A 144179-nucleotide genomic window follows, 5' to 3' on the forward strand; every position below is an offset into this window, starting at 1 on the left:
CCACGTTGTACTAAGTGAACTTAGGCAAGTCTCAACCTCTCACGACCTTCTGAGAAATTTAACCCCTGAATGTTTGGGTAAATATTTTGACAAGTAGATGATAACCAATAAAACTAGCGATCCTAGCACATACAGGTATTTTTGCTAATCGATTTTAAGACAGGAGAAGGTGGGTGTGGGGAGCAGATGTAAGAACCAAAATAATTACAGCATAAAGCAGAATAGATTTTAAAAAAAAATTTTTTTAACGTTTTATTTATTTTTGAGACAGAGAGAGACAGAGCATGAACGGGGGAGGGGCAGAGAGAGAGGGAGACACAGAATCCGAAGCAGGCTCCAGGCTCTGAGCCGTCAGCCCAGAGCCCGACGCGGGGCTCGAACTCACGGACCGCGAGATCGTGACCTGAGCTGAAGTCGGACGCTCAACCGACTGAGCCACCCAGGCGCCCCAAAGCAGAATAGATTTTAAGAGCAGTAAGAAGTACAGGTACAGAATGCCATGGGAATTGAGAGGCAACTTCCAATTGAGATCGTTTCCTTGGTCTTGAAAGGTGGGAGCTGATTGGAAGGGAAGAGACCATATGAAGTCTGAATGGGTGAAGGCAGAAAGAATGCAGTGTGTTCATGGGTCTATGGTAATATGAGAGAAGCTGGAAAGGAAGGCTTGATCAGGGAACCTGAATTCCTGGCAAAAATCTACATGGGACACCAACTGGGTTATGCTGGTACAGGAGCATCTTCTTCGTTCCTAGTGAGCCAAATTATCCATGACAAACGTTACCATTTGTGAGGACCATTTATGTATTAGGCACATGAATGCAGTCTTGATAGCTTCATATTAGTATATTGAGACAGATCCCACTATTATGGAACCAGATTTCCAGAGCCAATCTGCCCGATATCACACATCAGTAAGTAGTCGAGACAAGGCTGGAACTCGGATTTGAACCTAGTTTGAGCCAGGACAAACACCTGATACTTACTTTGTGACTAAAAGCTGGGCCAGTGAGGGGATAACTAGAGGCTAGTAATACAGGAGCCTTTGACAGCTTTTTTTTTTCTTTTTTTAAAAGTTTACTTATTTACTTTGAGAGACAGAGACAGCGTGAGCCGGGGAGGGGCAGAGAGAAAGAGAGAGAGAGAGAGAGAGAGAGAGAGAGAGAGAGAGAGAGAATCCCAAGCAGGCTCCATGCTGTCAACGCAGAGCATGTTGTGGGGCTCGAACTCATGAAACTGTGAGGTCATGACCTGAGCCAAAACCAAGTCAGATGCTTAACCGACTGAGCCATCTAGGTTCCCTTGCCATTGACTGCTTTTAACTCAAGATTTCACACACATGAAAAAGTCTAAGTGACACTGAAAACATTCAGAAAGAAAGGACTCCTTTGTTCTGTGGTCAAACAGCTTTCATTCCTGTAATAGTGGAAAATGCCGGACAGAAATGTGGGTCTGTATTTCAGACTATTGACGTGTCCTAGCCACACAATTCCCCCCTGATTTTAAGAGGATTCCTCTTCTTTACAGTCACCTTTCAGCCCTCTCCCCTTTCCTTTCTGGAGGTTCTACTATAGGTATAGATGCCGTGTCAATAAAGAAAATCAAAACTGATGATCTTTTATGTGCCTAACCCATTTTTAGTAAGATCGCGTGGTTAGTGGTTGTTCTTTGTTTCAGGCTGGGAGGACTCTCGGGCCCTGTGGAGGTTCTGGATGGAACTTCCTGATCACAAAGGATGTTCTGGCCACAAGACAGTACCCAACCACCTGGCACAAATCAGCTTCCTCCAAGCAAGTGACAGAACTTAATGTTCCAGAAGCAAGTGAGAATAAGGTCGAAGGGTGGAGCATGAACATCTCACAACGGAATAACCTCTCTTCAAAATCCAAGCCAACAAGAACACAAACTACTTTCTTGGGATGCCTCATGTCAACCCTGTGAATTACTTTACAGTTCACGTTAATTTTTCGACAATCTCTTTTAGGAGGAAACAGGCCAGTTATATTAGACTGGACCACACAACGCTGTCGCTGTTTCGCCATCGTTTTGCCTACAAAATTGGTCATTTCACACAAGTCGACCTAATAATAATTGTAGCAATGTGTAGTATTCTCAAAATGTTTCATATACGTATTTTTCAATTTAAATGGAGACCGTGGGGTGTATGTGCCCCTTTGAAACAGCACACCTGTATCCCTTGGATATATACCTAGTAGTGCAAATGTAGGTAGCAGTGCTGACAACAACCAAAACATGGAAAGAGCCCAAATGTCCATTGGCAGATGAATGAATAAAGAAGATGTGGTATATATAGACAATGGAGTACTACTCAGCAATCAAAAAGAAGGAAATCTTGCCATTTGCAACTACGTGGATGGAACTGGAGGGCATAATGCTAAGCAGAATTAGTCAGAAAAAGACAAATATCATAGGACTTCACTTAAGATACAAAACAGATGAACATAAGGGAAGGGAGGCAAAAATAATATAAAAACAAGTAGGGGGACAAAACATAAGAGACTCTTAAATACAGAGAACACACTGAGGGTTGCTGGAGGGGTTACGGGTAGGGGGAATGGGCTAAATGGGTAAGGGGCATTAAGGGAGACACTTGTCGAGAGGAGCACTGGGTGTTATACATAGGGGATGAATCACTGGAATCTACTCCTGAAATCATGATTGCACTATATGCTAACTTGGATGTAAATTAAAATATAAATAAAATAAAATAAAATAAAATAAAATAAAATAAAATAAAATAAAATAAAATAAAATGGAGACCTTGGGTTGTAAAAACAAAATGAGAATATATAGCACATACTAAATTCTTAATAAGTGTTTGCTGAATCTTCAAGTATATAAACCCCAGTGATCTGATGGCCTTGGTTGTATCTTACGCACACCAGGTATAAACTTTTTTTTAATGTTTATTTTGAGAGAGAGAGATCAAGCATGAGAGAGGGGCAGAGAGAGAGAGGGAGAGAGAGAGAATCACAGAACCCAACACAGAGCTTGATCCCATGAACCGTGAGATTGTGACCTGAACCGAAATCAAAAGTCAGATGCTTAACTGACCGGGCCACCCAGGCACCCCTAGGTACAAATTTTCTAACGTCAGGCTGAATGCCCTTTAACACTTTGAAGCTGAGTTTCACTAAGCTTGAAAAAATAATAAAAAAAGTTCCACTTGATTTATATATGTACATTTTTATTAGAATTCTTCAGAACTGTCAATAGTTGGACAATACACCAGGAAAAAAACACATGGAACATCAACATCCTTTAAACTTGCACCGCGCACATATTTACACATAAAGTTACTGTATATATAAAAAATATTTTCAAGGACTCATGGGCGGGGGAATTATTCAAAAGACATTATTGCTACATTTCAATATTTACAAAAAAAAAGCCATAAAATAATTTCAAACATTAAGCCACTGCAAAGAAACATCCAATGTGGAAAAAAAAAAACAAAAAACAACACAACTATAAAAATATAAACTTTCAAGAATATCCAAGACAAAACTCTCAGTGAAGTGCCCCTGAAGTACCTAGACACCCACAATCAACAGCCACTTATCTTACTATGATCAAAGTCAATAGAAACACAAAGGAAATTCTCTGACAAAGTATGGCAAATAGCGACAATCTCTTACGTGATAACAAAACCCCAAAACCTGTTACCTTTGGAAAGGTGCGAGAGTATAGAACTCCAGTGCAAATGGTTACTTCCAGCTAAACGACCACAGTTCTCTAAATGTAGTCTAAGGGACCCAGGAGGGGGAACCGTGAAGGCGGCATACCTGAATCTCGCGAGACAACAAACATGGCCGCATACACAGGGACCTCTGACGGTTGGGCAGGGAGTTATTAAAAAAAAAAAAAAAAAAAAAGTCAACTCTAAGAATAATATCCAGGCTACAGCCCAAAGGGTACAATTTAAATATGTTTCAGCGGGAGAGTAGCCTTACGTCTAAGGAACGGATACAGTATGTTGAGTATATAAACATCAGAGTGCTTTAAGTGTTGGTGGATTGCAAATAAATAAGTACTCAAGCACTCTGCTTCCTACATGGCTGCTATGTAAGCTTTCGGGAAGCTCCTCTGGACAGCTGGGTGAAGAGAAGCAAGAGCAGTACTGATGATGAAGGCCAAGCTGCTTCTTGAGTGTTGAAGGACCCTCTTGGGCTCAAGGCAAGAATACCCCCCAAAATATTTGTCTACAAGCATACACACACGCACACACATACACACTTATATAGGTACTGGCCCGGCGTCCAGGATATGCCTGCAGAGGAGGCTGAATCTAAACTTAATGTCTGGCTACAGAAGGATCCAAACTAAAACAGCACTGTTTTGTCACTCCCGAGGGAGTCATGCAGTCAGTCACTTTCTCAAATGGCATCCAATCCATTGAGCACAATGCCATTCTGAAGCTGGTAGGCTTGTTCTGGAGCATCTGCAGAGCAAGTTCATAGGCTACAAAAGGAGATCTTTGTTAAGATTGTGCTTGGCAATTATGGTTTTTTTTTTCTTAAAAAAAAAAAAAAAGCACTGTTTCCTTCAAATTTGTCTGGCCCTTAATCTATTTCTACACACAGCAGACTTGAGCCAGGGTCATATCCAGAAACTACATCTTGTGGGTTTTCTCTCCTCAATATATGAACATGTACAATTTATAGATGAGTATATACAAATGCTGGCTGGGGAGGCCTTCTCTCTGATTCAGCGCCCTAATAGCGAACTCTATTTACAGACCAGGTCAGTAGTAAAAAGGCTCATGCCCAGCAGCGAGTCTTATACTCCTGCTCAGGGAGCATTTTTCCATGGCCTAGGTCTCATTCCTCAGCACAGAAATCCTAGATTTCTTAAGCCCAGATAGTCATAGACTTCTGCCCTTTGTTCTAATAACATTCCATTTTCCACATCAAGAGATCAGGTTTCAGCTTCTAATCTTGCTGCGTCATCGTATCATTATGGATGGTTATGAGGCCCAAAGGCGACTACTGCCATTTATTCAAATAAACTATCAACTCTGCTCTTCAAACAGAAAGTGGAGAAGCCTTGGAAAGGCCCCAGGGTGTGTGGCCCATCCCACCCTCCCTTGCTCCAAGTCTGCATTTTGTTTTTGTTTTGTTTTGTTTTCGTTAATGGGGGCTGCCTCGTTATCGGGGATATGTGCAGTTCGAACCCTTACAATAGCGTGGTGGCTGATGACAAAAATCATTGGCCACTGAAGTGTGCTTGTAAAGACGGGATTACAGCGGGGTGTCCTCTACCCTGGAACAGGATGCGAGTTGAAGGGGGAATGAAATAACCAGGATAGGAACCAAAAGAAGAGGGATCGTTCTCGCTGGGGAGACCCCGGCGCTCCTCCTGCTTCAGGCATCCTCGTGGACCAGCAGAGGCTGGGTAGAAGATGTGCTGCTGCCCACAGAATTGATCCGCACACAATGGTCCACCGCTGTGGGGCGCTCCCGGTTCGGGCTGCAGTTTGCTAAGTTGGAATAAATCTGAGGAAAACAAGCCCACAGTTAACATGCCAGTCCCTACACCACGAACACAACGACAAAGGGGCCCATTTGGGCTTCGGGATCGCAAATAACTTACAAGGCCTTTTAAAGGGAGGAGATTTACAAGACTTTCACAGCCAAAACCCCAATCCTATTGACAAAAGGAAACACAAGCTTTGTTTTAGCCCTCATTTCCCCCCAGGTCTGATACATAAAAAGTGATGGCAAAAAAAAATGTGCTGGGATGCATCTGGAAGCAAGTATTATCTAACCTATTAAAAAGCTTTATAAACCTCTGAGGCCAATGATGAACCCAATGGCTGATGTCATTTGCTGGGAAATCGGTGGCCCTTCCAGGGGTGGGAAATGCTGTTGTATTTGAAATCTGCTCGGACACCCGGAAAAGCAAGCTTTAACCCAAAAATATCAGTGGTGTGCTCATAGAAAAGGTAGCTCCGAGCCACGATCCATTAAAAAAAAGCAGCTTAAATAAATCCAAGTTATAGTAAGGATCACGAATTCTTCCTTAAGAGCAGGAGAAGAAATAATGGATTTGAGTTTTGAACGCCCCCCCCCCTCCCCAAATCACTGGGAGGGATCTCCCAACTTCAAACAGCTCTTCATTCTATATGGCTTGTGGGCATGACAGCTAGCTACCATTTTCTGGCTATGCTTGTTTGAGCAGAAGGTCTATTTCACTGCAGTAACAAGCTGTCTTTTCTATGCCTTCATTCTAGTTCACATTACCCCACTGTCCAAAGGCTGAAGGGCCATGACACGTGACACAGAGAACACGCCGACCCCATGACCGGCACTTGGGGTGGGGGAGGAAACACGGTGCATCCTTATGAAACATTCCGCTTCCACATTTCTGCATGCAAAGCCCTCCACTCTTTTTCCTTCTCATCTCATGTGTTTAGGCTCAGAAAGGGGAGCCAGGCAGAAAGAACTGTTTCCACTGCTTTACGTGGCTGCCCAAAGCCCAGTTTGCCACCTAAGCCAAGGAGAGAAGGGATGAGTAAAGGTCTTCACCCCCAGAGCCTCAGAAGGGTGCATCTGGAACCAAGAGAAAGGAAGGAGGTTCTACGCCTGGCCAGAGGGAACTCACATGATTGGTGCTATCTGAAATCTGCTTCTCGATTAGCTGCACGATCTGCTTGAATGTTGGCCTTTTCAGGGGATCAGCATCCCAGCAAGTCTTCATTATGTCATACCTGCAAAGCAGAAAGCCATTTCCTATCACCCCCCAATGCCGTTAACCTGGCTTCTCACGGCGTATGCCATGTGACAATCTCAAATTCCAGGGCCGTGCAAACGGACATACTGAATGGCACGTGCATGATGAAATAAAACACTGTATATGTGAAAGGTGGCTGAAACTTTCCACATATTTGGTGACAAGAGATTATGAAAATAAGCTACAAAAATGACATTTGATCAAGATGTCATAAAAAGGAACCAGGTGACATTGACATTTCAAACCGTACCAGTGAAAACCCTTAACATCTGGGTTTCTATCTTCGTAAAGGAAAATAAAAGGGGAAGCACTATCTGAAGGAAAACGTGTCGGCCCTTACATTTCAGCAGGTGCGTGCTCAGGGCTGAGCATTCGGAACCCTTCCTTGATCATCTTGTAGAACTTAGAGTCGACTGGCATTCCAGGGTAGGGGCTGCTTCCTGAGGCACAAACGGTTTGCAAATCAGTGTTACTAATACGCAAGCAAGACACTGACGAACCTTAAAGAAGATGCTGAGTCTAACCAAGGTGCCTTTGGCAAGGCATTTTACCTAAAGAGAACAGCTCCCACAGAAAAATCCCATAGGACCAGACATCACTTTCAAATGTGTACACACAGTTGAAAATGCTTTCAGGTGCCATCCACTTCACAGGTAGCCGAGCCTGTAATGGAAGCACAACAGATTCGGCCAGGTTAATTATTAAGAAGCTAAAAAAAAAAAAAAAAAAAATCCTGTAGACATTGCTCCTGCTGAGGGGGTGAGGGTGAGAAGTTGACTGCCCGCCATCTCACAAAAGCCTTTTCCCCTAGGACCTCAGATGACTCCTACTACCTCTGAAACTGGGGGCTCACACGATCCTATCCCCATTTTCAAAAGCGGGACATTGAGTCAATACAGCATGGCGGTTAAGAGCACAGCCGTCAGAGGCAGACACATGGGTTCAAATCCTGGCTCCGTCACTGGCCTTGAGTAACAGAGGTTTGTGAGTTACCACTGAATGTGTTTTCCCTTTTCCTTGATAGAAACATGGCCTCCCACAATAAAAACTACATTTCCCAGCTCCTTTGCAGCTTGGTGTAGCCATGCGACTCAAGTCTGGACACCAGGTTGTAGGTATGATACAGCAACTATAGGAAGACCTTCTTAAAAGATGGCTGGCATGTGCCCTTTTGCTCCTTCCCTTCTCATCCCTCCTCCACCCTGCCTTCCGACTGTGGTGGCTGGCTATCCAGTGGCCACCTTGGGCCAAGAACAGGAGGGCTACACCAGAGATATAAGAAAATGGAAGGGTAAAAGGATTTGGTCCTGAGTGCTTCACAGAACCTCTACACCAGCCGTGGCCTGCGGCTACTACACTTCTTTTACTTTTCTTTTGGGTTTTCTGTCCTATGAAACCCAAACCATCCTTCATGAGTACACTGGGAAGGTCACAAGTATCTGTAATTAAAAGACAATCTCGGGGCGCCTGGGTGGCTCAGTCAGTTAGGCGTCCGACTTCGGCTCAGGTCATGATCTCACGGTCCGTGAGTTCGAGCCCCGCGTCGGGCTCTGTGCTGACAGCTCAGAGCCTGGAGCCCATTTCAGATTCTGTGTCTCCCTCTCTCTCTGCCCCTCCCCTGTTCATGCTCTGTCTCTCTCTATCTCAAAAATAAATAAACGTTAAAAAAAAAATTTAAAAAGACAATCTCAATATAGGCTGCTAGAAAGCAAAAATAATACTTCATATTTCATGAGTTGTTTGGTGGGTTAAATGAGATCACGTAGGTAAAAGTGCTTACCACAGTACTGCCGACAGACCAATCTCTAAACGATTGCCTTGCACAAGCGAGCACACAATAAATAGGGGCGGCTCATGGTGCCTAGGACTATTCCAAGGTGGCAAGTGGCAGACTGGTCTTTACATTCAACAGCTGAACTTCACATCCTGAAGTCTCTCTGCTAAAATCGAGTCAGACTTGCTGGGACTATTGCTCTTACAGACATTCTGGATGCCTGGATCTTAATCTACCACAAAAAGCTAACTCAGTCCTTCTCTTAATCCATTCAGGATTGAAACTGGGAAGACAATTTTGTTTTTCTAGTGTTAAAGTTATTTTAGCCAGCAGGGATGAGAAAAGAAAAGAAAAGAAAAGAAAAGAAAAGAAAAGAAAAGAAAAGAAAAGAAAAGAAAAGAAAAGAAAAGAAAAGAAAAGAAAAGAAAAGAAAAAAAAGAAAAGAAAGGAAGGGAAGGGAAGGGAAGGGAAGGGAAGGGAAGGGAAGGAAGAGAAGAGAAGAAAAAAGAAAAGAAAGAAAGAAAGAAAGAAAGAAAGAAAGAAAGAAAGAAAGAAAGAAAGAAAAAGAAATTAAGGAAGAAGAAAAGAAAAGAAGGAAAAGAAAGGAAAGGAAAGGAAAGGAAAGGAAAGGAGAAGAGAAGAGAAGAGAAGAGAAGAGAAGAGAAGAGAAGAGAAGAGAAGAAAGAAGGAAGGAAGAAAGAAAGAGAAAGAAAAGAAAGAAAAAGGAAGGGAAGGAAGAAGAAGAGGAAGAAAGGAAGAGAGAAAAAGAGAGACAAAGAGAAAAAAGAGACAGAGAAAAAGAAAGAAAGGGAAGGAAGGATGGAAGGGAGGAAGGAAGGACACATTCCAGTATCCCCTCCCAGATTTTATACCTAAGTTCCTACAGGGAGCTTTAACCTGAGATTGAAGGTGTCCCGAACTCAGGGGCCTGTGGACTTGGAAGGGGAAAAAAAATGCCACACATTCTTATTTTCACTAACTTCTAAATGAAGTTTAGCATTTCCTTAAGTTCTGGATGAAAGCAATAAAGCCCAGTAATGTCAGCAGGTCCTGTGATTCCATCACCAACAGTCACTGCAGACACCTCCATCATGATTAGTGTTTACGTTCATCACCACTTTGAAATCAGTTTTTAGACCCACGGCTAGAACAGGTTATTCCGTGTAACAAAGAAACACGCGTACTGATGTCAAAAAATATCCTTTTTTAATATTTTGATAACTATATTCCAATTTAACTGCTTTTCTTGGTAATCCTATAGATTTTATTTTATGCATTTAAGACAATGTTCTGACAAGGTATCCGCTGGCTTCACCCGCAGAAATATGACGAAGAACCTACGAGGAATGGAAGAACTTTCTGAGAAGCTGACACAGGGAGATGTCACATGACTATGATGTAGCAAATCTGAGGCAGTAACATGTTGTGGGAGTTTCCCTGCTTTTAACTTGTCCCATAAATCCTCCTTGCCCAGGAGCCTGGTGAAGAGAGATCTGTAATTGGTTCGTGCAACAGACTTGAGCTGGAGCCCACAATCTAGAAGCCTGGTGGGACCTAACCCATCCTTGTTCATTACAGGTCGCGAACCAATCACAAGCTATTAAGAAGCTGCAGCATAACCACTGTCATGATTATTTATATCCCACATAAGACATCTATAAAGAACAGTCAGAAGAACGACCGCCACGTGCATATTGGCTGCAACGCACCTGAACTCTGTAAAGTTCTAAGCACTTCACCTAGATTCACTCATTTAACCCTCCTAACAACTTGATGAGTCAGGTGACAGTATCATTTCCCAAGAAGAGAAAAAGAAGCAAGGTTGAGAGGCCCCGGGTAATTCTTGCCAAACATCACAGAGCCATTAAATGATGGAACCAGATCCGAGCTCGGCAACGGCAGTCCAGAAACTGCCGTCTTCCTCCTCTTGCCCTTCTGTCACTATTCCAAGGCCTGGATCGGGGACTACCTCTCATTCTTTCTTCCAGTAGTGCATGCACCGGGATGGAGAGAACTTGGTTTCATTAACCCTCGTAATAATGAAGTGCAGCGTCAGAAGAGATTTATTAGAAATACATGCCTTGATCAGGAAGGAAAGCCACAAACACTTCTGTAAAACCAAGCCAAGTACAGCCTACCCATAGAGATGGCCACAGTGACGCAGGACAAAATATTACATTATCCTAAGGCACACACACAGCTACCATCAGGAATAAATCTGGACTGGGGAAACAGGCCTAGGAAAGAGATGCAGAAAAATATATACATGGGACTATATGGCTTCCCACACTAACGGGATGCTGCTTGTAGATCATGGGCTCTGGATTCAGCCTTTAACCGACCTGTGTCATCTCAGAATCAGTGATGTTTATTACTAAAACATAGAAAACATACTGAGCTTTAGTTTCTCCAACTCTGAAAGAGTGAAGACATTGCATTCTAACACCCAGGGGTTGTTCTCAGGATACAATGAAAACTGGCAACGAAATAAAGCACTCTGAACTAAAATCACTATGTTCTATAAGCCCATGATTACTTACGAAACTATTTAATATGCTCTCTATTGGTTATAAGATCCGACATTCTACATACCTAATTCTGAACATAACCTTAGATTTTAATCTTTTTCACATAGCATGTCAATCTCCAGATAAAATTCCCCCGCTGTGACCTTCAGGCCCACATTTGTTTCACTTGAACAAAACAGAGTTCATTGCTATTCTCAGGCTATAATGAAAATTAAGGCTATTTCTGTTTCCTTCACATGCCCCATAATTACACAATTAGAATTAGGAATTCTATTATCGGAATGTTAGTTGTAGTAATGTTCAGCATACCATGCAAATTTTGCTGAAGGACACTTAATTTGACTGCTAAAATGCATGCTATCTCAAAGGTAGGATTTGCATTACGAAACTCATAAAAAGCAATTCTTAGAAAAACTTGAAACTAACATCCTTCATTGGACTGTCAAGCAGAGAGCGGGTACTTACGTTTCCTTTGACCACATAATTAGAATCATTCTTGATGTCTCTGGCTAGACCAAAATCACAAATCTTTGTGATTCGACCATGAGTAAGGAGGATATTTCTAGCAGCCAAGTCTCTGTGAATACACTATTAGGAGAGTGGGAGAGAAAAGAAAACCATTTACATTTATTTTAAACTCCTCAAGAATGAAAACTACGTGCAATGTTAGGATGCTGCTTCTGTCACACAGGTCCAGTAACTTGGCTTCGCACTGAAGCTATTCGGTGCACCAAAAATAAACATCTAAATTACGCTCTGAATGATGTGTGTTTCGCATCGTTAGGACCTTAATTACTACAATCGCTTTCAAAACCAACTCGAATACATTTTCTTCCTCTTAGGACTGCTTTCATTCACAGGAAAATACATTATAAATAGTCACATCATACTTTTTAAACTGAAAACTCATTTTGCATGCTTCTTTTTGAATGTCCTTTTATAGAGTTTCTGAAATGTGTTTGCAACTTCAATTTGATGTCTCCCAAGGACACAGGGAAGAGGCTCTTTATTTCAGCCATTCTACATCCTCTTTTAGTTTGGTAATTGTTTGGAAATGTCACCAGTGACACTTACGGGGAGGATCTGTTACCTCCTCCTAGTCTGCCAGTCCCATTTGCTAGGGCACCCCTCTCACCCTTCCAGAGACTCTGTTCCTTGTTTTGATTCTATCATTCTCTTCCCATCCCCATCTTTTCCCCAAATGCTTATCATTCTGACTCCTTTATTCCCCCACACTTCATAAACCATACAATATTTGAGGTCCAACTTCAATAAAGCCCAAGTATGTGCTTCACCAAGCATTGCAACTGCATGAGGTACCCCTTCCTTTTGCTGATGAAATCATTCTCTCTATTTTCTAAGAGCAGCTCCCGTATCCTAAAAGCCAAAGTTTTTAAATGAATTCAATGCATAAAAAAAAAATATTCATAGAAAGCTCATTTAGACAGGCTTGCACTTTAAAGCTTATAAATGAGAACAGGAATTCCAAAAAGACAGCAGTTGGAATATGAAGAAACTAAATCTCCTCTGTTTTTGGTTACTGCACTTCAAAATGACACTGTGCATTCGAACTATGGCTCCAAAGTGCTCGGTGGGGTTGGGGCTGGGGGGGTTGGTGTGGGAGTGCTTTCCCGGGAACCACGCCCACTCACATTCTTCGAGGCGAGGAATGCCATGCCCTTGGCCACCTGGTACGAGAAGCTCAGCAAGTCCTCCAGGTCTAGAGCCAACTCATCGTCCTCCATGATGGCGGGAGTCACATCTCTTTCTATGTATGAGCCTGTTAGGAGGAGGAGGACTTTGTTAGCAATTAAACCTCAAAGCAAGGAAAACAGAAGATGGTGACAACAGGGATACCAAAGGGCTGGTAACGAAGGGACTGATGTGAACGTGCAGGCAGGTCATCTCCCCGGTGCTGAGGAAACGGAAGTGCTCAAGCACAAAGTTAATATTCATCACCTGGGGCCTCAGGGGAGCAGGATCGGGAATTAATACAAAAACCTCATGTTTTTGATATGTAAAACATGCATCTGATACATTGTGATCTGCAAAATACATATTTGATACACATATATTTTCATACATGCAGTAAGATGCGCATACACAGTTACAAACGCTCTGACCCCAATGCCCACTTGGAACCCTTAACTGCCATTCAACATTGGCACTGTTATTGGGGGCTACTGTAACGGGGAACCAGTCGCCATGGGGCACGGTATGATATTTCAGAGCAGTATGAGAAATCCTCTCGAAATGAAAAAGGTACCCACCTATTCTGGCGGATCTCCTTTTGTCTGCCTTGGTTGGCACAACATAAGAGACGCCGGGTTTCATGTCCATGTACTCATTAGTACTATCGTTGCTGGGAGAGAGGAAATATCCATCCATCAAATCATGACTGAACAAAATGGGAAAAAGGGGAGTACCCACGGGGCAGGCTCTATACCCTCATTCCCTTCTTTACAGAACAGGCTGATTTTGTTCAAAGAGTACTGCCAGGTCTGAGTGAAGAAAATCTTGTTCATAAGATAGGGGATTTTAATATTCAACATTAGGGTCCAATCCCCAGGAATGAGACGGCATGTTTTGTGTTCAATCGTAGATGGGGGATTAGAAATTCCCCATCTCTTGACACCAGGGATTTAATGGGGAAACAGAGAGTAAAAAAAATTAACCCCCATCCCCTTAAACTCTCTAAATTAGCCCCAAGAGACAAGATGAAAGAGACAAGACACAAAGGGCAAGAACTTCTGAGATGTGTTATGGGGGGAAGGCAGGGATCGTTAACATATAGCGACTGATGGAAGAAGGTTTTAAAAAAACCAAGTTTAGTTCAGATAAACACCAATAATTTGGATGATTTTCTGAACCATCTGGACCTCTTGAATCTGCAACATTTGGCTGGAAAGTCTTCAAGATTTCTAGTACTTCCTGCTTCTGATTAGCATAGAAACACTGTGACAACAATCTCCTTCAGATTATGCTGGTGGTTCCAGTCCCATATGGGATCCCAGTGCACAAAGAACACCACGTCGGATTGAACAATTTAGGCCATTATTTCAGAAAGTTGAAAAATATCTATGGGGCCAAGGTTTTTAGAAATAAGGCAAAGTGGCTCATTTATTTATACAAAGAGCATATGTTCTGGAGAAACTAACCAAAGGTGGTTTGTACTGTATTTTACTACCACCTGACACTACCCAAATTTACTGGGCTAAAAAAAAAAATAAAACAAAAAGCCTTCGCCTGGGGTTTAAAACTTTAGCCAGGGCAGGTACAGAAAAGGGCTTTAAGAGGTAACCGTCCACCAATAATATTTGCTCTTCTTGAGGGCCTGGAGTCAAGTTCGAAAGACAACGTCTTGCCATCTCAAAATGCAGGGGGACAGAGTGAATAAAAGGCAGAGGAGAAATCCAATACACAATTTCAGAAATATAAAGCATAAGGGAGGAGTATGATTTCTGCTGGCCTCTGGGTGAATCTAGGAAACCTTCATAAATGGTGGATCTCAACCTTTGGAAAGAACGGGCAAGGTATGGCAGAGAAGAATCCTATTCTGGTTGGTAAGCCACATTCATCCTCCTTAAAGGAATTTGAAGCTCCTTACACATCATTCAAATTCAGAACTATATTAAGTATAAAACAGATGAAAATAAGGTATAGAACTTTTAAAAATGTGCTAGTCTTTGTGCCTTTTTATAGCATGATGAGTTTTTTAAAAAAGGGCAAGGTATACAGAAATAATTCACAGGTAGACGGTGAGAAACCTACATGCAGAGATACGTTCAGAGCTCTCTGCCACTCTGTTAAAGGTTTTCAAGAAGTTTACTGAGGCAACTCAACAATACAGTAGCAAGCCCGACAGGGTGAATGAAATGACACACAAGAACAGAGTCATAAGAGAAACAGGTACAGAATTCATTCGACTGAACAGAACTAATGCCTTGAAACAAACGAAAGATGCATTTAAAAAAATCAACGGAAATCTAAGTTTAACACTATTCAAATCTTTACAAACACTATTCGAACTTTCTAAATTGTTGGTGACATCTAAATGATTTAATAATTCTGATTTTGTGCCTCGAAGTATCTCTGTTCACGTTTTTTTTTTTTTTAACAATCGGCCTTGATTGCAAACCCTTATGACCCCTCGAACTGCCTGTCAACAGCTATTTATGTAAATCAGCCTTACCAGGAAGACTCCTTTGACTGCAGAAGGTTCTTATAAAGTGCCACTTCTGCATGATCTTCCTGCTTTGAGCAAATAAATGAATCACGTTTTCTTCTCAAAAAATTCAAAAGATCACCATAGCAACAATACTCAGTAATGACCAGGGTGGGCCCTACAAGCATATAAGAGAAGGTTAAATAAAGAGAGATGAGATATATAGACAATGCTGTGCCCCCCCCCCCCATAATTACACTCAGGAGTGATCATAACCATTAACATTCAGGTTCGTTTGACAAGCCCACTTAGTACCAATACAATCCTACCTATTGACACCGCTGGCAAAAAATAGCATTCTGTGGGGTCAAACTGAACAAGCAAGCCCCCTTTACCTGCCTTTCTAAGTGATGTCAGTGCTTGGAGCCAGGCATGACTGCTGGCTTTACAAAGAGTTACCGCTTTCAATGTTGTACGACTATCAAATTTCCTCCATGAATCCTTTGATTCACTTCTGTTTGCAGGGGCTCCACACCCTCTCCCACCGTTATTGTGGAAATGATGCAGAGAACAAACTGCATAATAAGAAAAAGCAACCACACGGAACAGCCGGCTGATATGTGACCGTGCCTACAACTGCAGCCCTGAAGTTAACAGGCAACTATTTCACTTGGGCAGACATGTTGGTGAACCATGCATGATGTGGATGCCACCTTCACGGGGGCTGTTTTAAGAAATTATGGAGGCCGTCAACTTGACCGCGAATCTCTGTACATCTTGAGGAAGATGGCTCATCTGGTCCTTTGGACCAACATGTTTTCTGGAAACATCACAGAAATCCTTGATGGAAGGCTCTACCTCAGAACGGCTTCAGACCGGAAATTTATTTTCTTGCAGAAGTGAAGTGTCTGCCTCATTTGGTGCATTATTTGAGAACTGGCAGGCTTCGAAGTCTATCTTTAATTATGACATGCAAATGAATGTTAACCCTTTAGTGACTACAAATGATCCAGCAAAGTATAAAGCCTGCAAGATCGGGAGACGTGCTGGATGAGAGGAGACATTCTCAAGATCCTCAGGAGGTCAATGTCGAGGCAACACATGTGACAGTAACTAGGGTATGTCCTGGGCTGTCCCACCCATGACGATAAAACTCAAATACACACTCTGAAGAACAACACTTTTGGGAGCAGAGGTGTGAAATCAAGCAAGAGGTAACAACCTGGGCAAAAATCTTGCAAGAAGCTTGTAATCGAGCATTGTCGAAATCGTATGAAAATTTCCCCTTTTTTGATCATTTGAAAGATAATAAAAGGTAATTTGGTCATGGCTTTACCTCCAACGGTGCATGCTCCGAGAAGATTCACAATATTCATGTGATTGCCGAGGTAACTCAAGACTTTGAGCTCGGACATGAGGGCTTCTCGTTCGGTTAAATGGGCACTTGCTAAAATTAGAGAGATCTCATTTTAGCAAAAAGTACATCTGGCAAGCCAATGTTGAGGGCATGCAGCAGCCTACAGGAGAAAAGCTTACGTTTGAGCATCTTAACAGCAACGGTCATGGCCGCATCCGACTTAATCAGGCCATATGCAGTGGCCTCAACCACCTTCCCGAAGGCACCGGCACCCAAGGTTTTCCCTGCAGAAAGGAAGGGAAGAGAGCACGTGGTGGTGTTGGGACCAACGGACCACCTGCGTAATCTCAAACTCAACAATCAAGGAACTGTTACAGAATTAAGGACAAATCTGTCCATGACATCTCCCTATAATGTGCAGTAGGCCAACTCTATCAAAGGTGGTGACATTTCACAGAAAACCCGGTTTCAGGTGCAACAGAACAAAGGAAGTTATTGGGGTTCCCTAAAGTCTTTGTTATGCGCACCCAGAGAGGTTACACGGAAAGCCCCGGCTTCATACTGACCAAAACTCAGCCTGTTTCTGGGAAACTCCCATTTGTGATCGTAAGGAAGCTGTGTTGGGTCTATGTAAACATAATTGTTTCCATTTATCTCCTCGACAACCTTCCACTGCACTTCATACATGGGTTTCTGGTCGGGGGAGAAAGGGAAAGGTATATCGTTTTTTAATGATGAACATCTCAATCATTACAGCGCTTATTAGGGGAGAGAGCAAAGAAAGGATTACCTGTAAATATTTGTAGGTAAGTATCATCACGATAATACACATCATACCAGCTGCGATCACAAAACCAATCAGCAAAGGTGTGAACAGGGTGTGAGGATGCATTTGTTCTAAAATGAAAGGGGAATGTGGAATCACAATCTATTAGCAGGGACGGATCTTTATCCACCTGACCCCAAACTCGCCCATCTCCCATTTTACAGCCCATGGCAGGGTTCAAAGCCATGGGCATTCTCCCTCCTTGCCTCATTTATTATCTTACTCTTGTTATTCAAAGGAATCTTTTCAAATAACAACTTAAACCAGGCTCCTGTGGAGGTTGAGATTTCTGTAGCATAAGAATAATTTTATGCCGCTTGTCAACAAAAAACAACATACGAGTGAGTTTTGTACTTCAACCAAATTCCTGCTTTGGACAGCTTTAAGAAGTTTCCTTTCTGGAGGGTCTAAACTTTCTTCTTTATGCTTCCCTGCATTTTCCAAATTTTCTACATTGAGCAAGAATTTCTTTTACAACCAAGAAAACATTGTAAGAAAACATTTTTAAAATGTTCTTTCATTGCCTGAGTAAAAAAAAAAAGAAAAAATCTATGATGAAGAACAATGGAAGATTCTTCCCTCATTACTCAAAACTGAAAACACACAACTTTTTGGCACACATCTTTGCCAACTCAAGAAAACAAAAACTAAGCCCTAAGAATGTAGGCGCCCGGTTTCTTTGTCTTCTAACTTCATACCAATTCATCAATTTGTCCACAAGGATCATTTAACTTATGTTAGCAGAGGTAGTCAGTCACTCATGATTCAAATTTTGCAGACATTAAAGAAATAGTTCATGGGGCGCCTGGGTGGCTCAGTTGGTTGAGCGTCCGACTTCGGCTCAGGTCATGATCTCACAGTCCGTGGGTTCGAGCCTCGCGTCGGGCTCTGTGCTGACCGCTCAGAGCCTGGAGCCTGTTTCAGATTCTGTGTCTCCCTCTCTCTCTGCCCCTCCCCCACTTGCACTCTGTCTCTGTCTCAAAAATAAATAAACATTAAAAAAAAAAAAAAGAAATAGTTTACTGACGTGACTTCATAAAAGGCAGTGTTAGCTTTCTGATATAGTGCCTGGCGATGTATTAAAATGTGATTTTAAATAACTAAAATTTTAAATTAAATTTAAATTTCTAAATTGCCCTAATTCTGGTTATGTTTGGCTATACGGTAAATACACTCCCCTATTTTTTTCTCTACCCCCTTTAAATGGAAATGATTGGAAATATGCGATTCATTTTATACACACACGCACACACACACACACACACATGCATGCATGCATACATATGTGCACAGACACATGTAAATATAAAGTGTGCAGTTAAAATCACTACATACGTGTTATTAACAAACAGTGCAGAATGAAACTTAGTGAGTTTGATGACGGCATGGTACAATGTAGAAATTACCAGAAATGACATGGCCATTGGTGGAATGGACTGAAAATCATGATTGATATGGCAGGCAGAGCCTAAACATCCCCTTAAATTGGATTAAAAAGAAATATACCTTTGCTGTTACCTTTAAATGCAAAGTTAAAAAAGGCAGAAGTCTTGCCCACATTGTTGGAAGCCCTACACTCGACTGTGCCATTGTGTTTGAAAGCACTGTAATCGATGGAACTTTGAACCACTAGTTTTCCAGACGGCGATACAGATGAGTTTTGCATCTGCACATCCAGTGGCCCAACAGGAACAGGACATCTAGAGGAAAGAAAAATAACAACCCGATTTACTCCAGAAAGATCAACCATCATGAAATACAATGGGTTTGGCATACTTTTCAAACTAAGTTAGCAGGTCATAATCAGGAATTTCCTTTTACAACCAACAGCGGAAGGACAGATGGGCACTAGGTTCCCTGGCACAGTGAGAAAGAACAGCATGGTGGACAAGAAGATCCAGGGAGTGAGACAGGAGTTCGAATCCCGATTCAAACACCTATTCCGTTGAGCGGTTTCATGACCGGTTTCAACGGTACATGAGCGTTGAGAAAGAAGAGCCTAGAGGAGGAAAGAGTTAACGTCTACAAGGATGAAGACAGGGCGGCCCCCAAATCCCCAGCGGCTGAGACCCTGAAGCTCCAGGTTTCATGTAGGGAGACAGAAGCTGTACCATCGGCTCGTACTCCAGGCAGCAAAGCCCATCAGGGGCTAGACCCAGACGACCCTATTTTAAATTATGTCCTCCATACACCCAATACCTTTCTATTCCCTCACCTCGTTTTATTTCTCCCCTTAGCACTTAACACCCGATCACGGTAGCTGTTCATTTCATCTTTCGCGGACCCCTACCCATTAGACATAAACTCACAAAGCTGGGACTCAGGTGTGTTTTGCTCACCAGACCGGTGTCTAGCATACAGCTGCCCTCCAGAAACATTTGCCGCACATATAACAGTAACTGCTGGGGTTACTGCCACTGCCGGGGCATTTCCAGGGGTCTCGAGCCCTCCTTATTGTTCCCCAAAGAAAACATTCCGCTAAAACTCCGCTGAAAACAACAATCCTACGTAACCTCTTCCAACTCGTTGTGATAAAGAGGTCTATTCTGTGAAAAATAAAATTCCTATTATTATCCTGACTATTCAATGGTGATGTTACACTGGGCTTTTAAAGCCTGAGCACAAAACAGCGTCTGATGGATAAAAACAGCAATGTTGACCCCATTTTCATCTTCAGGTAATGTGAAAGGACAATTTAAGGCTTAAGTGCAGATTGCGAGGGAGAGGAAAACACAATGCCAGATGTGCTCTGCTCAGGGGCTGGGCACCTAATCAAGGAGAAAACCTTTTAAAAACACGCAGCTTACAAATGCCATATGTATGTTGTAACTGCACGATCATTACTTTTTGGTAACTTGGCAATTAACTTCTGAGGTAATTTTTTTCATGGTAACTGCAGCCACGTTTCCCACACACATTACCTCCTGTGTAGAGAATGGAAATCTAATTACTCTGTCCTGGAAAATTGCTTTATCTACCTGCAGGCTAGAAACTGCGTGATAAATCCAAAAGATAACCACCAAAATAGAGAAGTCGCTCAGTAATCATTTTTCAGCAAACAAAATTAATGTCTCCCACGAAAAATATAGCGATTGTGCCCCCTACAAAGCCACGTGGAGAGAAGAACAAAATAAACAAAGCTTCCAAAAAAAAAAAAAATCTGAAAACATATCTGAAATTCAACTAAATTACAGTCCTTCCCTTACGCATGTCAAGTGGTACCCAAAATCATCACCTCACCTCTGCTCAGTTCCTGGACAAAAATACCAATCTACTGTGGGCTCCGGGAATCCAGCTACCAAACACTGTAGTATGCCACTCACGAGACTTTCATGAGTCAGGATTTCTGGTTTTGCTGCAGGAAAAGAGAGACGGTCATACGTCAGACTGCTGGAAAACCTCACCAAGACTTCCTCCCTCCCTTGCTTTCAAGTCCTTAGAACTTTCTTGAGGTTTGAAGAGGACCCGGAGGGAACACATTCAAAGGGGAGAATCTGAAGCAGGGAGGGAGGCAGAAGTGAGGATCAGACCAGGAGGGGCTTACAAAGAGCTGCCCAACCCCAGCGTGGACTGTCCACACTGCAGACGTGAGGGTGCCCGAGAGCTCCCCGTTCGGGGATGACTGAAGTGGGGTTTGCAGGACCACCTGGCAGGGTTTCTGTTTCCTGTGAGGGGCAATCGGAAAGACGGCTTCTAATCCGAACTTTAGGATGCCAGACTGTTGGGAAGGTGGAAATCGCGTTTAAGATTCCTGCCACCAGAATTTCACATCACTGAACCTGCCATAGGAATTTCCAGTTATGGCACGGACTGGAATGGATGAAATTAAGAGGAGTTCCAGGAAAAGAAGAAGTCCCCTCTGCCCATCTCAGGAAGGTCCTCTTTTGGGGGTGAGGGTGGGGGCGGGGGTTGGGACAGAAGGGAATGGGTGCGAATGAAAGAACAGAATCATACTATTTATGGAGAAACCCAAACAGAAGAGTAGAATACAATATGGGCTTTGAACTCTGAAGTTTTATTTCAAATGCAAAATATGGACAGAAAATTGTAACAGGAAGCCAGCCCGAGAGTTTTATTCATACATACACCTAAGCCTGTGTACAATCACTGAAAAAGTAAATTGTATCAGCAGGCATGCTCTAATTTGACATTTCTGGGTAACTACAATAATCAACAGGTATTCAATCAAGAGTGCCCTAAAGCACTGCAAATTCTTGAGATTATTTCTAAAGTGAAAGGAAAATGAACTTATTACGTTCAGTTGTTCTCCTGGAGATACATTGGAAGACTGCTAACCCTTTGAGAACGAGTAGGCCAGACTGTGAGCATCCGACAGCAGGGACGAGGGGATGCTCACCCTGAATCCTTAGCACAGCATCAGGCACAGAACTATGGGAGGCCGCACACGTGGTGGCCGGGCCTGCAGAAGGGCGCCCACACTTACCAGGAACCCGCCCTCCATCAGGCCTCCTGGTGCGTAACGTGGGAATAATGACAGTACCCATTTCACAGCGATGCTATGACAATTAAATGAGATAGAGCACACCAAGAAGGAAGAATGATATGCACAAAAATGAAATAGATTTATTTGTTATTAGTTTGTTAATGATTCAGTTATCGTTTTCGATTCAGAGTACCAACCCTCCTTGGTGAATCAAGTTTGCCACCGCCTAATTTAACTGTATTTGCCACTCTAAATACTCTCTCCAGTGACGTACAAATTGCTTGAGATAACGTGATAACGTGTACGTGTTGTAACTCAATGCACTGGGAATCTGACATCGAGTATGTTGCAACTGACTGGGAAAATACACGTGGTGAGAAGGTTAAGACGGACAGATCGGAAGCTTAGGAGCTAACTCCCTCAAAGGAAGGGAATGTTATAGAACCACCTCTCGGCACCTCACCTCCTTGCAGGCAAAACAGCTTGGCAGGGATCAGAGCGTCTGCATGCATGGCACACCCACCTGCCACTCAGCCTGGCCCCGCGGATGGGCAGGCCATTTGGCTAATATGCACGAAAGAGCGGCACTCCAAAGCGATCTCAAGGTAGGGGCCTCCTTGAGAGTTTGGATCCAATGCCAGCTTTCACAAATAGAGCAAGAAGACGAGCCATCGTCTTGCAAAAGCATCCATCTGGCAAGTCTCATTTAATTATCATGGGCAACTGTGTGATTGGGCTGAAAAGTAGGACAGAACACAAAAAAACAGTGGAACTTTAGGAGAATGCTATTTGCTAGAGACGGGAGGCGCCATACGGCAGGTCTCTCTGGACTCCATTCAAGTGTCATCTCCTTTTTCAAGCCATGCTCAACTCTCCAAAGCCAAGTTGGTTGGTCTCTCCTCCCTGTTCCTGCAGCATGTTAGGGTACCTGACCCTCTTATATGACATCCTGGTCTGCCTCTTCCATCAGACTCTACGTACTCAAGGGCAGAACCACGTCTTACTGACTGTACCTCGGATGTGGAGCAGGGGCAGAGCTGCGTGGACAATTAATTCCCCTCCAAAAGAACAAGGTCCCCAGAGTCAAAGGAATTCGATTAGAATCACAAGAAGGGACCTAGAAGAAGAGACTAATGGTGACTTCCCTGTGTGGGGGGCACCATTTCCACTATTTTGCAATAGCGGGCCGTAAGATAGCCACACATCTACCTGTTCATGTGAATTTTTGTTTAGCGCAGAGATTCAAGGTGAGGGGGGAGGGTCTACACAGAGATGGGAAAGATAACTGGATAGGACTTAGACGGGAATCGAGATTCTAAGACAGATGCCCTTATACCAACATTCTTTTTGTCACCCATCCTTCCGAATGCCACACGATAGATTCTTTCAGTAGAATTAAATATAAATCCAGTAGGGGTGGGGGGAAAACCCTGAAAGGATACTTCAGATGTTAACAATGGTTATCCCTGGGTTATGGAGAGTGTCAATTTCATTCTTTTGACTTACCTTCTCATTTTTTTTTTTTTTACAATGAACACGGAGCTAATAATGAACCAATAAACCATTTTTTAATTAAAAAAATTGGAACAGCTCAAAATTACATAATCAGTTACATTTAGCTCTGGCTACAATCAAGATCCAAGCCTTCCAGCGTGACACCTGGTAGCAGTTACACAACGGCCAGGCCTGGCAAGTGGCACGGTCCGGCTGGCCTACTTGTTCTTGTGTGCTGGTTAATTGGGCAGATTTCTAAGTTACTGTCTCCGGCCAGTTGTAACCTAAGGCTAACAGGGAGCTTTCATCCAGCTGGTCCTTAGCCTGGCCAACCAAGCTCAGAAGGCCTCCAAACTTCAATGTGCATTTGAAGCACTAAGAAGTTAAATGTAGATTCCTGCCCCCCACCCCCACCCCCCAACCCAATCCCAGAGATTCAGTAAGTTGAGGATCTGACCCAGCAATGTGCCTTCTTAAAGTACCTACGAAAGACCCTGATCAGGGCCGGGACTAGGGTGAGGCCAGAAAAACACACAGGGTGTGGATTTTAAGAAGGCACTCACCCTCCTCAAGGTTTGTAAATATAGGGCTGGCACAGTCAGCGAGCACCTCCTTAAATTTTGCACCCAAGGCACCTCACCCTAATCCCAGCCCTGTCCTAACATTGGTGATGACAGACCTCATTTTGAAAAGGCTAAATTACATGAGTACAGTTTCAGCTCTACATGGCAAGTTGCACTATGAAAATGTTTAATGCATAAAGAATGAGCTAGGTATAAATCTGATTCCTAAAAATGAAAATCTGGGCTCATCTGCATTTTGTAAGTGCCTCGATGCACTGTGTAAGGCATTAAATATGCATTTTGCTTTTAAAGATACATAACTCTGCAATTCTCCAGGTTAAATCTGAGCTGTGGTTTCTGAGATATTCGGCAATCAGCAGTATACCAAATGACACATTCCCTAATTCCTCCCAAGTTGGAGGTTTAGATAAGCCTAAGAGGTGTATGAGTTATGTATTTCCTGCAGAGATTAAGAAAATAGCCTTTTCTCCTTTCAAAGCTTCATGGACCTGAGTCATTCCAGTGTCTCCAACAACACTGATCAGCTTGTAGGCTGATTTCAGAGTGCTTAATGACTCTACTGAGAATTTATGGCTCATGCAATTAAAAATCCTAACCATTTGCTGATTTACCCCAGAAATATGTGATCTTGAAAAATATTCCTTGTTACCACCATCAGGCCCATACGGAAAGCAAGAACAAAACAAATTTTTAAGAACACAGCACAGATAATAGGAGCTGGGGTGGGGGTGAGACTCACAAGTAACCGGTGCAGAAGCATTTTGGAGTTGAACTCCTCTCGCCCCCGACCACCTCGACCGGCTCCTGCTATGCATGCACATTTACCCACGCTCTATAATCAGCAAAGAACACGAACTTAGGTCCCCAAACAATAAAGAAACTAAATGAAGAGGGCTCATAAGGATGCATTTTGTTTTTATGACTGTAGGTCTGCTGGTATTTAATGGCAACACAGCAATGCTTTGTAGCAATCTGTCACTATTTGTGCCTGGGTCAAATCTATATTCCTGCCGTCACACTGTTACGATAAAGGAACTTAAGTCAGCTAAAATAGGAGTAGAAAACAATTCAGGTTAACTTTTACTTCTGCTTAAAAATATCCCCAGAATAGATATATTGAAAATATATTTTGTTTTACACATTCTTAAAGATCGCTGGAAACTGGCAGATGGGCACTTTGATAGAAGTTTGTTTAACAAATGAAATAAAACTTCAATTATAGGTGCCTGTATCCAGGTATCTTTAACAGAGTATCTACCATTAACACACACACACACACACACACACACACACACACACACACACACACACAGTGGCACCTGGGTGGCTCAGTCGGTTAAGCTTCCAGCTCTTGGTTTTGGCTCAGGTCACGCTCTCACAGTTCATGAATTCAAGCCCCGTGTCGGACTCTGCACTGACAATGAAGAGACTGCTTGGGATTCTCTCTCCCTCTCTCTCTCTCTCTGCCCCTCCTTAACACTCTCTCTCTCTTTCTCTCAAAATAAATAAAATTAAAAACAGAAATCAAAACAAACAAGCAAAAACACTCTCCTAACAAAGTGATGTTCTAAACTAGGGGTAAGCTAACTTTCAATGAAAGGGTGAGGCAATAAATATTTTAGGCTCTGATTTTTTTTCTACCATTCAAAAAAAAAAAAAAAAAAGTCTTAGTGTATGGGCCCTTCAAAAAATAGGCTGCAGACTGAATCTGGCCCCAGGTCTTATAGTCTGCCAATCTGTGTTCTAAACAGCCATTAAAGATCTCCCAATCTTGAGATTGGGATTAACAAAGATTAAGTTAAAATAATTAAAAAGTAATAAAACTGCCTGCAGAAAGCCTTCCTCAACCAGAACCCCCAGGCTCAATTTACAGGGGTACCACTGCCATGTGACCCAGACATGGGGCAGGCGGATGTGGACACACGCGTGGAGTGCAGGCATGTGATAAAATTGTTAGTACAAGCACTGAATTCATTTTGCCACATAATTCAGAAGTGGAGGAGAACGGTTACTGACATCTAACTCATGGGAAAAATATGCACCTCTTCGTGGGTTTGCTTAAATTTACACTAAGCTATAGGTGAACCTGTAAATACATGTATAACTGAAGGTGGCTAATTTGATGTAAAAACATCCCTGGCTCAACTGGAAAGGAAGTCTCCATAGAAGAGAAGTTCCACTAATATCAAGAGGAATTCATGCTGTTTTTAGAAGAGTGTGCCCCCAGTTCAGGGTCAATTCTGGCAGTTTACATGGTTACATAACTTAAACCTGTTTCTCCTGCTTTTCTACCATAAACATGAAAGAATGGCCAGATCATATGAACAAAGGGCCTTAACAGTCTAGAAGGTTGCCTGTTCTTTTTTTTTTTTTTTTTAACATTTATTTATTTTTCAGACAGAGAGAGACAGAGCATGAACGGGGGAGGGGCAGAGAGAGAGGGAGACACAGAATCGGAAGCAGGCTCCAGGCTCTGAGCCATCAGCCCAGAGCCCGACGCGGGGCTTGAACTCACAGACCGTGAGATCATAACCTGAGCTGAAGTCGGACGCTTAACTGACTGAGCCACCCAGGCGCCCCGAAGGTTGCCTGCTCTCAAGCAGGCTGTGTTTAACTAGATCCCCCAAATTAGCAACACACCCCACCAGACCAACTTTCCTATACGACATGAAGGAAAAATGATACCAACGCATATCCTAAATTTTTTTAGAATATAAGAGAATCCAATTCTACTTTAAAAGGAAGTTGCCATGATATTCCTTTTTTCTTTCCACTTAAGTGTCTCCAGCAATTCTTGCGGCCACAGAGACCCTCTTAATTAGGAAAAGGAGATATTAAAGTGTCACATCAAAAACAACACTCGTAACTCCCAAGCGATTTAACAACAAAAACTCATTTCAAATTCGGGAAGAGAAAATAAAAACAGGGCTCAGACACCGTCAGATATTGCAAATGAATACACACTACCTATAAAAAGATTAATGTAAAAAGACAAGCGACTGTTTTTACACGGATTAGCAACCACGCTAAGAAGATCTGAAAATTATTCCTTAATTTAGAACTGTCCCAAAAGCCAGCACAGTGCATCTTCTGTGACATATGTTTAAGACATGGGAGCATGAAAGATAATGACAGATGATAACCTTATTTACTCCCAGGCACTTAGGCAAGGTCGCTCATTTGAGATTAAACAAGATAATTATAAACCTTAAATAAGCATTTGATGGGTTTCTTTAAAACCCCAGTCACATCATCCATGTCCCATCCCCCATTCTACACAAAGTCTCAAAATCGCACCAGACATAGACATGAGTTAAAAAAAAATTACGCACTATCCATGCAATGAGATACCAAAATAAGGTTGCGGAAGAGTATTTCATGACGTGGAAAGATGTGTACAATGCATTCACTATTCAGCACCAAAACACAAGCTTACGAAGCAGTAGGACCTCAGTTTTATTTAAAAAAAAAAAAAGTCTAAAAAAATGGTCACGAAGAACATATACACAGTAAGGGATATATTAGCAATGGTAAGTAAATGAACTTTAAAAGGTATAATTAAAACGTGCTTATTTTTGCTTATTCACATTTTCTAGTTTTTCTAGAACTATGCTTCACACAATATTTTATAATTAAAAAAATTGTTTTAATTTCAAAACACACGTACACAAATGTCTGCACGAGCCATGCTACATTTCTGGTTACTGGGATAGCCTTATAGCAAATCCTCAAAAGCAAATAAATAAATCAAGAAAGACTTCTATTCAGCACTGGCTTTATTTAATGTTTAAGAATTCTAATAATTTAGGGGCGCCTGGGTGGCTCAGTCAGTTAAGCGTCCGACTTCGGCTCAGGTCACGATCTCTCAGTCCGTGAGTTCAAGCCCCATGTCGGGCTCTGTGCTGACTGCTCAGAGCCTGGAGCCTGTTTCAGATTCTATGTCTCCCTCTCTCTCTGACCCTCCCCCGTTCATGCTCTGTCTCTCTCTGTCTCAAAAATAAATAAATGTTAAAAAAAAAAATTTAAAAGAAGAATTCTAATAATTTAATCTAGAAGACCTAATAGAATCTATCTAATAGGAAAAACAAAACAAAACACTAAAGACCAAAGCCGCTCAAGGCTTTGCCTTAAAATGGTTAGCCTCTAACATAAGTATGGCCTGGACACCCAAATGTTTGGAAGGTCATCTCAATCCTTAAAAAATGGCTGACAGTTTAGAAGGCAGAAAAACATTTCCACCTTCCAAAGAGGCAAAGTTCTAGTAACTGCTCTGGTCTCCTGGGGATCTTGAAAGGCACAGACCCAAAGTCCCCCAAATGAGCAATCCTTGAAGGCCACCCCATATTACCATTTTATCCTGGGGGAAGGTTCTTGAGACCTCCCACTGGGTGGGTGACCCAGAGGTCTTGCTGGCAGGCAGTCTAAGCCTTCTATCTACATGGCCAAGTTGACAGGTCTGCCCTCGCCTTTGGCGAACGTGCTGGCATGTACCTTGTTTGCAGGGAGTTACCCTTAGAGTGGCTTCCCCTAGAAGAAGGATAGTTTAGCCATTCAAAAGTAGACTTAACCATAACCAGGGGTGCCTGGGTGGTTCAGTTGGTTGAGCGTCCAACTTAGGCTCCAGTCACGATCTCGCGGTTCAGGAGTTCGAGCCCCGCATCGGGCTGTGTGCTGACAGCTCAGAGCCTGGAGCCTGCTTCGGATTCTGTGTCTCCCTCTCTCTCTGCCCCTCCCTCACTCACACTCTACGACTCAAAAATAAATAAACATTAAAAAAAATTTTAAAAACTATAACCAAAAACACATAAAAGGCAGCCCAGATTTTACAAATGTGGTCAAAGAGAAACTTTCTCTTCAAGAGGCCTTATTCCAGATGATTTACTACTTTGACTGATACAAGTACACTGTATGATCTATAAATAATTGCTCATGCCAGACAGGATGTTAATTACATGATACGGTGATGTGAAAATAATGCATTATTTAGCATTTCCTTAAATTGTTTCAAGCCCCTGTTAACACTCTGCTGTAAATAATGTAGAGTTGGAAACTTTGAGAGCTAACTTGGTACAGTTTGAAGGTCATTTGGATAGCCAATCTAGCTTAACTTTCCATGTGTTCCACGTATGAAGGGCACTGGTGGAGGGCACTGGTGAAGGGCAAGCCCCAGAGTTCTCCATATCTCACTTGTCCTGTCTGCCTTACTTTACCTCCACCTGAGTACCACAGTACTCTGACTCCACTGGCTAGGTTTGTCCTGAAAGGGGAGACCTTTAAGACTGGAGAGAGATCTATTTATGGCCCCTAGATATCATTTTAGAATCATATTTTAGAATATGATTTTAGAATCATAATGCTGGTCTGGAAATGTTATCAGATAATGTGTTAAAGAGGCATTTGAAGGTTACTGGCATATCAAAACCAAAATGAAAGTCTCACTCAAACGGTTAGCACATCTATTGTCAAAAAGAGAAGAGATAACAAATGTTGACAAGGGCATGGAGACAAGGGAAGCCTCACACACTGTTGGTGGGAATGCAAACTGGTGCAGCCACTCTGGAAAACAGCATGGAGGTTCCCTAAGACATTAAAAATACAACTACCAGGGGTGCCTGGGTGGCGCAGTCGCTTGGGTGTCCGACTTCGGCTGAGGTCATGATCTCACTGTTCGTGGGTTGGAGCCCCGTATCAGGCTCTGTGCCGATGGCTCAGAGCCTGGAGCCTGCTTCCGATTCTGTGTCTCCCTCTCTCTCTGCCCCTCCCCCACTTGAGCTCTGTCTCTGTCTCTCAAAAATAAATACATATAAAAACAAAATAAAAAAAAAATAGATAAGATCCAGCAATCCCACTTCTTGGTATATATCCCAAAGAAACAAAACCATTACCTTCAAGAGGCACTCCAGTGCTCAGTGGATCCACACCAGTGGATACATGGATAAATAAAATGTGTACCCCACACACAGGAATATTACTCAGCCTTAAAAAAGAAGGAAATCCTGCCATCGGTGACAACATGGATAAACCCAGAGGGCATTGTATTATACGAAATAAGTCAGACATGGAAAGACAAATATTGCACGGGATCACTTAAATGGAGTCTTTAAAAAAAAAAGAAGTTCGGGGCACCTGGGTGGCTCAGTCGGTTAAGCGTCCGACTTCAGGTCATGATCTCACGCTCTGTGAGTTCGAGCCCCGCGTCGGGCTCTGTGCTGACCACTCAGAGCATGGAGTCTGCTTCAGATTCTCTGTCTCCCCCTCTCTCTGCCCCTCCCCTGCTCATGCTCTGTCTCTCTCTGTCTCTCTCTGTCTCAAAAATAAATAAAAACATTTAAAAAAAAAATGAAGTTCATCAAAAAAGAGTAGCAAAAGGGTTGTCAGGGCCTAAGGGATGAAGGAATTAGGAAGAAGTATTAAAGGAGTACAAAGGGGCAGGTATAAGATGAATACGGTCTGAGAATCTAATGAGTTATATGGTGATCATAGTTGACAACACCGTGTTATATAATCAAAATTTGTCAAGAAAGTAGAACTTCAATGTTCTCACCAAAAAACAAAACAAATTACCCTCCCCCCACCCCCAAAGTCCAGAAAACCGAAAATAAAAAGGGTAAATATATAAGGGGATGAATATGTTAATTAAGTGGATAGGGGAATCTTCTCAAAATGTTTACATTCATCAAAATCATCATATATACACTTTGAATATCTTACAATTTTGTCAATGATGCCTCAATAAAGCTGGAAAAAAAGTTACTGGACCTTCTTAAAATCATTCCAGAGGTTTGAAAACCAACTGCTGATCATATGATCATATCATAACTGATATGATCATAACTGATACATATCATAACTGATGATCATATCAATCATACTTTCTTTCCACAGTTGTGTAGGTTACTTCAGGACTCACCTGGGATATTTGAAAGTGTATGCCAAAATAAACATAAAAAATATGTACATTACTGATTAACACTTAAGTCTGCTATAAGGTTCGAAATATTCAAGAATATTGGGTGGTGACGGAAAAGAGAAGTGGATAATTTAGAGTTAAATGTACATTTGGCCTTTTATTTGTGCTGGATCTGGTAAAAACCTTACCGTGTGACATTTATTGTAGGCAAGGAGACCAGAAGTTTCCAATGGAGTATCACAGGCCATGTATAGAATCTCAGTGGTGTCATCTTTCTTATACCTCCAGGAATTTTGGAAAGAGTAGTACCTATTAAAAAAGCACTTTTGGGGGGCACCTGGGTGGCTCAGTTGGTTAAGCATCCGACCTCGGCTCAGTCCGTGAGTTCGAGCCCCACGTCCGGCTCTGTGCTGACAGCGCAGAGCCTGGAGACTGCTTCAGATTCTGTGTCTTCCTCTCTCTCTACCCCTCCCTGCTCACACACACACTCTCTCTCTCTCAAAAATAAATAAATGTTGAAAAAATTTAAAAAAAATAATAAATCACTTTTGGGGCACCTGGGTGGCTCAGTCAGTTAAGCATCCAACTCTTGGTTTTGGCTCAGGTTATGATCTCGTGGTTCGTGAGATCAAGTCCCATGTTGGGCTCTGCACTGACAGCACGGAGCCTGCTTGGGATTCTTTCTCTCTCTCTCTCTCTCTCTCTCTCTCTCTCTCTCTCTCTCTCCCTCTCTCTCTCTCCCCCCCCCCCCGACCCCGCTCTCTCCTCTCTCTCTCAAAATAAATAAACTTAAAAAAAAGAGAAAGCACTTTATTATGTCATTGTATCTAAATACAATGACATAATAAAGTGCTTTCTCTTTTTTATATGTATATATATATATGTGCTTTCTCTTCATATATATATATATATATATATATATATACACACATACATACATACACGTATATATACATACATATACGTACACGTATATGTATGTATATATACGTATATATATAAGAAAACACGTTTGGATAGTTCTGTACATTTTAGAATGCTACTTTCCTCCCAATTTTAATTGACAAAGAAAACAAACAGACATTTAACTCACCCAAGATATCAAACTTCTTTAGAGAACTAAGAATCTGATTTCTGTATGCATCTTCAATAAGCAGTTAAAGGGTGATTATAGTAATGCAAATTCAATGCAAAGAGTCACTGGCTTTTCGTGTGTGTGTGTGTGTGTGTGTGTGTGTGTGTGTGTGTGTGTGTTTTAAGTTTATTTATTTATTTTGAGAGACAGAGAGAGAGCGCACAAGTGGGGAAGGGGCAGAGAGAGGGAAAGACAGAATCCCAAGCAGACCCTGTACTGCAGAGCCTGATGTGGGGCCTGAGCTCACAAAAGGCGAGATCATGACCTGAACCAAAGTCAGACACTTAACCGACTGAGCCACCCAGGCGCCCCTCTTCTGTTGTGTTCTTAGCGAAAACTCCCATCAGTTTCCACTGGAAGTTCTGCTCAAAAATGGCAAACATGTTATAGCTCTTGCCTGCCTTTATAAATCACTTTTAATACCACAGAGCCAACAGTCAACAGAACAGACCCATGTAAATCATGGCTTGGTTAGAGAAGTTAAAAACAGACTTAAAACATTTTCAAATTTAATATGCTACATATTTTTCTCTAACACAAACTGACAGAACATGGTATTTTTTAAAGCCTCCCACATAAGCAATTAAAACATACACACATGCACACACTCAGGGTACTCAAATCTACATGTGGAGTTTTTAAAACAAGTGAATTTTTCAACCATCAAACATTGAACCATTCAAAATCATGGATTTTCATAAGCATTTCAGCTGAATCTATTACGCAATTATGCATTAATGCCACTGAGTAAAAGTCACTGAATTTCTGCACTAATATCATGCATTTATTATCCTGATTTCTATCAATTCTAATTTTTGCAGAGCACAATTCCTTTCATCCTTGGGGCTAAGCTTATTTACAGAATAAATCACACAGTAGATCTTCATATGGATTTGGCTCAGCTAAAGTGTTATGTCAAAATGGACACAACTCTCCAATTTAAACTTTCAAAACTATTTTTAGCGTTTGCCTTTAAAATTTCACATTAAAAAATCTTTTTCAAAGAAGAAAAAAATCAACAAAGAAATTAGCTAACTTGATCTGTGAACAGCAACCGAACATACTTCACAAGAGGCCTGATGTTTTTGAGTTTCACACAAAAATACTACCTCTGTCAGGGGCAGCTGAGTGGCTCGGTTGGTTGAGCGCCCGACTCTTGATTTTGGCTCAGGTCATAATCTGGTAGTTTGTGGGATCGAGCCCTGCTGACAGTGTGGGACTTGCTTGGGATTCTCTCTCTCTCCCTCTCTCTTGGCCCCTCTCCTGCTCACACACACACTCTCTCTCAAAATAAATAAACTTAAAAACAAATACTACCTCTGTCAAAGCATTGGGAGATAAGGAAATCCAATGTGGAAGGTCAGTGAAAAGAAATGGCTACTGTTAGTTAAGTGTTTGTAATGAACTGACATCAATGAAAGATTTCTTGAAGAACCTTAACCCACGGGGTCAGACAACACTCTTGTCTGTGTGCCCAGTGTCATGAAGCAGAAGCTCAGGAAATGTTAGGTGCATGTCTGTGACCCAGGCCCCAGCAGAAACAAAAGGCCTTCTGCACCAACGGGGAATCCGAGAAAAAATTCATTTGCGAAGCTTAATGCCGTTTCTTATCCAGTTTCAAAACAAGCATGAGTTCACCAGCAGAGGTGACTAACACTGATCCTGCTGGATGGCAAATTAGCCTGCTAAGTAAAATGGCAGCAATTTTGTCACCAGAGAAAAGTAAGGGTGACTTCAGAGACAACTTTCTAAGGTCAATGACTCACGGCTAACTGGCAGACCAGACTAGCAAATGGAAGCATGAAAAAGGGGAAAGAGACAGATCTCAATGTCTCCTTGACCTTGAAGCCTGGGAAAGAAGAGACGCAAAACGCACTTCACTTTATAAAATTCCCAACTACTGAGCTTCTCAAAGTGAGGTCTGTGGGGCAGGCCATGGCCATGATCCACTGTTCCTGGTCAACGAGAGTTAAGTACACAACCTGATAATAAGCTTTTACAAGGAGCAATCTGACAGTCATTTTTCTATCTATTGAATCTCACAATTTAAAAAAATCAAACGTGGGTTTTGCATATGTCTGTTCTTTTTCATTTCACTTTCCTAGTGACTGGCTCTTACCATATTTTTTTCAAGTTTCTTTTTTTTGAGAGAGAGAGAGAGAGAGAGAGAGAGAACGAACCAGCAGGGGAGGAGCAGAGAGAGAGAGAGAGAGAGAGGAGGAACAGAGGATCCGAAATGGGCTCTGCACTGGCAGCAGAGAGCCCTACACGGGGCTCAAATCCATGAACCATGAGATCATGACCTGAGCCGAAGTCGGATGCTGAACCAACTGAGCCACCCAGGCATCCTGGCTCTTACTGTATTTTATAGAAAGTACTGATCCGGAATAAACTGGAAAAAAAAAAGGAAAGGTTTACCACAGATATTTGGGAAACACTGCACCAGAACACCGAAAAATTGAGTTTTGTGTGGACAATGTGCATATTAGCCTGTAAGGATATTGATTTACCTGCAACCGTCTCTTAAATTACTCGAATATTGAGATTTTGCAGAAGCAGATCATTTTGCCCATGTGTAATATGCTAAACTCCTCTGATTAACACCTGAATTAATCTGGAGATGCCTGGAATGCAGGCCAATGAGATACCATATAATCAAAGCTGTTCAGAGGAACTGCGATGTTAACACGATTTCCTCCAAAAAAGAGGCAAGTTCTGTGGTCAACCAAGCTTGGGCTGCACACAGCATCTACCCGCCCTCCTGGGGAGGCATAACACACACCAACACAGTAAGGATCCTGAGAAGGCCTGTAGTTCAGAAACTTGTTTAGCTCCACAGACGTGACGCTCTTGATGTAAACACGTTAAGAACATCTTGTGCTTGGAAATGAAGGTCTAGTTAAAAGACTCCAGAAGAGCAATCAAAAACCTGCCCTAAATGGCACTTACTAGCTGTTTCCTGTCTACCCTTGAAACGGATCATGCTACCTGCCGCATACCGCGGAGCTTCGGCATCAATGAACTTGTAAACTCACTTCTGAGCAGGCAAGCTCCTTCAGGACAAGAAACCGGCGCCCATTCTTTGTTCTCACCAGCATACAGGAAGTGCCCAGCACAGTGACTAACTTGTCTCCTAGGGAATGTTCCGGGTTGTCTCCTTATCCCCCCTGCACCCCCCACCCCACCAACACGCACCCAGGACGGCTAATTCCGATGGGTCATTTTGTTGGCCACTCCTTGGAATTCTGTGTCTTTGGAGCCCTCCCGTGCCCTGGTGCCCTGGCTGGTGCGGTATGGCAGGCAACTGCTATCCTTCCTTGGAAATGCAGATAGGCCCCCAGAGTAGAGCCAGGGGAAAAGCCCAGCACACAGCAGAAGCCCCAGCTGGTGAGCATGCTCCCTTGGCCTCAACCTCTGGGCAAAGACATTTCTCCAAGATGTTGTGGGGGCCACAGCGGGGCAGGACTCAGGTGTTCCGGTTCCCATGTCCAAAGCCAGCCTCCCATCCTAAACCACCTGCTTCCTCTCCTTAGTACCCATGTGCTACGCAGGAGAGTCCTATGGAGCTGGATCGATATTGCCTCCGCCTTAGTAGGAGAACAATCAAAACACAAATAATCTCACAACCCCGAAAAAGAAAGCACTGTCACAAAAAAATCATGTCAGAGCTTGATAGCATCTCTTACCCAACTAACACCATAATCCAGGTCTCACTCAACCTCTGCCTCCCCATTTCAACAATCAATAATAATACGTTTTCCCTCAAACGACAGTTATTTTTAACTTCTAGGGCTCCTCTGTTTGCCTCAAAGGCAGAACCCAGAATCCGAGCGCCCTCCACAAGGTCGTGCGGTCAGTGAGATGTAGGACAAGGAATTGGCTTTCGTACACATTCTTCCAACCACCAAACCACGGGGTCTTTGTTAAGGTCAAAATTATCATGAAACATTATTTACACAGCACACAATGAGCTCAGTTCTGCAGCTGTTACAAACACGAGCCACAACTTAAAATAATAAAAAATAAAAAGATAAGAACCCATTTGTTTTACTCACTGTTCACGTAAACATTCAATGTCACGGAAGAATTGACATCGGAATTGGACACTTGAAACGTGTAAGTGCCTCCTTCGTTCCCTTTTAATCTGGTTAGGTGAAGTTCACTCACATATCTACACACACACACACACACAGGGAAAAAAAAAAAAAAGGCAATAAATCAATCACTTGTGAAGGGCCTGCCTCAAGTGAGTGTTTTATCCACCATTTCTGTCTGGAAATACACACCTGTTTGAGGAAAAATAAGACTCACTTAACTCAGTATTAACAAGATCCACATTAGCAAATATAAACATATACACCTATATTTACCTTGGGACAAAATGGCTGCCCAGTGAGGGTGCTGAGTGGGGAGAGGCAATGCAGCCTCCTCCCGGTCCCTGGCTGGCCTCTTGTCCGTGGTCCCTCTCTGCCCACGGTCCTTCACTCAGTCTCCTCCCCACCGGTGTCCTGAGCTCACCTGCCCCGCTGTGCTTTCACAACACTCACCTGGAAGGACCCAAGCCTGGCAGGCATCTACACGGAGTTGTCTCCATGCAGAGAGCAAAGTCGACACTGTGGGCCCTCACCTTCCTTCTTGCAACTCCATAATCTCCTGGTTTTCCTCCCATGCCCAGCACCTCTTCCTAGAGTCCTTCGTAGTACCTGACATTGAAGCTTCCCTTTTATGGCAGGGCCGGCAGATATGGCTATGTAGACAGAGTGTGGAGTTCTGCCAGAAGCCCTGGACACAACCGTCTCGACGTGACCCTGAGCAATCTACTCTCGCACCGAACTACTCGCTGTTTGCTCACAACTTTCAAATCTTTACCTCCAGTTCAGACTTCTCAGTCATACGCCTCCTCTACAGAGCTATTTTCAAGCCCCCAACCCCTGCCCTGTGGGTACAGCTAATGATGACTCACACCTGTGACGTCCTCCCAAGTCTTGCCCTTGGGCACTTAGGCCCACTTGAAAGTTGACTGCCATCCAGGTCTACAGCAATGAGTGACTGCCCATGGAGAGGGACAAAAAGCCAGCTCCAGAGGACCCCTGAGATCAGCCTACTGCTCACCCATATCCTTTTTTTCCTCCTTTATCCTCCCCACCCTGCTCTCCTACTCCCTGGAAGGTCTCTCTTCCCCTTAATGAAGCCCTTGACCCAGAATCCCTGTCTCAGGCTCTGCTTCGAGGGAACCTGACCTAGGATACTTCCTACCTGAACATCTCTACTAGAGAGCCCATGGTCAACCTCAATTTCAACAAACACCAAGCCGAACTCACAGTATTTGTCCCTGCCAACCTTTCCTCCTCCTTGAATGGCATCACCCCTCGCCATCCAACGTGGCTGACGGACACAGGATCCGAAGGGACATCTTCAGCAGCTACCTCTCTCTCCCACTCCCTCAACCACTGAGTATTCCTGTGGAGGCGGCCTGGATGCCTCCCAAATCCATTCCCTTCCTTCCCACCCTTCCATCTTGGCCCAGGACAACATCATCTCTCACCCACATTGCTGTAACAGCCCATAGTTTCTGACTGGAAAAAAATACAAAGTCTAAGTGGGCATCTACCTCTGGTAGCCATTTTGATCTTGGTCAAGTTACTTAACTCATTTGTGTCTGTTTCCTCTTCTATAGAAATGATGAAAATAAGAGTGCCTGATCATGGGGCTTGTGGAGGACTAAAATTATTGACTCGCTATACGTCAGGTACTTAGAACAGTGCAGCACAGTCAAAAACACCTGCAGCTTACAAGAAGGAAGCTACTTTGCCTAGTTTACTCTTTTCATTTTTAAAATCATTTTTATTGTATTTATTTTTCTTTACTAGTTTTCTTTTACTTGTTACTATTTTATGATTGCTTCTATTTTCATCATAAATCTGTTGAGGATCAAATGAGAGGGGTGTGTGTTATGACAGAACTTGGGTTCACTGCCTGGCCCAGAGCTACCGAACGAGGCTTTAGTTACCTTACATTTAAAAAAAAAAGGATTCAAGGCACTAACTCTCCTCTTTCTGTGGAAAAAAAAAAAAAAAAAAAGATTTCAATGTGTCTCTAGCACATGCCAGTCACTGCTCGGAACTAGCCTCAGAACTCTGGGAGCAAACGATCTTCCATTTCACAAATGAGAAAACTGAGGCACGGACTTCCGTGCGTGCTCTAATCACAAAGCGAAAGGAAATACTGGTGTAAAGACTCAGGAAGCAGGCCCAAACTTCTTTCCACACCAGGTGTCTTCTCATACATCTATGGGTCACAGACACAGGCCCTGGTAAGCCAAGGAGAGAGGGGGAAAACATCTGATCCCCAGCGTAAGGCTCTTTTCTTACCTGATATTACTTTCGTTGTCAGACTTGGGATAATCTTCCCATTTATCAGTGAGGGTTCTGTTCATATAGACCCACCGTTGGTGCTCAGGCTTGGGATATGCCTCATATTCGACAATCAGATCCACATTCTCTCCGTCATTCACGAATATTGTGGTATTCATCATCGGGAAGATGTGAATGAATCCTTTAGCTGATTATAACAAAATAGAACAGGAAGAAACTATTATTCACAGCCATCCAACGGAAAACCCAACTTCACCTTTGGCTTACAAAAGTAACTGGCTGGTTTCAGAAAGGACGCACTTGAAATGTTTATTCTCCCTTCTCTGTCTCTTAAGGAACTCTCTTCAAGAGCTAGCACCACCCTGTAAGTCTTCTAGAACTACTTCTTAGGTTAGAAAGGGTTGGGACTAAATGGTTAGCCCACACCCAGACCCAGTACAATTGTATATGTGATAAGAAGGTGTCAAAAGTCAAGAGGGGGAAGAGAGCTCAAATTGTCAATAAAGGTGTTGAAAGAACGCCATTTAGTATTTGAAGAAAAATAAACCTGTTACCTCCTCATCATGTAATATATCACAGATGAAATCAAGTACAGCATTTTATTTAAAAAAAAAATTTTTTTTAATGTTTATTTATTTTTGAGACAGAGAGAGACAGAGCATGAATGGGGGAGGGCCAGAGAGAGAGGGAGACACAGAATGTGAAGCAGGCTCCAGGCTCTGAGCTGTCAGCACAGAGCCCAACGCGGGGCTCGAACTCACGGACCGTGAGATCATGACCTGAGCTGAAGTCGGACGCTTAACCGACTGAGCCACCCAGGCGCCCCAAGTACAGCATTTTAATAATCGAACTGTATCTTTGACAACAGAATTAACTCCTATCAAACTTCTACAGAGGGGGCAGTTTTCTAGACGTTTTAGAAACAACAGAAGAGGGGAGCCTGGGTGGCTGAGTTGGTTAAACATCCAACTTCAGCTCAGGTCATGATCTCGTGGTTCCTGAGTTCGAGCTCCATCGGGCTCTGTGCTAACAGCTCAGAGCCTGGAGCCTGCTTTGGATTCTTTGTCTCGCTCTCTCTCTGCCCCTCCCCTGCTCACACTCTGTCTCTCTCCCTCTCAGAAATAACATTAAAAAAAAAAAAGAAAAGAAAAAAAAAAAGAAACAACAGAAGAAACAAAATCAAATCATGAAAGTCCTAAGAATCTGAATACATAGCATTTTTAAATGTCTATACTGTAAAATTAAGGTAATAGGAAAAAGAACATGAAAATCAATAGATGGAAAATATTTAAACTAGTAAATCAGTTTTTTTTTAATTTGAGAAAGAGCCCAATAGGGAGAGAGGGGCAAGGGGGAGAAGGGAAAGGGGGAGGGAGAGGGAGGGAGGGAGGGAAAGAGAGAGAGAGAGAGACAATCCCAAGCAGTCTCTACACTCAGCATGGAGCCCAACATGGGGCTCGATCTCACAACCTGAACCAAAATCAAGAAGAGTTGGACACTCAACCGACTAAGCCACCCAGGCACCCCTAAACTGGTAATTAAAAATAAGGCATCACTTTTCACTTCTTAAAAATAGCAAAACTTCAATAAAGCTGTTAAAAAATAAAGTCTATCCATCCTATGGAAAAATAGCAAAACTAATTTGAAAGAAACTCAATAATTCTGCAAGTGTGGTAAAAGTAGCGTGCTGAATTACACACTGTAAATTGGCACAACTCTTTCAGAAAGCATTTAGCAATATAGATTTTCTATAATTATCTATTCTCTAATTTAACCCTGTAATTTCCGTTGGAGCACTCTTCTTTGTGGGTAGCTACATGCAAAAAGAATGGCTCTCTACTTGGATATAATAATTTTAAAAATCAGGGCACTGGTGAGAAATGGTTCTATGACAATAATATAAGAAAGAGCTTGAAAAACACGTAATAAAATAATTGCCAATATTATTTTTATAGCCACCATTTATGGAATGCTTGCTATGTGCCAAGAACTGCCTTAAGTAGCTTGGCATTACATTTTAATTAACAATTATGACAAATATTTAATTCCATAACAATACTAGGGGAGAAAGCTTATAACTCCTAATGTATAGATGAAAGATATCCAGTCCTGGAAAGCTTAAGAGCTAGCTGCCCAAGGGCAGAGCCCAGATTTGAATACAGGTTTGTGAGATGCCAGGCTTGGCTTTTCTCACTGTAACATATCCCTAGATTCTCCATATAATACTTCCAGTTAGAGAGAGAGAGAATAAGCTTGTAGGCATCACCGAAACCCTGCTGCATACAAAAATACAAGCAATATACCAAATCTTAAAAATGGTTATGTCACATTTAGTGGGATTATGGAAGAGTTTTCATTTTATTCTTTTAATTCTTTTTCCAAATTTAGTAATTATAAACTTTTAAATACACTTTTCATTATTTTTGGCACTATTTGGCTACATATATTAAGGTCTCCCAGGAGTTGTCATTACAGCATTGGCTGCCTCTTGGTTTTCCTATAGATTCAGAAGAAAAAGTGGAGTCCAACTCTCCTTTGCAGTAATGGAAAAGGATCTGTCATAGGTGAGAATAAAAACTCATCCAGGTCAAAGTTGGAGATGGAAACCACCATCTTGTTCTAATACCCAAATCATAAATTAAAACCTCCTGTCATTTTTAAAGCAAATTTAGGTTAATTTTGAGGGAACAAATGTTTCATCTAAATGCTATGTTACAGTTTCCAGTTCTTAAGGTCATCAATTCAAACACACCCAAAGCAAAACACTCAAATATTCCAGACAATAATTGCACTGAAGTGAGTTTTCTCATTATCACCACATATGTATACTACCGAAGTTTTCCTGAGTTTTCTAGAGTTCTTTACAGGCTCAATATAGTTTTATGTCCTATAGTGGAATAGAGCTTCAAATTCATGAAGTATAAGAGTTATTAGAATCAAAGAACTCCATCAGCGTTGTTTTAACAGAAAGTACGATTTTTTTCAGGTACTTCTGCATTAAGAAGTTGGTGACGCGTTAACGTTTCATCAAGTGCAAGCTCTATGCCAGGCACTTCTATAAAATCTATTGCCTTTTCTCCTCTCTGCAGCCTTTGGAGTTGGAGGCTGTGCTTCTCAGAAGAGGAAATGCAGGCAGAGGTAAAGTAGGGTGCATTCAAAAGTCAGGTGGCACAGCTCCAATTCAAAACCAGGTGGGGACTATCCCAAAGCCACTGCACGTCATATGCACACTTGATCTTAGCTGAAAGGCCAAGAAGGGATCCACATCATATTCAAATCCGACCTCCAGCCCCAAAAGAAATGACTTTTCTCTTTGTCTCCCTTTTTCTTGTCCTGTCCCAACCCACCCCGAAACAATACAAAACCAGATTCAGATTTCACAGCCACAAGCCCTTCCAGTTATACAGTTATATTCTTGGAAATTGATGAATGGATTTTAAAAATCTGATTACATACAATAATATGCTCAAAACATCCTTACTAATTGCTTTCTGGAGCTGAAGCTGATATATCAACATGCTCCCTAATCAACTTAGCAAATTAGCACTTATGGAGTTTAATATTTTAAAAGCATAGCTTTCTATTCAAATTAATAAATGGTTCACAATCACGTTTAGGGAAAAAGTAATAATACTCTTTCTGCACACTGACTCTATAATTGCAAGTAAAGGGTCTTTTCCACATTTAGTGTGTAATGCTTTCCATTACAACATGGGCAGAAACACCAAAATTATATGAGATTATTGTAGAATAAATCACAGACCTCTAACATGGCTTCATAAATTATTGAAGAAACATGGGGGAAAGAGGAGAAATGAAAACAAATATCACATCATTTTATTATTGCTCTTGAGGAAGTTTCACCACCATGCAAGTACTTAATCAAAGTCAAGCACTAAGAACATAACTGCACTAAAAAGACAAGAAAATAGATTAAATTCAAACAATACTCAAAAGACCAAAGGAAAAAAAAGTGTAAATAAAGTAATTTAAACATTATTATTATTTCCAGGAAATCAAGAACAGTACTTCACTGCATTCTGTTCTCATTAAGTAGATCTTGGAAAATAAAGATTTGGTGAGATTTCCAGAGGAGGGAAGAAAAGGTTAAACCTTTACATAGTATGTACTAGCTAGATGCGCTTAGGACCATAGGTACCATGATCCAGTTTATGCTAGGTAGAACCAAGGACCTAACTAACCCCAGTGGGGTTCCTTCCTGAAGGTTTATGCTACGGCCTATAAGGCTACAAGACAGGGTGAAGTGAGGGGCATACTAGGAAGAAAAGGCCCAATTCAGCCCTTCCTGCAACAAATAAACCAGACCCCTGGGCGGTAAAAAAGATAAACCAAAGACTGAGGCGCCTCCCTAAAAGACGCAGAGAAATACTGTAGGCTCTCAGCACTTGCTCTCCTCCATAGAGAAAGTCTACACCCACTTCCAAACTCAAGTCATTCAGCAAGGACTAGAAGTTCTGAAAAAGCTCCAGGTCACACTTTGTGTGGTGGGGAGGGGAGGGCGGATGGCAGAAAATGGCCCATTGAAACAGCTTCAGTTACATCTTTCCTCTTCCCCTCTATTAAACTGATAGGATTTGCTCTTGGGCTCTAGCTGGAAAAAGGCTACCGTGATCATTTTCATTCATTCATTCATTCCGTGATCATAAAATTTCTAAGAATCGCTTCAACATTCTATTAACATAAAAAGGAAACTCTCTAGCAATGTCTTCTTTCACTACTGCCAGTAATTTATACGTTCCCATAGAGATATTTACCTACGACTTCCAAGGTTGTTGTGACATTTGCCGATCCAAAAGTATTATTGGCATAACACATGAACACTCCAGAATCGTTAACTCTTGCTGAGCTGATCGTCAACCTTTCCTGACGTACAAAATTGAAGTCACCTTGGTGCCAGCTATTACTCTGTGGCTGTGCGTTAGTTTGCTGGTTACAGAAGGAGAGGAAAAAAAAAAAAATCAAAGATTACCATAAAATTTATATTCAGGATCTTTCCTAGCTAGATAAATTAAAAATAGCAGCAATTAACTTCTCCATATTAACATTCATTATACACTACTTAAGTAAGAATAATAAAGCGTCATGACAAGTCTGTCATTGGAACACTTCATATTCCTGGATTATATTGAAAGATAGTCACTATTAGAAAAAACATGAAAATTCATTTTTTTAATAACCATGGCATACCTGATTCCAAATTCTCTGCAGCACTAAATATTTGTTAACAGTGCCAAATTTTAGAAGTTACTACATAAGAAATACCACATTTTACAATGCTGATATTTTACTGATATTTTACAATGAGTCAGCATAGTTAGATCATATCAGTATTTCCTGTTACATGTATTTTTTTAAATTTTATACCCTAGCGATTGAAAGAAAACACATCTCTAATAATCATGTTCTATTAATATTTATACTATTTTCATGAATAAAAGTAGAATCCCAGTGTCTAAAGCTAGCTTGGAAATTCATCCTACAGTTCTTACCCAGCAGAATTTTGGCAACTATTAAAAAGGGTCCCAAAGTATGTAAAACATTTAAGACCAAACCCAAATTACTTAAGCATGAGCTGAAGAGAAAAAGTTACAAATTTACTCTTGTGATATCACCATTCACACATGGAGAGATTTCTGGTATGGAAAATATCATGGGAATAAAGTAAAATATAAACTATAGCTCCTCTCTGAAAAGATTAAAAGGAGTACCAAAGAGCTTTCTTCATCTTCCAAATTTTCTGTAATATGAACACATTCCAATTGAAAAAATAACAAATGAAAAAAGAAAGTAAAGGAGCTGATATTGACATGGAGCGAGATCAAGGGTTTTTGCTGGCCAGGCCATGGTGAGCCTATTAGCATTAGACCATTCTGATGGCATTGTAAATCAGAACAATCCTTGTGGAAAGCAGCTTGGCAGTATGTTCATATCCCCTGATCAATTTCAGCAAACTTATCTCAAGGAAATAACTCAATTAAAAAAAAAAAAAAGCTCAAAAATATTTACTGCAGTGAAATCTCAGAGATGACCTAAATGTCTACCAAGGATCAAAATCATGAATGTGAAAATAAGAAAAATGTTTATATTACTTAAAACACCTAAATCGAGTGTACCTTAGAACGGCAACCATGTGATAATACATATGCATGGGGGCAGAGAGAAAAGAAATATGAAAAGAAAAAAAAAAAGTGGGCTATATAGTGTTTATAAAGACCAGTCACACAGTCGGTTCAGCATCCAACTTCTGATTTCAACTCAGGTCATGATCCCTGGATCATGGGATTGAGCTCCACGTTGGGCTCCGCAGGGAGTGTAGAGACTGCTTAAGATTCCTCTCTTCCTCCCTCCCTCTCTCCCTCTCTCCCCAACCCCACCCCCTCCACTGCCCACATGCTCTCTCTCAATTAAAATAAATAAATAAAGGGGCGCCTGGGTGGCTCAGTCGGTTATGCGTCCGACTTCGGCTCAGGTCACGATCTCGCGGTCCGTGAGTTTGAGCCCTGCGTCGGGCTCTGGGCTGACGGCTCAGAGCCTGGAGCCTGCTTCCGATTCTACGTCTCCCTCTCTCTCTGCCCCTCCCCCGTTCATGCTCTGTCTCTCCCTGTCTCAAAAATAAATAAAGGTTAAAAAAAATAATAAATAAAAAAATAAAAAATAAATAAAATAAATAAATAAAAATAAATTTCAAACAAAAAAACCAGCCAACATAAACCCTACTGGAGCTCTTGAGATGCTTGAGGTCCAAACTGAGTTGTGTTGTAAATATAAAATATGTCCCCGATTTGGAAGACTTAATATCAAAAAAGTAATGTAAAATAACCCATTGATACTTTTTGTTAATTACACGGTAATATTTCAGCTATACAAGGTTAAATAAAATATATTACAATCAATTTTACTTGTTTTACTCTCTGTCATGTGCCTACTAGACAATTTTAAATTACATAGGAGGTTCACATTATATTTCCACTGCATAGCACTGCTACATGCAGTGGTAGAATTATATCTGTTTCTCTTTTTTTCCTCATGTTATTATATTTTTGGAAAAAAAAAATTTTACATTAAAATGAGCATACATAAGAGCAGACTGCCAAAGCTGAATGTTTTGAAATAAAAAGAAGAGAAACCTGCTTTGTTAACTAACTGTGAGATCTTGAGCAAGTCAAGGATACGAGCAGTCATAGCTTTTGTTTCTTTTTTTTTTTTTTTTTTTTTTTTTTTTAAGACAGAGAGAGACAGAGCATGAACGGGGGAGGGTCAGAGAGGGAGACACAGAATCCGAAGCAGGCTCCAGGCTCCGAGCTGTCAGCACAGAGCCTGACGCGGGGCTCGAACTCACGGCCGTGAGATCATGACCTGAGCAGAAGTGGGACGCTTAACCAACTGAGCCACCCAGGTGCCCCACCCAGCTTTTGTTTCTGAAAGGGAAGGAGAGAAGGTCTTTAAAGAAAGGTCTTGAAACGCCTTTCCAATTTGAAGCACTAGGCAGATTCGAAGATACTCCCTTCCCAGAGATTCTTCTAGTAATTGGCAGGAATCTGCCATTTTGCTGCAGAAGATCAATCAAGAAGATGTAATAGCAAGGTGAGGTGACATTGTTCTGTCCTCTCCCGGTCCATCATGTCATAGACTTCTCTTCAAAGGCAGAGTGACGATGGACAGGTAACATCACACATTCTAGATTTATGGTATCTCTTCCTTCTAGTTCTCCCAAGAGCCCAAAGGTCTTCTAACAGGGAGTTAAACCTGAACAATAAACATGTCAATGCGGGAAGGAAAAGCTTGGACCTCAGTAGTGATGCAGACCCAACACCCAAACCTGAAGACCATTTTTAGGACACTGTCAAATATCCTAATTAAAAGTAAAAAATACAAGGGTTTAAAAGCATTAGAAAAGCTAACAAGATTCACAAGGGTTGAATAAATGCCAAGACTCTCTTACGTTTTAAAACACACAACAGCAAAAACTCTAGGACAGTCATTTTATCCTAGATTTCATTGTGAGTTAGTTATTCCAAAGGGTCAGAGTCAAATACCATGGATTTTTAAAATAATTTGATAGTGCTAAGAGTGCTAAGTATTTCAAATTAAGCCAAAGGATATCAACAAAAGATTCATGGATGAACCTTGGCGGAGAGCCATGAGCCCCATCTGCAAGTCACATATTACATATTGTTTGCATGTGATTTGGTTTTCCTTAACCCTTGAGATACACACTGGGATTTCCCCAAAGAGCTCCCAATACCAAAGGCTTATCTTCCAATGCCGGTGGATTAATTGGGAATGGCATGTAGGACTCCAGGGAAAAACGGTTCAGAACAAAACTGCCTGGGGCAATATAATTCCTCATAGGAAAAAAAAGCTAATTTTCAAGTTATACGGAGGCTCAAATATATACATGGTATAAATTGTTCTCTCATCTGAAATCAAGGATTATAGAAAGCCAATTTATATAGGATTGCGTTCTATAAGGTCAGTCAAAAATCCATACATAAACTATCGTTTTTATTAAATTCTATGATACGGAAACGAAAACTTGTTTCTCTGAGCCATTGGTTTGAAAGAACAAGTCTAGTACAATCCATTCTCCTAGTCAGTGGTGATAGGCTTCACCAGCAAGGGATCATCCATCACAAGTCTATGTGAATACCATCATACTACTTTGCATTAGACTAATCACCATGGTTACTTATCTAGCAAAGCATTCTTTAAACAGGCATGAAATCACCAATGTTGAATACAGAGCAAGGGGAGGGAGGACAGGAAGAGGAGGAGAAGGAAACTATATCATATCTTTCCTCCAATGTCATGCACATATGTATACGAAGAAAAACCACCGTAAAAGCTAGTTAACTAGATGGCCAACATTATGCAAATAAAAATTACTGAAACTTCAGTCGATGGGAATTTGAAAACAAAATATTTGGGAATTTAGACATTTTAAAGACCTTGCTATTAAGGAGTATTTAGAGAGGAAAAAAACAAAAAACAAAAAACTTCCAAAACTGGCTAAAATTTACTTAAGATATGCCTAACACAGTACCTGACATATAGTAGACATTCAATACACATTTGTTAAACGAATGAGAACTTAAACATGTCCAAATGTTTCAGATTAAAGATAACCATTTTATTAATAGTGACTAAAACAAACAGAAAGCCATTAGCAACTTGATCTCAGGTAACCAGCCTCAGAGGGGAGAGTCAGATCAATACAAAAAAGAAACCCAGCTCTCAAATGGATAGGCCACTTTGTGGGAAAGCAAAGAGCTCTCTGGTTAGTATCTGAGGCCATTTACTCTTTTTCAACGTGAAAGGAAAAAAAAACCATTGACAACTTTTCCCAATATTTTAAATAATCTGCCCTGGGTAGCTTTGATAATAGTCTGAAAAAAATCAAGGTGCATACGCAATCATTAGTTTTCTTAAAATTTCCCCAGGAAAGTCAAAGAAACCGGGTACAGTAACAAAAGGAGTCTCGAGTCCTCTCTTTGATTTTCTCAACGTAAATTTACCAAATGACATGCATGTGTCACTAATAATGAAGATACACACCCACATATGGTGTCACGAAAGGGGGAAATCTGCATCTCGACTCACGCCCAGACAGTCCCACCTCAGACAGACATACCAGCTGAGCCTCCCCAGGACAATTAATAGACCCTTTTAAGGAAAAAAAAAAACAAACCCTTAAAATCTCCCACAAAGAGAAAACCATCGATTGGGGGAAAAAAAAAAAAGGGGGAACAAGCCACTTACCGGGCTGTTTTCCTTGATCCACATCGAGTCCACGGAACTAGACACATCTTTTATCAAGCACATCACGGAGAATTCTTCCCCTTCCCTAAGAAGATGGCTTGCTTTGGACACAGACACAACTGGGACAGCTCTGATGGCTAGAATAAAAAGAAACGGGACCCTCAAATAATCTGTTCTATTATATGCCATTTTCACTTGCCACTTTTCCTCAAATGCGCACAACTTACTCGGTGGTCTGTTAAATAAAATATCAGGTATGCTACTGACTGCTCTGTAGTACATGCACATCTGTAGGCATCAGCAATTAAATCTTGTATCCTTCAAGCAAATTCATTAATACCGGGTGAAAAAGATAGGACCGTCTGCTTTGAGATTATAACGCTCCTTGACAATGCTATTTTGAAACGGGCAGGCCTGGCATTAATCTTTACCTCACACAACCTTGATGGTTTCATGAGGATGTGACCCGCACCTAGTTAAATTCTTTTAACCAAACAGGCATCTTTCCCGTAGGCCGTAAAAATAATACGTTGTCCGTCTCTGAAAACCCCCATTTTAAATAACCAAACTTAACGCCAAGGAGCACACTTTTTCAAAAGCCTTAAAAACCCCCCCCCCGGTTGCTGAATGTCAACTGGTGTCGAATTTGATGATCTGAGATACAAAATCTAGACATCTTCCAGCTACCAAAGTAATCTACATAACGCCAGGATAACAACAAAGTCTGTACTCAGTTGGTACTTGCCTCCTCAGATTGTGAAGAGTTTGGGAATGCATGAAAATTAAACAGCCGAGGAGAAAGTCAATCCCTCTGTCAATACTAAATCAAGGAGTGAATAATGTGTATGCTAATCTTTTCAAATAGTGTAACTGAAGCTTCCCAGTGAGTTTCTCTCGGAAGGAACACCTCGTGCGGTTACAAAACTTGGGGTGCCCCGATGTCGGTAGGTTTCACGGCGGTCCCCTCCTCCTACTGACCCCTATACGGTCTAAATGCCAGTCGCTGGTCAACGCGCCCCGCTGGAGGCAGTCGTGGGCGGTTGTGTGGGGTGGGGACTATGCAACAAAGAGTTCACAAGCAGCTGACAGTAGTCTGAAGCCGGGGGAGTGAGGAAGAGCCAGCTGCCTGACAGCCGATTGAAAGATGAACCAGCGAGAAGAGAGAAGTCGTGTACCAATCAACATCAACAGCTGCTCCGCCTCCCAGAAGAAAGCGAGAAGGGCCTCCCCTTACCTGCCCTCACTTTCAGGGTGAATTTCTTCGACAGCACGGACTTGCCCTTCCGGTCCGCAGAGCAATGCAGGCACAGCCGATGGTACTCGCGCTTCACGTTCCTGATTGTGATGCCAGCCTTGGGATCGGTGACGAAAGTCAAGTCCTTGGGAAGAGGCTTCCCCTCGCACCCCCGGAGGGAGTAATTGGTCACCTCTGGGTCTGTCAGAGGACAGCGGACCAGCGTATCATGGTCTTCTTTCCCATACAAGGGAAGGTCAACGAGGAAAAGCTTTGCGGGATCTATAGCGTGTCAAAAATCAGTAGTTTGAATGGTTGAAAACATTTTTGAAAAATCTCAAATGACTCCGACGTTTCTCTTTGCGAGCAAAAGTAGAATTTACCCAAACACTGCTAATTAAGTAACAGTTTACATTTGTCCCTTTCCATGTGTCAGACACCAAGCTTGGACCATTACGCTTTCTCTCATTTAACCCTCAAAACAGCCTCAGTGAAGGGCACTATCTTCATCACCCTTTTATACATGAAGAAACTGAAGTCTCAAAAAAGTGACTCTCCTAGGGGTGCCTGGGAGGCTCAGTCGGTTAGGCGTCTGACTGGCTCAAGTCATGATCTTGTGGTCCGTGGGTGCAAGCCTCACGTCGGGCTCTGTGCTGACAGCTCGGAGCCTAGAGCCTGCTTTAGATTCTGTGTCTCCCTCTCTCTTTACTCCCCCACGCCCCTTGCACTCTGTCTGCCTGTCTGTCTGCCTCTCTCTCAAATAGATAAACATTAAAAAAAAAAATTATTTTTTTTTAAAGGGACTCTCCTAAAGTGACATGGTCCAGAAACAGCTGGGCGGAACTCGAACTGCAGTCCGACTGATACCACAACTTGGGCTCTTAAAAATCTGGGGATATTTTATTACAAAACTTACTCTTTTTCCACAACAGAGGTTACTCTAAGGAGCATGAGCCAAGACTAAGCCGGTCTGATAATACCTATCAGGATCAGAGAGGAGAGGTATTCTTCCTCTTAACTGTTCTGTGGGGACCCCCTTCCAGAGTCCCCAATCTCCAGAATCTTTTGGCTTCTGCATAGAATCTGCAAAAACCATTAGGAGGCCACCCCATACGAATGTCACGTGGGTCCCGCTCTATCCATACTCTCTTCAAAGACACATATTAATACAAACTTGTGGAAATCAACTGAAGCCTTATTCCCAAGGGGAGCTCATGAGTTTCAGGAATGCGGTGGCAAACACTTTATCATCCAAACCAGGACGCTTGTGAGTGAAGGGGAGTGCTATTAACAATTACGCCAGGACACCAGGTGTGGACTGGAAAAGCCTCAGGCAGACTGGGACCTCATATAAGCAAAGACAAACCTCATTCTGTATACACAATATGCTGCCACCTCTCCTGTGTAAAGAGAATACAGATACACGGTTGGGCCAACAGATTATGTTTAAAATGTTTCTTACTTGTCCTTTCTACCTGGAATTCAGGTGTTCCACAAAAATCAACTTGACATCATTGAAATATATACTTACCATTTAATTTTGAAAGGTAATTTTCCAGAACGAATTATGCACCTCCCAGCCTTACTAATTAGTTCTATGAATAAAGTACTTCATGATGGCTGAACTATGGTCTGAGGCCATAGCTGTTTTGTTTGGTTTATTTTTTCTACATCTACTCTTGCTCGGTGGCTTAGTCTAGCTCCTACAACGCCCCAATTTCTTTCATTGCTGTAACATGAATCACTTAAGTATCCAAACATCTTACATCAGTAATAATTCAGCATAGGGCTAAGTTACTAGGGAAGACTTTCCCTTTAAAGAAAACCATGAAGTCTGCCAGACCGACCTGGCGAATTCAGTCGTCCCCATTTATTCAGTGGTTTACCCATTGGGTTAATGCGCAGAATGATACTTCATTAGCACCTGAAAATTAAAGAGTACCTTCCTGAATGTCAAAGAACAGCACACAGGTTAGCTCAACAATTACGGAATCATACCCAGAGGCTAAGCTGCGCCTTATCAGTGTGTATTTTTCAGCTACCCACCTAGGAAAGAATAACAGATAAACTAAGGAGAGGCAGAGTGAATTTCATGGCAACCTTCTCTACAGTGAGCACTAGGTGAGTCAACTGTATTAACCCTTGATAGAGCTAGAATTTGCACAATGCCATCTCCTCAAAGACAATTACATCAGGACAACAGAGCAGGTGATCTTATCTGAAGGTTGCAATGAAAACCTGAAGCTCTTGAGGTTGCCCAGATCTACGATCTAGGACAAATTTACTCATGATTCCTCCACAATAACCACGGGTGAGGCCTCCTACGCAGCCTCTTTCAATGGTAGCCCCAGTCTAGGTACAGACGCAGGACCAGAACTGGGACTCTCTTTGTCCTGCTAGAACCTGGGTATATCTCTTAAGCTTTACGTACTTGTTTTTACATCAACAAGAAGATTCTCCTGCCTACCCCCCTTCAGCAAACCTCCTCTTGAGAAGGAGGTGAAAAGCACAAACACAGATGAATCATGGAGGTTGTCATGGGAAATGAGGTACAGAAATCCAACCATCATATTTTTCTTCTAAGAGGTCACAGTTTGTTTATTTTATCTGTTCTTTGGGTTTTGGGTTTGTTTTTTTTTACATGAATCCACTGACAACTATTAAGAACCTAAGAGGGACAGGGGTTGATTAGCTGACTGGGTGATTTTTCCGGAATTTGCTCCCTAAAAGTGGATCAATTCTTTTGAAGTGTTGGCCTGTTTAGGCCTTTAGAGGCCTTTAGTTCCCTGAAGTGTTTTTACTAAGTGGGAGTATCTAGGATCTCAAGGCATTAAAATGCAGCTTTCCCAAAGGGCCCAATTTATTCTCAGGGTTTACTCAGAGCTTCCAGAACAAATGGGCTCACCATATTGTAACCTCATTAGGAAGAGCATCACAGCCTTGCAGACCTTCAGCTGGAGTCATAACCACAGCCACCATGTGTCAAAAGATGGGGGGGTCGGGGGGGAACTAACTAAGAATAATTTGTTTTAGGTTTTCTAGACCCAGCCAGTAACATTTTATCTATGGCTGGCCATGTATATGCCATCCATAATTAAGAACAAGATCTTAAGTTCTCCAAAGCATTGCATGAAAGAAAGCCACACGTTTACCTCTAACAAACACGTAAATGGAACTGCTTAAGCCGCCTCCGTTGGTGCACGTGTAATTGCCTGTGTTGGTGGCCTCTGCTTTCTCCGTGATCCATTCATTGTGTGTGATCTCACTCGACTGGCCCAGGGTCTCAAAAGTCCATTTGACAAATCCTGGATCGGTGCACAACAGCCTAATCTCGTCGCCAACACTGACTATTAACTCTGATGTTGCTGGATGGATGGATGGTAGAGACCGTTCCCCTGGACTCACAGATGGTTGAGAAGAGCCTGCCAAGAAAAGTCAGAATCGTGTTGAGTATGATCTTTTTCCTTGGCGAAATAAAGCATTTCTTCCAATATTGATTTCCATCTTCTGTGTGCTCTACAATAAAAATAGGACAGAGCTGCCCGGCTATTTATAGTTAGAAAGAGTTCTGTTTAAAGTTTAAGTTCATCTACTGAATTATTTTCTGCAACTCTCAACTAATCCTGAGGGTCGCACTTGGTATGCAACCAACTCACTGGATGCCATGGCCTTCTCTGGGCTAAACACCCCAGCTGGGTCAAGTTTCCACTCTGAATAGGGGCCATCGCCGTGGTACTGACTTACTGACACCCAGCCTAGAAACAACAAAAACAAAACCTCGCACTATAAAAACACACACACAAAAACTCCTGACCTGTTACTCTTGTGGCAAAACGTACATGATCATGACACAGCTTGGCTGTGAACTGTTATTTGTATGCAGTGCTCCTTACATGGTGATGTTCATCAAAAGGAGAACTATTTATGAGTTCCAAGCCATAGGGCAGAAAATGAAAATCCCATTTGAAAGATCAGACCATGAGAGGTTTCACGACATTTGTCGGGTTGCAGCCTAATCAAACTAATGCCTAGACAGGCGTCCTAGTTTAAAGATGCAAACTTTAGACTCTGAATATGAAACTTGAACCTTAGAAAATTCGCAGCAGTCAACTCATTCATCCATCTGTCGCATAAATGCATGAATTACGATCTGCAAAAGCTTTGGGCATAAATGCATTAATTGTGATCTGCAGAAGTCCACATGAAGTGCAACACGTGGTTCTTACACACACTCCAGAGTTTACAGAACACACTGCTTCCATGTCAGAATAAGTGAAACATAGCTCCGAGTTTTAGCTTTAAGCTGAAGAAGTAGGAGGTGGGCTAGGCCAGAAAAGGCCAAAGACGAGACACGTGCCATGGACATATACCACAGAGACCACGTGCAGAGGCACCATACGGTTTTCAGTAGAAAGGTGACATGCATAGTAAGATACTAGAGATCAATTGGAGTCAAGGAAATCAGTGAAAAGCTATGGTTCTCAGGTAGGCAGAAGCGATAAGACTTACAGTAAGGATTTGAGACTAAGGATGCCACGTACCGCCAGAGGAAAAACACATCAATGGTTATAGTGCCATGAAAGCTGCAAAGATGGACTCACCTACAGCCTGGGTGAGGGAGATGGAAGAAAGAGTCTCTGGACGAGGTGGGCTAGAGCATCAAGGGAATAGAACTCCCTGGGGTGCTTTCAATCACTTCTGCAAGGTCATGGGCAAAATGGGATGCCTATCCCACACCAGGAAACTCTCTACACATTTGGCATGATCGGGGGTGGGGAGATGGGGACAGAATCATAAAGGGATGGGGACAGGAGGGGCGAGAGCCCTGCAATAACATGTGGGGTTAAAAGACGGGATCAGACAGTCAAGGGTAAGAGATTGTGGAAAAAAGAGGAACACACAGTACGACTCTTGGAGAGCCCTCCCAGCTAAGACTTAAAACTCAAACAAACAACAAAAACAACAAAAAGGCACAACCAGAAAGGAAGGGGAGTTGCTAAAGAGGGGAGGGAAGGCAACACATCAGACGGTTTCAAAGAAAAGGTGGTGGGTCCTAAGGCAGGTGCTGAGCAAGGTCAAGGGCATGAACAAAAGTCCCTGCATTTGGTGGGAAAGAGATCACAGGAAATCTGAGAGTACAATTTCGGGTGAGTGGGAGTGTCTGTGTGCTCCAAGGTGAAAGTCTAAGTGTAGACCTCTTGCTGAGGAGCTACAGCACGAGAAGGCAGAGAAATAGATCTGTAGTCAAACGAGGCTAAAAGTTACAGAAGGGATCCCTTAACATGTGAGCATAGAAGGAAGAGAGTCTGTGGAGAGGCACGGACCAAAGATGCTCCGAAGAAGCACTCAAACTGTCTGCTGCAGGTGCGCATAGATGACCAGTCTCGATTCCAATTTGTCATCCAGACAAACGATCTCATCCGGGCACATTTCAACCATGGCTTCAATTGCAGCTCCACGGGATCATGCCAAGTACACCCCAGATTAAAGACACTCAGCAACTCGGATTCGCAGACGGTAATAACAAGGTCAATTATAATCATCAAATGTTATTAAGCACCAACAACATAAGAAGTGCTATAGGCCAAGACCACCTATACCTGCTGGGCTCAGCATCTAGATGGAGGAGACGGGATATAAAAACAAAGTGCTTGGGATTATTTTTAAAGTTATACAGCACGCTAAATAATGAAAATGGGCACGACAATAAATGAAGACACTATCACTTCAGTTATTTATCCCCTGGCGAAAAGGGAGTAGTTCCAAGTAAATAGCAGTGACGTGGACAGTAAATTTAATCCAAAAATTCTTAAAGAATTTGTATTGCCCTATATTTCGATCAATTCAGTTTTCTCGGGAGTGGATCTTAAGGGTATATGTAGATATTACAATCCAGTTGAATAAATATTGCTGACTTCCAGAGACCTACCATGCCAATGTATGCTAAGCCTCACTGTGTGACCTAAGGCAGGCCACTCAACTTCTCTGTGCCCAAGTTTCCACATCTGGAAAACGATTAAAAAAAAAAAAAAAATACCCTCATCTCAGAATTCTTTTTTTTTTTTTAATTTTTAACGTTTATTTATTTTTGAGACAGAGAGAGACAAAGCATGAACGGGGGAGGGTCAGAGAGAGAGGGAGACACAGAATCTGAAACAGGCTCCAGGCTCTGAGCAGTCAGCCCAGAGCCCGATGCGGGGCTCAAACTCACAGACGGTGAGATCGTGACCTGAGCCGAAGTCGGACGCTTAACCGACTGAGCCACCCAGGCGCCCCAGAATTCTTATGGGAATCAAATGCGGCAAATACATGTAAGGAGCTTAACACAGGACTGGGCACCTTTAATAAACATTGGCTATTACAGCAAAGCCGTAAAGTATACTTGGTAAGACCTTGGACTGAAAACAGTCTAAATGTCCATCCTGGCTCTGCCATTAGTCAGTGTGTGATCCTTAGGCCGGTTCCTCATCAACTAGGTCTCAGTTTGCTCATTTGCAAAGGAGGGACAGTAACAGAACCTATTTCATAAGGCCGTTATATAAAGCCCTCAGAACCATCTGGGGGCACCTAGACAATACGACTAAATATTGGACACGATTATTCTAAAAACAGAACCTCTTATCACTCCTCCAATCGGTCCTGACTTATTCACTTTCTATGAATGTAAATGGTTCCGTCATTTCCCAAACAGGTTCCTGCCTGACTTCTGCCTCCTTGGCAGCAAATCCTAGCAATCTTTCTGCCGCTCCTCCTTGTCTGTCTTTCCACGCCTGCTGTCCCGCGCCCAGACTGGCCACTTATTATCTCACAGAGAGACGGCCTCCTCTCCTAAAAGATCTCCATGGCTCCGGCCACCCCACTCACAGCTCCTCAAACCTCATAACCCTGAGATCTATCACCCTAAAGCACCACCTCTCAACAACCCCACTCCCAGCCTCAAAAACCCTAACAGAGGCTGCAGCAGCTAACTCTGACATCATGTATGGTTTGCCAAGCACTTTTCATGGGACTAATTTATAGCTGCTTCCTCTGGACCTTTACCTGCCTCTCCAATAAGACAGATCCTTAGGCTGGCTGGCTAAGGAGCCCGTAAACCGCTATATTCCTTGCTCGGCCCATCTTTCCGCCCATGTCCCCAGAACACACCAACTCCACAATTCACCTTCATGACACGTGGAAAGCCCTGTTTTCATGGGTGTTAGTCCCTCACCATGATCACCTGTCCTCACTAAATCCGTCCAACATGTCCAGCCCCATCACCCATTTGGTTTGTACTGATGCTTACACGTGGTCCACGTCTACGTCTTACCTCCTCCTAATCCTAAATTGTGTTTTTCCCCTGGCACAGTCATGAAAACATTCCCTTCGATCCCTGAACATGTGAAAGATCGGAGGAAGGACAGGTTCCTAAACACCCAGCCCCTGTAACAGGTGTCAACAGCCCACCAATCTATCCCCAAAAGAGGACAGATGTCATTTCTGCGGCTCCCCATAAGGGAGTGGCTCCACTCATCCATTAAACTGCTACAGATACCTCCAAGAAAGAAGCCTCCAAATTTGAGATCACGGGTGTAGGCTTTCCTTCTAGAGATTTAAAAAACAAATTTTAAAATAATTGCCACCAGAAGCATTAAGGATTTTATTTTCAAAATACATTATTTGTAAGTTCAACCCTCTAACTCACCCTGTAAAAGGAAAATAGAGCTTATATTACAGTGGGACTCTGTGTATTACTTATTCTCTTTTTTCCAAACTATCTTGAATGTTATTATAATGTTCTCACAATAGAAGAAAACCAGAGATACATGTTAAAGGTATGCAAGGGGCACCTGACAAGTTGGAAGAACATGGGTCTGTTGATCCCAGGGCTATGAGTTCGAGCCCCATGTTGGGTGTAGAGATTACTAAAAAAATAATAAACTTCAAAAAAAAGTGTATACACACACATCTACCTGCCTTTATTATATTTTAAATTCAAGACCAATAAGGTATTCCAACTGAGCTTTGAAATTGTTCTGAAATCACACATTATTGAAAGTGTTTGGCACATAGCAAGTTCTCAACAAATGTTTGTTGAATTGGGTTTTATCTACATCAGGACTCTTTGCATTAGAAAATGTGCTTCCTTAATTGTGTTTGGCTAAGGCTAGTTTATGAGTTGTTTTCTATTCCCTGAACACATATTAATTAATGAGCCAAAAAAAAGAAATGCCAAATCCTACCATTGTGGGGACCAACTACTAGAGGGACTGATGGCTCTGGGCCATCATAGTCAATAATGTTACAAGACTTTAACAATATCAAGATAAATGCCAGAAAAAAAAAAAAAAAAGATAAATGGCAACATACCTTCAATAACCTCTTTCACTAGTGTAAAATTCAACCATACCCAAAAGAATTGAAAGCAGGGATACAAACAGATACTTGCAAACACATGTTCACAGCAGCATTACTTACGACAGCCAAGACATAGAAACAACCCAAGTGTCCATCAACAGATAGACAAAATATAGTATGTGCATACAAGGGACTATTATTCGGCCATGAAAAGGAAATTCTGACACCTGTTACCACATCGATGAACTTCACAAACATCATGCTATGTGAGACAAGCCAGAAACAAAAGGATAAATGTTGTATGATTCCATTACATGACGTACCTACAGTAGGCAAATTCAGAGACAGAAAGGAGAATAGAGACTACCAAGGGCCGGGGGATGGGGAATGGAGCGTTAATGGGTTTAATGGGTACAGAATTTCCATTTGGAATGATAAAAAAAGAAAAAAAAAGTTCTGGAAACGGACAGTGGTGATGGTTGCACAACATCGTGAATGTGAACGGCACTGAATTGGACGCTTAAAAAAAAATGGTACATTTTATATCATGTGTATTTTACCACAATAAGAAAAATGTCTAAAATTAAAAAAAAAAAACAAGAAAACAAAAAAACCAATTCTTTAAAGGCCCTGGCTGGTGAAGCCTCAAACCTTCTCAGCTACCCTGGATCTTTCTTAGCTGACCACTGGTATCAGCCTCTGTGAGCCCCCCGACTTTGTTTTAAATCATATTATTAAAAAAAATAATTAATTGTCGTCATTATTTTTACTTGTTCCACACAGTTGTGCCTGAGGGTCTGAATAGCATCTTGACTACGATCTCTCTACGACCTTACACAAAGCAGGCATTCATAAAAGGTCTTTTAACCTTCTGGGTTGAATGCGGACTCCTGGGGCGCCTGGGTGGTGCAGTCGGTTAAGCATCCGACTCCTGATCTCGGCTCAGGTCATGATCTCATAGCTTGTGAGTTCAAGCCCCGCGTGGGGCTCTGTGCTGACAGCTCAGTCTGGAGCCTGCTTTGGATTCTGTGTCTTCCTCTCTCTGCTCCTCCCCTACTCACACTCTCTTTCTCAAAAATAAACATTAAAAAAAATAAAAAATAAAAAAACCATGTGGACTCCTACCCAGGAGACTCTGAGCACTCAAGACCATTAGGTTCTTTTCTGCACCTCTGCTCTCCTACTCACACTATCAGAGTCACTTGGTCTACTTCTCAAACCTGTTTACGGAAGTTAGACTTGTGGTGTATTATATATATAAATTAAGTGCATGTTATGAAAATTGAAATGTATGTGGAGGCGGGTGCAGGGGGGAAGGGCTGTTGATTCTCTGATAACTAAGAAACACTCTAAAGGCGGCTCAACTAAAGGGAGTGTCAAATTCAATGTGGCTAAAATAGGAGACGATTGGAGGAGGGCCTCCAAGTCACAAACAGGGTTGGTGGGGGGGGGGGGGGGAATCTGCATCCTAACAGTTTCACGAGCATTACATTTAAGGAAACTGAAGTTAGAAACCGCAGACCTTGCTTGCATCTTGGGTGTGGTGTATGCGGAGAACTCCCGCCAGTCATCCCGAACTCAAAGTCAACCAAAACTCAAAGTCAACCAAAACTCAAAGACAAGGTTCTGCTTCTCCACCAAAAAGAATGTGGTCGCCCATCTTTCTTTCTTAAGTGAAAAGAAAATATTCAAGGTATACCTGAATTAAAAGACTCATTGAGGGTGCCTGGGTGGCTCAGGTCATGATCTCACAGTTTGTGAGTTCGAATCCCACATCGGTGAGCTTGAGCCCCGCTTTGGGTACAACACGAGCCCCGCTTTGGGTAAAACATGAGCCCCGGGTGAGCTTCTCTTCTCTTTTCTTCTCTTCTCTCTCTGCCCCCCACTCACTTGCGCCCCCCTCTCTCAAAAAAATAATAATAAACTAAAACAAAATACTAATTGAGAGTCCAGGTTGCACTTCTACTAGAGAAGGTTCTCAATGATCAGTGTAAGTGAGAGCCACTTGCTTGAGCACAAGGTTCTCCCCAGGCCCGCCAGCAGTGGCTGGACCCCTCCCACCATTGCTACAAACCTATTCTCAAAGATCCTCCTGAGGGCTTTGCACCCTTCACAGATGTCTAAGCTGCAAAGCCTGGATTTACAGCTGGGGTTAAAAGTAAGGAAGTCATTTCAAAACCTTTTCTTTGGACACAAATATAAGGAACCAGGTAAAATAACGGCAGGGAGGAAAACCCACGTAGAGAGGCCTATTCTAGTTTTGAGGAAGTAGGGCAGGAGGAGTCGCTACTAAGGCAAAGCTCAAAGCCCCATTGTAGTCTAACTACTCATTAGTTCAAGTACTATTTAACCACAGTTCGTAATAAAAAAAAGGGGGGGGGGGGGCTAATGATTTGTATATCTTACTCTTTCTGACATACTTTTATATCCCCCCAGGAATAAACTGGATGAAAACCAAGTTGGAAGGATCCTAGTAATTGCCCGCAACACCCATGAGGCTTTAAAAACAAGTAGATGATACTGGAAATAGAATAAAGCAGGAGGGAGGGGGAGCATGAGCTCAGTGAAAACCAAACAAACCTTATAAAAATGCTCTGGCCCAGTGGCAGGGAGACTGTAAATCCATCCTGGATCACCCAGAGTGAAGGAAGCCATGCCACGGGGGATCCCAGCATGGCCCCCACTCTACTGTTGGGTTCAAGCTACCATATGTACCCAAGTCTTTTGCTTCAACACTGCATAACTATTACAATGGTAGCGAAGTAGATGCTGATGGAGACCTCAGGGACAAACCCAACACAAATGAAATAAAAATACTGAAAGGTGGTAAACATGTCCCAGGACTCCAAGGGAGCAGCTACTGTTCTCCCCAAAAGCACCATGAAAAAAGTTCCAGAGGAAGGGGCCGTAAGCGCTGAGCCAGTAAGACCTTGTCCATTGGCACGTGTCACTGTTTATATGTGTGTTCAAGGAAAGGCAAGGCAAAGTTCTCAGAGTATGAAGGTGTGTGTGGTAGTCAGGAAAAGCTCATCCTACAAGGACCTCGCCCCTACCTTACTCCCACATAAGCTCTCAGAACCCAAAGCAAAGTCTGTATCTCTCTCTGTGCTCAAAGCCTCACAGAGCACCAGGAATACAGAAGGTGACAAAAAATGCACGGTGAAGGGATCACTACATGTATTAAATGTGGAGGTGCCGGACAGGGAAGGTAATTGGGGACATCATCCTACACAGCAGCATGTCTCTGATCTAGAGTGCTTTTTAACCAGTCTTCCTGCAGGTCAATTTCTTTCAGTGACGGATAATTTTATACATTCTTTTATATGACAGATCATGAAATAGAAAGTAAAATAAATTCACTTTTCAGGTGGAAAATCACGAGCCTTCAAAGAAACCAAACCACCTTACAACGACATACTCCCAAACATACCATCCAAATCCCTACTGCCCCCAACCTTCAACGGCACCTCCATAGACAAGTTGGAGAACGGTCCTAATGGATCACATGATGCCAGATTCACAACTCTGCTATTTCCAAAGCACTTTCTGGGTAAGAGAGAGTTCAGCTGTATCTTTCACCTTGTAATTCCGAGATTAAAGCACTTACCGGGATAGAGCTCATTATTAAAATCTACTCAGGTTAGACACAAGATAAATAACAAGTAATTGACACAATCTCACTGCCTTAGGTCTTCCACGGCGATATTCCTGTGGCCGTGGCCTCAAAACCAATCCCTTGGCACAGTGCACATTTGTACTTAGTTCTTAAAAATGACAGAAATTCTCTATCTGCACGCCCAGCCTTGGTACTACATCAGGCACAGGATTTGCAGTGATTATACAAAATTTGTTTCCGTATTTGAGACAGTTTACGGTTTCCAGCCATAGCAATACACCATTGTAAAACGATCAGCCGTTTGAAAGTCGGTTTAAAATCGTAAAAAGCAGACTTCACTGCGGCATAGTTTTTGAAAACAGCAGCTCCTTAAGTATATTGCAACGTTGGTCTAAAGATTATGAACTAATTGACAGAAGGGAACTAATGGGCAGAAAAACAAAAGCCGGAGCCTTAGTCATCAGTGGCAGCGAGGGACGGGAACAAAGCAGGCACTTCTGAAAGGGTCTTCATTGATGAAATGGTACTAGAGCTCCTACTATTTGTCCTGGGTGGGGCTGGGGCCCAGGAGAATACAGAGCCTTAGAATGAAGCCAGCAGAGCAAGAAGGGAAACGGGGCGGGGCAAGAAGAGGATTCCCAAAGCTCAGAATAAAGAATGTGACCTGGCTAAGCCCCGGGGTAGAGGGGAAAGGTCTATTAGGAGCGGGGAACACAAGAGCAAATACGGCAGACCTAGGAAGGTGTATGCAACATCAGGGTGTGAGGCCATAGGTCCTGGGGGCAGGATCATCACAGGGCCCCCTTTGGGATCATCACAGGCCCCCTTCGTCACAGGAAGGGGGTGAGCCCAGCCTGATGGGGAGCGACTGATGTGTGCTGGTCAGACCTCAGAGGGAGCAGTGAAGGATAGTATTGATGGGTGACTAAAGGTCCTGGGGTGGGCTGCATCTGAGCAGCGAAAAAGCGAGAGGAAGAAGACAGGACACCTGTGTTTGGCCTAGGTGATGGGGAGATGTGGTGCTGACAGCCTGGAGGAGGAAGAAGATTTAGAAGTATTTGGACCAGTGGGTGGCACTGGAATGTCCGGGAACTTTGCCGGGGGGGGGGGGGGGGGGGGGGCTGTGTCAGGGCCACAAACACACTCACCAGCACACAGCAAGTGACTGGGGGAGGGGGGCTAACCAGCCGGGTCCCTAGAATCATCCAGGGAGGAAGAATACAGAGGGGCCAAAAAGGAGATGACACAAGGTGGCTAGAGTAGGGTAGAGACGGCATGGCTAGGTGGGTAAAGGAGAACCAAGAAATTGCAGATAAGGTGGTGCAGAGGACGTTCTAGATGGATGCCAGAATCTCTGAGGGCATGCAGCCGGTGGGACACCAGAAGTGGACAGAGAACGAGCCCCTCAATTATCAGCACACAAGACTGGTCACTAACAGACACATCCTAGCCTATATCACTCATTGCAACGCTGGCCACACGCCAGAATCGCCAACGTCCCAGTCCCACCCTCGGCCAATTTGCACCAGAATCTCCAATGGTCGTGGGTGTGGGAGAAGAGGAACCTTGACTGCACGTGCTGTTGAAAGCCGGCAACCTCAGGGCCACGGGGGGGGGGGGGGGGGGGGGGGGGGGCAGGAGGACTCTTGGAGCTCGACAGCATGGGAGGCAGCGGCTCCTAGAGGGCTGAGTTAGAATGCGGGGAAGGGGAGCCACAGAGGCGGGAGAACAAAGAAGGAAAGAAAAGGAAACAGGGACAGAGAGAGGAGTGATTGGCAGAGAAGGTCAGTACAGACCTGCCGCAGGCTCCTGGGCTGTTGCTGCCTGACCTCAGGGGCTGATGAATGTGGCCATAAGGTGCAGGAGCCCATGTGGGGGTCAATGGCACCAAAGCCAAGGTGAAAACGCTTATTGTCCAGGTCCTTTTCTTTTTTTTTTTTAATGTTTATTGGGGGTGGGGGGTGGAGAGAGCACGAGAGGGGAAGGGGAGAGAGAGAGAGAGAGAGAGAGAGAGAGAGAGAGAGAGAGAGAGAGGGAGAGGGAGAATATGAATCTCAAGCAGGCTCCGTGCTGTCAGCACAGAGCCCCATGCAGGGCTCAATCCCATGAACCATGAGATCATGACCTGAGCCAAAATCAAGAGTCGGACACTTAACTGAGCCACCCAGGCGCCCCTCCAGGTCTTTTTTCTTTGGACCTGCTCTTTCCAGGAAAGGGGTACAAAGGGGCCAGTGGTACCACGTGTGGGTCCTGCCTTGTCATGGACGTCCAGGGAAGAGAGGTTCATCAGGCTCCCCAGTGCTAGAAACGGATGTCCCACCATAAACAGGGGTGCTCATCTCTCGGAAGGCAGGGCCAGGCTGCATTCCCCCCCCCCCCCCGCCCCCACCCCATTCTACCTTCTCACCCACCACCTTTCTGTGGGCTTTCAGCCTAGGTGGATTCACCTGTGGTTTGGGCCCTTCCTGCCTCTGCCACGGAGAGTGGTTTCCTCCTGGGGGCCAAGTCAGCTCCTCCATTTTCTGCCTTAACCACAGAACCAGTAAGGTGCGTGCTTGGACAAACCCAGAACTACTGAATCACCTGTGTTGATCACACCTTATCTGCAGTCCTTGCATTTCCTGCTCTCATGGCTGTTATTGGGATCCCTGGTGAAAGAATGCACATCTCGTCCTCTGTTGTAAAGCACTTCCCCAGATTCCTCAACCTGGTACAACTGGGAGCTTCTCTGCGGCTGTACCTTCAATTCCTTCATTCTACTGCTTCTTGATTCACAAGCATGCCATCTGGTGGCAGGAGAAGACCTCCCCCCGCCCCGCCACCCACCCCCCCCCACCCCCGACCTCAAGCAAAGCAGACCCAAGATCAAGGAGGTGTTAAATATTCTGCTTTCTTCTCAGGAAACTTACAAAGAGGACCGAGCAGCAAAGATTCAAGCTTCCAATAAATGCCTTTTAAAGACAGGACATCTGTCAAAGCTTTTCTCAGGTTGGGGGGAATAAGCAAGATTATTAATTGTTTGGTTTCTGCTAAGATAAATAATATTTATATACTTTAGATAAAATGTATAACTGCCTTTTTTTTTTTTTTTTCCCTCTTCAGCAGTTAGTGAAGGGTGTGAAGAAAAAAATGTAATGGTAGGGAATACAGAAGTTCTGGATTTGAAATCTTGGGGCGCCTGGGTGGCTCAGTCGGTTGAGCGTCAGACTTCAGCTCAGGTCACGATCTCGCGGTCCGTGAATTCGAGCCCCGCGTCGGGCTCTGGGCTGATGGCTCAGAGCCTGGAGCCTGCTTCGGATTCTGTGTCTCCCTCTCTCTCTGCCCCTCCCCCATTCATGCTCTGTCTCTCTCAGTCTCAAAAATAAATAAACATTAAAAAAAAAAAAAAGAAATCTTGAGCAAGTCACTTAGGTTCTCTAGGCCTCAGTTTCCTCTTCTGAAAAATTATAAAGAGGCCATCAAAAGCTCTCGAAGTTTAGGATCCGTAATCAAGTACTTAGGCCATAAAAGGGTCAAGATCCAGTGGCTGGACATAAAAGGTACTCGACTAATTGTGGCAAGAATGAATAGCAATGATTCTCTTAGGATACAAATAATATCTAATCACTTTGTTTTAGAACTCCTGTGTGAACTGGGGGTTGATGGGGGAGTGGTGGGGGAGAGGGGAAAGTGGGTGATGGGCATTGAGGAGGGCACGTGTTGGGATGAGCACTGGGTGTTGTATGGAAACCACTCTGACAATAAATTATATTTAATATAAAATAAATAAATAAATAAATAAATAAATAAATAAATAAAACTCATGTGTGAACACAGAATAAGGGCCTAAATGTGGAATCTGATCCCTGGCTCTTAACTTCTTATAATGTGAACAGAGGTGTGGAGAGGTGAGTATCACTCAACACTGAAAGGACCCTTCTCAGCTGATTATTTTGCAAGATTCCTTCTAGATTTGCATGCCTCACCAGCAGCAGAAACTTTCATGGGACTACTTAATAGATTTCCTACTCACTCGTCCCGAAGAAAAATACAACCCAATGTTTGAGGAAGCAGGACTTCCTCTTTTGATCTCAGACAAAGACACACAGGGAGAGGAAACCCTTCTCCGCCATTATGAGGTCGGTCTTTGGGGAATCAGATAAGGTCTGGATTTGACAAGCACAATATATTAGGATCCATCCCTGCAACAGAAAAGAGGAACTTTCTCATTTCCAGGGGGTTTTCCCCAGCAGCCCAGTACAGCTCCTGTTGTAAATACATAGATTTCCGTGTTTCTGAGTTCTGGAAAGCACTTAACTGAAATCTGAACCTGATAAGAAGCATTAAGGATTTGAATACAATAACCACCAGGAGACCCTCACCATCGGTGAAGTTTGGGGTGGGGGAGGAGGAGCTTTTGACTTCTTTCAACTTTAACTTCCTTAACTTAAAGAAGGATTGGGAACAAAGTGAAAAGAGCAAAAAGAGGTTGGGGAAGGTCAGCCATACTAGCCAGAGGCCGGTGTTACCCCAAGTCCTGCCAAGCACCAAGGCAGAGTGCCATGTGTGGCTCACCTTCAGGCGCATGCTCCAGAGACAGAGGCGGGATCCTTGCAAGACTTTGCAGAAGGACCTGTCGGGCATCAGCTACCCTCACATTAGTGTTGCCCTGCGCGGCTGTGGCAGTGCCTGCCGGTAAGGACCGAGGATGCACCCATGCTAACTAATCACCATCCCATTTCCTCCTCCTGGGAACTAAGAATTCCTCAAAATGCCAACTCCCAGGTTTAGGAGGGGAAATGAGGTTGGGCTCGCAGCACATGAAAACTTTAATAATAATACATGCCAACCATAAGCGCTAGTCCTACTTCCACAGCATCTAATTCTAATGACCTCAAATAAAATGCCAGTAAGTGAGGGGCCAGCTTGTCCGTATTTATATATACACACAAATCTACGCCAACTGGGGCATTTCAACTTGGTTTTCATGGAGACAAAACATCCAGGACATAAAATCTACCATTTTAACCATTTTTCATTTTACACTTGATTGGCATTACAATGTTGTGCAAACGCCACCACGAGGCACCTCCAGAACTTTTTTTTATCATTGGAACTTTATACTCACTGAACAGAAACTGCCCCTTCCACCGCCACTTGCCCCATAGCCCCTGGCGACCACCATTCTATTCTGTCTCTATGAATGGGCTATTCTAGAAACCTCATATATGTGGAACCATAAAATATCGGTCCTTTTATGTTTATATCAGCAGAATGTCTCCAAGGCTCTTCCTTCCGTGTTGTAGCATGTGTCAAAATCTCCTTTTGAAAACTGAGTAATATTCCATTGTATGCACAGAGGCCATCTGTAATATATCCATTCATCCTGACATGTGGGTTGTTTTCCTAAGGCATCTTTGAAACCTTGTCTTCAAAGGTCTTTTTTGAAAGACCGCTCGGATTTTCTAGTTCTAAAAAATGCTAGGCATTATGCTTGGCTTAAGTAGATATTTAAGCTAATTTTCACCATAATGGGTAAATCAATACATTTGACTAGTGAATAAATTTTAAATCCTGTTTTTAAAAAAAAAAAATTTATGTTTATTTATTCTTGAGAGAGAGAGACAGAGACAGAGTGTGAGTGAGGGAGGGGCAGAGGGAGAGGGAGACACAGAATCTGAAGTACGCTCCAGGCTCTGAGCTGTCAACACAGAGCTGGACGTGGGGCTCGAACTCACGAACCGTGAGATCATGACCTGAGCCGAAGTCAGATGCTTAACCGACTGAGCCACCCAGGTGTCCCTGTAAATCCTGCTTTTAATGGATCTATCAGATAAGGGAAATTGTACCTTCCCATCCATCCCATACACAGAGCAGACAGAACCTTTTCTCCTTCTGTTTCCACTTTCAAAATGTCACTTTATAGCCACAGAGCTGGTTTATACCAAAGGAAGTAAAAACAAAAGTATTAATTTTTTAAAAAAGGGAATTTTATCTGAGGCAGTTACCAGAAAAAAAAGGTTACCAGCATTGATAACTGTCTTGCAAACAGACTTGAATTAGCTGCAGCTTTGGATAACAAGCAGAGGGGGAATCCCCTCTCTCCTCCTTTTACAGAATAGGTAGAAACATTCAGAAAGCTCCCTTTTATTTGCCTTTGTGTTACCTTGCCAAGAAGAGATTCCTTTTTTTTTTTTTTTTTTTTTTAAGGTGCTAGAGAGAATCAATTTCCGGGAAGGCAGAGGAGTTGTAGGGTCTGAGTTGAATTTGAAGAGCTCAGACTAAGGTTGAGGGCAAAAGCCCAGAGTGTCCCTCTCTGGCCCAGCGTCCCACCCTAGAGGAAAGGGGAAAAGATCACACTTGGGTGGAGGGCAGAAGAAGGAATTCATTCTAGGTGGCCTCTGTGCTCTCATAAAATACAGGAGGCAGGGTCTCCTTCAGATGAGTTTGGCGGGGGAGGGAGGGGGGAAGGAGGGGAGGGGAAGGGGTGCATAGTAGCAACTTACTCTCAAACGGTTCTGAAACAATAGTATGTATATACACAACATAAAAGTGTCGAAATGTTAACAAATCAGAGAGTCTAGGTAAAGGGTATCCAGGGGCTCTTTGTACCAGTCTTGCAACTTCTGTAACTTTATTTAGCAATATTTTAAAGTCTAGAAGCAAGCTCAGAGCCTGGAAATGGTGGTGCTTCTCTGAGCCTGGGTGAGCAAGTCAAGCAACAGGAATGAAAAAAGGTGTTCGTTTCGGAGGCAGAGAACCACGGATCGCAATCCAAGCTATGTGAGACTTGGGGGAAGTTACTTGACCTTTCCAAGCCTCGGTTTTCACATCTCTAGCAGGGGGTACAATATTTCAGGATTCTTCTTTCACCTCCAAATCCTGCATGTACCTTGCCGCAGTGAATGGTCTTGCTGCTACTACCGCTACAATTACTGTGCATGATAGCAGCGAAGGAGGATAAGGGAGTACCCAAGAAAGCATTAGAGCCACGCTGGGATCCATCCCTCCAGGATGGGCAGGAAAGCGCGTGGGGCGGGGGGGGGGGGGGGGGGGGGGGGGGGGTAATGGATGGACTGCAGTTATGAGGGAAAATGGCATCTGATAAACAAAGGACACAGGCACCAAAACATAAAATTACAGCCATGTGTGCCATCCACGGTCCTGGCCAGCTCCACAGATCATAGCTCTTCTGATTGTAGCTATTTGAGCGGGCATTTGTGTTTATGACTTTTGTTCCAAAATACATTGCATTTATTACACTCACTTAATCTAAAAGGGGTTTACAATAAGTATGAGAGGGTATGTTGTGTCTCAAACGTAAAAAAAGGAAAGAAAGAAAAAAAAAAACCACAGCAATCAACTAATTTATAAATAGGCAACAGATCAGTTCTATTAAAAGATTCCCATAAGCATGTCAGCACCTTTACCCGCTACGTCTTGAAAACTGTGTCTTCACAAAACCCTGAGCCCTCATTCTCAATATCTGTAGTTTTATAAACACGTGCATGCTATTGGCAATCCTATACAGCATCAGCACAGCTCACTTAGTGTCTTATTTGAGACACATGTCCCCACCTTGAAGCTGTTGCCTCTGGGAAGTAAATGCCATGCTTTCTCCTTCTGGAACAGAAATGAAAAACTCTACTTTATCCAGGTCAAGACAAACAGGCCAAAATAAGGCAAAGGATGCCTGGGTGGCTCCGTCGGTTGAGCGTCCGACTTCAGCTCAGGTCATGATCTCGTGGTTCATGGGTTTGAACCCTGCGTCAGGCTCTGTGCTGGAGCCTGCTTCAGATTCTGTGTCTCCCTCTGTCTCTCTCTCTCTCTTGCACCCTCTCTCTCAAAAATAAACATTAAAAATTAAAAAAAAATAATAAGGCAAAGGAGGGCACCTCTGTTGTTCTATTACATGGATTTGGAAGTGGGTGGGAGACACACAGTGCCCCAGCATCAGATCCTGTAAGCAAAGCAGGCAGCCCCTCTTGGACACTCTGAGGGGAGTGGGGACAACAGCCATTTCCCTGAAAACGTCTCAGATGCCACCTTGACCACTCCAGCTGCTGGTTTCTGGCACATGTATTATGAATGTGTCCAAGAGCAGAGGACTTCTCTCCTTTCCATATGCCTGGATAATAACTCTCAAGAACCTCTTCTCTTGGGTGTCCCCAAAACTAGACCCCCCAAATGAGAATCAGCTTATGAGATTCTGCTGCCACCGTGCAAGGGACTGGCCCTTCTGGCACTAGGATTTGATGGTGATGGCAACTGCTCCCGTGAATAAAACTTTCTGGTGACACCTCTCTCCAACTGCATACATTAACCAGCCCCATGACCCAGGGATAAAAAGGGGACGCCCCCCCACCACCACTATTCATGCATGCATGCATTCATTCATTCATTCATTCGCCTAAAAATATTTAGTAAATGCTTGCTACTTCTGGGACCTTGGGCAGCAGGGAATAAGCAAGGTCTTTCCCCCTCATGGCATTTATATTTAGCTCCACCGATGAGCAATGAACCAATAATTATACAATTGTATAATTACAATGTGATGAATATGACGAAGCGCACTGTACTGTGGGAGCTGACCTGACCCACCCTGGGGGGTTGAAAAGGATTGCAAAGGAAACAAGCCGGTTGCGACCTGAAGTGCACTAGACCAGGGAGCAACATGGTCCCCTGGCAGTGGGCAGAGGGGCGGCTCCTGCAGAAGCCACAGCTCGAAGGAGCAGGACACCTGTAAGGAGTGAAGAAAGCACTACGGTGAAGCATGAGGCACTGTGTGCAAAACAGAGATCCAAAGGAGACACTGGATGCCCTGAGTGGGATCTACCTGAGTTAATCAGAGAAGAGTAAGTACTTTTCAAACACTACCTCTAGGGGCGCCTGGGTGTCTCAGTCAGTTAGTGTCTGAGGGGCTCAGGTCATGATCTCCCCATTCGGTTCGTGAGTTCGAGCCCTGCTTCGGGCTCTGTGCTGACAACTCAGAGGCCGCTTCAGATCCTCTGTCCCCTTCTCTCTCTGCCCCTGCCCCGTGTGTTCGCTCACTCATGCTCTATCTAAAATAAATAAACTTAAAAAAAAAAAATGTTAAATACCACCTCTAAAGGGGCCTTCCTGTTCCTTCCCCCAGCACATGCACATGCTCTAAAGGCCCCTTGCAGTCTCTACTGAGGCCCCTTGCAGTCTCTACTGAGGCCCCAGCCCACGGCACTGCAATTGTCTGTTTTCCTGTCTGGACTAACCGAAATTCATATCTGTCTTTTTAAGCGCCACAGAAAGAGAAGGGAGAATTGCACCCTGGTCTGACATTCAAGGGGCCACATGAGCTTTAACTTTTCAATTATCACTGCCTGACGTTGTGACAAAGCCCGAGAACTAGACCACTGGTGTGCAAACCTCAGCTTCTACCAGCGTCACCTAGAAAGCTGTGAAAATGGGCCGCGGGGCCCTGCTCTGAGTTTCCCCTTTCAGCAGGTCTGGGGCAGGGCGGGGAGTCTGCCTTTCTGAGAAGTCCCATGTGATGCCCCTGCTGTGGTCCGGGACCACACTTACAGAAGCAGTTACTCCCCAACCCCACAAGATGGTCAGCTACCAGAAGAAACTTATAGCACTCATGCAGCAGAGGAAAAAAAAAAAAAAAAAAAGAAAGAAAGAAAGAAAGAAAGAAAGAAAGAAAGAAAAGAAAAGAAAAGAAAAGAAAAGAAAAAAAAACAAAGAAAGAAAAGAAAAGAAATTTTACCAGTATTTGTATCTTGGAAGTCAAAGCAAACCTACAAAAACAGATTTTCTTGAGTGAGCAAATCTGCCTGGCTTTTACACCTAGAAATCGGCCTCGCGCTGGGTCCCCCTGACAAGCTTTGGCAGCCGCTCGGGCACAGATTTCTCGAATCCCCAAGCTTTAGAAGTGGGAAATGTTGCAGAATTCACCAGTCACAGCTACGGGACTCCAGAATAGTGACACTGGGTGGCAAATACAACTTCTGCAGCACATCAGACCTCAATCTGGTGCACTCCATCTGAGGGCCCAGAGCCCAAGCCCACAGCCCAGGCTAATCCAGTGCAGGCCTCTGAGCTCCCATTTGCAGGAGGGTGGAAAGCAGAGCAAACAGCAGTGCAGGCTTCCCCCAAGACGATCAGTGTTCTTGCACTCAGCCCTATCGCCGAACAGACATCGCTTGGTGAGGAGCTCACACACCATCCACCAATTTGCTAAACTGCTAATCGGAAAACCGCTGCAAAATTCTGCAGCCATTCTACATTTGAATAAACAAAATAAAAAATAATTAGACCAAAACAATCACATTGGTCTAAAAGCACAGTAATGGACAAAATTAGTGTATTCAAATTTGTTGCGACATTCATCAGAACACTTGCTGGTCAATTTGCTTAATGAATGTTCACTTTTCCCTTAATTTTTCTTGGGTGACATTCACTTAGAACAATACATTAGGCCTGCGATCCTTTTGCAAAAAATTCGTACTGACCAGCTCTGTTTTCAAAATGATTTCCTCTCAATCTTTTTTGTAGAAAATTAGAGGAAATGTCTGAAAACGACTTTACTTTGTTTTCCAGAATTAAAAAAAAATGTTTTAGGTTTATTTATCTTGAGAGAGACAGACAGAGTGAGCAGGGGAAGGGCAGAGAGAGAGGGAGAGGGAATCCCAAGCAAGCTCCACACTGTCAGCATGGAGCCTGATGTGGGGCTCAAACTCAAAAACCATGAGATCATGACCTGAGCTGAAACCAAGAGCTGGACGCTTAACCAACTGAGCCAACCCAGGCACCCCTGTTTTCCAGAATTTTTTTTTTTAAGTTTCCAATACGCCCACTGAGAAAGTTTTACTTCTTCCTTATAGGACTTTAGAATAATGACTCCTTTAAAAAGGTGGGTGGAGGGAGAGGCCAATTCTGAAATCATCACCTTTTAGCATATCATTTAAATCAATAGCCAATTGAAGGAAACTCACATTGGAGGAAGGATATTTAGTATTTCTGGAAATCTGAATTAATATTATGTCAAGTCCTGGTAGCATTTTTTCCAAATGACTGTAATTAGAGATATGCAAATTTTTCATGGGGGGAAAAAAGCCGACAGTGAAAAATGCACCTAATTAACTAATGATTTTATCTTTATTAGCCGATATTAAAAGTTTAAATGTGGTCTAATGCTCTTAAAACCATAAAATAGCATGATCTCCTTTAGAACTCAAGGGATATTACAGCAAACAATGGCAGAATCTGTCACTTTTTATACATTTTCCTCAGAAACAATAGCTCAGATACGAGCTTCCTGGTAGTCTGATAACTTCAACCATTACATTTTGTCATAAACAATAAGCTTAGAAAGCAAATGCTAGGTAGACCATAAAACGTTCAGTTCCACTCTTTCGGATAGTTACAACCACTAACTTTTCTCTCTGCAACACATTTTTGGTAACTTATTTTGGAAGAAAATGATTTATAAAGTCAACTACCGATGATGTAATGTTTCAAGGCTTTGCTACTTTGGTCCCAGTTTGGTAGACGGAAAGGTTACCAAATCTCATGTTAAAAAGTCTACGGATGGGGCGCCTGGGTGGCTCAGTCGGTTAAGCGTCCAACTTTGGCTCAGGTCATGATCTCACGGTCCGTGAGTTCGAGCCCCGCATCGGACTCTGTGCTGACCGCTCAGAGCCTGGAGCCTGTTTCAGATTCTGTGTCTCCCTCTCTCTCTGACCCTCCCCCGTTCATACTCTGTCTCTCTCTGTCTCAAAAATAAATAAATGTTAAAAAAAAAAAGTCTACGGAGAGGGGCGCCTGGGGGCCTCAATCAGTTAAGCATCTGACTCTGGGTTTCAGCTCAGGTCACAATTTCACGGTCTGTGAGTTCGAGCCCTGCATCAGGCTCCTTGCTGACAGCACAGAGCCTGCTTGGAATTCTCTCTCTCACCCTCTCTCTTTCTGCTCCTCCCCTGCTTGTACTATCCCTCTCTCTCTAAAAATAAATAAACTTAAAAAAAAAAGTCTACGGAGATTCTGGCAAAGGTGCTGCAGTGACAGCAGCATAATTACTGAATCTCCCCCACCCACACCCATACTAACCATAAAAACAGACAAACAGAGCAGAACCAGAAACCTAGGGACAGCGTCGACAACAAAAGCAGGAGACAAGGTATTCCCTGTGTATGTGAAGGTGAGGACAACCAACCAACAGCTTCAAAAATTGCCATTAGATGCTCACTAGAATGTTCAGAGAGCCATTCTGAGAACACCCACACAAACTGGCAAAGGGCTTTGCGAGTTCCAATTTCACTAGTAAGTGCAGAGGGAATTGTGACCCACGTAGTGTCTGATGTCCTGGAATGTTCTGGGGTGGGGGACATCTGATTCTTATGAATTAACAAGAAAGGAGAAAGCTTCATAGAGAGGAGAAACTGCTGGGGATGAATCTAAGATGAGCAAAACAGGGGCAAAGGTTGGGGTGGGCAGGTGGGAATGGGGACCAAAATTGTAAGACCTTAGACTTTAGAAAAGTAGACCACTCTTTGAAAACAGCGTAAGTGGTACTCTAGAATTGTGAAGCCAGAAATGCTACAGGAAATACAGGAAAACTCATGGTGAACAACAGAAAAGAACCACAGTGGAATTCCAAATAGTTAAAGACACAACAAGGCACAGAATGACATCCCTAGTATAGGCAATAAAAATCATGCCAGAAGGAAAGAGAACAGATGAAAACTATAACCCAGTAGTTTCAAACTAAGCTGAAATACATGAAATCAAAGAAGCTATAAAGAACCATACAAACCAGGATTTTTAAAACCCCAAAGTTACTTGATTGGAGAAAATGGAAGATTTGAAACTGGAGGTAAAGAACTAAGAAAAGAATTAGAAGTAAAAGAAAAAAAAATCAGAAATGAAGGGTAAATTTAAAAGAAAAAAAAAAGCACAAGAACAAATAAAATGAATACTGCCTTAACCAGAATATGGAGAGGAACGAAATTCTTACATTTACATGAATCATGAAGACACTAAAAGGATTTAGGAGAAAGTGATTAACATAGAAGACAGGCAAAGAAGATCTAACATACACATAATGGGGGTTCCTAAAGCCAACGGAAAAGTGTAGAATAAATAGCAAAAGCTTTGCCCCAAGAAAACTTCCTTGGGTAAGTACGTATTTAAGTGGTGCACCGTGTCCCTAGAAAAATCAATGCAAAGCACCCAACACTGTAAAATACTTCTGGGCTTCAAAGAACAAAAGTAAAATACACTCCTTTGGATATCTCGGCAAACATACCAAGTGAAACACGAGCGAAAGAAAATCAGATTGTCAGCAGACTTTGACAACACTTTATGGCAAAAGACGCTACCGTAAAATATTAAAGATACTTGAGCAAAGAAAGATGAGCCAAGGATTTTATATCAGCCAACCTGACTCTGAAGTATAAAAGCGACAGACAAGCTGTTATGAACATAGAATTCAGGAAATACTTCCCAGGAGTGCTTCCTGAGGCATCTAGTGAAAGATGAGCTTCAGAAAACCAAAGTGCCAGGGAAGACAGGACATAAGGACCAGTGGCCAGGATCAAACATACATTTACCAGTAGAACAAAGAGTGGTAACAAAGGAAATAGAAGGTAGGATTGCCATGTATTATGATAAAGCAATTGCAGTACAGCTGTCAGCAAAATTAGGGGAGGGAGGACTATCTGAAAAGTAGCATATGCTTGCTGATTGTACAGATAGTAACCGGGGTGAAAGAATATTACTTCAGATGCCAAGCTAGGGGGAGAAAAGGGAGAGGAAAAAACAGGCTTCTAGATAATTTAAATGTTACTCACAGCAGGAAACCAAGAGAGAATAACCTCCACCCCACCCCATACCCGAAAGAGCAAAACAAGGGTATTATATGAAAGGTATCAGTACAGGGGTGCCTGGGTGGTTCAGTTGGTTAAGCATCCAACTTCGGCTCAGGTCATGATCTCACGATTTGTGGGTTCGATATGAATATGATCAAACCTCTAAATCATAAATTTACAGGAAATACAGGGAACAGACAGCATGTTGACCACATGAGAGACTGTGAAAAATCGCATAGGGCAAGCACTCCGTTTCTTCAACAAAAATGGGGGACTAGGATCTATAATAAATAAGAAATGACTGAAAGGCCACATCAACCAACTGCAATATGTGAATCTTGTTTGGATTCTATCAAATGTTGACGTTATTTGCATAGATCTTTATATGTATTATATTTCAGTAGGGGAAATGTGAATGCTGGATCATCAACAACATCGTGGAATTATACTGACTTGGAAGGCTGTGACACTGGCATTACCATTACGTTTAGGGGAAGGGAATCTTTGTACCTTAGAACTACATGCTGAAAACATTTGTAGGCGAAATTCCGTAAGGCCTGAGATATGCTTCAAAATAACGGCAGGATGAGATGGACAGAGATAAAGCAAAAAGACTAGTTGTTGATCCAGCTGTTGAAGCTGGATGATAGGCATATGAAAGTTCATTACACTATTAGCTATGTCTCATATGTCCCCATAATTTATTTATATATATATTTTTTATTTTTTTTAATGTGTATTTATTTTTTAGAGAGAGAGAGAGAGACAGAGTGCAAGCAGGGGAGGAGCAGAGAGAGAGAGAGCGAGACACAGAATCCGAAGCCGGCTCCAGGCTCTGAGCTGTCAGCACAGAGCCTGATGTGGGGCTCGAACTCACTAACCACAAGATCATGACCTGAGCCCAAGGTGGCTGCCCAACCGACTGAGCCACCCAGGTGCCCCATATATATACTTATTTTAAAGTTAATGTGAGGTTGGATTGTTCCATCTTAAAATGGCTACCACTGGGTTTTCAAACAATCCAAGGAATTCATCTAAGTCATAGGCCCCCTGCTTTTTTTTTTTTTAAACCCTTCTCTAGTTAACTGATCGCAAACTTAAACAGGGTCTATTTAAACTAGGCCCTGAAGGAGTGCCTGGGTGGCTTGGTTGGTTAAGTGTCCGACTTCGGCTCAGGTCATGATCTCATGGTCTGTGAGTTCGAGCCCCACATCTGGCTCTGCGCTGACAGCTCAGAGCCTGGAGCCTGTTTCAGATTCTGTGTCTCCCTCTCTCTCTGCCCCCTCCCCTGTTCATGCTCTCTCTCTGTCTCAAAAATAAATAAACGCTAAAAAATAATAATATCTGTCTCAAAAATAAATAAACATTAAAAAAATAATAAATAAATAAACTAGGCCCTGAAATTCTCACCCAGAACAGTCAGTACTAACCAATGATAACTACACTGGGTAAGAAGAATTCTCTGGCTCGCAAACACTAGTCTTGTCACCCTAGAGCAAGCATATTATGGCAACTGATCTCCTAATTACTTAAGTACCCATGCTTGTATTCCTAAAGCAGGGGTGTTTCATCAAAATTGTTAGGTGACATCCTACCAAGCACCTGAGGAATCCTTATGGGCTTCTACCGAAGCTGTAGTCAGTAGGGATGCCTTCTTGCCCTTATAACTCAAGGGAGTACCACTTTCCATCGCTAGGCAGACTATATCCTGGATTCCTTCCTGAGGATCAACACTAACAATGCCAAAGGCAACAAGAGTCCTATCAGATGCCCAAGAATGGACAGAAGAACTTTACGGTCCTCAGTAATTCACCAGGGTCAAACCTCACCGGGACAGTGCTTGATTTGAAACCGGAGAGCTTATCATACCGTGGATCTCTGAAAGGCCACTCTCAGGCTAAGATGCAAAAAAATCAGATGAAGCCAGCGTGCTGTCCCCTCACCCAGGCCACCTACAGGAACAGGAGAGTGGGACATGACTCACAGAACACCTGTCAGTGGCTGAAAGGCACTGAGTCAGACCCAAAGTGCCATCCGTGGATCGTACTTATTATTAAACCCAAAGGCAGCCAGATTTGAACAAGAAAACAATGAAAGAATTTAAAAAGGAGGTGAGGGGCGCCTGGGCGGCTCAGTCGGTTAAGCGGCCGACTTCGGCTCAGGTCATGATCTTGCGGTCCGTGAGTTCGAGCCCGCTTCGGGCTCTGTGCTGACAGCTCAGAGCCCGGAGCCTGTTTCAGATTCTGTGTCTCCCTCTCTCTGACCCTCCCCCGTTCATGCTCTGTCTCTCTCTGTCTCAAAAATAAATAAACGTTAAAAAAAAATTTTTTTAAAAGGAGGTGAAGAGCCTCTAATCCCGGAGACACACTGAGGAGCACTCAGCCTGGACCCCTGAAGCATCTCTCTCAGCTGTGAAAAAGCATTCTGGTACATTCTGAGAAAAACGGTTCCAAGCCTGCAGACTGACAACGCACTTTGGCACAGGAAAGGCTCCACGATGTCCTGAAAGTGAAGACACCTGTCTGTGTTCACATGCTTTGTTCAGCCCCCTTCAGTGAGTCCTTCCAGGAACTGCTCAAGTGGCTCTGAAGTTATGGAGACTGTTCTGTTCCAGCTAAGAAAAGCTAGGACAGAAGTGAGAGCTCAGCCCTTCGGAAGGCAGGACCTGTGGCAGATGGGACTCAAGGGACTAATACCATAAAAAGCTCTCCCTGAGTCAGTCCCTCCTTCCCCATGAACTTAGTCCTCCAGACCCTCTGAGTAAACCTTACCTGTCTCTGCTTCCTTCCTTCATTGACCAAAATGCGGAACCGAAAGAAATCTAAATTAATAAATCTAAATAAATCTAAATAAATCTAAATTAAGCTTTCTATGAGAGACCCCTAGACTTTTCTTTCTGGGTTCTTTGTGGGCCTGGGCTCAGGAGACCAAAAAGAATTCTCTGGAACAGGAGCCCCAACACGACAAGGATTTTTGCTCTGTGTGTTCACGGTTATACCCTTCTCTCTTCAGGAGGCAGTCATTCTGAAACTAAGGTGATCATTTTAAATAATATCCCTTGAAAATGCAGAAATGTAAATTAGGCTACACATTCAGATCTACTAAAAAATTCATAAACCCTTCTACATATGCTAGTTTATTTCAAAAAGCAGAAGGGGGGGTTCTTTTTTTTTTTTTTTTTTTATGAAAGTGATGCATTTTGGTTGAACTGGGAATGTGTCTACTATTTCCCTGCAGTAAATATCCTGACAATATTATCATTAAGTAGAAAAAACATCTCGACCTCCCAATCAACCATTTTCAAGTGGCTGTTCCAGCGACATATTTTTGGATTAAGAATCCGGATTTAGGGGTGCCTGGGTGGCTCAGTCAGTTAAGCGTCCGACTTCAGCTCAGGTCACGATCTCGCGGTCCGCGAGTTCGAGCCCCACGTCGGGCTCTGGGCTGATGGCTCAGAGCCTGGAGCCTGCTTCAGATTCTGTGTCTCCCTCTCTCTCTGCCCCTCCCCCGTTCATGCTGTGTCTCTCTCTGTCTCAAAAATAAACAAACGTTAAAAAAAAAAATTTAAAAAAAAAGAATCCGGGTTTAACTCAACAATGACAAGAAGCCTAAAGGCCAGTCCGTGTGGTCTTACCAGGCCCTTTCTTAAAATGAAGATCTTCCCAAGGTACACTGACTCAACATCACCCATTAAAAAAGAAATCTGGGAAAGTCAGAATGGAAATGCATTTAAAATATTTTACAAACTAAAATCCCGAGTCACTTTAAAAGTACCCACAGTCTTTCCAAGTAGAATAATTCTCAATTTTTTTAAACACGGTCTTGTTTTCTTTTAAACATGCACTAGCCAAGTAGAGTAACAGAGAGCCAATGCCCCTCCCCTCCACTCCCCTTCGCACTTCCAAAATCGCCAGTGTTTTCCCCAGAAGCCAAATCTATATTAGATTCCTTTCCATAAATACTTCCTTCCAATAAAAAGACAATACCAAATAATTTCCAAAGTTCTTTGTGATAATCCCTCTTTTGTTCTGAGTCTTGCTAAGCAATTCTGCTTACTGACCAACCTGCATAGGTCATTCTATTTAAATTACTGACAGCCTGGGATTGTTTTTGAAGAATTTTTTAACACCCTTTGAAATAACCTGAGTCACCTGGGGTAAACCCAAAGGAAGCTAGGTGTTTTGCCTCACTCAAGAACTTTAAGATAACAAGAAAAGGAGTAAGGGTTTCTCTTTTAGTTTTTCCTATTATTTTTTTCCACTTGGTTAGGAACAAGACATTCCCTGGCAGGTGCCATTGTATATACCTTTTCCTTTTTAAAAAAATTTTTTTTAATGTTTTTATTTATTTTTGAGACAGAGAGAGATGGAGCATGAGCAGGGGAGGGGGAGAGAGAGAGGGAGACACAGAATCCGAAGCAGGCTCCAGGCTCTGAGCTGTCAGCACAGAGCCCGACGCGGGGCTCGAACTCACAGACTGTGAGATCATGACCTGAGCAGAAGTCGGACACTCAACCGACTGAGCCACCCAGGCGCCCCATATATACCTTTTCCTTAAGTGATTGACTTTTCCTCCCACAAACAGCCACCTTCCCCCCACCCCAACTGCTCATTGCTTTGGGAAGGGCAGTAACCAGTGTCCCTAATTACCTTCTAATTACCCTATAAAGCAGGGCTGTAGAACCCAGGGCAGAATCTCAACATGTCCTAAACCATCCAGGACCCTTATCAAGGCTTGGGGGTTTTGCTTGTTATTGTTTTGGATTTGTTTGTTTTTTTTTTTTTAAACAAATGAATTTATGCAGACGGCTACAAGCCTGGATTATCATCTTACTCGACATTTAAAATCTGCTAATAAGCAAAGAACCAAAAATCATCTATGGCCACTATTGGAATTTGAGCCTACAAAATCTGTAATCTCGCTGGCGGTGATGAGGCAGGCAGGGGAGGGAGGGTAATCAGCCCCGGACTTGAAAGCAACTCAAAGTACATATCCGTGGACCTCCTCTGGATTTGCATTGTACATATAGTATGTGTAATACATGCAGAAGTGAGGTCTGTACTTTTCCATTTTGGAAAGTTAATGTCTCTGAATAAGTAACTGCTTGACCAGATTACACTTAACAAAAATCTCATCGCATATGGCATTATAGGAAATACGGCAATTGCTGAAGAATAAAAATCCTAAGAAATTACCCTATCTCACCTTCCAGCGGATTCTTTCCATGGGAGTCTTCTGGCTAACTATAACCCTTTCCTTTTGGATTCATACCTTAACCAGTTCCTTAACCAAGATTTAACTCAGGCCCCAGATCTTCCTCTGAATCAGCCACTCTCCCCCAGAAGTGATGCCTCTTCCTCTAATCCAGTGGTAATGAATATGCATCCTGGCTTCCGGACCAGGGCTGTTCTTTAAATCTTATTACAAATCGTATTACATTAGCACCCACCCCAGCCCTTATCTTCCCACAGCTCCTAGGCTCCTTAAACACAGGGATCACATCTCAGACATCATCACATATTTCGGCATGACAAGTGAAATGGTGTGATCAACGGGAAGCTGCTGAACTGCAATTTCATTTCTACCGCCTTCCCCTACCGGACGGCGGGCTGACCTGATACGTACATCGAGCCATGACCATGAAATGACCAAAGGGAAAGGACAGGTGGGAAGGGAAGTCCGGCTGGTGGGTAAACCACAGAGCCAACAATCCACCCCCGAGTAATCAAGGGAGAAGGACTCCCCTCGTCCTTACAGATCTCTCCGCCTACACGCAGCACCACTGGCTTTCTCTCGAAAGTATCCGTCAGTTGGGAGATCAAATAGCAATTTTCTTAGGTGAGGGTTAATTATGATCGATTCCAGTTTCTCTAGACCTCGAACTTCCTTTCGTTCCTCTTACTTTGGCGCTCGGCTAAAGTTACCTCGCCGCACGATCCATCTGTGGCTAGATACCCCCAACCCCCAACAGATCAACAACCCGCTTTGAAGCTGCGAGCTCTTTATTGGCTATTTTCGGCATAGCCAAAACTGGTGAAGAGTGGTGGATCATGTTGGAGTCGAACCAGAATTTAGGGAAGACTCAATACAAAGCCAAAGCAGTGAAGAAGGAAAAACGGCTATTTTATTCAGAAAAGATTCCAGGCAGGCCCAGAAAGGGGTCCTCAAACCAGCTGAGGTAAGCAGGGCCTGACCATTTCAAAATGACAATTATTTGGCTTTCCTCATATTTGCAGCCAAGACCCTATGACTAGTTCTGGTAATGCAATAAAGTATTTTCCAAACCTCAATCAAAGAATTTTCCCTAAAAAAAAAAAAAAAAAAAAGCTCAATTTCCTTCTGGGGCAATTTAGACTATTTTCATTGTGCCATTCTTCACTCACATATTACAAATATTTGAAGACTGTCATTCACTAAAACTTCTTTACCTTATCTTCTCTGGCCTAATAAATCCAATTTCTTTAAGTTGCCTTCAAAGGGCCAATTTCCCAAAGCTTTAATCAACTCTGTGTCCTCTTCTAAGCCCAAAATGTCCATTCTGTTCTCTGAGAAAACCAATAAACATCCTTTAAAAATGGCTTAATGCCGGGGCACCTGGGTGGCTCAGTCGGTTAAGCATCTTACACTTGATTTGGGCTTAAGTCATGACCTCATGGTTCGTGGGTTCTAGCCCCGTATCTGGCTCCATGCTGAAGGTGGAAAGCCTGCTTGGGATTCTCTCTCTCTCCCCCTATCTGTCGCTTGTGCAATTGTTTCTCTCTCAAAAATAAACTTTTTGATAAAGGTGTAACCCAAAGAATGAAGACAGACTTATCCTTCTGCTATGTATTTCTTTTCACGAAAATTTACTTTTCATCATATGGCTGATACACAACGCACAATTCTTCATAATCCCCATATCCCACCATTGATATTACACAGCTAAGTTCTGTTGATTTTTGGGGTTTAGTTTTGCTCTCACATGGACCTGACCGCCCAAGAAGAATCTCATTTGTATCTACCATCATGTCTGGGAAATGGAGTTTCAAGTTCATGCAGCCTGTAAATAGTCAATAGACAAACACAACAGTGTCCAACATATTCCTCCCTGCAAACGGGATGCTCCTCCTCTGACTTTATTTCCATCAATTCCATGGTCCCACCAGTTCTCCCAGTCACCCACGCCTATAATAACTCCCGCTCCCCTTCGCCTCAACCTCATCAACGTCTGACACACCCAAGATGCCTATAAATTTGCCAAGTGAATTCAGTCGGCTACCTTTATCTTCTTCGTGTCTCGTTAAGTATTTTCCCTTCTTTCCAGAGCACGCACCCTAACACCCTGGCCCTCACCCCTTCACCCAGAGGCCATCTAAAGAGTCTGACTGTCCCTCTATCCAGCTCCCCTCCCCATCAGCACAAAGCTTAGCCATGACACGAACCATCCTGGAAGAGGCCCCTGAGAAACTCTCCTTGAGGTATTTGTACACCCGTGTTCATATCAGCCTTATTCAGAACAGCCAGAAGGCAGAAGCAACCCAGTGTCCATTGGTGGATGAATGGAGAAACAAAATATGGCAGAAACTTATACATGTGCATATGCATATGCATACATACATACACATATACATACATTTCCCTCCTTAAGAAGGAAGGAAATTCTGACATATGTTACAACATGGATGAACCTTGACGACATTATGTTAAGTGAAATCAGCCAGTCACAAAGACAAATACCGAATGATTCCCTAGCGTAGTCAAATTCACAGATACAGAAGATAGAATGATGGCTGCCAGGGGCTGGGGGAGGGGATAACAGGGAGCTGGTGTTTCATGGGCGCAGAGTTTCAGTTTTGCAGGATGGAAAGTGGTCTGGGGATGGGGTTCCACAACAATGTGAATGTACTTAACGCGGCTGAACTGGACACCTAAAAATGATCCAGATAGTAAATATTAATGTGTGTCTTTTACAAAAGGGTAAACACACACACACACCTCCTCCAGTCTTCATTACCTACAAGCAAGGTGGCCCAAGTTTTCGGAGCAGGTTGGGGACTGGACGGCAAGGTGGAGCAAGCGGTCCTGGCCTAGTAAGCAAAGCCCAGAGAGCCACTACTGGCTCAGATCCACCTTGGCCCTGACCTCTAAGCTCTTTTCAGAATCCGGACCAAACGCAGCATTAAATATCCCCTCCCTACAGTGCTCCTTGTAGCGAATCAAAGAGGCCACCTTTCCAGCCTCTTCCCCTCCCTATCCCCTCCCCCGGCAACCATCACACCAAGTGCAAGGACTGACAATCCTCAAATGAGATCTTAATGTCTTATCCCCTATTTCCACATCCCCCATTTTCCCAATCGAAGCCTCACCTACAGACACTCTACCCTCTAACGCGCAGAAATGAATCTCAAATATTATCTCCCACATGGACACTTTGAAAGATCGCTGATCGCTATCATCTGCCCACCAAGACATAAACGTCTCTCTTTTGAAATCCTGCCTGAGCACTTTGCACTTCTTTGGACACCAAATGCGATTCTGGTCAGACGCTGTGCTCTTACTCCATCCCTCCCCCACCTCTAGCCCACACCTACAGTCCCTGCAAGGACCAAGGCCTAGGGAATCATAGATCTTTGTTAAACGGAGTCTGACATGTTTATTGAGCATTTCTTATGTTCAACGCACCCTATAAGTGCTAGAGAAAGGGAGATATTAAACCCAGGAGCACCACTGTGTGTCCAGCCTGGGGCAACAGCCAAGTTCAGCAGGGTCCCTCACTCTTAGGGAAGGCAGTCACAGAAAAGCCGCTCACTCTTCAGGTGCTTTCAATGCTGCATCACACAGGGTTCATGGACCCTATGTGAGCTACCCTTACTTACTCACCTTGAGAAAATGGCCATTTTACAGAGCTTTCCCCTCCTAAGCTTGCATCCAGAAATCTAATCTGTATCCACCGAAACGGGCTAAGAACAAGGCAAAACAAAGAACCAGGGAGGCAAGTAGGCATTGCTTACTAATGGTGGACTTAAAAAAACAAACAAAAACTAGACATTAAATGTATACATTTCATCTTTATACCATAAAAACTCCTCTACATAATCTGGTTTTAAACTATATCCAATTTTTTTTTTCCTGAGAGACAAACCTGCAAGAGGAACAATAAAATCAGCCTAATAGTGAAGTCCCTGTGCTGTCCCCATCAAGGACACCATACTAGGCATGTGGGTGACCTCACTCACTCTCTTCGGGAGCCCATGCCATCATCTCTGAGTCACATAAAAAGAACTGAAGCTTGGGGCGCCTGGGTGGCGCAGTCGGTTAAGCGTCCGACTTCAGCCAGGTCACGATCTCTCGGTCCGTGAGTTCGAGCCCCGCGTCAGGCTCTGGGCTGATGGCTCGGAGCCTGGAGCCTGTTTCCGATTCTGTGTCTCCCTCTCTCTCTGCCCCTCCCCCGTTCATGCTCTGTCTCTCTCTGTCCCAAAAATAAATAAAAAACGTTGAAAAAAAAAAATTAAAAAAAAAAAAGAACTGAAGCTTATGGAGAAGTGAAGAGTCTCTTCCCAGATCACACGGCCAGCAAGGGGCCAAGTACGTAAAAACCCAGGTTGTCCCTTTCGAACCCCGAGCTGTTAACTCTGATGCCACCTGTGCTGGCTAACAATTTAGCTTCAAGTTTGCAAGCGTCAAAAACCTAGCTGTCAGAAAGATATGCACTGGAGATACCTAACAGTGTGTCGTAAGCAAAGTGTTAAGGCTAAAGCATAAGGTGAATGGAAAAATCAGCAGATGTGAATGCTTTCATTGGAGAAATCCTCTGGGTTGTTTGTCTTTCTGGGAGAAAGGAGAAAAAAAAAAAAACGGCCAAGATCTGTTCAGTCCCTGAGTAGTGATTCCGAATTGTTAGGTCAAAAGCCATATAAAACTCAAAAATTAAAGTTTACTTCACATTAAAAGCTGTCACGTTAGTACTTACTGGTACCTACTTGCAAAGATTACAGAGAGAAACCGGCAAATTCTACATAGTCACAGAGGTTACTCGTTTATTAGGTGCTGTCCCATCCCAGACCCTGTGCCAAGCACCTGTACAAGAATCTCTTCCTAATCTTTAGGACAATCATATTAGAGTAGGCATTATTTCCATTTCTGGAATAACAATAATTCCTATTTTATAGATAATAATTATGACTGACATGTATTATGTTTGTACTAAAAGTGTGCCAGGCAGCACGATCCTAAAAATGTATTATGTAGAAGCACGTATACCGGCACTGAGAGGTTAAGTAATTTGCCAAAGTCACACAGCTGAAATGAGGATGAAAAAGTAAGTTCAGCAGGGCAGCCGACTGGCTCCAAGGTCCCAAATGTGTCAGCCATGGGGCCAGCAGACTAACACAAGGCTGTCTTCATTCCCCAGGCCTGTGTTCTGTCCGCTAGGTACCAGCATGGTCCCATCTGCACTCACCAGGGCCTAAGGCTAAATGCCTAAATGTCTAAGGGCAGTAGAGAGTGGTATTGCCTAGCGCCTCCTAAAGAGGACCAGTCCCTCAGTTCAAGAGAACAGAGAAATCGAGTTCTTGACATAAATTCTCCAGATTCTTAAGTATTGCCTTGATGTTTCCTTAATAAAGCATCACTTGGGGGTGGGGGGGTACCAAACAGGTTCATGGATTATCAGCTTGTAAGCTCTTACGTATTCAGAATCTGAGGTCAAAAGATGGGCTGTTTCATGTCCAAAATGTCCAAAACCAGAGGTACTACAGGCCAGGCTTACTGGGTCCCTTCACTTTCAACAAAGATTTACACTGGCTTTGCCCTGGATTCACACTTGTACCTCTGCTAACTCCCCAGTAGGCCCTCCTCACTCTGGATTTGCAGCCCCCGAAGCTCTCTATTCAGGTTACAGAAACTGCATATGAAATTTTGCGTCTTTAAGGTCCCTTCAAATGTCTTTCAATCCCTTGTTTTGAAAGCTAACACACAGGAATGCGGCAAAATAAAGCACTTCCCACATCGCAGTCTGTCAACTGTTAAACTAAATTCATTCTGGATCATGCTGCTGTAGCCTTGACCACAGCCTTTCAGGGGTTCCCATCCTGCAAGGCCAGCTCCAAGAATTCCGCTCAGGGCACCACAGCTCATTTCCTGGTGTCCTTCTTTAATCAGCTGGGGGAGACTTGAGGAAATGAGTCAAAATCCTAAGAGCAGCTTCGAGCAGCTGTCAACAACAGCAGCAAAACCCATCATCAAAACAACACCTGTACGCAAATGCTCTACAAGGGAGCCCACAAAAACACCTGGCCCATTTCTGACGATCTGTCTGGGTGGTAAATCTCTAAGGGGTAAACTGCCCTTCTATCTCATGGTGCCCATCCGGGGTGAATGACCAGTGGCGTTAACTCATTCCTGGGAGTTTTCGCTTTCACAGAGCATGCCCCAAGTATATGATGCGAAGGCCATTTTTATTTTTTGGAAAGGTGGATGGCAAAATATCTCAACTGACTTTTCCACCATCGTTTTAGAGACAGTTTGTCTTCATTTCTGAGGGCTTCTGGAATGGCACATCTAACACATACAGCCCTCATGCCCAGGGTCGAGTGCCTGCATACCCTCCACACGAGCTACATTTAATGACTCCCCTTCCCGGTGAATACTTCCCTCAAATTGAGAACACTTTCACCCACACATCCTAAGAAAGGCAATTCTAGGTAGTGACCTTGACCATCCTGTATTCCCAGAATCTCCAACGATACCTGGCATATACTATGTGCTCATCAAATAGTTTCCAATGAATCTCACAATTGATTCTGTTAAGGCATGTGAATGGTATACAGTTGGGCATATGGGGCTAATCTCAGGCTTTACCACTGACTATTTGGGTAACTGACTCATCCTCAGCCAGTTTCTCCGGCTATGAAATGGTAGGAATTGTAATAGCACTACCTTTAGGGCTTGTTGAGAGGACTAGAAACACCATGCAAAGGCCCCAGCATGGGCCTGGCCCAGTTTTGAATAAAGAACAACTATGTACAACAGACACATAAAGGGAAAGTTAAGGCATGTCAGAAAAATGTGTTGTAATAACACAGCATACATAATTTATCAAGTCATAAGAAAAAAATGTGTGGATGAGTGGGAAAGACGAGAATGGGGATGTGACTTTTCTGGGATCCCTTTCCAAGACCATCATGTTATTCCCAACAGGATCACATCCAAAATGTCCTGTGTCCAGCTTCTGGCTCTGACTCTGGCCTCACACCTGCAGGAACGAGGGGAAAGTATGATTCACTATTCCTTACAGGCTTATCTTGCTGGGCACAGGTGTTGTAAACACTGAGGGGAGCAGTGATGGGGGGTCCTACAGAGCCCACACCTCCTTGATTGAATTCAAAGGGAAACCAGGCACACATGTGGATTGAAGAAGACTCAGGATAAACCACACCTCCCCGCTTCAGCGGGGGCAGGGGACCAGTAGGCTACTACCCCCGTGGTCCCTGTGACCAGAAAAAGCAGAGGAATTTCAGGGAGACAGAAAGGAATCGGGGAAGGAATTCAGAAAAATTGGAGTCTACACTCAGAACACTGGAAGAGGAGAATGTGGGACCCAAAGGGTCGTTCCTGATGCAGATGCTTCACTGTCCTCTTGAGGAAATTGGGATCTCCAGAATTGAAACGACCTGCCAAGGGCACACAGCTAATAAATGGCTGGAAAAGGAGAACCAGAAGGGCAGCACTACGCTTTGTCACTATACCATACTGCCCCCCAGGAGCCAGACCTTTAAATTCCCTTTGCCAAAAATCTGTTCGAGGAAGCCGGATAATTAGGAGGAGGAAGGAAGCAACTGATTCTTTTAATTTTAAAAACGGGGAAACTATTCTGCCCTTGTCCTTCTAGTGCCCTATTCGGGTCCGCACGCATAACTGAAATTAAAAATGCCAAGGCACAAAGGCGTAAGGACCAAATGTGTCATTTGAGCTTAGAGCGGTCAAATCCGCCACGGAATCTGGGCACTCACTTATAATCTCTCTCCCGCCCCCCCCCCCGGGTCCAGATGCAAGGCTTCTCTTCCTCCACAGGAAAGCCCTCACAATGCCGTTCAAGCCCGTGAATGAAGAGGCTACACCTTGAGACTTCATGGGAAACTGACCGGTAGTTAATATAGTACCACAATAGTACAAAGCGATGCTTCCTTTTGTAGCCCGTGAATCCCAGTTCAGACTCACTTTCTGCCCACTGCATCAGCGAGGTAAGCCTTGAAGGTCGTTAAAAAATGACCTGGGAGAGAGCAGGGTTTCAGGGGTTACCTGGGCGATCTGCACTCGCTCGCGCACTAGCGACACCCAGAAAAAAAAAAAAAAAGGGAAGAAGGGGCAGGAATCGGAGGGCTTTCAGGAGCCTGCAAATCCTCCTCCTCCACCTTCAGACCTAAGTTCCCGCGCAGATAAAACCGGATTTTCACTACAGCTTTAGGATCCAAGTAAGATTTTGCAGAAAGTTCCACTCCATCTCCCACCCCCGCCCCAGGCGGCCCTTAAGTAGTGTAGCTATCACGTGGGAAGGGGTGTTGCAGATCTCAAAATTCCCAAAGAAAACGGGGACCCGCAATTACGGGTCGCAGACACCTATTCCAGAGGCTTGCAGAGGCCGGCCAGCCTGTCTGGGCATTCTGGCCAGACCCGGGAGGAGACCAGGTCGAAGACCTGAGCGTTCCAGCGCAAGGTCCCTGCCTCCTCTCGGTGCAGGCGGCAAACGCGGCCACCAGCCGCTCGGAGGCGCGTGGCAGGAAAGAAACGGCACCGCGGCGGAAAGGGGCGAGCCTTTGGCATGGGATTTACAAAAGCAAAAAGTCTGCAACCTAGCGGCTGCTTTCCACACGCCCAGCCCAAGTTGTCCCCGTAGCCGCCACCTCTAGGTTCGCGGGGTCCGGCTCCAGAGCCGCACACAGTGCGCTTCCCAGGCAAAATGCCTAACGGGAGGGCCCGAGGACAGAGCGAGCAGAGGCGGCAGCGGGTCGGTCCCCAGCTCTGGGGCACAAAGAGCGCCCGCGGTTTGGAAAGCGGCAGCCACAGAGCAAAGAAAAGGCTCTCCAACTTTGCCCTCGGCGCGGCAGAGAACCTGCGGGCTGCTCCTCCAGTGCACCGGTCACACACGCGCAACTTTTAACAAAAGGAAGCAGTGGCCGCGCCTCGCACCGCGGAGATAACGCGCTGGGTGCGGACCCGGGACCCGCCCGCCTGTGCCCCCGCGCACCCCCGGCACAAAAGCAACCCCGAACTCGAACGCAGCCTGCGGCCGCACCTCACCCACTCTTGAGCCCCCCAGCTGCCCTCCTTCCCGGAAGACCCCCAGCTCAGCGCCCCCGCCACCAGCGGCAGGGGCTCCTTGCACAGGTGAGCGAGGCAGGGCGCAGGAGAGTCCTGGGGACGCCTCGAATCTTCCCGAAGGCTGAAAAACAAGGGCACCGGAGGGCCGTCAGCCACCTCTGCCGACGAACCCCTGCGGGTTCGAGCCCTGGGGGGCACAGGCTGCTCCGGGGCGGGGGGTGGGGGGGGCGCGGCCCCACTGTCCGCGGCGCTCTCCCACCTGTCTGGACGCGGAGCAGGAGGAGCAGGACGCAGAGAAAATCCCAGGCGCCGCGAGCGCCTCTCATCGCGGTGGCTGCGCTGGGATCGGAGGTCCGTTCCACGTTCCTGCTCTCGCCCAAGTGCACGGAGCGCGGCAAAGCCGAGCCCCCAGAGCCGCGAGCGCGGAGCAGCGGCCCCTCCTCCCAGCGCCCTCCCCCTGCGCGCCGGCCACGCCCCTTCTCCGCGCCCCTCCTTGCCTCCCCTCCTTCCCTCCCTCCTGGGTCTCGCTCCCTCCTGGCGGCGTCTGGCTTCTGCTCTTTCGACGTGCTAATCCCCGGGGGCTGAGCCGGCGGGGAGGAGGAGGGCACGCTGGCCCTCGCCGCCAGTTCCTGACCCCGGAGCCCCTTCATCTCTCCACCTCTCCTGCTCCCCTGTGATGTGGTCTGGCGATCAGAGGCGGTTCCCGGACGAGGGAGGTGCTGCCCGAGCGCTTTGTGAAGCCCGGCACCCAGTGCACATTAGGGCACGAGCCCGCCACCTGGCAGGTGCTCCCCAGACAATAAAGGTCCAACGCAAGGCCCTCGAGCACGCTCCCGAGGGAAGAGAAGGGACGCCGCTGGTGGCGGAGGTGGTGCGGAAACCCACCGGAATTGGGGCGCGGGGATTACGAATTAGGCCCCCACATTCTCCATTTCTGTTAATCGAGTGGCCCAAGAGAGGCGCCTGGCACCATGGTAAAATGCTGAGCCGGACTGTAGGTAATTCTTTATGCTCAGTTTCTCCACCTGCTCTTAACCGTAATAACACAATTGGTTTCTATTGGTCGGCGTGGTCTCCGCCAAGGAAGCTCCTGCTGAGACTTTCCTGGAGAACCGGGCTTGGCATTCGAGTGGGGAAGAGAGCCTAGTGAAGTTTGCTCTGGGAGCTCGAGTTTTTTAAAAACCCATTTGCGCCAGAATCGTTGTGCTAAGCCCTCTGGGAACGTACCCACCCCCACCCCCTGTAAGGTTTCTCTTCCCCTGTATCAGGGAACAGTTACGGGGGGGGGGGGGGGGGGGGGGGGGGGGGAGGCGGTAGGGTCTCGGCCGTCCTCTTAGCTGCCCTAGCCTGTACCAGGAGCAAAATTATAGGAAAATTATTCTCTTAAAACAGGTTCCACTCCCTGGGAAGTGCTTTATCCAAGGTAACAACAGTATCTGTATAGGGTTTTATAGTTATTCCTTACTCTGAATATTATTTCATGCTCACAACAGCAGCTTTGTGCGGTAGGTAGAGCCTAATGTGTATTATTTGAGTTTTAAAAGTGGCCCAAGATAGCACAGCAAATAGAGGGGAGAGCCAGTCATTTTAAGACTGACTCCAGGTATGATGACCTTTCCCTATGCATTCTAATAAACCACTAAAACACTTTACCAGAGAGCTTAAGAGTGGAAAATAAATAGGAGGAGCCCATCAGAAAAAGCAGTGGAATAATATAGATACACCTCGACTCTTCTCTAAAATTGCATTCAAAATTTATAATTAATCAGCTCCGACACTCCGCTTTATTTAATATTGAAAGCTCCCCTGTTTAACATTGACCTATTAGGACCTGAGTTAGTTTTTTAAATTATTTTTAAAGCCAGTCACTTAGATCAATACGTATGATTGCCTCTCCTTAAATTTATGTATTCATTCAACAAGCATTTAAGTATCTACTCTAGGGACTGGGAGTACCATTGCTAATAGACAGATATGGGCCCTGCCACAATCCTTATGGTCAAGTGGGAACCCCCACCCAAATGTCCTAGGAAATGTGTCAAGTCATATAGCTGTGGGAAAACTGAAATTCAAAGGTCTCTGTGCTCTGGGCCATCAGACTGACCATGTCTTTTTCTTAGGATGACAGAGATAAAAGCTACCACTCAGAGCAATCATAAGTTTCTGGGATCTTGATTTATTTCTAAAATCCATTTTGTAGTAAGAAAAAAAGTCACTGTGAGTTAAAATATCAACATTATGCCTGGGAGAAAATTTACAATTTTCTTCTTCAATCAACTGATATTGGAGAGGATAACAAGTCTTCAGGAGAGTGGGTGAAAAGAGACCATATTGCAATTTAATTCTAGGCAGGAAACTTCTTAAAAAAAAAAAAAAGGCAGAATAGAGAATTCCATAATGCTGGACTGTCAGTCATGTTTACCATCCAACAAATAAATATCTGCTGAGCACCTTGGTAGGCACAAGACCTACAAAAATCATAAAGACGAAGTCCTTGCCTAGGCGGATTCACAGTCTGAGAGGGTAAGCAGATACCCAAAAAGATATTCTAATATTTACTAACAGGATTTGTGTTCAACCAATACACGTCAAGTTGGCCATGCTGGTTGAGAGAATATTGAAATCCTTCTGTACTGATTGGAAAAAAAGCCACTCCCCTAAACACCTAAGTGCCCCTTCATTCCAGTTCCTTTCTTGAGATACCCCAAATCTCCTCAGATCCAGCAACTAAAGGCTTAATGTTGGGCATAGTAAAGAGCCTCCAGTCCCTGTGCCTCCAGGGTTACTAGCTATTTTTAGTAATACCTCATGGCAGCTATGTACTAAAAGGAGGCACGTAGAAGGTGCTCTAAGTGATGTGCTATGGGAATAAACTGTATTTCTTAGATCATGTCCAGTAGAAACACAGCAATGGAAACGTTTTACATTGTCAGGTAGGATACATAGGACCGATTCTGTACTCTTTTTTTGTGACAGCCCTGGAGCCTCTTATAAATTATACTTTACATATTTTATTGTTTTCATAACTGTATTAGTGAGGACTCTGGATTGCAACTTGTAGAAACCCAACTCGAACTGACCTAAGCAAAAAACAAAGAAGCCTAAACCTTAATGGTTCTTATAACTGCAAAGTCCAGTGACAATAGCATCTTAGACTTTGCTAGAGTCAAGAATTCAGAGTCATCAACTTGAAGGTGGTGTGGAGTATGTGCGTGTGTGTGCATACACATGCATTTTCCTCCGTATCCATCCTTCAGCAGTACTTTCCGTGCACTCAGGCCTACAGCTTATTATTTCCAGTGTGAGCAGAGCTTCTCTGCCCCCATGAAACCCTCCTATGAAAGGTCTGCCCCGATTTAAGTCACATGCCGATCTGGAACCAGTTGCTGAGGCCTGACCAATAGAATATGATGATTGGCCAGGTCTGGATTGCATGCCCATCCCTGGAGCCAGGGGTTGGAAGTGGATTTCATCCACATTATGAGGTCTAAGAATGAAGAAGGATGTGTCCCCAAAGAAAAACTGAGCTATTCTCACGGGAAAAAGTACTAACACTGCACAAATAGAACAAAAGATGTTTATTATAGTCACACAGTCAAAATCTCTAACTTGAAAATTTTTATATTTCTGATTGTAAAAGTAAAGATGTCTATCCTAGAAAATTTAGGAAATACCAGTGGTGCCTGAGTGGCTCAGTCGGTTGAGCATCCGGCTCAGGTCATGATCTCATGGTTTGTGGGTTCGAGCCCTGCGTCGGGCTCTGAGCTGACGGCTCAGAGCCTGGAGCCTGCTGCGGATTCTGTGTCTCCTTCTCTCTCTCTCTGCCCCTCCCCTTCTCATGCTCTGTCTCTGTCTCTCAAAAATAAGTAAACATTAAAAATTTTTTTTTAAGGGGCACCTGGGTGGCTCAGTCAGTTAAGCGTCAGACTTCGGCTCAGGTCATGATCTCACGGTCCGTGAGTTCGAGCCCCATGTCAGGCTCTGTGCTGACAGCTCACAGCCTGGAGCCTGCTTCAGATTCTGTGTCTCCCTCTCTCTCTGACCCTCCACCATTCATGCTCTGTCTCTCTCTGTCTCAAAAATAAATAAACATTAAAAAAAATTGGTTAAAAAAATTTTTTTTAAAAAGAAAATTTAGGAAATACAAAAGACCATAAAAAACAAAAATCACCCGATATATAATTACTGAAGAGTTCATTTTGGTATGTTTCCTTTAAGTCTTTTTTCTCTGTTCTTTATAAAATGTTTTTCCTTTATGCAATTTAAGATTTTACAATGTTTGTTAGTTTTCTATCCATCTTTTTTACTAATCATACCATAAGCATTGTCCCAGATGATTAAAAATTCTTTGGAAACAGTGTATAATGGCAGTATAATTTTAATTGTATTATCTACCACAATTCTGGGTGTTTCATTATGTCTCTTTTTTCCATTTTTGTTTCTATCACAAATAGATTACTTGGCAATGAGCATCTTGGTAAATAAAGCTTTTCTGCCTCTGACTATTTCGGAGGGACTCCTAGATGTGGAATTGCTACCCATGGGGTATAATCCTTTTTGAGGTTGCTACTTAATAGTCCTTGCTTTTCCAGTAACTATTTAAAAGTCTTTTGTCCATAAAGTGGAAGAAATGAACATATGATCCTCATTGGTCAACTCTATTCTAACAGTAACCACCCCGTAGTTTATGAAACCTAAAGAAAATAATGTATGTTGTTGGCTCAGCTTTCATTGAGTACTTATTGAACACCCTCAGGGTGCAAGATGTGCTACAGAGGCACTAGGAATGCAAAGTTAGAGAAGACACAGATGTGGCCCTCATGGGACTTGGAGAGAAAGGAGGGACACGCACTGTAAAGGGGTCAAAGATTAACCGTTATTCGTACTCTAAGGGAGGTATGCACAGAGTGATGTTTGAACACAGATGAGCATCTACCTCATGTCGTAGAGTGAGGCTCCCCCAAAGAGGTAGCTCTTAGATCCCTTTTTTTTTAATGTTTAAATGTTTGTTCATTTTTGAGACGGAGAGAGGGCACGCGCACATGAGTGGGGGAGGGGCAGAGACAGAGGAAGACAGAGAATCCCAAGCAGGCTCCGCACGTCAATGCAGAGCCTGATGTGGGGCTTGAAGCCATCAGCCGTGAGATCATGACCTGAAATCAAGAGTCCGTGGCTGAACCAACTGAGCCACCCAGGCGCCCAGGTAGCACTTGGATTCTGAGGCATCAGAAGGAGAGGAAGACAAAGCAGAGAGGGGAGAAGTTTCCAACAGTAGAAAGCACAAGTGTGAAAGGGGCCGGAGGCGTGAAAGAGCACCCGGAATCTGAAGAACCCCAAGTCACGTGGCCCAGCACAGCTTGTTTAAGAGATAAAGACCCATCCATGCCGGGAAATGAGAAACGTGAACTTCATCCTCTGAACTATGAAGAGTCGCGATAAAGTGAGCTGAATCAAATTTGTGGAAGGGAGAATGTGAGAGGGGACACGGACAAGGGAGAAGGAAAGTAAGAGACCCCATCAGAGTGCTGAGGAAAGAGCGCAGTTTCCCTTGTCAACTATAGTGTGCTTCCAGGAAGCAGGTTTGAATGGCAGGTGAAGGTCTGGTGGTTGAGCCTGTCCGGTTCAAGGTGCTTGCGGACTTCCTGAAAGCTAGAGATGCAGGCCTGGAGCTCAGACGGGACCAGGCTGTAGGGAGGTGGCTGCAGCCAAGGACTAGATGAGGCCCCCCTAGACGGTGCACCCCACCAGGAAAGCGGAGGGCTGAGGTCAGCCCCTGGGGAACCACCCACATTTAAGAGACGGGCAGAAAAAGAGGATTCCACAAAGGAACCTGATAAGCAGGGGTCGGAAAGGCCAGAACAGAGAGGGCAGTGGCAAAAGGAGATTTTCAAGAAAGTAGGAGCATTCGGGGGTAATCTGTCCCTTTGGGAGGTCAAATAAGATAAGGACAGAAAAGTCTCCAGTGGCATTTGTAACCATAATAGGAACTGACAATGCCTAGCCAATTCTGAATTCTTTGTATACACTAAATCACTTAATCTTCCCAGTAACTCTTCCAGACAAGACCTTCCCACTATACAGTTGAGGAAACCAAGGCACAAGGAAGTTAGATAACTTGCACCAGGATTTGAACCCCTGGTCGGCTGAGTCCATAGTCCCTGTGCTTAATCACTGTGATAACTCACTTTTCTGGTTAACCTAGAGGTCTTTGGTGACTAAATACATACTCTCACACTCACTCACACATACACTCACAGACACACGGAGTTTGTGGGGCCAGAATCCAGGCTGCAGTGAATGTAGCAATTCATTTTAAGTAAAGAGGTGCAGGGGCGCCTGGGTGGCTCAGTGGTGAGCATCCGACTTTGGGTCAGCTCACGATCTCCAGGTTTGTGAGCTCGGCCCCATATCAACCCTGAGGATCGTGAGTTCAAGCCCCGTGTCAGGCTCTGTGCTGACAGCTCAGGGCCTGGAGCCTGCCTGGGATCCTGTGTCTCCCTCTTTCTCTGCCCCTCCCCTGCTCACAGTCTCTGTCTTTCCCTCTCAAAAATAAATAAACATTAAAATAAATAACTAACTAACTAAATAAATAAATATAAATAAAGAGGCGGATGTAATGGTGGGGTGCTTGGGTATCTCAGTTGGTTAAGCATCGGACTCCTGGTTTTGGCTCAGGTCATGATCTCAAGGTTCCTGACTTTGAGCCCCCATCTGGCTTTGCACTGACAGCAGGGAGTCTGCTTGTGATTCTCTCCCTCTCTTACCCCCACGAGTGAGTGCAAGCCTGCGCGCTCTCTCTCAAAATACGTTAACCTAAAAAAATAGAAATGAAATGGTATAAGAAAGGAGGGGATGGGGTGAGAGACTGAGGGGAGACTGGGGGCCTGGAGCTGTTCCTAGGCTGAGATGAAAGCACCAGAAGGGAAAGATATTGAAGATTCAGCTGGCAGGGGAGGATGATTAGAAAGGGGAAGTGGAAACAATTTAAAGCCAAGGAGGTGTGTGTATGTATGTATGTATATATATATATATATATATATATATATATATATATATACATACATACACACATATATATTATATGTATATATATATTTATACATATGTGTGTACACACACACACACATATGTATATATATGTATACACACATATATATTTATATATATATGCATGTATACACACACACACACACACACACACACACACACACAGTGAAACCTTGGTTTGCGAGCATAATTCGTTCCGGAAACATGCTTGTAATCCAAAGCACTTGTATATCAAAGCGAATTTCCCCATAAGAAATCATGGTAACTCAGATGATTCGTTCCCCAACCCAAACATATTCATATAAAAATGATTACAATACTATAATATAATACAAAATAATCAAGAAAATACTAAATATAAAGAAAAATAAATTAACCTGCACTTACCTTTGAAACCTTTGGTGGCTGATGTGAGGGAGACAAGAGAGAGGAGGGTTAGTGGGTAGGACGACTTCCACTATCACTAACGGAATCACTCCTATCTGTTGGCTCAATGGAATCTTTTTCTTTTCGCGCAACTTTAACAAGGAACCTATCCAATGACCCAGAAGGAAGTAGAACATTCCTAAGCTTACTCTTGTATGGAAAAGTAAAGGACTGTCCACAGGTGCTCTGAAGTGACAAAAAATACTCTAGTGCCAGTCGCAGTCACCTTCCAATGTTCTGAAACATCACTGATTTCTGCCGAACACCGAGCATCCGTGCGTAGGAGATGATCACCCACAATCCCACAGAGAGAGAGAGGGAGGGAGGGAGAGGGAGAGGAAGAAGAACCATAGGCTCAGTTATGATCATGTGACGTTCAGGATCTCGTACTACTGGTATTTCAAGACATCACTCGTTTATCAAGTTAAAATTAATACTAGAAATGTTTGCCGGTCTTGCAGAATGCTCACAGAACAAGTTACGATCCAAGGTTTTCTGTATATATATTTATATAGCACCCAATACCTTATACGTACTATATATACAAGTATATATATATATGCATATACAGAATGTATAATATATATTTGTATATTTATACATGTATATATAGACATATAATATATATTATATGTACATGTATTACACGTATGTGTATAACTTATATGACTCTACATACAGTACTTAAAATACGACACCACAAGATTACTTTAATTATCAACAACCACTGCTGAGAACTTCGTAGGCCTGGGCCACTGTACAAAAATAAAGAAACAGAAAAACAACACGGTAGGACCTCTTATCTAAATCCATGCTACTTCCCAGAATTAGGAGTGTTTCTAAACTTCAGAGTCCTGTCTGTATTCCATAAATCCCCCCAGCCCACGGTTCAGACAACTCTTAAGTCATATATCTTTCATCGCTTTGTAACAGGATCATTTGTAACCTTGCCACAGCCTCTCCACTCAATAACACATTCTTTAAGGAACCGTGCGACAATTCCACTGTGGAGCTCGCCGAAGGGCTTGCCCCACGCAAAGCCACGGTGCACACAGCAGACACTGCGTGTCTCCAAAATGGAATTACTGACAAACTATGCACCTGGATGCTTTTTCCTATGATTTTTATTTTATCGGGATTTGTTCTGGTTCCAAGAAATTCAACTTTAAAAAACACCTTATTATTGTTGTCATAAATGTGGAAATCCAAATCTGCCTTACCCTCATACTGAGTACCATGACATTTTCACCTTTTCTACATTTTCCAAAGGATCTGATAAAGAAGTCCAGTTGCAGAGTAAGAAAAACTTGCTTTAAGATTAAAAGTATTAGGATAAATAAACATTTAAAAAATTCGTTTTAAAGAGAAAGATTAAAAGTATTAGGGGCGCCTGCATTGCTCAGTCAGTTAAGCATCAGACTCTTGATTTCAGCTCAGGTCATGATCTCACACGTTTCTGAATTTGAGCCCCGGCTTGGGCTCTGTGCTGACAGCACCTGCTTGGGATTCTTTCTCTCCCTCCCTCTCTGCCCCTCCCGTGCTCGCGCTCTCTCTCCCTTCCTCAAAAAAAAAAAAAAAAAAAAAGAAAATAAAAAATAAAAGTAAATGAAGATTAAAAGCATTAAATGGTTTAGTAAATACAAGGAGTAAAAAAAGTGCTTGACACACAGTACATATGAATCAATTCTCTTGATTGGTAAGGGAGGGGGAAACAGAATTTTCTCAATCTGCTTGGGACTCCTAAAATTTGCAACTAAATGACCTCATAGGGACCCACCCCTCATTCTTGGTTGATAGAAACTATTTCCATAATTGAAAGGATAGCAACAGAAGCATGGCCCCAAACTGTAGCACAAACCATTCCCAGTGATAGGACAAAGTTGCTCTGGTCATAGCTTGTCCACAGGCCTCCAGGGGTTAAGGTGATGGCAGAGACCAGGGCACGCACGCAGGGCAGGGTGGGGATGGCAGGTGCACTGGGCATGGCGGGGGCGGAGAGCAAGGAGGTGAATAGGAGAAGGTTGACTTCAAATCATATGTTCTGTAAAACACGCCTGATGTTCTGCTTTAGGTATAGGTGGGGTGATCGTATAATTTATCATCCGAACTGAGCCGGTTTGGGGAGTGCAAGGGGACAACAGGCACAAACCAAGCAATCCAGGATGAATGGTTATCCTGACCACGGGGATTATGGCACCCTCTTTGCTGCTACCCCATCCCAGTTAGGAATCAGATCTTTTGTATACCTTAGCCCCTTTAGGGAAGAAATGCCTTGGAGATGTGGCTTCGGGGATGGACCTTATGACCTCAACTTGGAGGAAGGTGTGAACAGAGAGAGATCGAGAGAGAGAGAGAGAGAGAGAGAGAGAGAGGAGAGGGAGTATGAGTGCAAAAACACTCGAACATTACTTGCAATTGACAGTTAAAGTCAATTAATTTTAATTGACTTGCACATTAAAAAAATAAATCCTGGCCAAAATCATCATCATCACCATCATCATCATCATCCACAATAATTATTATTACATATTATTATTCATGGCATAATTGCCAAACTATCCACCCTGCTACTACAAAGTGCCTTTAAGACCTAGTGCGTCGTAACCATGGTGGGATATCATAATAATATCTAGTGTTTAGTGCATAATTATGATGTCTCATGTGCTGACATAAGTATTTGCCTGTACAGTTGCATTTCTTCTCCAAACAGCGCTTTGAGGTCGGTCTATTATCAGCCCCATCTAACAGGTAAGGAGAGGTGGGCATCGATAGGCCATGTGCCTTACCTGGTGAAGAGGTGGTGAAGGTGGGCTTAGGCCCAGGCAGCCGATCCTGTACTCCTTTCTCTGGCACCCCAGTGCACATTGGTTCCCCCTTAATAGGTTTTCAGATTCATTCCTGACTATTCAGAACCCAAGGGTGGGCATTTTTTAAACCATCCCTGTGTCCCCCACAGTGTCTCACACTTGCTAACAAGTTCAAAGCTTGGGGTGCCTCGGTGGCTCAGTCAGGTTGAGCATCTGCCTCTCCATTTTGGCTCAGGTCATGGTCTCCTGGTTCGTGAGTTCAAGCCCTACTTGGACAGCACAGAGCGTGCCTGGGATTCCTCTCTCTCCCTCTCTCTCTGCCCCTACCCTGCTCTCTCTCTCTCAAAGTAAATAAACCTTAAAAGAAAAAAAGTTCAAAGCTTGCTTGCTGCAAACCAACTATAAAAACAAAGTGTGTGGTAAAGGGAGCAATTTAAACACTGCCAAGCTATTTGATGATATTAAGCAATATTGTTATTTTTGAGATGTGACGATAGTATTGTGCTGATATTAAAAAGAGAGCCCTTACAGTTTAGATTTATACTGAGTATGATACCTCTAAGTCCCTTCAAAATCATCCAGAGGGGGTTGGAAAGCAAGGAGTGGGCAGGAACATAGAAAAAGCTAGATCGGCCGAGTGGTTGATTGTTGTTGAAGCTGGAATGTGGGACAAGGAGTTCCCCTCCATTATTGTTGACGTATAACCTTATCCACAACAAACGGTTTTTAAAACTTGCTTGCAATATTTAATCCAATGGGAAAACCATGGGAATGACTGAGGGTAGTAGGCAAAATCTATGCCCCCTCGTGCTCATTAGCTCAAACTTTGCCCAACTCCCTTAAATGCTCTGGGCCTATGTCTTCCTCTCTTGAAAGGAAAAGTTTGCCCTTGACAATTAAAAAAAAAATTTTTTTTAAGTTTTTATTTCTTTATTTTGAGAGAGAGAGAGAGAAAGTGTGAGCAGGGTAGGGACAGAGAGGGGGGAGAGAGAATCCCAAGCAGGCTCCGTGCTGTCAATGCAGAGCCTGACACGGGGGCTCGAACTCATGAACTGTGAGATCGTGACCTGAGCCAAAATTAAGAGTCAGACGCTTAACTGACTGAGCCACCCAGGCGCCCCATGCCCTCGACAATTTCTGAGGTCCCGCTCCAGCTCCAAAATGTTTACAGATTCTCTGATTCGGAGGCAATAGTGGAAGGAAAAAAAGTCACCAACTTCTTGCCCTGGTGGCCACACAGAGATGCCCAAACCATTCATTCCTCTTTAACCTTCAAGCACGGTGCCTCTTGCTTCCATTCATCTTCCTCCCTGGCTGGGTGACTTTGGGGAAGTCATTTAACGTCTGCACCTCAGTTTCCTCGCCTATAAAATGGGGTAAGAATGGGGTCACCCCCCAGGGCTGCGACGACAATTGCATGAGTTAATATATGGAAAGTGCTAGAAGCAGTGCCCAGGACACAGTGAACACCCAACAAACGGTAAGATATTCTTTATAATCTTAATTTTATAGCTATTAAAACGAATTGTGGTCCAGTGAGGAGAAGTGATTTAGTCAGTGCCTCGGTTTTCATAAACAACGGAGCAGACATTTACAAAGGCAAGTTTTCTGACCGTAAATCCAACCCCGCTCCCCGCTTTTCAAATTGCCCTCCGAGGCCATTATTATGAAAAATAGCAATTATGAAAAATTATACTAAACAACAATCTGGGCGGATCAGGTACTACCCGAAGACTCCAGCAGTCATCAGAAACTAAGTTAACATTTATTGTTAACACAGAAACTTAGCGTGAGTTGCAGCCCGTGGCCTCTGGGTCTTGGAGCCAGCCAGCGGCTTCTCCCAGACAGCCTGGAGCCCGGCACAGGGCTGTCGGAGAGGCTGGGTGGCTGAGAGGTAAATTGAAGCAGCAGGAGTCAGGCAGCACAGTGCAATGGACCCCGGGGGAGGGCGGGGGGGGGGGGGGGGGGGGCGGTCGCGAGGGAGCTTCTGTTTGCCACCATGTACACAGCCCCCCTTGGAAAGAATCGAGCCTTCTGGGCAGGCTGACCTGAAGTGACCAGTTTCTTTTCCCGACAGCATAGGATGAGTAATTTTTCCAGCAGCTCTCCCATCGTCAGCCTCTCCACTTCTCTGGGGCCTTAATTTATCTTCTCGAGATTATTTTCTTAACGCTTTTAGAAAGGTCACGTGCCAAAAAAGGAAAAGCGATCTCCACGTGCGCACGTGGAGAGGAAAGATCTGGGGTTAAAGAGGGAGTCGCGGAATGATGTGTGTGGGATCCGCAAAGCACATCAAATATTAGGTGGAAATATACAAAGGTGGTGCACATTTGACCATTGTGACCCGTAAAACCAGCAGTTTCACGTGGTTTATAATACGTGTAACTGTTATCTCTTCAAGGATGCACACCAAACCATCAAGTGTCTTTGGCAAGGGGGGTGGATTTGGGAAAGAGAGAGGGTAAGTGGGCGAGTTCACTCCCTCGTCTCTTTTCTTTCCGTGCCGCTGGAACTTTTCTCCAAGTACGCTCATGTATTACTTTTATAAGTTAAACATGAAACAAGGGGCACCTGGGTGGCTCAGTCCGTTAAGCATGTGACTTTGGCTCAGGTCATGAGCTCACGGTTGGTGAGTTCCAGACCCACCACCGGCTTGCGGCTGTCCGCACAGAGCCTGCTTCAGATCCTCTGTCCCCCTCTTGCTCTGCCCCTTCCCTGCCCATGCTCTCTCTCTCTCTCTCTCTCTCTCTCTCAAAAATAAACATAAAAAAATGAAATTAAAAAAAAAATAAAAATGAAAGAAGGTGGGGGTTTTTTGGCCACATTTAGCTACGTCAAGTAACTTCTGGAATGAATTTACGAACTAATAAATATTTATTATGTCAGGGTAAACATTCCTATTCTCAAATATTTTTGCATTTTGCATAGATCAGGGCTGCACCCTTCAGATGTCACAAACTTCCAGTTTTCCCGCCTTGACTGAATTTTGTCTTTTTCTCACTGGTGTGACTTCATTTAGGAGGAAAGGATAGTGGGGATAATTTTCTTTTCATATGTTTTTAACGTTTATTTTATTTTTGAGACAGAGAGAGACAGAGCATGAATGGGGGGAGGGTCAGAGAGAGAGGGAGAGACAGACTCGGAAGCAGGCTCCAGGCTCTGAGCTGTCAGCACAGAGCCCGACGCGGGGCTCGAACCCGTGAACCACGAGATCATGACCCGAGCCAAAGTCGGACACTTAACCGACTGAGGCACCCAGGCGCCCCTTTTCATATGTTTTTAAATGGAGGCCACATTTCTAACCCCTAAAGACTAAGTTCGGGGCCCCACCACGTGCTTTCATCGGTGACACGTCTGTGTCCCCACACTTCTCACTCTCTGTGAATACCTGCCTGTGTCTCCCAGCATTCTGCTCCCTGCCTTCACCACCATAAAGAACAAGAGCACAACCACCACATCTGTTTGTGAGCCCTCCCTCCCTCGCGCACGGTGGTCGGCACATAGGGGGCTCATCAACATTCGTTGAACGGACGAAAGCTTGCATGCATCCGGGGGATAAACTTTCATAAATTGTTCATTTGTATCTCAAAGAAAATCCATGCCACCGTTATAGCAATGGCAGAGCAGAGCTTTAAAGAATTACTCATGTAATGGTTCAAGGGCAAAGAGCTAAAAGCAAGTCAGAAACTTCTTCATGTTTTGTTCAAAGCCCACTAACACTTCAACATGTATTAAATGTTAATAAGCAGCTATCTGGGTCAGTGGGTTAAGTAATAGCGACGCTGGAAGGCGAGAGGTGAAGAAATATATGGAAATTACTTTTGGGGACAGCACCAGAGCTCAACTCATATAATAGCATGCTAGTGACTTAACCATATTATCTTTTTCCCTTTTCTCTTACGGCAGGCCTCGGTAAAGTGACAGCGTTCTCTTTACTCAAGCATCTGATAAAATCTGGAAAATATCAGGGAGGATCCGAGGGTTCCGTCATCTTCTTCTCCTTAGTGGCAGAAAAAAAAAAAAAAAAAAGAAAAAGAAAAAGAAAAAAAAGAAAATCACTGCATTTAACAAAACTGTCAGGAGCTGATTAGTTTGTAGCCCATCCTTTCCGACTCCTTGCATTTGACCGTTTTTCTGCACATTGTCACGGAGCCCAAAGAAACAAACAAAGAGATGTTGTAAGCCGAAGTTGCTGCTCCTTAAAAGCAATACAAAATGATAATAATAATAATAGAGAATGTCTTTTGAGCCCTTGCTATGCGTCAAGTACTTTACCAAGATCACTGGTTGAGGGGTGAGGGTGGTTCTGCCCAACAGGGAACATTTGGCAATGCCTGGAGATATTCACTGTCACAACCGAGGGCGGGAGGGGGGGTGCAAGAGAAGTGATATGGGCAGTTGGTGGATGGAGGTCAGGAATGCTGCTAAACATCTCGCACTGCACAGGACTACCTTCCCATGACAAAGAGTTATCCAGCTCAAAATATCAACAGGGCTAAGGTTAATAAACTGTTCATAAACTGCTTTAGATGAGTTATCTCGTGTAACATTCAAAAACGGCCCTAGGACAGTACAGTCTCCATTTTACAGATGGGGAAACTGAGGCACGGGCAGGCTAGGTAGCTCTTTCTAGCCACGCAGCTCTGTAAGCAGCAGGGCGACTGTTCAGCCCAGGCCTGTCCGACTCTGGAGGACCTCACCTTGACACTGTATATTGGTGGGACAGAAGCAGAAAATGTCGGATTCGCTGTGGATTTTACGATTGCATAACAGATCCATCACTGACGCTCCTTAGGAACACCGAAGCTCCAACTCTTCTCTTGGCCCAAAATGTGAACTCTGTGAGTGTACTTACTCTCTTTACCATCTTTCGACTGAAACATTCTGACATTGTATTATTTTTTATTAAGATAATGAGTTATCGTTAGTAATAACGCTAGTTAATAAAAACATTAAGAAAGCGAATAGTTCTCTAAAATAATAGAAAGGCTGGCAAAATAATGAAATATTAAATTCAAGGGTGCCAGGGGGCGGGGGGGGGGCTCAGTCGGTTGAGCATCTGATGCTTGATTTCAGCTCAGGTCATGATCTCACAGTTTGTGGGTTTGAGCCCCCATGTAGGGCTCTATGCTGACAGTGCAGAGCCTGCTTGGGATTCTCTCTCTCCCTCTCTCTCTCTCTGCCCCTCCTATGTGCTCTCTCTCTCTCTCTCAAAATAAATAAATAAACTTAAAAAAAAACCCGGAAATATTAAATTCAGCCTTTCCTCATTCCATGGGATTTTTCTTCAGCCATGCATATCAGTGGGCAGAATGTGTCCCAAGTTATGTGAAATTCATGAAACGGCCTTATGGTCCTTATCAGCTGTCATTTTCCATATTTTACGAGAATTGAACATTAAAGTATGTCTCTACTAGTGCAGGGTAATAATACCAGACCCAGCAATAAGGTATTTCACACGGTTGTAATTGTATTTTATACGGGAGGGCTCCCTTTTCTCTTCAAAACCCCCAAAGGCCTGTCCTTGGTGGACTCCGCCGAAAATCATCCATTTTCCATGAGGCCGAAACAGGTTCCATACATAATAGACCAATATAAAACGTATTAGAAATATTAGTATGTGTGTTATGTTTTTCCCCTTCTCAGCAGGCTATGCTTCTTTTTCATTCCTCCTTCTTGTCATAATCTGACTTCTTGTTTATTGGCTCACTACCTCGTTTGATTTGATAGTTTCCATCCCATACACCTTCTGATGCTCTCCCCTCTCTGTAGCGAACAAGAACAGGGACACTGAGGGCCATTCAGACACCCAAACTGTATGTGAAACATGACCCTCCCTGCTTCAGTGCCCAGGCTTTGCTGTTCTACCCCAGAGAAACCACAAAACTGAGTAGAACACAGCAAAGGGGGAAAGAGGAGGCAGCGGTAAAGATCCTAGAAAAGTCATGAAGAAGAAGGGATAACTTTCAATAACTGAACTGTAGTTCTGTTTTCCACGTACACTACTTTTTCATGAAAGAGTGTAGTGGAACAAAATAATGCGTGTATCCTTGAACAAAATAATTCAGTTCGCTAGGGCTTTCACGCAAACACAACGTTCAATTGACATTAAGCCACAGCACTGAACAAGTGTAAATTAATACGTTTTCTCGTTTAGATTGAAGGCAGAAGATAGAAACAAGCCCAACTCAGCACCCTCGAAATAACTGTGACTCTCCCTGGCCCAAACCCCAACCCCTCCAATTCATGCTGCACACTGCAGAGAGTTATTTTTTTCTAAAATAAAAGGGATCATGTGATCCCTCCCATGCCCATCTCAGAAAGCTTTCACCATTTCACCATTACCTAAAAATCATGATCCAAGGCTTCAGCATGCCCTTCTCGATCTGACTGCCTTATAGCTTTCTAGCCTTATTTCCGGCCAGTTCTCACGTCTTTTTATCTCATCATTCAGGAAGTTTCCCCTCTGGTCGTAGCAGACCCCCCGGGGTTCCCCAGACACGTGTTCCTATTGACAGGCCCTTTGCCTAAATGCTCCTTGTCCCTTCACCACCCAACTCAACCCATCCTCTGAGGCGGAACCTAAATGCTGCCCTCCTCCCTGTTGCTCTTTTCCCAGCAATAGAGTCCTCTAAAACAGCCAATAGGAATTTTTCTCACTTGCACAGCTACCTGTAACATACAACGGCTTCCCGGTTTAAGTGGGATTCATCCCTTGTAACCTAGAATCATGTGCATAATGTGAATTGAGTCAAGTGACCATAGGCAGTATGCTTTTGGCACTAATTTGCCTTGGCAAGCTGAGAATGAGATCTACACCGGCCACTCTTTTTTTTTTTTTTTTTTCTTTTTCTTAAAAGGGTACTTATTTGGGGCGCCTGGTGGCTCAGTCGGTTAAGCGTCCGACTTCAGCTCAGGTCACGATCTCGCGGTCCACGGGTTCGAGCCCCGCGTCGGGCTCTGGGCTGATGGCTCAGAGCCTGGAGCTTGCTTCCGATTCTGTGTCTCCCTCTCTCTCTGCCCCTCCCCCGTTCATGCTGTGTCTCTCTCTGTCTCAAAAATAAATAAACGTTAAAAAAAAAAATTTAAAAAAAAAGGGTACTTATTTATTGAGAGAGAGAGAGAGAGAGAGAGAAAACGAGTGAGGGAAGGGCAGAGAGGGAGAAACAGGAAGGATCCCAAGCAGGCTGTGTCAGCACAGGGGCTTGAACTCACCAACCATGAGATGTTGACCTGAACTGAAACCAAGAGCCAGATGCTTACCTGAGCCACCCAGGAGCCCCTACACTGGCCATTGTTCACATTTGGTGTATTTTGAAAGGATTCAGGTAGAAGCAGTGGGAAAACCACATAGCAAATAGGGCAGACCCTCCGATAACCGTGAGATTTGAGTAATCCATAATCACGTTTATTTCCGTTCAAAGGCCTCTGCTGAGACCCCCAATCCCAGCTGCCCACCTTTAGGCTGAAGATGCTTCTGTGAAACCTAAAAGAATTTTTCCCACTTGTGTTTTCCCAGAAAAGCCACTTCCTTTCAGTAATTCCAGTCTTCCAGTAATTATTATATTGATACAAGGATTTTGGACTCAGTGCCATACAATTTTCATTACAATTTGCAAAAACCTGGCAATTTAGCAATGTCTTTACTCTTGCTGGAACTGCCCATAACCAGTGATACAAACATTTGGCCTAAATTAAGGCCCACTTGGGTATATTGTACTTAGGAATTTGTAAACACAGAAATTTTAGTTCTTCGGCTCCTTTCTGGAGAAGCAGTCACCACATTCCTTCAAGGCTCCTACTCCCTTGCTCCTTCCTTAAAGACTCCCTGGGCCCCAAAACTGGAATAGCAGAAATTGCTTTCCTGACTCAAAAATTAGGGGGGAGTGAGCGGCTGCTGAGGTGTCAGGCAGGCACAGGCCTGGATAAAGGATCCACCCCTACGACGTAACCTAGAGAATCAAAGGGTGGTAGTGTGTGGCAAATGACCTTTGCAAGAGCCACCTGTGAGACCATCACTGGGTGTCAGGCAGAAACATCGATCTAGGAGCAGGCTGGTCAGTAGGAAACATGACTACTGTAGGAATACAAGAGCTGGTGGCCCTTTTATTTTATTTATTTATTTATTTTTTTAAACATTTATTTATTTTTGAGACAGAGCATGAACAGGGGAGGGGCAGAGAGAGAGGGAGACACAGAATCTGAAACAGGCTCCGGGCTCTGAGCGGTCAGCACAGAGCCCGACGCGGGGCTCGAACTCACAGACCGTGAGATCATGACCTGAGCCGAAGTTGGACGCTTAACCGACCAAGCCACCCAGGCGCCCCTGGTGGCCCTTTTAAAAGGAACAAACCGTGGGGCGTCTGGGTGGCTCTGTCGGTTAAGCTTAAGCGTCCGACTTCGGCTCAGGTCACGATCTCACGGTTTGTGAGTTCACGCCCCGCGTTGGGCTCTGTGCTGACTGCTCAGAGCCTGGAGCCTGCTTGGGATTCTGTCTTCTTTTCTCTCTGCCCCTCCCCACTTGTGCTCTCTCTGTCTCTGAAAAATAAATGGAAAAAAAAAAAAAATTAAGGAACAAACCCTACTTTTCCCAGTGACAGCTGCTGGGTAAGAATGAAGGCACCCCTTGATGCCCAGATTTTCCAATTTTCCAAGAGAAGCTGAAAATCTAGATTTGGAGGGAAATCTCCCTATTGGGAAACTAACTGAAATTTATTTTCAAACATCACGTAGGTCAGAGTAAAATCAGTCTGCAGGCTAGATGTGGCCTGTGGCCCCCGGATGGCAATCCTCGTCTTAGAGACCATGGAGCCCACCTCCCTCATTTTACGGACGGTAATGCTACAAGAGAGAGAAATTTCATGCGGCTGGTTGGGAGCGAAAGGATGACTAGAACCCCAGCCCTCTGATTGTCAATCCCCCTACATCATTCACCTCTGATCAGTCACTTCAATCTGAGACAATTGCAGTGTAAGGATCAAATCAGCCTGGAGGGTTCTTGCCTGGTTCAGAACATGGTTCAGAATTCACTGTTTGAAAGACAACAGGATGACTGATCCATTTCAGGCCCCTCTATTGTCTCTCAAATCCTCTGGAACTAGACCAGCCCTTCCCTAATGTGGCCGACCATCAGATAGACCCAGGGAATCTTCAGAATGATAGATTTGCAGGTTCCTAGAACTGAGTGATCAGAAGCTCTGGGGACGTGCATATCTTTACTAAGCTCCATTGGTGATTTTCAAGGAGTCTAAAGCTTGGCCACACTAGGAGGGGAGTCAACTGTGAACCAGACCAGGAATTCCAGATTAATCCCATTCCAGGCCTGTAGCCCTTGAGCCTGGAGCAGCGTGACTCTTTCAATGAATGACTACACACTCATTTCTTCCATGTTTTAACGTTTATTTATTTTTGAGAAAGACAGAGACAGAGCATGAGTGGGGGAGGGGCAGAGAGCGAGGGAGACACAGAATCCAAAGCAGCCCCCAGGCTCCAAGCTGTCAGCACAGAGCCCGACGCGGGGCGTGAACTCACGATCCGTGAGATCATGACCTGAGCCGAAGTCAAATGCTTAACCAACTGAGCCACCCAGGCACCCCTCTTGCATATTTTAAAAAGCGTCTTTTCCAATTTCCTAGATTCTTGTGTCTTACACTTTTAGGAAGAAAAAGAAAAGCTAGTTGGGTTGTGGTAAAACTTTCGGTTTTCAATAGTACTTCTGGGTGCAAGATATTTTTAATCCAGCGTGAACCTGAACAGCTGTGATGAACTACTTAATTAAATCATAAATGATAGATTCCTCATAAATTATACGTACACATTTTATAATTTTAATAGTTCTTTTTTTTTAAAACCATAATCTGTAAACATTTGAGTGGAAGCTGTGAATTAGATTTCAAAATAGATGAGTAATTTTAGACTGCAACATCCATTTTCATAGCATTCCAGTTTATTTTAAGGGACAATTAGTAGCACTTGTAAAAATCTATCTAATTGCTAGACTAAATCAAACTCCATGGTACTTGGATGTTTTTGCCCTCATCAGGCCTATTTTTTTTTTCCCCAAAGTGACCAAAATGATAAGGGAATAGAGGCAAAAATTAAATTCCAAAGACAAAATGCTTATAATTAACTTAATTATCACTTGGAAAATCAGCCCAGATTGACTTCGGCCAATTGCTCCTTTCTAGGTCTCAAAAAAATCATTTGCTGTTTTGACCCTTATTGCCAGCACAGCCCGAGTGTTTCCTGATGAAATGTAACTTGAGCCTCTTTATAGCGAGTTCAAACAGTTGCTCGTATTGTATGGGGGCTTTGCTTGTTTCCAAATGCCCAGATAAACGCTCAGATTTCATTGGTGAGGATCTGATGATGTCAGTACTCTGCTGCTGCTAACTCATCATCAATTGATAAAATATGCACTTTGACTTATCTTCTCCAGGCACCAGCTGCTGGCCAGTTTTCAACGCCTGTGGCCCAGTAACAGATTTAAATAATGCCTATAGTCATTTCCTCCTTTCTATGCAGGTTGGAAGCATGACGTCCTTGAATAATTTCTATGAACTGAGTTAGCTGGGTCCTAAGATAAAGAAACCAGTTTAGCTTCTTACTCCATGCCCAGAATTTAACAACACAGAAGATCTCAAGGGCAAATCATTTCTATGCCAGCCACTACCTACTATACCACTTACAGAGAGCTTTGAACAAATCTCTGAAGGACTAATCAGGCCTAACTCCATCGCGATCTTGCACAAATATTCCCTAAGTTGGTGCTTTGTTTCCGGTGGGCTTTCTGATGAAACCCTGTATTTACCTACTTTGAAAACCCCCCCACTATTATTTTCAGGGTAATGGTAATGGGGCAGGATCCTTGCATCAACACAAACTGGTAGAAAAAGCAGACAGAGGGGATGTGTACCTCCATAAGAGGCAGCTGCTATGCAGCTTCTGCCCACTATGCCATGTGGCAAAAAAGCCCCTGTGTGGCTAGATCGTCTGGTTTTTCCAGAAAAGTTGACGTTGGGATATTGATATGAAATCCCAGTTTCAAAACATAGGCAACTGGCTTAAAAGGATTTAAAATACTATCCGAGTCAAAGAATATGCTTCTCTAAGACACCTCTAGCTAATATATTGCCACTTTGCAAATTCACTATTACAAGAACCATTGCTCTGTGGATTTATGGTCTTAATGCTAAATCAGCTTATAGACTGCAGCCTGGATGGCTCTTAAGTAACAGCTGTACGTATATAATGCCTACTACGTGCCAAACACTGTTAACCATACAAGCAGTGAACAAAACAGACAAAAGGAAGCTTACATTCTAGCATACATTCATCTTCATGGAACTCATAAAGGACAAGACAACAAAACATGAGAAATGGAATGATGGAGACAGTCGCAATGGGATTTAGAATTAGGTGATTTTTATCAGAGACTTTAGCATGTCATATAGAGTTCAATAAGATTAAAACTCTAAAAGCAAACTACTTCATGGAAAATGCAGCCACGTTTAAAACCCCCTATCAGTATAAAGTATCTCTTCATTCAACAGGTATCCATGGGGTCCCTACTTTGTGCCAAGTGCCTTGCTGGACAGAAAGGGTGCAATGGTGAACGAGAGAAACATGACTTTAGCCATCTGTGGACAAGTGTCAGAAGCAGAAAATAAATCGGAAAAAAGAAAAATAATTAGTAACAATAAGTAAAAATAATGACAAATCGTGATAAATGCTATGATAAAATAGAGACCAATGACCAGAGTGAGAAGCCTTGTTTAGAGAAGACAGTCAGGGAAGTTCTGCCTAAGGAAGTAACATTTAAGGTGAGGTCTGAAGAATGAGAAGAGAAAGTCACTTGAAAGGAGAGGGTAGGGTGAAGATTTCTAAATAGAGAAAACGGCATGTGCAAAGGTCCTGCGGCCTGAAAGAGCTTACTCAAAGAACTGAAGTCTAGTGAGGCTAGCAGATAGGGGGTTGAACCTGGAGGAAAAAGCAGGGCCATGTATCTTCAATAAGAACTTCGAGTTTGCTCTAAGTGCAAGGGAAATTACTCTACAGTTTTGGCTGGGGGAGTGACATGATCTGATTTACACTTTTTGAAAATCACCATGGCCATTGTGTGTGCAAAAAACTCACAGAAGTTGGGCAAACACTGACACAGGGAGATCAATTAGGAGGCCATTATAAGTAGTAGTCTCTGTTAGAGATAATGGTTGAGTGCCCTAAGATAGTGTCATTGGACACAGAAGGACACAGATTTCAGATACATTTGGTTTAAGGGGGTTCCCCTTAAGTCCCAAGACTCTCTCTGTTGGCCTATTCTTATTTTCTTCCGAGAAATAAAAAAAGCTTAAAGTCAACTATGCTTTCTGATATGAAAAGCTGGTGCAGGAAATGGATGGTCCATTCTGGCCTAGCAATGACATCTCTGTGAACTGAGTTGCCCCGCCTTTAAGTCCACAAAGATAAAAATCAAGGGCATGATCCTGTCTAAATATCTCCCTTGAAGCCAAAAACTTGGGTCATTAGGAGTTCTTGGGATTCTGAAAGATACAAACAGCCTGATTATCTCTCTTCTCAAGATATTTTATGTGTTTGTTTTATTGCTTACTTGTTTAAAAAATATCTGACACCATAATTGCAGAAGAAACTTCACTGTGACTCTTAACCAAACAAAAGGAATGGGGAATTCGCCTTGGAGAAAGTTTAAGTAAGTCCATCAGACTGGCTCACTCTGGGACTTGGGATTCCCATGGCTTATTTTTTTACTCCATGTGGTAAGAACTCAGTCAAGCCAGCCTGGCCCGGCATTCCCAGCAAGGTGGGCTTGAAAATCAATCACAATTGAAAGATAAATCAAAGTAAATATCTGGTGTTTTTTTTTTTTCCAACTTGATACGAGGAAGGGGAGGATGGCTTGGAGCCTGGAGCCCAGGCCCTCGGCGTGGGGAATGTTCTCCTAAACCCACTCTCTCTGCCTCCAAACCCCACTTCATCCTGACCATTCCCGTCGTCTGCAACCCCTCCCAGCACAAGTGTCAGCTGGGGAGAAGGAAAACGGGGGAGTGTCTGGGATGCTTGGGTGGCTCAGTCTGTGAAGCGTCCAACTCTTGATCTTGGCTCAGGTCATAATGTCACAGTTCATGAGTTCGAGCCCCGCACTGGGCTCTGTGCTGACAGTGGGAAGCCTGTTTGGGATGCTGTATCTCCCGTTCTCTCGGCCCCTCCCCCTCCCCCACTCATGCTCATGCTCATGCTTTCTCTCTCTCTCTCTCAAAAATAAATAAACTTAAAGACATTTTTAAAAAAGGAAAATTGGGGAGTATCTGATGCAAGAGAACATGGCAGATTTATTAGGGTTGAGATGTTTGAAATTCCTCAAGTTTTTAACTTCTCCGGTGAAAGAAAGAATGAAGAAAAGGTTGTAAATGCATAAAGAGTGCAGCCTACCTTACCATACCTTGTGTTACCTTGCAGGGAGGCCCACGATTCTCAAAGAACACCACTTCCTTTAGCCGATCTCCGGAGTCCTTGGTCCCAAAGCTCTCTTCTCCAGCCAATCCCACGTCAGACCAAAGAAAACACCACCAGCCCCTCTGACCATCCTGTTACAACTGTAAATGATGCAACGCTTAATCCTGGGAATCCAGGCTAGTATAGGCTAACCTCCTAACAGTTGAAACAGCGTGTAGCCAACTTTAGGAATTCAACTTGTACGTTCCCCGGTGTTTTACACATCCTGGGAAACCTGTAAGGTCTGAATCAACGGCTTCTTCCCTCAGTGTTGCCTCTGTGGACATGACAGTTTAAGGATGAGAATCGCAAAAGCATAACATGCCTATGGTGGCCAGCAGCTTCCTGACACTCCGTCTTTTAGTTCTCACAATGGCCCTGCAACGTCAAACAGCTGGTTTAGTGCTGCTCGCTTAAGCAGCAAGCCTGCAGGTGTCTGCCTTTAACGCCCCTCCTCCTACCCTCTACCCCCTCAATCCCTGCCCCACGCTGGCTTTCCTGACATGTATGTTAAGTCGTGATGAGTATTATTATAGGATCCTTCCCTCTCTTTTCCAGCTCACGCCTTACACCTTTGGGTTTGTGTCAAAGGGATGAGATCGTGAGAATAGTATTCACCACAATATCTAACAGGTAGGGGACCCATCAGATGTGCTAAGAATTCTGCATTTACTCTCCGTTCAATCCTTGCGACAATTCTCAGGGATCGATAGCATGACCCTCAACTGAGACATGAGGGAGCTGAGACACAGCAAGGTTAAGTGACGTCTCCAAATCACCGGACACGAAGCAGTCAGATTGGAAGTCAGGCTGACTTTCTTGGGAGCACCAGCTGTCAGTCTCTTAGCCTGCGAGCTACACGCCCCACGAGGACTCATCATCTGTTTCCTCTCTGGTCTTCACTCATTAAGACAAGAGGGTTAGCTGCTGTAGCGGATGCCGTGATACACTCCCTGGGTCCCCACTGCAGGATTTGGATCTGTCCTCCCAGCTGCTGGACCGGTTGGTGACTACCAATATCTCTTCCTTGGCCGGAGAGAGAGCCACCTAGGCCAATGTCGTGCCCCTTCCCAGACAACCCATTTACAAGGATGTAAAGTAATGAAAGTTTCGGGGGCCCCTGGGGTGGCTCAGTCGGTTGAGTGTCCGACTTCGGCTCAGGTCACGATCTCGCGGTTCGTGAGTTCGAGCCCCGCGTCGGGCTCCGTGCTCACAGCTTGGAGCCTGGAGCCTGCTTCGGATTCTGTGTCTCCCTCTCTCTCTGCCCCTCCCAGGCTCACACTCATTCTCTCTCTCTCTGTCTGTCAAAAATAAATAAACTTAAAAAAAAAAAAAAGATACGAAAGCTCCTACCTTGAGTCAACCGTGAGTCCCCCAGTGGGTAGGCTGAGGCCTTTGATGCATCTGCAATCACAGTCCACCTCCTCCTAGTCCTGCTTCCTGCCCCCATCACACCCCCACAGGTGTTGATCCTAAGACCCCTTCCCAATGGACTTCCTGCACTCAAATCTCAAAGTCTGTCTTCCCACGAATCCAACCCGTGGTGGCCATGAAGTGTCCCACCCCCCTCTCCCAACCCTCACCCCATAATGCCTGTCCAGTGTGTGCTGAGAATGGGGAGGGAGTGACACCACCTGTGTCCTCAGGCCGTGCAGGGCACAGTAGTGGACATCGTTAGCCCTCAGTCCAGCAGGTCAGTTAGGTGCTCCTACACCAGGCCCTACCCAGGGTGGAGGTGAGGACATGGGACTGAGGAGGGCACATTCCGATCATGACTTTTCTAGTGGAGCCCTACTGCATTCCCCTGGGGAGCCAGGTGGTCACCTCTGATCTGGGGGCGCTTGGTTTGCTGCTTTCCACCATGTTCCGCCCCCCCTCTCTCTGGGATCAGGGTCAAGCTCTTTGAGAAGCCAAAAGCAACTTGAAAGGAAAAACAGGGCAGGTATGACATCCTTATCCCTCTTTAAGATCAGAGCGTTTCATCATGGCTAAGAGTTAATTGAGTATTGACTTTCTTAGGTTTGGGGTGAAGCTGGGAAGAGAAGCAATTGTGGCCTGCCGGAAGGAAAAGGAACATTTATGGAGTCTCTGCTCGGTGTTAGTCCGAGCTCCGTTTGATCAAGGAGGAGAGGAAGGCACTTACTCAGGATCTGCTAAAAGGTGGCAGAGGCGGATACAAACCCACATTGGTTTCATTCCAAGCGCTCCGGCTTACGATTTACGTGCTGCCCTCACTATAAGACTTGTACTTTAAAAATGATACAATTGTCATTTCTTGTCCTTTTCCAGTATATGTCCAAATTCACAAAACGCCAAGGCCAATATGTGTATATATATATATATATTTAAAAACCATATGCCCACCTCCTTCTACAGGTGACTACCCCAGGGCCCCTGTATACCACGTCGACACCCCACATCGGCTCTCACTTTTCCTGGAATCACACCACCATTCTCTTGCCAAGTGCTTTTATCTCCTGTGGGTCTCACCAGCACCTCTGGATTCAAGTGTCCCAGGGCTCCTGAGTAAAACCCAAGCTTTCACAGACTTCCTGTCTCTTTTCAAATTCCTAAAACCTCAATGTTGGCCATCCACTTGCTCCTGAAGCTGCAGTGACTGTGCTCCAGACCCCTATTAAGAAGCGCAGACAGGGGCACCTGGGTGGCTCAGTCGGTTAAGCGTCCGACTTCGGCTCAGGTCACGATCTCGCGGTTCGTGAGTTCGAGCCCCGCGTCGGGCTCTGTGCTGACAGCTCGGAGCCTGGAGGCTGTTTCGGATTCTGTGTCTCCCTCTCTCTCTCTGACCCTCCCCCGTTCATGCTCTGTCTCTCTCTGTCTCAAAAATAAATAAACGTTAAAAAAAAAAATTTAAAGAAGCGCAGACATTGAAAGTCTTACGGGCTGTGAAGAACGTGAAGAATTCCAGGGCTGGCAGACACTGAGGCCCAAGATCGCACAAGTCTACTCTTTGGGTCCGTAGTAGGATTCTACAAGCTGCTCTACACTTTCAGTCATTGACCGGGCTCCTCATTGGTGAAGAACGCAAACTCTGGATCCAGACTGCCCAGAGTTCGAAGCCAGCCTCTGCCACTCGCTAACTGCGTGACTGTGCACGAGCTTCTCTACTTCTCTGTGTTTCATTCATAAGCTGGGAATGATACAAGTACCAACTTCACAGGGCTGATGTGAGCGTTAAGTGGTTTAATATATGTAATTATCCAAGGCCATTGTTCAAGACATGTCAATTATTCATTATTATTTTCATCCAATGCAACTGAAGATTTTAACGAAACAGAATTACCAAACTTTTCTACGGTGGTTTGAGAGACTTCCAGACACAGGTGGGTATTATACCACCGAGTAAGCAAGAAGACCCATGGAAGTGAAATGTCGGAGTCCATACCTTGGTTCTGGCTTTTTCTGCCTGCAAGACTTGGGAAATTATTTAACTTCTTTGGGCCTCAGGGTCCTCATCGCTAAAATGGGGAAAATGAAAGTACTGATTAGCAAGGGTTGTTGGGGAAACTAAGAGATCATCTAAGCTCAGCACCTGGTACATAAAGACTTAAGATTTGTTAGCTCTTACCATATGATAAGGTATTTATTATATATATTATACATTTTATATATTATTCTAGAACAACGTGGACTTCCCTCCATTGTTTTCAGCCCAGGCAATTTGTTAGCTCTTACCATATGATAAGGTATTTATTATATATATTATACATTTTATATATTATTCTAGAACAACGTGGACTTCCCTCCATTGTTTTCAGCCCAGGCAATTTGATAAGGTATTTATTATATATATTATACATTTTATATATTATTCTAGAACAACGTGGACTTCCCTCCATTGTTTTCAACCCAGGCAATTTGGTATATCACTTGTATATATCAAATCTATATACAAGAATTCCTTAGTATATAGAAAGCTTTGTATTTGCAAAATGATTTGTAATCACTGCACTACTTAACCAGTTAATGTGTATTACTCAAAACAGCCCCGGGAAGTTATCTGAGGTTCTCTGTAGTTGTGATAAGTCTTAGAAACGGGAGGTCACAGAAGGAGTTGACGATGGAATTAAGAGAGGAATTTGCACTCCCTGAAATTTGCTTTTTCTATCCAATCCTGATCATTTAACCCCATCGAACACGGACATAGTGCTTGTTTACCTGGGCATCGATGGGTGACTGGACCGGGCACGTGGTTTGAGGGACTCGGTCCACAAGATTCCCAAACCCCCTTACATCCTCGCTAAGAGGAAGTGGGGCTCCGACGGAAACTGAGGACTCCGGTGGGTAGAAGACTCTGCTCTGGGGCTTATGGGTAAGATGGGCAACAGGGTAAAAGCTGGGAAGTTAGACGAATGAGCTCAGGATACCTGAAAGAGCGCACAAGAGAGTCACTTCTATGATTGAGGTCAAGGGGAAAGAGTGATTTTGGAGAAAGGCTCTGTATATCTGAAGAAATTCAACATCACTTAAATATTACACACCGTGTGTCTTAACTGAGCTGTCCCTGTATTCATAGCCCACACCTTCCCAAGGACAGAGTCACCAGGCAGGAGAACCAGCCACAGGCAAGTTTCTGGAGGCTGGAGCCAACCTCCCAGAGGAAAACAAAAGAAGCCTAACCCAGGAGCCTTACCAGAAACCGGCCCCACCCCCGCCCCCCTCCTGCGGGTGCAGAGGACTCCCCGGGCGGTCTCCCAACGTCCGGGGCAATAGCCACACCTCATTACAGCTGAATGGGTCACTTCACAGGCAAATGCACCCGATAGGAATCAGGTCAAATCAGTTTTATATCCTGAAATCCCTGTTCGCTATTCCGTGAGGGGATGAGCCAATTTCCCCTACTAATGTCCGTGTGCAAATGGGTGGCTAGAGTTTCCTTGTACGCACCAGCGACGAGCCAGGTGGCAAAAATAAAAAAAATAAAAATAAAAACAAAAACCTGGTGGTAAATCAAATTGTAAGTGAGAGAGCGTGTGCATACCCATTGGTGCAAACTGAATTGTTTTAAATACAATAGGAGAGCCTGCAGCTTCCAAGACTCCCCTCTCGGGATAAAGGACTTAGGTTCGGGTTTTTGTTTTGTTTGGTTTTGTTTTAGAATGAATTTTTGCCTCTTGTTTCCTGGAGTGAAACATACCCTCACGCTGCTAAGTGCTCTGCTTCTAGGAGAAAAAAAAAAATGATGCTAACAAAACACAGCGAATAATTGTTGCAAAACAATATTGAGAGGTAACTGCCCTTCTTTCTTGACCTCTGACCTGAAAACAAAGCCCTCCAGTAAAATGCCCCCCCCCCCGACTTTGTTGTAAAACAGGTTTATTTACATAACACAGCACAGTTTCAGGAAACTCACTCCAAGGACGGTTTTTCGTTCCAAGGAAAGCAAGGAGTCTGGAAGAATGTATGGCAAGCCCAGGGACTTTGTAGAGACATCCCAAAGACCCGAGACTACAAAACAGCCTTCCTGTGTGATTCGGTGGCTTTGCTTTCAATTTGGGCCTCATGTTTTCTCCCTCCTGTTTTGTTACTCCATACTGGCTGAAGAGAATTCAGGTTCCGTACATAAAATGTTCCCTACCCCTCTTGTTGCCAAGGGATGAAGGGTGAAATAGATGCTGGTGCCCAGCTGTTCCCCAGCAGAACAAAAAAGAACATTTCAGATCGGGATGGGGGAGGGCAGGTCATTTAGAGACGAGAACAAAAAGTGTTTAGGAACTGGAAGCTTCCAAAGAGAAGGTGCTCTATATGTATCAAAAGCTTGGATGGATGGATGGATGGATGGATGGATGGATGGATGAATGGGGTTGTGGAGTCCTCTGTCTTAAATGTATTGGGTTCACTCCTGAATATATTTGAGGGATGTACGCATGTTACCTCGGGGAGCAGCCCTACCCGTTAGTTCTTTCAATCCCTAAGCTGTTACGGTCCCACAGACATTTTACTCGGGGTCAACCCCTGTGCCAGACGCTCAGAATTCCTCTCAGGAGCTTGTGATGGGAAGCTACATAGAATTTTTAATGCAGAACATGAACTTCTGCTTCCGAATTCAACCTGTGGATTGAATACATGCATTTATTGACTCAAATTAATTCTTTCCGCCATCAAATATTTATTGAGCGCTGACCGTATTCCAGGCACTCTGCACAATGGAGATACAGTAGTACCTATCAAGATAATCCCTGCCTTCCAAGGAGAAGACAATAGGCAATAAACAAATAAATATATAATGTGTCAGGTGACAATAATACCGTGAAAAAAGTAAAGCAAGATAAGGAGTAGAGTAGGGTATTGATTTCTACAGGCTGATCAGGCATCGCCACCCCAGTAAGGTGACATTGGAGCAGGAAAGACACTAGAGAAGTAAAGGAGCAAGCCGTGCTGCTATGTGGGAGCAAAGCATTCTAAGTGTGGAAACAGCAAGTGCAAAGGTCCTGAGGTTATAGGCTGAACTTAGAGGGTTCAATGTATGTCAAGGAAGCCAATAGTGATGGAACAGAGTAAGTAGGGAAAGACTGAAAGAAGATGAGGTCAAAGACATAGCAGGGCCAGGTCTTTTTTTTTTTTTAATGTTTATTTTTGAGAGAGAGAATGTGTGTGTGCATGTGAGCAGGGGAGGAGCAGAGAGAGAGAATCCCAAGCAGGCTCTGCGCCAATAGCAGTGAGCCCAATGTGGGGCTCGAACTCATGAATTGGAAGATCATGACCTGAGCCGAAGTCGGACACTCAACCGACTGGCGCCCCAGGGCCGGGTCTTATAGTACCTTTTTATCTGAGTGAGATAGGAAACCACCGGAGAGATCTGAGCAGCGACATAACAGGATAGGACTCATGTTCGAAAAGGACAATTCCAGCTGCTGTTTGGACAATTTACTGTGTAAATTGAATGGAAGCAGGGAGACCAGTCAGGAGGTTACTGTGGCTGAGAGACGATGGCATCCTGTACCTGGGGTGGTAGGAACAGAGCCCGTGAGAAGTGGGTGGATTTTGGATCGATTTCGATGGACAAGTTGACCAGATTTTCTGTGGATTGGATATAGGGCATGAAAGAGAGGGGTAATTCCAAGATGTGGGGTCTAACCAGCTGGAAGAGCAAAGTGCCATTTCCCGAGATGGGGGTGGTTGTGGCTCCAGAGGAGGGGAAGGGGGAGAGGTTCTGTTTCGGACAAGTTAAGTATATGGCGCCTGCTGGATATCCAAGTAGAAATCTCAAGTCAGCAGTGGATGACAGGAGTCCAGAATTTCTTGAAGACAAGGCTGGCCATACAAGTTTGGGAGTCACAGCGACTGGGTAACATTTAGAGCCACGGGGATGGCTCGGAAATAGTCGTAAATAGATTCCAAAAGTGCCCCAAGGCCCCAGGGCCCTGGGGCACTGCAGCAGGGGAAGATCAGAAAGAGAGCTGATTCTGCTGGTTCAGAAAAGGAAAAGTGATGATGGTATAATTCTTGGCTCAGCGGGTGAATGGTATTTTACATGGTCACAATAATCTAACTGCTCACTCTCGGTTTCACCAATAACTGTCCGTTATTAACTGTATTAAGGGAAAGGAAGAAGGAAGACTAGGTATGTGTGGGGTTATCAAAGTGACACGTGATCATCTTCCAAAGTAGGAATAGAATAAATGTCTCAAATTATAAAGATGATATATGGAAACAGGAAGGCACATACCACGAGAAATAACTGAAATGGTATAAAATGGCCTCTTTGCGGGGGGAGTGGGTAGGAGGGTGCAGAAGGAAAGAATGGAGCCAACCATCCCTCTTCATTTAAATTCTGTACAGTTGAGGGGCACCTGGGTGGCTCAGTCGGTTGAGCATCCGACTTCGGCTCAGGTCAGGATCACGGTTTGTGAGTTCGAGCCCCGTGTCGGGCTCTGTGCTGACAGCTCGGAGCCCGGAGCCTGCTTGGGATTCTGTGTCTCCCTCTCTCTCTCCCCCTCCCCCACTTGTGCTCTGTCTCTATCAAAAATAAATAAACGTAAAAAAAAAAAATTAAATTCTATACAGTTGACCTTTGAACAACATGGAGGGTCAGGATACCTGACTCCCCGAGCAGCTGAAAATCCGCATACAACTTTGGACTCCCCCAAAACTTAACTACGAAGAGCCTGCTCTTGACCGGAAGCCTTACTGCTGACATACACAGTCAACGAGCACAACTTTGATTGTCGTATGTATTATATGCTGGATTCTTAGCCTGAAGCAAGCTAGAGAAAAGCGTTGTCAAGAACATCATAAGTACAGCACTGTACTGTTTTTACTGAAATAAATCCGTGTATAAGTGGACACGTGCAGTTCAAACCCGTGCCGTTCGAGGCTCAATCGTACTTCAAAGGATGAGTAGAGGAACAAAAGGTGGCATACCCATAGAATGAAATATTATTCAGCCATAAAAAGGAATGCCGTGCTGCCCCAAATAGAAGCCTTGACACATTATGGTAAGTGAAAGAGGCCAGACACAAAAGGCCACACGTTGTATGATTCCGTTTATAGAAAATACGCAGGATAAGCAAAGCCAGAGACAGAAAGCAGATTAGTGGTTGCCGGGGGCTTAGGGAAGAAAGAAATATGGAGGGACGGCCAATAATAGATACAGGATTTCTTTTTCAGGTGATGAAAATATCCTGGAATTAGACGGTTGATGGTTGTACAACCTCGTGAAACTAAAACTATTGAATTGTACACTTCGAAAAGGTGAATTTTATGGCAGGCAAATTATTTACACATAATTTTGAAAACCATACACTCTTCAAAATATTAAATTATACACATGTATTGCCTCAGTAAGAATTAAAATAATTTATTTTTTTTTTAATTTTTTTTTTTAACGTTTATTTATTTTTGAGACAGGGAGAGACAGAGCATGAATGGGGGAGGGTCAGAGAGAGAGGGAGACACAGAATCTGAAACAGGCTCCAGGCTCTGAGCTGTCAGCCCAGAGCCCGACGCGGGGCTCGAACCTGCGGACCGCGAGATCGTGACCTGAGCCGAAGTCGGACGCTTAACTGACTGAGCCACCCAGGCGCCCCAAGAATTAAAATTATTTAAAATATACTATTAAACCCAAAAACTTGAATTGCCTTTGAGATGGGTAGGGAACCTCACCTAATTTAAACTTCATCATTTACATTATTAGCTGGAGCAGAGCCACGGGGCGGGCCTCAGGCAGTGAGTGGCAGTTGAGTCAATGAAGGAAGATGGCGCCCACTCTACGTTTGCCTTTCTGATCTCACACGAGGGACTCACACTGAGGCACAGGGCCTGCTACAAAATACGTGGGCCCCAGCGCAAAATGGGGGGACCCTTCGTTCAAAAAGAAGGAAAAAAGTGTTAGTAGAGGTACTAACAATAAAGCTTTTTCCTTTCTTCCGCGGTCTCTCTTTCAACTTACAGTGTTTTTTATTTGCTATTTAATGCCTTCCTCAGAGAGGATAAAATTAAAAATTTAAATTATTAGCGTGAGTTTTACCATTTATCTTTACATTGTGCAATGCCAGTTTCCAATACAAATATAACAGCACTTAATTTGCATGTAGAATCAGCGAAATCCTACAATTTGTATTTTGTAGCTTGGATATGCATGTGTATTTTGTTCTTACCAGAATAATGGAAACACTGCACACAACTAACTCATCTGGTTTTATTTCACTTTTGGATACGCGCATACCCCACCTATATTCTGAGCCTTCAGCTTGCTGATGAACGAGGAAGAACAGAAAAAGAAAGGAACTTCGGGCTGCCCTGCCCTTCCCCTTCCTTCCATGTCTTCATTTTCAGCATAAGTGGTTGGCTAAATACAGGGAATTAAAAAATATGCAAGTAAAAAAAAGATATGATGAAGGTAGCTTGGGGTTTTATGGTTTTAAAAATATCTTTAGGGGCGCCTGGATGGCTCAGTCGGTTAAGCGTCCGACTTCGGCTCAGGTCATGATCTCACGATCCGTGAGTTCGAGCCCCGCATCGGGCTCTGGGCTGACAGCTCAGAGCCCGGAGCCTGTTTCAGATTCTGTGTCTCCCTCTCTCTGACCCTCCCCCATTCATGCTCTGTCTCTCTCTGTCTCAAAAATAAATAAACGTTAAAAAAAAAATTAAAAAAAAATGTCTTTACTTTCTGTCTGTGTTCTAAGAAAGGTTCTGTCTCAAGTGGGAAGTGCGGTCTCTCAGGGCTGCACTCTGTATTCAGTCGTACAGGTAGCATACTTACCGTGTACTAGTTTAAAAGAAAAAGTTTTTTCAATGTTTATTTTTGAGAGACAGAGACAGAGCGTGGGGCCGAGAGAGAGGGAGACACAGAATCTGAAGCAGGCTCCAAGCTCCGAGCCGTCAGCACAGAGCCTGACATGGGGCTCGAACTCACAGACGGCTTGATCGTGACCAGAGCCAAAGTCAGAAGTTCAACCGACTGAGCCACCCAGGCGCCCCCCCCGCCCGTGCTAGTTTTGAGTTTTGTTGAGGTCCCACGCATGGATGTTTGTCCTTCTGTGCATGTGGGGTGCCCACACGGGAGTGGGGTGGCAAGGAACAGCAGCAGACCCTCCTATCGTGGGTGTCTCCTCTGCTCATGCACCTGCCCCATCATCCCATTGGGCTTCACTTACAAAACACAAACTCAAAGCGAAAATTATTCAGGGTCTCAAGACTGCAACCGAAGAGCATGAAACCAAACCCGGGGGCCTTCTGAGCGAGGGATGTAGGTGAGGGCACGGGTTCCAGACCCAGAAGCTGGCCCGGCTGCTGGAGCCCCGTCCACATCCACAACCATGCCTTCCAGAAAAGGGAAAATGTGTGGGAATGTTGGTCTTGGTGCCCAGCTGTTGCTGTACCGCGTGTCTGGTAGGAGGCAACAAACGTGAATTCTGAATGCCGGTCAAGGGTAGATGCAGCAGACCCTTGTCTCCTTTCCCCTTCTAGGTTCCCTCTCCTGACCTTCTCTCCCTTCTCTCGGCGGCTGCTATCACAGAAGAAATGTTGATTCGTCTAAACCAGTTCCCGCTGTCTTTTAATAAAGCCTGTTCATTTCTGCCTTTTCTACTGTCTGGCTCATCATTCTCCTCTTTGACAGATGTAACCCTGCCACCCTCCTGTCCCCACTGGAAACAGCAACAACAACAAACCCTGTCTTGATTTCTGAGACCAAGTTCCACCTTTTTTGCAAAACGCCTTTGACAGGCCAGCTCACGCGTGTGGGGGGCACGCGGAACTCCTCGGGCACTTCTCTGACCCGGGGTACCAGGCACTTAATCCCTCCGACTTGGTTTGTTGTTACTTTTTGCTTTTGCTGTGTTGGTTTTGTCCCTCCAACTAGAGCATAATCCTCGACTCCAAGAATTGTCTTCTGTCTCTCTGGCGTCCTCCAGAGCCCCTGTGTCCGTCGGATGTGATGAATGAATGAAAAAGTAAGAGAGTGACTGAGTGCATGAACCAGTAAATGAGTCAGAAACTACAGAATGGAAGTCAGAAAATCTGAGTCTTGTGTTATGGCTTTTCAACACATAATATTTGATAAACTAAAAAATCTTTTGGGCTTTAGGTTTTTCATTTATGAAGTTGAGATAGTTTGGATATCGGCTCACTTTGTCCAGGACAAACTGCATTATGAGCGCAATTCTTAGAATCTACTGGGAGAAAGGCACTGTGTTAGTATAGCAGTCTTATCATACCCTTTCCTCTCAATTCCCACTAGGATGTCTGAGGATGTGAAAATAATATTTAAAGTATTTATTTGTATTCCTATTCAATCAGTGCTGTATATTTAATACGAAAAAAAATAATAATCACTGACCCCACAAGTGCAAAAAAGCAATTATCCGGAATTTTGGCCTATCTTGGGAAATAAGAATATATCTCTAGTTCATGGTATTTCACCAGCTGCGTGGATTTTTCCACGCATAATCCTGTTCCCCAAATCCATGGCCTACATCGTACCTTAATTTAAGAACTAACTGAAACACAAAATGAGTCTAAATTCAGATAGACCACCAGTGGCTTGGAAAATGGCAAAACGTATATATAAAATGTATAGAAACATTTGTCCTTCAACGAACTTTCAAGGAGAGATAGATGACTGGCTGAAATGGCCCTATTCAAATGTGACACTTTGACCATGTGTTTCAGTTAGCCTTCCTCCCCCTCCCCCGACACCAGCCCCAAAACAGAGCACCGGTCACTCTGTGTGAATAATCCCAACTCATCCCTGAATCAAATCCTCCAAGAAAGAGTCCTGTATGGGAAATGATGGAGGAGACATCTATACCTTCTGGGACCAGACATCTTGGTGGAACTGATAGGTGCATTTTCAGTTTGCAGTTCAGGGACACGAGGGCTCCGGGTGGTTCACTGAGCTGCTCTAGGTCATACAGCTAGGAAGTGGAAGGGTTTGAACCCAAACCTTCTGTCTGTTACACCAGCAGGCTTTCTAGTATCCAGCCCTTACCTTTCGTTCACAAAATGGAGGGGAAGGAAGAGGGGCTATTGGAACCTATAAGACTTTGAAATTTACTCTCAGCTTTTACCAGTTTTGATCCTAAATACCAACCAGCCTGCCAGCAACACTAGGAAGTGAAAAACAGGAAAAGACACCAAGGAAACCGGTTGTCTTCCTTCTCTGTAACTCGCACTTACACATGGGAAAGCTGATATCTTAAATCCCCGAGCTTCATAAGTTCATGGGACGACGAGGGTCAAAGATCCTGTTCACCAAAATACCTTTCTTCTCTTTCTCTGTTTCACAGCTGAACTTCACTTCCCAGCCTCTCTAGTGACCACGTAACTGAGCTCTAGCCAATGGGAGTGGAGCGAAAGTGATGTGTACTCCTCCCAATCTAGTTCATAAGTTTCTGCGTGTCTCCTCCAACGCCCTGAGATGAAAGTCCTCTGAATGGCCTTAGAAGGTATATGCTAAAGGTAGCAGAGCTGGCACCAGGTTCTAGGTTCCTGAGTAATTGAAGAGTCCCTGGTGCCACCCTCTGCTTCCCCCAACTGGACCACTCTGGACTGTGTGAGCAAGAAACAAGCTTCTGTTGTATTGACCCCATGACCTGTTTGGGTCTATTTGTTACTGCAGCTTATCCTAACTAATACACGTCCAAAGAGCTCCTTCTTCCATCCTCAGGCAATGTCCAGATGCTACGGTCTTATTCCAAAGTACAGCATTTATGCTCAATTGGAGACCAAAAGCAGACGGTAGGTGGGGAGGGGGGCAAGAAGGAAGAGAGCAGTGTTTGACGACGTTGGTCGTGCGTATCTGGCAGTGATTCACTCCCTGCGTTTCACAGAGTAACGGCTGGTGTGCCCCACCATTAGGGGGTTGGGGCTTCAGCCCCGACTATGCTACCAACCAGCCATTAATTTCCTCTCCTGTGCAAGAAGGAATTTGTCAAAGGCCCCGTCTAGTTCTATTAAGAGACGAATCTCAAGTCCAAGGCCAGAATTAAATATAGTCTGAGAAGCCACGCAGGATTTTGTAGGACTGATATTCAGCTTGATTGCTCTGGGTTCACAGTTACTCACTCTCATTTACTGGAGAGCATGCTGGACTTGTTAGGTATTTTGAATATCATCCTTGCCTCTTCCTGTCGGAAGTTAAATTTAGCACTTTCTCAAGCTCCCCGCTTTAGTCAGATTATGTGGAAGGGGAATGAGTAAGACAAGGGTGTTCCCAAATGTGGATCGGAGGAATACTAGTTCTGAGATGTTAATAGGTGTTATAAGAAAAAATAGGGTTGGACCAATAAACATGGGGAGTCCTGGATGAAGCGGATATAACCCCCCACCCCCCCATCTTCATAAACTGATACCATGTCAACTCCACACCTAGTGGCATTCGCCTCTTCACCATTTTCCACAAGACATTTCAAATACATGCAGCCAGTTTGCGATTTCACCCCTTTCAGTCTTTGCTGGGGTTTTCTTCGGGAAAATGGAGAAGGTTTATCCCTCTACCCATAGCAAGCTATCTTGAAATATTCATGAAATATACCTCATTTCCAAGATCGCCTTTTCTTGGCACACATGGAAGTCTTCTTTGTCCTTCCCTCATTCACATCCAGCTTCTTCACTGTCCTGAAAATGTTGGCCCCAAACCTGCGCAGCCTTCAGTAAAACAAAAGTCCTGTAGTTAACTGCCCGCCCCGTCCACAGAGGGCATTTAGAGACCATCTGTTATTTCTTTTTTTTTTTTTTTAATTTTTTTAAAATGTTTATTTATTTTTGAGACAGAGACACAGCATAAGCAGGGAAGGGGCAGAGAGAGAGGGAGACACAGAATGTGAAGCAGGCTCCAGTCTCTGAGCTGTCAGCACAGAGCCCGACGCGGGCTCAAACTCACGAACCGCGAGATCATGACCTGAGCCGAAGTCGGACACTTAACCGACTGAGCCACCCAGGCCATCTGTTATTTCTTAAGCGGTCCCTTACAGACTCACTGCCACCTCCATCTTTAGCAGATGATAAAATACTCCTTTCAACCACATGTAGGGTTTTCCCAGAGAGCAATTATATTAAAGTGCATTTAAAAAAATTGCTTACTGCCATTCCTTACTGCAGGACTTCTCAGAGCCTTTAATATGCTGATTTGTAATATACATCCTCTGTGGAGAATACGGCGTGCAATACTTCTTAGTTTATTTGACCATGAGAAATACATTTTGAGAACTATGGGGGAATAAGTCAAGCTTTCTCTGCTTTGGGTCAGGACAGGATCCACTCCCCTGCCTTCCCAATTTTTACCGTAGAATCCTACAACGCTTTGGTTTTCCAGTGTGTCCCCCTTGCCAAGCCCTCCCGTGTTCTGGTTCTCTGGATCATTCCGTGGAGCTAGAGAGTCATCCAGGTGTACTGGGAGAATTTGCCCAACCTAATCTCAGCTCTGTTTTAGGCTGCTCGGCATTCCTTTTATTTAGCCCTGGTTGGGTTAGGACTACATTTTTGAATCCCAAATCGGGCATCCGTAAGGTCGGACAAGTATCCGTGTCCGTATGAGTGTGCTTATGAAGGGGGTTAGGGGAGAGGATGCTGATATCAGGGCTGAGCCAGAAAATCTGGGGTGTGTGACTGCCCTGGTGAGGGGTCCTCATGGATGCCATGCCCGCCTCTTCCCCCGTCTCCACCATCCCCAGCCCCTCTCCTTCTCTCCTCACCGTCAGCAGCAGTGCTTTCTCCACTTGGGCTGGGATCACGTCAAACCTTAGTCCCTCGATTTTCTTCCTTCCACGGGAAAATATGCTGCTATCTTCCACCCATTCTCTTCTTTCCCCCGTTTCAGGGCGGAAAAGCCTCTTTACCCCTTCCCAGGGCCGAACTTCCCATCTGGGCTCCTGATGCCCTTCTTCTAGGACCGGGAGGTGTTCTCCGTTGACTAGCTCCCCTTTCTCTTTGCGCCGCCAGCCTCTCCTCTTCCGTTTTGGTTCTCGGCTTAGTCTGCTCAGGCTGTTACAACAAAACACCACAGACTGGGTGGCTGAAACAACAGACGTTGGTTTCTCACGGTTCTGGAAGCTCGGACATCCAAGATCAAGGTGCCGGCACATTCCGTGTGCGGTGCTGTGGGATCCCCCTTCCTGGCTTGCAGACTGCCGTGTTCTTGCTGTGTCCTCGGTTGGCGAAAAGAGGGCGGGGCCTCTCTCATGCCTCGTTTTAATTTTTTTTATTATTTTTTTAAAATGTTTATTTACTTTTGAGAAACCGCAAGTGGGGGAGGGACAGAGAGAGAGAGAGAGAGAGAGAGAGAGAGAGGCAGAGAGAATCCCAAGCAGGCTCCGTGCTGTCAGTGCAAAGCCCAACATAGAGCTCAAACTCAGGAACCGTGAGATCATGACCTGAGCTGAAGTCAGACGCCTAACCGGCTAAGCCACCGAGGTACCCCTCTCATGCCTCTTTTTAGAAGGATACTAAGAGGTTAGAGAGGGAGGGAGCCGAAACATAAGAGACTCGTAAAAACTGAGAACAAACTGAGGGTTGATGGGGGGAAGGGTGGGTGATGGGTATCGAGGAGGGCACCTGTTGGGATGAGCACTGGGTGTTGTATGGAAACCAATTTGACAATAAATTTCATATTAAAAAAAAAAAAGAAGGATACTACTCCCATCATGAAGTCTTTACTCCGATGACCTGATTACCTCCCCAAGGCCCCACCTCTAAATACCCAACACATTGGGGGTCAGGGCTTCAACATATGAATGGGGGGGGGCACCATACAGTCCACAGAAGTCATGATCAATTAGCTTTCTTTTTTTTTTAATGTTTATTTTTGAGACAGAGAGAGACAGAGCATGAATGGGGGAGGGTCAGAGAGAGAGGGAGACACAGAATCCGAAGCAGGCTCCAGGCTCTGAGCTGTCAGCACAGAGCCTGACGTGGGGCTCAAACTCACAGACCTTGATCATGACCTGAGGCTCAACCGACTGAGCCACCCAGGCGTCCCAATTAGCTTTCTTATAAACAAATTTGAACATCAAACTTTTCCAAAGAGCAGTCTACACCTACTCCCTGCCCTCCTTCACTCTGTCATTTGTACTGCCATCTGTCCCTGTCCCTCCTCCTATCTATCCCCTTACAGTCTTTGGGAACCTTCTGAATACAGATCCAGATGCTTCTATTAACAATAACAACCATTGGGGCGCCTGGGTGGCGCAGTCGGTTAAGCGTCCGACTTCAGCCAGGTCACGATCTCGCGGTCCGTGAGTTCGAGCCCCGCGTCAGGCTCTGGGCTGATGGCTCGGAGCCTGGAGCCTGTTTCCGATTCTGTGTCTCCCTCTCTCTCTGCCCCTCCCCCGTTCATGCTCTGTCTCTCTCTGTCCCAAAAATAAATAAAAAACGTTGAAAAAAAAATTTTAACAATAACAACCATTAATCACCCTTATTGGGCAGGTCAGGGTGTTAAGTGCTTACACGCATCATCTCATTTAATCTCCACACCCTTGGAAAGACGGGCTGGAGTTAATGATGGGAGGGCACAGCATGCAAAGGTCCCTGGAGTAGAGTGGAGGTGCTGGCTGCTATTATGATTATTCCGAATCGACTTCAGTTTCAGTTCTTCCAGTTACTATGAACTCTCTGACATGGGAGGAGTCAGGTTCTCACTCCGTGCCTCAGTTTCCTCATTTGTAAAATAGAGATGATAAGCATCAGCTACCTTATAAAGATGCTGCGAGTCGTAATGAAAGCAGTCGTCATACATGAAACGCCCGCAGGGCCCGGAACACAGAAGGTACTCAACGTGTTGATGCTCCCAACCTTCCCTTGTGTGTGATATCCCCTCTCCTTTCGCCTGAAGACAACTTCATCAGCCCACCGTGTAAAGGATACAAGTTTTGGGGTGGCTGGGTGGCTCAGTCGGTTGAGCGAATGACTTCGGCTCAGGTCACGATCTCGCCGTCCGTGAGTTCGAGCCCCGCGTCGGGCTCTGTGCTGACGGCTCAGAGCCTGGAGCCTGCTTCGGATTCTGTGTCTCCCTCTCTCTGACCCTCCCCCATTCATGCTCTGTCTCTCTCTGTCTCAAAAATAAACGTTAAAAAAATAAAAATAAAAAAAATAAATGACACAAGTTTTAACAATTGTGAGAGAGGGGAGTTGGGCCAGGAATCGCCCGTAATCGAGTCACGGCTAAACAGGTTTGTGTGGGTCAACCTGGCCTCCTTCGAAAGCACAGCCCCATTTCTTGCAATCCTGAGACGGATGGGCTGGCTCTTTCCATAACTTGGAATTTTTATTTATTCTCACCTTTTTCTGACCTCATTTCTGTCTTCTCGTATAAACTGGAAGCAATTTCTTTTTTAAGCTTCATGTATTCCTAAAGAAGAGAGATTTTTTTGTTTTTGTTTTGTTTTGTTTTTCCCGAGCGGCTGGGAGTATATCAGGCTCCAACACAGGTACCTATATCCCGGGGCAACACGTGTCCCTGGACTCTGACCAGACAATTTTTCCGAAGAACACAGGCCTTTCCATTATTCCGTGTCTTCGTAGTCTCCTTCGTTTTGAGGTTGTTTGAGTTTTACCACCTGTCTTCCTCTCACGCATTATCTGAGGCCCTCACGCCCCACCACTGGGGCAATGTCTTTGATTACTCTGACCTTGTGCTCAAATCCAGCTGGAGGCACAAATCTGGCCCAGCGAGGTGTTTTGTTTGGAATGCACAATATTCTAAATTTGATTTAGTTGCGAATACTTGAAATGTGCTAGTTTCACAGAAAATGACAGATCTTGCGATGCCGAATCCCAGTGCGTTAAAATCAACAACTGGCTGGAGTGAGGGGCCTGCTGTCTGCACGGTCTCCTTCTCTCCCTGCCCTCTTCCTAACGCCGACAAACAGGGTCGTCCACAATTATTCCACTGTTCTTTTTTTTAAAGTTCATTTATTTATGTTTAGAGAGCAAGAGTAGGGGAGGGCCAGAGAGAGAAGGAAAGAGAGGGAATCCCAAGCAGGCTCCACACTGTCAGCGCAGAGCCCGATGGGGGGGGCTCCAACTTACAAACCCTGAGATCATGACCTGAGCCCGTATCTAGTCTGTCGCTTCACTGACTGAGCCACCCACGCGCCTGCCACTGTTCTTTTTTTTTTTTCTTAATTTTTTTTTTAACGTTTTATTTATTTTTGAGACAGAGAGAGACAGAGCATGAACGGGGGAGGGGCAGAGAGAGAGGGAGACACAGAATCGGAAGCAGGCTCCAGGCTCTGAGCCATCAGCCCAGAGCCCGACGCGGGGCTTGAACTCACGGACCGCGAGATAGTGACCCAAGCTGAAGTCGGCCACTTAACCGACTGAGCCACCCAGGTGCCCCACCTGCCACTGTTCTTAACAGACCTTCAATCAACAACCCCTGTTCTGATCCCTAGGGATTTTTAAACCATGCCGCTGGTTTGGGGCAGGGGCATTTGCAACCCAGGCACAGGAGAGGTCTTGCTCAGACCCTCCTGCTCTTGCTGCCATAAGGCCACCTTCTCTCACCCTTCCTCGGCCCTCGGCAGGCCCCCTCACCTCCTGCACATCCCCGGCCACCGTCATGGTCCCCCCACCCCCAGCCAGAGTCCTGCAGTTTGCGGTGGTCTTAACCACCCCTGAGATCCAGAAGTGTTGCCCCTACTTACTGCCGAATCCCTTAGTCCTCTCCATCAGTCCGTCAAGCAAAGGGGTTTTCAAGGCACATTACCCCTAGAGATACTCATGAAAGGCATTATCTTAAGTGTCCAGGATAGGATCTCAATTCATTTTATGTGTATTCAGCTCTACGAATGCAACAGCAACGGGCACCAATGGAAACCGAGGCTGGAAGGGATCTGGCGGAAAAGCCCGTGCCCCCCACCACGCGGGGAGGCCGTTACATAATAAACAGCACACCCACGTCGCTGAACTGTGCTCTGTGTGGTGAGGTTGAGAAGTGTGGAGGGAGGGAGTGGGAGGAAATTTGAGAACTCTCAAATGTTGGAAGGGACTTCCAACTTCACATAATTCAACCCAATTTACCTCTGAAAAATGCCACCTGAGCCCGTGAAGGCTGTTTTCCCTCTAAATGAGCCACACGCTTGTGCCCCTGTGAGCTTAAAGAGAAGCCAGGGAGAAGGAGTGCCCTAGAAAACAGGCAGGACCCTAGCCACGCGTGCAGACTCTGAAGGCGGCTGGGACAGAGGTCCCCCATGTTTTGTGCCTGGACTGGTGGGTTGGGGTGTATGTGTATGTCAGTGGTTACCCAGGGATTTAAGGGCCATACAACAGTTTAAGTGGAACCGGCTTTATTTCCTATAACAGAGCGATAAAAGAAATGTCTGAATGAATGCATTCGTATATTTAGGGATCCATTATAAGTGGCCTCCTGGCTTTAGAGAAATCTCTCATCACGAAGGCCTTCCCACCCAATAGGCTGCCACCGTCCAGAGAAAACAAAAACCAGGAGAGGTCGTTTTCGCCGCACAGGGAGTATGTGCTTTCGGGTTTATAAGTTTTATGCAAATAGGATTCACGAGCCTGCCATAAATGATATTTTTCCCGTTGTGCTACATGCTGGCAGGCTTGGAGTCTTGATCTCATTACAGTGTGGATACTCGAAACCATCTATTTGAAAACTTCTATTGTGTGGTCTCAGAAATTGCTTGCAGGCAAATCGGCCGCTGGGATAGCAATTTGCGTGTTCTTGTTTCACCCCTCCTGACCCGGGCTCTGACGAGGGGGGGGCCCGCCGCCGCTCCAGGTGGAGAACTCAGAGGGCTCCCCAGGCAGGACTATCATCCTCTAACCCCCTCTTCCTGGACTCGGCTCGGCCAGGCCAGCAGTCATTAGCAGCACCTTTCTTAAAGGCTCCGGAGTAGACCTTGAAATGTCTTCTTCTTTCTTGGCATGTCCTTTGGTCTCCCTGGAAGACTCCTCTCTGACCTCTCTTCCGCCAACCTTCTCTCTCCCGGCAATCCTTCTCTGGCCCACCTCCCCACCCCCTCCAGGCGGAGCTGGGGGCTCGCTCTCTGTTGTCCCAAACATTCATCGTGAACCAGTGCTTGATGGCCATCCCTGTGCTAGGTAGTGACAGGGCCCTCAGTCAGCGAGACTGAGCTGCTGATTCATGGTGTCCCAATGGAGACAGGGGTATAAAGACGTCGTTCTAAATGGCAGGGCAAGGGCGATCCTAGAGAAATATTGAAGACATTCAGAGGGTCCACTCTTGGAGTGAGTTAGGAGACATGGGGGGGTGAGGCAGGAGCAGGGGAATTTGTCAGAGGCTATATAGAAGCTGAGTCTTGAAGAATGAATAGGAGGTCCCCAGGAGGACAAGGGAGAAAAGCATAAGGAGCAGCATTACTCTTTCAGGGCACGTGTATTAGGCATCTACTATGCACTAGGTACTATTGTAGGCCTGCTCTCATTGGAACTTACACACTGATGAGGCAAGACCATCACAAATGTAAAAAAATAAATATGGAATAGCATGTGCAAAGGCCCTGAGGCATAAAACAGTATGGTGTGTTTGTAAAACGGTAGGACCTGTGGCTGGAGCGTCCTACTCAGGGAAGGTGGGAGAATAGCAAGAAAATAAATATTTTCCTACTGCTCACTACACGTATAGCTGTTGTAGCTGACAACGCATAAATGCGTGTCCTACTGAAACCCGAGGCTTTGGAAAATTGGGAAGATCGCAGCAGGCTTCCAACTTTGGAAAACTCCCCCGCCCATTTTACTGAAGTCCGACTCGGTGGCTCTCAGCCCCAGATTCAGAGAGCAGAGGATAATCTTGCTTGAACTTTCCTACAGCACCATTCCTGCAGTTAATTCAAGACTCAGCCCTGCAGGCAGAAGACAGGGAGTCTGAGGCTGGCTGCCCTGTTTTACCTTTCGCCCCTCATCTCCTCCCTCTCTGGGCATGTGGGGATCTGGGAGTTAGCACATCAGCTTTTACGCCCCGCCTGGCTTCCTGTGTTCTCAGAGTGAAGGCCGATCCGGCTAGGTTATCAGGAGCAAATGGAAGATTTAAACCAATTGAATGACAAGATCAGGCTTGAAGAATATAGCTTCGGTGGTAGTGCACAGGAAGGACTGGGGCTGGGGGCTGAGGCCCCGTTGTTAGAGCCGAGCAGGGAGACCATGGGAAGGATCCTGAAGAATGCCACCCGCCCCAACTAAGGCAGTGGACAGAGCAGGCAAGACAGGGGTTAGACTTGAGCTCTGCGGAAGGTAAGGTCAGCAGGATCTTGCCATCATCTGGACGCAAGGGCGAAGAGGGAGGCATCCGAGATAAGTCCTCGGAGACCGAGTAGGGTGGAAATGCCATGAACTGGATCAGGAAATTAAGGGAAAGGACAAGTTTTGAAGAGAGAAGGGCTTAAATGAGGTCACTTTGGGGCGCACTGAGTTTGAGGCTTCTATTGGGTGTCTCATAAGAACGAGCATATGGGGAGTCAAAGGAGCTAATGTTATTTTTTAATATCTCCACAGGCACCCCACCGGGGACCTTAAATATATTTTCTCATTAAAAAACCCGAGAGGCAGCTATTTCGCGGCTTATTTTACACACGAGGAGACCGAGATGCACAGACGTCGAGTAACTGACCCAAACTCATCGGCTGGGAAGGTAAGTGAGGGTGGGGTGTTCCAACCCAGCTGCGTATGATCCCGTCATTCTGGACTCAATCAGCGAGTCTACACTAGAGGCATAGACGACAGCCTCACCTTAGTGGGGTCTTCTGTTTATGTGCCTGCTTTTCGCCCGTTAGATAAGAAGCTCCTTGAAACCAAGAAAAAGGTCATGTTGTCCTTTGCATCCCTGAGCGACAGCAGGTGACGAAGGGGTAATCTCGGGAAAACCTAAAAGGTCGGGCAAGCGTCTCTTACCTACCTGGTTCTTGCCTTCTTCCCGCCTCCAGCGTCCAGCTGGTATACCCTCTTCTGCGCCCGTCCTCTCGGCTCTAATTGCGTTCAATAATCGCTGCTAGTATTTACTGAGTTGCTATTATGTGCCCCGCTGCACAGGTTTCATTGCTCTCAAGGCTCCGGATTCGTTTCCTACGGCTGTCGTAGCAAATTACCATCAACTTGGTTTAAAACAACAGAAATGTACTTTCTCACAGAGCCGGAGGCCAGTAAGGCAAAGCCAAGGTGTCAGCAGCCTTCGGTTTCTTCTGGAGGGAGGATCCGTTTCACGCCTCGGCGTTTCTGGTGGTTGCTGACAGTCCTTGGCTCTCTCTCCTGGGCCTCAATCTTAACTCAGTGGCGTCCTGCTTTCTCAAATCTCCCCCCCCCACCCTTCCTCTCGTAAGGACAATAGTCATTGTATTTAAGGCCCACCCTAAATCCAGGATGATCTCATCTCTAGATCCTTAACTTAATTACATCTGCAAAGACTCTTATTCCAAATAAGGCCACATTCTGAGGTTCTGGGTGCACATGGCTTTTGGGGAGGGGGGTCACATTTCAACCCGCTACAGACGCCTAACAGCTTGATGAGTTAGGAAGAGCTCTGGTTTGTTCTGTTTTGCAGGTGAGAAACCGAGGCAGAGAAAGAAGGAGGAAGATGCCCAAGGTTCCTAGAGAGGATAATAGAGCCTGGGTTCAAATCTCTGTGGTCGGTCTCCAGCGGCCTGGTTCTACCCACTTTGCTCCTTTGCCTCTGCACACGAATCCAGATTTTTCTCCCGGATCTGGCTAGAGCTTTCCTATCTCCTTCTCGAGTCGGGAGAAGTGCATTTAAAGGGCGACCTGCGGGAGATGATGTCTTCCTCTCGCTGTCAGAAAGAGCTCAGGAGAGCGTGTCCTCCCCAAACAGAGCGAGGGGAGAGTGTAGCAGGCCTTGGTAGGGAGGAAGTGTGAGAGAGGGCAGGGGCGGCTGGTGACTGTTCTTAAAGCACACCAGGTAGGTAGCCACCGATTCGGCCTACAAATCACGGCAGCCCTGCCTAGAACCCTCTGGAAACCACAGATGGCCTGTGCTCCGCACACGGGCCACAGGGACCAGTTTGCCAAGAGGTGAGCTTGGCTTCTCACGAGTAAAAACCGGGAGACTCCTCCTTTCGTACGCTCCAGGAAATCACTGGATCTCACAAGTGACTCCTTTTTCCAGCCCCCTAAATCCTTCTCCTGCAACGCTTCCACGCACACACCACACGAAGAACTCCTGTGTGTATCCGCACACAGCCAAGCAAGTAGCTCACTCATGGCCCTGACTCCTTCCGCGGGCCCTGTCGCATCAGAAGGGTGAGCAGACCGCGTGCGTTTTGCTGTGCACACCGGCGCTGCGACACCGAACCGAACGAGAGGGCCCCTCCTGCTGCCTCATCGCCCGCTTCTCGTCCTCAGCAGCCGGGAGCTGAGAGCAATTCCTCTCACCGTCTGAGACGCACCATTGCGCTGAATCTCTGCCTGTCCTCGGTGTGAGCTTGGCAACAATTTTTAAAAAGCTATTTGGGGTTGAATAGGTAATGCTAGGGATGTGGTGTGGAGGGAAAATGTGGAATTTTCTATTCTAATAAATCTGGCCTCTTCATACCGTCCTGTCCCTGGTTTGTTGGGTTGATTCCACCCCCCTCCCCCACCTTTAAAAACAGTATATGAAGGGGGCGCCTGGGTGGCTCAGTTGGTTGAGCGCCTGACTTTGGCTCAGGTCATGATCTCATGGCTTGTGGGTTCGGGCCCGTGTCGGGCTCTGTGCTGACAGCTCAGAGCCTGGAGCCTGCTTTGGATTCTGTGTCTCCCCCTCTCTCTGTCCCTCCCCTGCTCATGCTCTGTCTCTCTGTCTCTCAAAAACAAATAAACATTAAAAAAAAAAAAAGTGTATGAAGACAGTGTTTTAGAATGTTTTTTTTTTTTTTGTCTAAGAAAGGGAGCTACCACTACATGTAAGTAATTGCTTATATTTTCAAAAAAGGAACAGTGGTAGAATAAACAAGAAAACTCATGAAAATGTTCCCTCTAATGAGAGGGCGGGGATAAAGCGGAGGGGACAGAGACCAAAGCTAGCTTCTCTGAGCCTCATCATGTGGCTTTGGCTTGGGAACAATGTAAATGTTTTACATAAGAAAATAAATTTCAAAAGAAATTCCTCAAAAGTTGAAAGCAATCGGAAGCAAATGAACTTCAGTCTGTGTCGAGTTGGTAATTAACCACACAGAGAAGAGAATTTCATTTCTTCCTTCAAGTAGAATGGCCAACCTTCCTGGCGTGACCCCGGACTGTGTAGGTTTTAGCATGGATCTGGAAAACCCCTCAGTCTAGGGGAAACCAAGGTGGCCAGACACCCTCGTGAATAACTGAGAGAGCCACTCTCTGACTGTATATCACCAGTGAGATGTATTCTAAGGACAAATAAGGACTTGCACCTGGGTGGCTCAGTCAGTTGAACATCCAACTCTTTTTTTTTTTTTTTTTTTAAATTTTTTTTAACGTTTATTTATTTTTGAGACAGAGAGAGACAGAGCACGAACGGGGGAGGGTCAGAGAGAGAGGGAGACACAGAATCTGAAACAGGCTCCAGGCTCTGAGAGGTCAGCACAGAGCCTGACTCGGGGCTCGAACTCACATACCGCGAGATCGTGACCTGAGCCAAAGTCGGACGCTTAACCGACTGAGCCACCCAGGCGCCCCGTTGAGCGTCCAACTCTTGATTTCAGCTCAGGTCACGATCCCAGGGTCGCGGGATCGAACCCCACTTGGGCTCTGTGCCGAGCATGGAGTCTGCTTGGGATTCTCTCTCTCTCTCTCTCTCTCTCTCTCTCTCTCTTTATGCCCTTCTCCACTACCCACACTTTCTGTCTCTAAATCTCTATCTCTAAAATTTGAAAAAAACATGGGCAAAAAACCTGAAGAGACACTTCACCAAAGGATATATACAGATGGCAAAGAAACATGTGAAAAGATGCTCAAAATGGTATGTTATTAGGGAAACACGAATAAAAACAGCAATGAGATTCCACTACAAACCTATTAGAATGACCAAAACCCACAACACTGACATCAACTGCCGGTGAGGATGTGGACCAGCAGGAATTCTTTTTCCTTTTTTCTTTTTTTTAAAGTTTATTTATTTATTTTGAGAGAGGCAGAGACAGCACGAGTGCATGAATGGGGGAGGGGCAGAGAAATAAGGAGAGAGGATCCCAAGCAGGCTCCATGCTGACAGCACAGAGTCAGACGGGGGGCTCAAACTCACGAAACCCTGAGATCGCAACCTGAGCGGAAGCCAAGAGTCGGATGCATAACCGACTGAGCCACCCAGGCCCCCGGGGAACTCTTATTCATTGCTGGTGGGAATACAAAATGGTGTAGCTACTTTGGAAGACAGTTTGGCAATTTCTTTAAAGCTAAACACACTCTTATCATATGCTCCAGCAACTGTGCTTTTTGATATTTACCCAAATTAGTGGAAGACTCACGTCCCTGCGAAAACTCGCACTTAAAGGTTTATAGCAGTTTTATTCATAATTGCCACAATTTGGTATCAACCAAGATGTCCTTCAGTAGGTGAATGGAAAAATAAAGGGTGGTATATCCAAACGATGGAATATTATTTAGCACTAAAAAAAAAAAGAGCTATCAAGCTACAGAAAAACATGAAGAATTCTCAAATGCGTATAACTAAACGAAAGGAGCCAGTATAAGAAGTCTACCTACCATGTGATTTCAAATATATGACATCCTGCAAAAGGCAAAATCATGGAGACAGAAAAAGGATCAGTATTGCCAGGGGTTTGGAGGTGGGGAGGGGTGGCAAATGAATAGGCTGAGTACAAAGGATTTTTAGGGCAGTGAGACTATTTTGTATGATACTGTAATATGGGGTACGTGTCATTATACGTTACACATATCCAAACCCATAGAATCTACAACACCAAGAGGGAACCCTAATGTAAACTATGGACTTTGGGTGATTATGATGTGTCAATGTAGGTTCACCCATTATGACAAAGGTATCACTCTGGGGTAGGATGTTGACAGCAAGGGAGTCTGGGAATGCAGGGGCAGGGGCTATATGGGAAATCTATACATTCTGTTCCATTTTTTTCTGGGAACCTGAAACTGCTTTAAAAATGAAGCCTATCTGGGTCTCCTGGGTGGCTCAGTCGGTTAAGTATCCGGCTCTCGATTTCGGCTCAGGTCATGATCTGGAGGTTCGTGAGTTTGAGCCCCACATCCGGCCCCATGTTGACAGTGCAGAGCCTGCTTGGGATTCTCTCTCTCTCCCTCTCTCTCTCTGTCCCTCCCCTGCTCTCTCTCTCTCTCTCTCTCCCTCTCTCAAATTAAATAAATACAAACTTAAAAAAAAAATTGAAGCCTACCAAAAAAAAAAAAAATTGCTGGGGAACTTTTCATTGGATAGATCAGGCTAATATCACCTGAACCCACTGATCAATGTTTAAAAAAACAAAAACAAAAACCGGAAAACATTCAGAAAAGTCACACGTCCAGTATAGAACATTTTTTGTTCCCTACTAGTTACTCAGTCACCTGCTGCCCTCCTAAACACTTGAGTGTCTGTGTCCTGCAAACAAGGACATAATCCTCGTAAACTGCAGTACGGCCCTCTACATCAGGAAATTAACATTGGGTTATCACGGTCAAGACCTGAGAAGGGTTTGCGTCTTTACCCCACTTGCAGGTCAACACGTTAGCCTGTCACAGTTTCATGGATGCTGGCGGCCGTCACGAGATGCCCGTCAGAGACAAAGGGCTTCATTACTCATTGAGCAGCAAGTGGTATGAACAACATATTTGTGTCGGCTCCCCTTGCCTCCAGGTCCTATGGGGACAAGATAGATAGGCCAAGGTCACTGCTAGCACTTAGAGTAGGCTGGAGCCTTGAGCCTAGGGAACACAAATGTTTTATAACGGACAGCAAGCGTAACTGCCCTTTGCTTTGGAGGGAGACACTATCTCTATCCTTCTAGGCTGAACGTGCTCATTAAAAAGTTAGTCCGGAACAAAGGGCACTACATGCCTCTGCTTGTAAGATGTACGTGATGAGAGATACCCGGGGGTCATCGTCTCTCAGAACTGAAGTACTGGTTAATTCTTCTTAATTTAGATCTTCCTAAAGGACGTTGTGCGCCATGGGAGCCATAAAGTTGACCTAGCAGGTGTTTGGGGATAGAAAGGCAGGCATGTAGGGTGGGAGGTATAGGAAGAGAGTGTTCCCAGCAGAGGGAACAGCACGGAGAAAGGAAAGCCTAAGGAAGGACCATGGAGCACCTAGGAAACGTGAAGAACTAAGTACAGCTGGAGCACAGGGAACAGAAGAGTGGGCAGGGGGAGGCGCACCCGCTGGGGTCAGAGAGGCAGGCTGGTCTCGAGGGGCCTTGTAAGCCCTGAGAGGCCGTTGGAACTTGATCCCAAATCCTTGAAACGGTTTAAGCCGGGGAGTGGCACGATCAAACGTGTGCTTTTAAAAAGGCCACGCGGGCTGCAGCTGCAAGCGGACTGGATTCAGCCCAAGGTTAATTTTTTCCACTTGGTTTCCTGCAATCAGGTTCAGGGAGATGGGGATGTGTTGAAATTCTGCCGCTTGGTAGTTGCGGCTGTCCTTGAATATGAACAGATCTGGGGCCAATCTCACTGCTCCTCCCCTAAGCCCGGCCCCCCCCCCCCCCTGGCCCCAGCCAGCGTTTTGATCCAGGTGCCCATATTTCTGATGAATGTCAAAGGCAGGCTTGAAGAGGAAAGAGGAAATGGTTAGTCCCTTACACACCAGGTCAATTCACTGAAGGTCAAGTCTCCAAATGATGAGTCAGATCTTCACATGAATTTGCCTTGTTTACCAACGTACCTGTTTCTTAATTGTTCATAATGCTTACATTAATTTTTTTGGACGGAATTATTTTTAGCAGATTTAAAAGACTTTCATGAAATATGAGTTGATGAGTTTGAAGTTGCACTTTGGTTTAGTCTCAGCTAGTTTAAGTGTAGCCTCGCTGTATCTCTGTGACCAAAGTTCACCCTATTCCAGATTTTGCTGTGTTTGGGGTCAGTGCCTTTGGGGAATGAGCATTTCATAGATATTGCAAGTGAGAAGGGACGCATTTTGGATGACAAGGATTTTATGAATGGTAGAGCACGTTTCTCTATCCTGAGACTTTTTATTCTAGTGCTGCCTTGTGTATATTTTTCTTAATTCACAGATTTGTAAGTCAGCTAGTTCGAATAAATATTTTTTCCTACATTTCAAGTACTCAAGAAGGGATTAGTGTCTGAAATGTGAGTCACACACCAAATTGGAATTCAGCTGAGTTGAATGGACAAATCTGTCGCAAAAAAGCTGGGGTGAAGCATCTGTGGCCCACCTTTTTTTTTTAATGTTTATTTCTGAGACAGAGAGAGACAGAGCATGAGCGGGGGAGGGGCAGAGAGAGAGAGGGAGATGCAGAATCCGACGCAGGCTCCAGGCTCTGAGCTGTCAGCACAGAGCCCGATGCGGGACTCGAACTCACAGACCGCGAGATCATGACCTGAGTCAAAGTCAGACACTCAATCGACTGAGCCACTCAGGCGCCCCGTCTGTGGCACACCTTGAAGCTCCATCCAAACTACGACTTCGCCAGCCAGCAGGTAATCCTCAGAGGCATCCGAAACCACTTCATAGAACATAATTTATTAAATTGTAAACGTTAATTACGTCTTATTTTATTTTGGTTCTTACAGTAGAGCAAATTGAGTTAGTCATTCTCATAAAACATTGTCATCATTGACTCCTACAAGGTGGCTGTTACGTTTTGGTTTATGTTAAAATTCCTCCTACATCTCCAACCTCCACTCCCATTCCCTGTCTCCGTGGGACTCAGTGTGATGTATTTGTTCTATGTCCTTAAAATGCATGTACCCGCAGTACAGTTTTGGATATTTTAAATTTACATACATCCTATGGTGCTGTCAATCTCCTTCTGTGTCTTACTCTGTGTTTTAAAGCTGTATCCCTGTTGATGCTTGTACGTTTGGGTCATTGCCTCCAACTGCTGTTTAGTATTCCATAGGATACATCTGGCTCCTTTTACTAACCATACCTTAACAATGGACCTCTAGGTTGTCCCCAGCTCTCCTCTAGCCTAAACAATTTTCTGATGCACGCCCTCATACGTGTGCCCTTACAGAGGGAGGAGAGCATTTTTTTCTGGGTATACACCCAGGAGGGAGATTACTGCATCATAGGGCATACACACCTGCAAGGTCACTAAGTACCACCAGCTCGCTTTCCTGAGTGGCTGACTCGTTCACACAACCGCCAGAAGCAGGGCTGGGATCGGGGTCAGGGGAGTGGGGCAAAATTTAAGGGAGTGCCAACAAGCTTAGTAATTAAGACAATATTTCAATGCAATTTTTAAAATATGTATTTATTTATTTTGAGAGAGAGGGAAGGGACAGAGAGAAGGGGAGAGAATCCGCAGCAGGCTCCGTGCTCGGCCCGATGCGGAGCTCAGTCTCGAACGTGGAGATCCTGACCGGAGTCCAAATCAAGAGTCGGATGTTTTACTGACCGAGCCACCCAGGCGCCCCTGCAATATTTTCAAAAATCCAAATTAATGCAAAATGTCTGATGAACAAAATATCAAAAGTTGAAAAATAAAGATAACATCCAACCCTACATTTGCATGCCTCTCAGATCCCCCCCCCCCCCCCCCCCCGGGAAATGAGGAACTTGGTCCTTCAGCTGTTGGGGACAGGGCTGGAATCCAGCTCTTCTGTCAGCCCTCTTTAGGAGTGTTCTCAGCTGGAAAATCTACCAGTGATCGATCATCCAATTAAGGGGATGTAAATGACTGGTCCTCTTACCTCCATCCTGGGTCAACTGTGAAGGGTCACCCTAGGTTCAGGGTTCCCTGCAGGGCTGGCTGAGGCTTTCTTTGGGACAGCAGCACCATCCCCCCTGCCACCTATTGGTCCCACCAGCACGTTCTAATAAATGTCTTGCATGTTAGTTAGCCTTAAGCGGAGAGTTCGTTGCCTGGAGATTCCAACTTGTGTCATTTGCCAATATTTGGCATCCTCCCAGATGGTATTTGCTATCCTGCTGTATGTAAAGTAGGATCTCAGCGCTTAAAAAATTTGCATTGCTTTGATTATTAGTGGATTTGAACATCTCTTTGTATGGTTTTCAGCCATGGGGGCTTTCCTTTCTGTGAACTGCCCATTTTTACCATTTACACTAGAAACGTTTTAATATAAAACTGTTGATAAACTGATAATTTGGTGAGCTGACCACTTCAGCGGTTTTGTTTTAGCAATCTGGCTTTCAGCAAATTAGTTTTCAGTGGATTCCGCTGAGACTTTTTGGTGAACTGAAGAAATTGGTGAATTAAGTGACTTGGTCATTTGGCAAATTGGATTTTGGTGGATTGACTTTGGGTAAATTGGTTCTTGGTGAATTGGCCTGTCTTTACTAAGGACTTCTGCAAGGCTGGCTCTCCTTAATGACACGCCTTGAGAACTTTCCATTAGGCCTGTTGATTTCCACAATGATGAGGAGAACACATGTGGAAGA

The 144179-nt window shown here is 44.4% G+C and overlaps 1 protein-coding gene across 1 annotated transcript; it reads right to left on the minus strand.

Moving 5' to 3' along the window:
* Positions 1–3359: 3359 nt before the first annotated feature.
* On the minus strand, positions 3360–89831 carry KIT (KIT proto-oncogene, receptor tyrosine kinase). The gene is made up of 21 exons (XM_042984511.1): positions 89692–89831; positions 52508–52777; positions 49356–49637; positions 48122–48258; positions 43117–43288; positions 38339–38528; positions 36023–36138; positions 20641–20755; positions 18919–19100; positions 17365–17471; positions 17141–17267; positions 16754–16858; positions 16554–16664; positions 15245–15395; positions 13323–13414; positions 12705–12832; positions 11518–11640; positions 7302–7413; positions 7091–7190; positions 6622–6727; positions 3360–5513 (listed from the first exon to the last, which is right to left on the minus strand). Exons 1-21 carry the CDS (start codon positions 89756–89758, stop codon positions 5382–5384), a joined length of 2925 nt encoding a protein of 974 aa, XP_042840445.1. The 5' UTR covers positions 89759–89831; the 3' UTR covers positions 3360–5381.
* Between the last annotated feature and the right edge of the window lie 54348 nt (positions 89832–144179).

The sequence above is a fragment of the Panthera tigris genome, chromosome B1 (genome assembly GCF_018350195.1).
Source record: "Panthera tigris isolate Pti1 chromosome B1, P.tigris_Pti1_mat1.1, whole genome shotgun sequence".
In the NCBI taxonomy this organism is placed as follows: Eukaryota; Metazoa; Chordata; class Mammalia; order Carnivora; family Felidae; genus Panthera; species Panthera tigris.

What these genes read in the sequence shown, in the direction of transcription:
- KIT (XM_042984511.1), bottom strand. Translation starts at nt 89,758, where the DNA reads ATGAGAGGCGCTCGCGGCGCCTGGGATTTTCTCTGCGTCCTGCTCCTC. An exon ending in GGATCAAGGAAAACAGCCCG is followed by an intron (nt 43,289 to 48,121) that starts GTAAGTGGCTTG and finishes TTCTGTAACCAG; the next exon opens with CAAACTAACGCACAGCCACA. An exon ending in ATTGAATGTTTACGTGAACA is followed by an intron (nt 20,756 to 36,022) that starts GTGAGTAAAACA and finishes CTTTTCCTGCAG; the next exon opens with CAAAACCAGAAATCCTGACT.